General features: G+C 41.6%; 3 protein-coding genes and 1 long non-coding RNA gene across 4 annotated transcripts; 1 reads left to right on the top strand and 3 right to left on the bottom strand.

Annotated features, from left to right (window-relative positions):
* The first annotated feature begins 909 nt into the window (after positions 1-909).
* On the top strand, positions 910-37,207 carry GLDC (glycine decarboxylase). Its single transcript, XM_079959236.1, has 25 exons — positions 910-1,428; positions 1,887-1,965; positions 9,796-9,931; positions 14,511-14,675; positions 15,348-15,425; positions 15,871-16,018; positions 16,539-16,735; positions 17,705-17,801; positions 18,788-18,893; positions 19,483-19,622; positions 21,298-21,378; positions 22,610-22,707; positions 24,505-24,589; positions 24,734-24,775; positions 25,646-25,788; positions 27,282-27,357; positions 29,526-29,651; positions 30,207-30,356; positions 30,820-30,932; positions 31,296-31,437; positions 31,760-31,871; positions 33,783-33,878; positions 34,386-34,558; positions 35,392-35,472; positions 36,333-37,207. Exons 1-25 carry the CDS (start codon positions 1,108-1,110, stop codon positions 36,474-36,476), a joined length of 3,129 nt encoding a protein of 1,042 aa, XP_079815362.1. The 5' UTR covers positions 910-1,107; the 3' UTR covers positions 36,477-37,207.
* Positions 37,208-37,606: 399 nt separating this feature from the next.
* UHRF2 (ubiquitin like with PHD and ring finger domains 2) lies at positions 37,607-89,633 on the bottom strand. The gene is made up of 16 exons (XM_079959325.1): positions 89,024-89,633; positions 79,263-79,505; positions 74,157-74,419; positions 60,212-60,430; positions 57,637-57,746; positions 56,037-56,223; positions 55,486-55,609; positions 54,511-54,618; positions 53,824-53,928; positions 46,123-46,229; positions 44,264-44,426; positions 43,200-43,337; positions 42,489-42,612; positions 40,981-41,159; positions 40,601-40,699; positions 37,607-38,663 (listed from the first exon to the last, which is right to left on the bottom strand). Exons 1-16 carry the CDS (start codon positions 89,174-89,176, stop codon positions 38,517-38,519), a joined length of 2,469 nt encoding a protein of 822 aa, XP_079815451.1. The 5' UTR covers positions 89,177-89,633; the 3' UTR covers positions 37,607-38,516.
* Positions 89,634-98,091: 8,458 nt separating this feature from the next.
* On the bottom strand, positions 98,092-101,921 carry LOC307206597. Its single transcript, XR_013834400.1, has 3 exons — positions 101,042-101,921; positions 100,797-100,914; positions 98,092-98,630 (listed from the first exon to the last, which is right to left on the bottom strand). It is a non-coding gene; the product is annotated as an uncharacterized lncRNA (long non-coding RNA).
* Positions 101,922-104,241: 2,320 nt separating this feature from the next.
* Positions 104,242-115,896, bottom strand: LOC307206492 (uncharacterized protein). Its single transcript, XM_079959817.1, has 9 exons — positions 115,519-115,896; positions 115,377-115,427; positions 115,225-115,263; positions 114,138-114,255; positions 112,734-112,778; positions 111,439-111,539; positions 109,774-109,836; positions 107,790-107,963; positions 104,242-104,816 (listed from the first exon to the last, which is right to left on the bottom strand). The coding sequence occupies exons 1-9, from the start codon at positions 115,573-115,575 to the stop codon at positions 104,793-104,795; spliced, it is 672 nt and encodes a 223-aa protein (XP_079815943.1). The 5' UTR covers positions 115,576-115,896; the 3' UTR covers positions 104,242-104,792.
* Between the last annotated feature and the right edge of the window lie 25,974 nt (positions 115,897-141,870).

Genomic DNA, 141,870 nt, shown 5'->3' on the forward strand with positions numbered 1-141,870 from the left:
AAGCCCCACCCCAGAGCCATAGCTACTGGGGGGATGGCTAGCTTGATTTTTTGCTCTGGGGCCCGGTGAAGCCTTCAGAAGAGCTCCACTGAGGCTCCCAGACCAGTAATGCTCATGGAGGAGTGCCAAACTGGGTCTTTGACCCAAGTGCAATAAAGCCTAGTTTTACCCCTGCCCACCCTTGCTCTAAGTAAGAGGGGAAAGTAGGCAAGTGCTTCTTTAAACACAAAACGCTGCCACTCTTCTCAGCTGCTGCTTTTCCCATTTTTTATCAGACCTAAGGGACCACTATGGAAGCGCTTGGTGTTTGCAGGAAGAGATAAAGCCGCAGAACAGATTAATCCGGCAGCAGTCAGGTGGAGAAAGCTGCTGAAATTGAAGTTAAACTTCACCTTAGGGGAAGGAGGTGAAAAGGGGATTGCAGCTAAGAATTCGGAAAGTAAAGAAGATCGGGCCATTAACCGCAGGCCATCCAATTTTATTATAGCAGGGGGAGGGCAGGGGAACCCTAGGGGCCACGGCTGTCAACTTTTCCCTTTTCTTGCGAGGAATCCTATTCGGAATAAGGGAATTTTCCTTTAAAAAAGGGAAACGTTGACAGCTATGCTAGGGGCAGGCACTGAAAACACTGCCTGATGATAAAAACCCGAGAGCAGCAAAGGCTGGTGAGAGAAAGAGGGGGACACCCCCCCCCGGGGGGTGGTGTGTAGCCAGTGAAACCCGTGAGCGCAGCAGCGGCACTTTGTACTCCTGCAGCAGCGGAAAATACGGATGATGCGCTGCCGAGCGAGATCGTGGCTGCAAGCCAGTACCTCGGGTCATTTGTCCTCTGCGCGCTGCTCGGTTCAGGCCATCCTGGGGTGGGTGGGTGAGCGGGAGGGAGGGAGCGCTGGCTGGCTCTCGCGCGGGGGGGGGGCAACCAGCCCTCTCAGCAGGTGGCTTCTGCGGGGCGGGGCGAGCGAGCCCCTCCTCCTCCTCGCCTCGCCATTGGCTATAAGGAGGGCCGGGGGGCGCCTGGCCGCCAGAAAGTGAGTCGCAGGTGGTGCCGTCGGGGGGAAGGAGCAGCAGGCGCGCAGTGCGAGGGCGCGGCAGGCGAGCGAGGTCACCATGCAGTCTTGCGTCCAGTGGTGGGGGCGGCTGGTGGGCCGGGGGGCCAGCCTGCACGGACCCCACGGCGGAGCCTTGGGGGGCAAGAAGGCGCCCGGCCGATGGGGAGGACGGCGGGAGCAGCAGAGGCTGGCTGGGGTGAGGAGGAGCAGCAGCAGCAGCGCCGTCGGGGAAAGCGCCGTCGCTGCCGCCGCCGCAGCCTCTCCAAACACCTCGAGGCGCATCGAGAGACTCCTGCCCAGGCACGATGACTTCTCCGAGAGGCACATCGGCCCGGGGGACAAAGAGAAACGAGAGATGCTGCAGACGGTGGGGCTGTCGGTGAGCCAAATCCGGGGGGGCTCCCTCCTCTCCCTCTCCCCGCTGATGCGCTTTGCGCCCCCATCCCGTACCCCATCCTGACCCTCGCCTCCCCTCTTTCTGTGCGCTCCGGGCAGCGCTCGCTTTGTCTGGCCGCTCTCCTTTCTCCTTCGCATCGCCCCACATCAATATCTTTCCCACCATGTCACGCCATCTGGCCTCATTTCACTTCAGAGTAAAGAGCTTTTCGAAAGTGGGGGAGGAGAGATCTAAATCGCGTTTCATAAAACCTCGGCTGCATGAGCCCGAGCTCTTCAGCAAAGATTCCTCGTGAGTTTTTCCTCCCTTCATCCGTTCCTCTTGTTCGGACCCTTTGTCTGAATAATGCCCCCTTTTTGGTGCGCGGCTTAGGTGTTGCAGAACTTCAAAGTTGCAGTCGGTTCATGTGATGCTTTTCACCCTATCCCTTGCCTTTTTAGAGTATTGACGAGTTGATCGATAAAACAATTCCTGGCAATATCCGCTTGCAACGGCCTCTGAAGATGGATGACCACATTTGTAAGTGTCCCTTTCAGCCTAGGGGCAAATAAAAAGCCTCATATGAAATCTTCCCCTCTCTGTTTTTCATTGCTTCTGATTTAATTAGTATAGCTGGGTAGGAGGATTTCATTCTCCCTATCAGCAATAGATTTAGTTGTGGGATAGCGAGTTGTCTGAAAAGGCTTGGTGCAAAAACTAGATGACTATTGTGAAGAGCAGAATACAGTCTGCATAAACATACAGGGGACACCCATGTTAGTCTTTTACCCATAATTTCTCAGAATCATCTTTAAAATATACCATGCGAATAAATAAGCTAGTCTAATATACATGTTGTTTTTAAAAAGTTGTTTGCTGCGTTATTTGTATTTATTTTGCTAATTTTATTTAGTTAATTTTTATTTACTTACTTTTAGGATAGATCTTTTTTAAAAAATAGAAATAAAATGTCCAATATGATCTATATGGTCATATGCATATATGTTGTTCAAAATGTCTCTGAAGCACCTATCAAGAATGCTTATCATGCTGCTTTACAATCTAAAATATTTAACATTTTCCTGCCATTATGAAGCATATGCGGTTTTAGATAACATTACATTACATTGCCAAGCCTCTAGTGGGTTTCATTATTCAAGAAATAGTTTAGGAGATCAGATTCTAACACCTTCATCCACACTGTTTCTTCTAGGTATGTCAGTTTGCAATGCCAATCAAATGTTACGTGTGATGATGTCACATTGTGTAGATGCTGATTCACAAGTACAAAAAAGGATTTTAAAATAAGTTTCCTTTTGTACTTTGTCACCAAATTGCCCCTCTGTGCAAAATTTCAATACTCATAATTTTCCTTGTTTAGAGGTTCTTGGAGAAACTTCCAGGGTTTGGGAGGCAGAAGGTACATCTTTAAAACAAAATAAAACAAATTATATCTAGCATTATCAAGATTTCCTTAAGTGCTTAACATAAAAGTGCTCTCTAAACAAAGTACCAGGAAAATGTGCTAATGACATATAGATGGTTTAATCAAACTTTGTTAAACAGTTGCACTATTATAATATTTTAGCTTCCTTCCCCTAGGGATAATCTCTTCTTTTTCATCTGTGAGAGCATTTAAAGATCTAGAACACACTGAATTGTCTTGCTCTCATTTTGGTGTTGTTCATCAGCCAGCTGCAGTTTGAGTGTAAACTTTAGGCCCAGCAGCCCTTTGTAAGGTTCTGGCCAGTTCAATCTGGTTACTTTGTGATGACATCACAGAACAGAAGCAGCAGGCGGAATGAAAAACCCCGAGGAACAATAGTCTGCGAAGATAGATTCTATATAGAGGTAATAGAAAATGATGGAAAACTTATTAGTCTGTTTTTTCAGCTTTTATATTTTTATAGCTTAGCTTCTTTAATTAACTGTCTTCTCCCAGTTTGTGGTTGAATATGAATATATATACAATTCTGGATTATATTAATCCCTATATTTGTGAATTGTAATTTTTGGAATATTGCCAATATTAATCATACTTAGAGGAGACCCATTGAAATTAATGGACATAATTAACTTAGAGTCATTCATTTCAATAGCTGTGCTCTTGGTCAAATTTAGTTGGATACAACCCTTCCCTAATAAGATAACTCAAGAGTTACTATTGAAGGGGTGGTGGTTTCTTACAGCCAATTTATAATGGTTTGGTTTTTTTGGGGGGGGGGGTTTAACCTACCGTATATATAATGTTTCAGTATAAAAGAAAGCATTGTGTGTCAGATGTGAAATGGTATACAGTACATGCATATCTTGCTTGATCTTTTAAAATGTACATTTTGCATTTGATGGGCAACATTATATCAGTGTCATAACCAAACAAGCCACGTGACGTGTCTCTTAGTTGTTGGAAGTAAACCGCCCTGAGACCTCCAGGTATACGGTGGTATATATAATTCAATAAGTGCTCCATCCTCACAATTAACATTTTTAGGGGAAATTGCATTTTCTGACGACTCAGAATATAGACTGAAATTGGCAATGTTCATGTGCCACTTGAAACGATAATTAACCATAACACAGTGGGGTTAGTGCACAGAACAAAATTAGCTGCTTTTCTCCTCCTTCATTCTGAATAGGAGCTGAGCAATAGTTTGGCTAAGCACGGCCTCCCAATCTGGGTTTATGATCTGTGTTCCAGAGGCAAACAGTGGGCAGTAAGCCAAGAACAAACCTTGATTACAGCTCATGGTTTGTCTAAAGAGAGACAAATCACAAGCTGAGGTTTGGGCATAATACTAAGCCAAACCATTGTTTAGCTTTTAGCAGTACAACTGGAAAACAGGGGAGGGGGAAAGTGGCCATAATTTTCATGCTATATGTTCCCCTTTAAACTGTAGATGAGATGTGGTTTCCCTACTGCCCTCAGCTAATGCTTTCATTTTAGTACTTATCACAGTGTAGCATGCAGTTGTCTAGGTATCATAGGAACCTGTTAAATTATACTTATGACATCTAGATTCCTTAGATGCTGTATTGTTTTTAATACTCAACTGGGAGCCGCCCAGAGTGGCTGGGAAAACTCAGCCAGCTGGGTGGGGTATAAATAATAAATTAATAATAATAAGTCAAAATATTCACAGACATCTTGCTACTTTAAAACTGAATACACTACAGGAACATAGTACATTGGCAATCATCTGTCCATTTCTTTCCCTTTAAGTAAAAACTATGAACTATGCTCTCATTCTGCAGCTTTTCTTTACGTTTTATGTTCAGAACGTGTACGTTCACCTCAACTGAGCGGAAATGCAGTCTGATTTTTAATACAGTGGTACCTCGGGTTAAGTATTTAATTCGTTCCAGAGGTCTGTTCTTAACCTGAAACTGTTCTTAACCTGAAGTACCACTTTAGCTAATGGGGCCTCCTGCTGCCGCAGCGCCATCGGAGCCCGATTTCTGTTCTTATCCTGAAGCAAAGTTCTTAACCTGAAGCACTATTTCTGGGTTAGCGGAGTGTGTAACCTGAAGCGTATGTAACCCGAGGTACCACTGTAATGATGATGGTGAGCTCTTCCTTCCCATTCTTCAGCAAAGATCTCTTCTCCCTGCAGCAAGATTTCATACCCAGTCCATTATTTATGGACCTATATATAGCAGGATAATTAAGCAAGGGCCAAAATGCAGTTGGGACCTGACCAAACTTTATTTAAGGTTTTGCAGGATGGCGACAATAAAACTCCTGCAGCAAAAGCGAAGGAGTTGAGTTAGTAATACTAAACTCTTCATAATATAGTATTTTGTGTAGTGAACATGACACTAATTTCAGCTTATACTTAATGCAATATTGCTCTTTTTGTGCTTGAGTGCTTCCTTGCTGACTTTTAAATAAATGAGCATTATTTGGGTCCACTGGTCCCTTAGTATGTCTTAGTAACATTCTGTAACAGGCTGCCATCTACTTGGTGATTCTCTGATAACATATAGTAGTAGTTGGCTCATTTCTGTTCATGAGTACAGCAAGCTCCTTTGACAGTGAGTCTACTGAAGCCTGTTACAGAACGCTGCAGCTCAAAGTTAAACATACCCTAGGGGTTGGTGACAACTTGGTGCCTGAAAACTTTGGCATGTAAACTGGATTATTCCAGTATTCCAAAAGGCTGAGGGAGAAATACAACATTGCGCAATCTGGTTGGTAACTTGTGCCATATTCTAATTTGGTGGCAAGTGCATATGATAAATTCATGTCAACAAGTTTATAACACAAAAAGTCCCTTACTGGATCTTGTTTTTGAACACTTTGTACTTGTGTCCCCTGATGAGTCTATAACTGATGAGAGGTAAGAGCAACATAGGAGAGCTTGAGGCAAACAAGTATATACTCTGGCCATTTATGGCCAAAGGACTGTGATACACAAATGAAAGTGAATGTACAAAGGTTTTCCCGTTCTTATTCATTTCCCACCCTTACTGCCCACAGTTTAATACAACTATACAAGCACCGTTTGCACATTTTAAGTATTCACTGATATTTATTTATGCAATATACTTTTATACCATCATCATTTTTAAAAAATCCATGTTGGTCTACAACAGAGAACAATAAAACAGCCCATTAAAATCCAACAAATCTAGAAATACCGTAATAGCAACCACAGTAGCTGGACAATGACCAGCAAAGGCCTGGGTGAACAAATGTTTTCAGTAGGCATCAAAACCTCAAGAGTAGGCAACTACCCTGTTGGAAACAATGGAGATAGTCTGGGCTCATGTGTGCAATAGCCAGGGCTGGGCAGATTACTAATAATAATAGTAACAACAATATTAATAACAATAATTTTATTTCTTGAACTAGGAATAACGCCACTCAGCTGTTGGGCACCTTGTTTCTGAATTATAAAAGCTAAGATGGAGCCGTATGTGCTTTGTTCCCCTTCCCCCATTCTGAGATAACAGTGCCAAAAGATCAATGAACTCAATGCTTGGTACATTAAGATCATTGCCTCCGATAATGTTATGCAATGCTCCCAGTGGGAGAAATAAACAAGGTCAGCAGCAGGTGTTTATTCAGCAAAAAGAATTGCCAACTAAAGTTCTTGAAGGATTACTCAACTATTTTCAGTGTAGTGGGTCTGGTGTAATGCATTTCATCTTTGCTACTGCCCTAGAAAACTGGAAGCAGTAGGCTGACCAGAATGGCTGATTTCCAAGTGTTTCTTAATGGGTGTTTACCGTCCTCTCGTATTTCCAGCTCCCTCTTCATTGAGTCCTTTGCTTTATAGCTTTTTCATTGCACAATGAGGAGGGGACAGCCTCAAATTAGCCAAGTAGATTCATAATCAGAGGCCAATGTCTGTATTCTATAAAGATAAATACTCCATATAAAAGTGTTGGACCTGTTTTGTACCTTTGGACTAGGCTAACTGTCAGGTAGAGGAAAATAATGCAGTGGAGTAAAAAATGTTGAGCTGTCATTGTTTTTTCAAAGGCATCTCCTAAATGTTTCCTGAAGTTAAAGCACATCATTAAAAAAACTTATATCCGTTTTTGCTGTATCAGTATTATGTTTCTGGACTTTAAGCTTTTTATGGTTCATTTTCTGTTGAGTATGAAAAGGACAGGAAGGAAACTGAAAATGAGACAGGAGTAACTTTATTAGTGTCCTGATCATTAGGCACACAAGTGAGTAGAACTGAGCAGATGAAGTATCACAGCAATATGGCAAACATGATTCTCATAGTGCAGGACAACAGGAAAGATTTCCATGCAGATAGGCAAGACAAATGTTTAGAACGTTTAGAATCATATGTACAAATCACTTAAAGATAATGCTTGTGATGCAGATTAAGTGAACTCTGCTTAACGAGGTCCATACTGAGATCACTTGTTCCGGGACAGTGTTCCCATAATGGATTGTATCTTCCATCTATATGTACCTATTAGGCAGGGCGATATATTAAGATATAGCCCAGGACGGGTATGAGGAGATGACCACGATATCAGCATCACTCAGCGATATATCACTGGTGAAACTGCCACCGCTCCTGAGTCCCTCTGCTAGCGACTTCCTGCAGCAAGTGTTGCTAGCAGAGGGACTCAGGAGTGCTGGCGGTTTCACCATCAATATATTGCTGAGTAAAATCGGCATCCCACTCTGCCCTCGTACTGCGCAGAGGGTGAAGAAAGCTGCATTGGCGAGGCACCGATACAGCTTGTTCCTCCCTCCGCATCTTTTAACTGCTCACCTGAGGATTGTGCAGTTGCCGCTCCCCTCAGCCACAGGGGCGTAGGAAGCAGGGGCGGTCCACCCTGGGTGTCATCCATGAGGGGGGTGACAAAGGCACACCGCGGTGGCCTCGCTCTGCTGCCGCCGCACACGGCAGATCACACACCCTGCACAGCTCTCCCCCCCCCCGGGTGCACGGCATGGTCACTGTTCCAGGCACCCATGCAGCTAACTCCGTCACTGCTCAGCTGAGCAGTTAAAGGATCCCCCAGCTGGTGGTGGCTCCCACTCAAGTGGATGGCTCTGCTGGGGATGGGGAGCCCTTAGTGATATACCGCTGAATGAAGCCGACATCGCAGTCTGCTCCTCATACTGGTCCTGGGCGATATATGATACACAGTGCTACCTCGGGTTAAGTACTTAATTCGTTCCGGAGGTCCGTACTTAACCTGAAACTGTTCTTAACCTGAAGCACCACTTTAGCTAATGGGGGCTCCTGTTGCTGCCACGCCGTCGGAGCACAATTTCTGTTCTTATCCTGAAGCAAAGTTCTTAACCTGAAGCACTATTTCTGGGTTAGCAGAGTTTGTTACCTGAAGTGTATGTAACCCAAAGCATATGTAACCCGAGGTACCACTGTATCGCCCAGGTCTAGTTTGCATTATTATTTTCTTTTCAGGACATAGTACAGTGGTACCTCGGGTTACATACACTTCAGGTTACATACACTTCAGGTTACACACTCCGCTAACCCAGAAATAGCACTTCAGGTTAAGAACTTTGTACTATACTATAAAGGTAGGTAAAGTGCTTAAATGACTAGAGGTCAGGTTTCAAATAGTCTTGATTGCCTGTGGGATGAATTAGCCATTTTTTATTTGATTTATTTCTTGTTCTCAGGTGCCAGTTTTCACTATTAAGTGCTATTTTCAAGCGTAGGTTCCTTGACACTGTATATCCTATATAAAGGCTGTTCAACTGACACCAGCAGGTTGTCAATCAGAAACCTTTGGTGAACTTACGTAACTCTTGCTGTGTAATTTAGGAAAAGTTGTCCTGCGCCGCAGGATATAAACATTTTCTCCACTGTCCCATAGCCACCAAAGGTGGTCTGAGGCTTGCTAAACTCATTATGATATCATAGGTAAAGGTAAAGGTACCCCTGCCCGTACGGGCCAGTCTTGACAGACTCTGGGGTTGTGCGCCCATCTCACTTAAGAGGCCAGGGGCCAGCGCTGTCCGGAGACACTTCCGGGTCACGTGGCCAGCGTGACATCGCTGCTCTGGCCAGAGCCAGAGCCAGAGCCGCACACGGAAACGCCGTTTACCTTCCCGCTGGTAAGCGGTCCCTATTTATCTACTTGCACCCGGAGGTGCTTTCGAACTGCTAGGTTGGCAGGCGCTGGGACCGAGCAGCGGGAGCGCACCCCGCCGCAGGGATTCGAACTGCCGACCTTTCGATCGGCAAGTCCTAGGCGCTGAGGCTTTAACCCACAGAGCATAGGCCATATTAGAGCAGCTGAATCATGAGCCTTCAGGCATTGGCTAGTTTACATGAGTTTAAAAGTCCTGGTATGATGCTGCAGAGTTGTACGGGTCTCTGGCGAAATTAACAATCTGGACTACCTTCCGGTCGTTTTAGGGAAGGGTGGTTACTGATGGGTGGCAACTCCAATCAGTCCCTGCAACTTGGTGAATGTTCAGGGCTCCTAGGGACTGCAGCTTAGCATCATCTGGAGGGACATCCCTGGCTTAAGGAAACTCATTTGGCATTCAAAAGAATGCAAAGAAGGAAATACAATTCCTTTTGCAAATGATTTGTACCTTAAATAGGTTTCAAGCTTTTAAAAACCCGCTGAGTAGGCATGCTACAATACGCTGCTAATCAGAAAGAACTAAATATCATCACTCAAAAGTGGGCAGTTGGAATGTAGTGATTGTAAGTGATGGTAGCAAATCTTTATTTGCCTCACTTCTGTGATTTTCAGCACTAAAGATGCGCAGGCCAATGAAATTAGGGAGTAGAAGGGAGATGAATTTGAGGTGCTAGCAGACCTGCACTAGATTATAAGGAGCAGCAGGTTCCAAATGTAGCACATTAATCAATCCTTTTACAAGACTTCTACCATAACTTTTTTTTTTATTAGGTGAGAATGAAATTCTTGAAACTTTACACAGTATTGCCAGCAAGAACAAGATCTGGAGATCGTATATTGGCATGGGTTATTACAACTGTTCAGTCCCTCAGGCCATTGTGAGGAATATGCTGGAGAACGCAGGATGGTAATGTACCATATTTTATCATTAAACACACACCTGTACTGTATATTTCATATTGTTCATATCGTTAATGTGCTGGGATGCATAGAAGCTCCTACATTATTGTACTGCCTGCAGGGATTCAAGACTCTGATGAAAGGAAAAATGGTCAGAATTATCTGAGGAACAGAACGAACAGTCATTAGAGCAAATTTATCAATAAAGCAGAAATGTTTATTCTAATATGTAAATGTGGTTGCAGGTGCAGATTGCTTCCATCATTTGTAATTTCTTTTTAAGATCAATGCCCATTCCCCACAAGGAGCCAGACAACTGACAAACCTGAGCTACATAAAGGATAAAAACATGCACAAATAATAGTTCTGTTATCAGTTAATGATGCCTTGGGCTGTAATCCTAACCTCACCTACTTGAGAGTAAGCCCCATTGACTTTAATAGGAATTACTTCTAATCAAAATGGTTAGGATTGCACTGCTGCTAGTCAATTAATTGCATGAGATTTAGTTGACTTCATTCATTTCAGCACAATCCTATCCAAGTCTACTGAGACGTAAGACCCATTAGGTTCAATAAGGCCATTTCTTCCTGGTCAGTGGGTGTAGAATTGCAGCCCTACTGCATTTGTATACGTTTACCTATGAGTAAAGGCTAGTTTTAATGCAAAAAGCATACTTTCCCAAAAACAGATAAGTTAGAAGAGGTCATCCTACATCTAAAAATATGCTGACAGATTAATTGGTGGCACTTCCTACTCAATGAAAAAGTTTCTAACAAATTAATTTGATTGTTGTGAAGCTTCTGAATTTTTTCTGGTGAAACATCAAACTTCTGAATTTTCAAGATGTTTTTTTCCCCAACTTCTACTGTCAGTTTACTCAAAAGTCCTATGAGGCTATGCATACAGTAAAATATTCAAAAAGGATCAAGCGCATGCTACTAACTGCTATTAAGTTTTAAAAGAGATACTTCAACTATTGAAATATATCAAAGCCTTAGAAGAGGGTAGAATGTGAATCCCTCAATGTACATTCCTGTAACTTAAATAAGGAAAACTTGTACGGGTGTGTAAAATTAGTCCTTGAAGAAGATGAGAACTGAAAGATGGGAGATACGAATAGAAAGGCCCGGAGGTTGTTTTTGTGTGTTATTGTTTTGAATATTATAAAAGACTAACAGGAAAGCACAGCGTGAGGCAAACGCCATTCACTGACAGATTTGGCAAGCAAACGTTTGAATTCTTCTAGCAAGAATGCAACTCAGTAGGAGTCTTTTTGTAAACAATTCCTGCTACTCTGCACAGATAGTTGCATACAATTGCTCAGTTTATTTGCAGGTAATACTGTGCATAAAAAATACAGTGGGCTTTTTCTCTCTTAAGGCCAAGTCTAGCTATTTAGCCCAGGTAAATACTGGCTGCAATCCATCTGCCCAATTATAGTATGCAGGAATCCTTTGCTTGACCAGACATTTCCCCACATTTCTGCACAGAAATTATGCTTTGTAAAATTATTCCTAAGCAAAGAGGGTCATAGGCAATTGCTTCAAATCCCCCAGTTCTGGCAACAGCCCTTAGCTATCGTTATCACGGGTAAGCAGTGCTCAAACATTATTTCTCTAGGCTCAGTACAGACTTCCAACATGTTCTGCAGCTTGTAGATCTTATCTGCACCTCTGGCTTTCACCACTACCCCTGGAATCTCACTATCCCTCCTTATTATGGTGCTGATTCCTGCCACACCCTGTTCCTCCTGCCTGTGCACAGGAAATATTGTCCAGGGAGTAAGGAACTCTGGGACTTGTACTTTAGAGAAACAAATTCACATCTCTGTTTGACTCATCCTCAAGCATTTGGCTTCATTTCCCACCCCCACTCCCTTCCTGGTAATATGCTTGCAGTGTAGATCAGACCTCCCTAGACAATTGGGACATGGTAAAGTGTACCAGGATTCCTTAGATTGCGTGGCATTTCTAGTTTTCTTAATCAAAGTACTGAGAATAGAATGCGTTTAAATGAATAAGTAGTGTGGCTCACTAACCCACAATCGGCTGTTAGCAGTGTAATGTTGTGGGACAGTGTTAAGCTGCACACATTTTTGTGCTGATTCTTCCGGACTGTCTTCATGCTATCTGTCGGCTGTGGTGTTGCCCTGGAAACAGAACTAATTAATTCCAGTAACGTGACATGAACATAAATGAATGGACGAAGAATAGAAAGTATGTTTGGCTTCTTGGATGAGTTGACAATAAGTCTAGACTTAACCCTAGAAATCCACTTTATTTTCGTAATGACTGCCTGCCTAATTTGTACTTTATTTATTTTCATACTGATGACAGTATTCTGAGATACTTAGAAAATGTGTGCAATTTCATGTACTTTGGTTCAATGTCTGGCAAGATGTGAATGATGCCAGAACTGGAGACTAGCAATAACGGCCAGCTATCATGGTAATGAATAGATAATCCTGAAGAGTGATTTGTGTGTGTTCAATAAGTGTAAGCAATTAAAACAATGCAAATTCTGGGGATGGGAGAGGGACCAATTTGCATGGTCAGTAATTACTAATGTGCCGGATTGCTACTGTATTATGTGCAGCATCATGTGCAGAAATGCTACTTGCATGTTAGGGGGTTGAATTTCTCTGGACTGAATGGGACTGAATGGGAACAGCTTCAGAGCCCATAAATTTCTCACAGATCTTTGACTTCTCTTATTTGAAGTCAAAACTTTACTGTGTACTTATCAGAGGCTGAGCAGAGTAAAAACAAGAACAAAACTGCCCCCCCCAAAGTTGTTATATAACTTATCAAAGCTAAAAACAAACACTCCTCCTTGCTGGAAAAATAAGAATCTGTAGCAGGGCTAGCCAAGGTCATTCCCTCTAGATGTTGTTGGACTTGTACTATAAGCATCCTTGACCATTGGCTATGCTGGCAGGGACTGAAAGGAGTGCCATCAATATTCTTTTCTTCCTGTTGCTTCTTAGCAAACTGGAGGGCAGCATGTTGGCCACTCCTTATCTTTGAACTACATTTAGCCTTTCATAGCTAAAGTCACTACTTCATAAGTCATTCCTTTTGGGTTATAACCTGGCCTTTGACTTAACAACAGTGTTCCCTACAATTCAAGTAAGGTTCCCTGCCTTGCTTTAGACACAACCATTTTTTTTCTATATGGACTCAGCTACATTAGGCAAAAAAACAATGTTTTGAATGCATTATAAACATGCAACAGCAGATGGTGGCAGAGAGCAAAAGAAATTTTCTATGCAATTTTTACATAGTCTTCTTCCTTTTATTATAACAATTTAATTTCTGACTTATTTATAGCGTGTTTTTTCCTGTGTGTAGATCCACCCTTTATCACTTGCAATAAATATTTTACTTCATACGTTTTAGCACAGGAGTGGGGAACCTTTTTGGCTCCACGGGCCAGACATTTATCAGGATCAAACTTGACTGGTGGACAGGGCCACTTCCCTGTCAATTAAATGATATCATTATGACATCGCTAGATCAGTAGGTGGCTTATCCCACCCATCAGTCAAAATTCCTAGCGCTGGATTCCCAGGTCCCAACAGCCAGTGGGCTGGCTGGTTTTGGGGGACTGTTAAGTTGTGGGTGAACATATCAGACAACACAGCGATTATTCAAACAGGTCTTCTTTATTCAGATGCCAGAACAGAACTGAACTGAAGGGCTCAGTCAGCCTGCTTATATAGAGCTCCAGTACCTTGTTACTGTAACAACTTTCTAAAACTATCCAATCACTGAACGTCACTTTCGATCCTTCATTTGCATAACTATCTACAGTATCCCCCTGCTGGCCCAGGGTGAGAACTTCAGTACATAACAGGGACCATAGCACAAGCAAAGTTGTTGGCCTTGGAAGTGGTGGGGGGAGAGTGAAACTGGCCTATAAAAGGCTTTCTTTGATTGTGTGTGCCTGTTCTCTACATCCCAAGCAGGGCTTAATTTCTAAATTAAGTTCTCAGCAGGAAACAGGCATACACAGTCAAAAGCAGGTTTCTTTGTCTCTGTCTCTGTCTCTGTTCTCCCCCTCCCCCCTACACCCTGCAAGAACCGTATCTAAAGTTTAGCATGTAATTAAACACGCAAAATGAAGATTTTACTCAGTGTTACAGTAGCACATAGCAACACCAGCTGTGATCATTCATTCTGTGTCATGGTTTCTGAAACCAGAATCTTTTACAACACTCAGTATTTTAGCATTAGCTGATCAGTTAGTGAAGAGTAACTGAAGTTACAGCATAATCAAGTTAACAGATTAAGTGCAGCTTGACTCTGAATTTTGATACCTCTAGACTATCATATTTGGGGTGGTAGATAACTGTTTGATAATTGACGAGAATGCTTTCTATTCAGCAGCAAATAGTCACATTCTAAAAGTTAAGCCCAATTTATTTGTTTTTCTTATGGTGCATGCTCTGTTTGCAACATAAATAGCCAGATTCAAATGGTATTAAAACAGACAGTTAAAATATATTGGAGATAATGACCTTTTTGGAAACATGGTTCAGAAGGGTCAGAAGCTTGATATCTGAAATATTTTGTTTTTAATAGGGTTACCCAGTACACCCCTTACCAGCCAGAGGTATCTCAAGGCAGGCTGGAGAGTTTATTAAATTATCAAACAATGGTGTGTGACCTCACAGGAATGGACGTGTCGAATGCTTCTTTGCTAGATGAAGGAACTGCTGCAGCCGAAGCTATGCAGTTGTGCCACAGGTAACAGACGGAAACAAAAATAATTGCAATAGCATTTTTGATTTATAAAGGGCCCCGCAGTTAGGTTCAATACAGTAGTTATATTAAACAGAATGAACGCTGCCCCCTGGCCTGTAAACGGAAATGTTACGCCATGAAGAAAGGAAAAGGGATACTAAAAGAGAAAATACATACCAAACTTGAATAAATCACAATTGGGTGATTTGGAGGGTACTTAACAATGGGCCAAGGGGCCATAAAGTCAGTGATCCTGTTTTCACAGTGACCAACCAAGGGGGTTTAGGAAAACCCACAAAAAGGGTGATAACCTTCCATTGCTGTTCCTCTCAAGCAACTGACAAAAAACGGGAAGCAATATTTAGTTATCAGGGCTCATGGCTCTCTGTGAATGTACCTAATAATCTTCTAACAATAACCAAGTGTTTTGCCTCACAATTTTCTTATGTGGATCTTGGTAACTAAGTGGCGGGCTTGAGTTTTTATTTGTTTCGTAATTGATGGATATTTCCTGCCTGCCCTTCCTGAACTATTGGCCAGATACCCAAGCCAATCAGGCGTAATGATGTAGGCTGTAGAAACTTGTTGGCCTGTAATAAAAATGGTATGAAACATATTTGAAATGCTTACATTGTGTGTGTGTTTGTTTGTGTGTCTCCCCCCCCCCCCAAACAGGCATAATAAGCGGAGGAAGTTTTATGTCGACATCCGATGCCATCCTCAGACGATAGCAGTGGTGCAAACCAGAGCAAAGTAATGTTTACTTCTGTTGCATTATTTCCTTCAAATCAATATGTAGGCATCTCATTGGATCCAGACTTTGCTCCCAGCAGGAACATCCCTTGAATCAAGTTACATTCTTCCTGTGCAGGAGAGGGGGAGGAGATTTGCCAATTTCCGCTCCCGCCTTAGCTCCCAGCACCTCCTCTCATACTGTTCCAGGGGACTGGGAGCCATCGACCATCGTGGGAGGTATTGCTGGGTTCTGCAGGGGGAGCAAGGACTCAGCAAAAGTCAGCTCTCCCCCCCCCCCCTTCACCAGCAGGATCCCTCCACTGGATTAAAACCTTTCTGTGAATAGGAGCCTTCCCATTTGTGGAAGGGTAAAGTCTGGATCCAATCCGTAAATGATGTTGAAAACCCATTTACAAGCAGGAAATGGCTTACTCGTTTCCTGTATATTTCTCTTGCTTTCCAGTTACACCGGCATTATTGTTGAGTTGAAGTTGCCTCATGAGATGGACTTCAGTGGCAAAGATGTCAGCGGCGTTTTGTTCCAGTACCCAGATACCGAGGGGAAGGTGGAAGACTTCACTGCATTTGTTGATCAAGCCCATCAGAACGGGGTAAAACGAAGCAGTCATAACCTTTTCCTGACATATTTTGTATGTTTAACCATTTAGATTTATTATAACTGTAGTTGCAGAACACTCTTCGGAAATGAACCTCTCTGTGCAGATGTAGGTCTCCCTTGCCTTATTTGAGTTCAATAGAGGCCAAAAATCTGCATGCAGAATTTGTAAGAGTAAATCTGCTTCTCTCAACAAATAAATGGTTGAGCTGTTTCAGAATGAACCAATGATCTGATTTGATACAAGGTTTCTTCCTAATGCTGCATATAGCCGTTAAATTTACATCACAATACTCTTAATTGTAGATGAGGTACCGGAAACAGGTAATTTATATACCCCAGCACAGTTGCATTAAACATGAAATTAAGGCATTACTGGTTCTTTCATTGTTGTTTTCTTTGAGACGTACTAGAATCACTTTGATTAAACCTTATTTAATTGTCATTGGTATTACATAACATAGGCCATGGGTCATTTGTTCTGACAACGATGCTGATCTCTTTCCTTGTTTCAGACTCTAGTCTGCTGTGCTACTGACCTTCTAGCTCTGTGCATCTTGAGACCTCCAGGAGAGTTTGGTGCTGATGTCGCTTTGGGCAACTCCCAGAGGTTTGGGGTGCCTCTTTGTTATGGTGGGCCACACGCAGCCTTTTTTGCTGTCAAGGAGAACCTGGTGCGAATGATGCCTGGAAGAATGGTAGGAGTTACAAGGTAGGCTAACTTGAAGCCGAAAGCTTCAATCCTAGTCATGGGATTTGTGCTGAAGACATCTCGGGCGATTGTGCAAAACTCCATCCTTCTGATAACACATTTCCCTTGCTATGAAGTGATTTGAACTTTTTGTCAAATATGAGACACACATCTTCTTGGCTAGAATATGATTCATTTATTTATTTTACTTATGTATGCACTAATATATAAACATAATTTCCTCCCCTCACATCACTTTCCACACTTACTGCATCTAGAGCTCCACTGTCCACATGGAGCTTCCATGCTTTCAAAGGATTCCTTATTAAATTTTCTGTATACATCCCTTTACATATGCAAAGATGCCATCTCTGTTCAGCTGGAACTTTACTTCCACAATTGTGTGTCCCCACTTGAACACCTTCCAAAGCCTAAATTGGAGGAGTGTGTCCAAGAAACTGGTTATAGATAGGTAGCCGTGTTGGTCTGCCATAGTCAAAACAAAATAAAAAAATTCCTTCCAGTAGCACCTTAAAGACCAACTAAGTTAGTTCTAGGTATGAGCTTTCGTGTGCATGCACACTTCTTCAGATACACTGGTATATAAGGTTCAGAAACTGGTATATAAGGTTTAGGTCAAGGGCACACAACATAGATTGCATAGCGTGTATCAGTCAAGCTTGTGGTTCCCCTTGCTCACAGTTTGTCAGGCTTTGTGAAACTGGTCCTTACATCTTGTTTTGCGGAATTGTCATTTGCACTATTGGGCTTTGCACTCAATTGTTCCATGTGATTTCAAGTGAATAAGAGGGTGCCTTGACCGACAGATTGGTTCAGGAACAGTTTGGCATTTTTAAATGCCTTTTTAATTATTTTGCTCAAGCATCCTAGCCTTGCATTACCTTCTTGAGTATACTGGTCACCTTTTATTAAGAAAAGCAGAGCCGCTCCATGTTGAGAGAGTAACCATTTTTCTTTTTATGGCTCAAGGGATGCTAATGGGAAAGAAGTGTATCGACTTGCATTGCAAACCAGAGAACAGCATATAAGAAGGGATAAAGCTACAAGCAACATATGCACTGCACAGGTGAGCTTTTCTTCAGTCGTTCGGTCATTTAAAAAAGTAGTAGATTTTGTGTTCACGCTATTTGAATATGGGGATAGTAAAATATGTGGGCATTTTGGGGCAGTATCCAGCTGCTTCTGCTGGCAAAGGTGTGAATGAACAGGAGGGGAAGGAAATCATTTTTTTTGTAAACACATTTCCTCTGAAACCCCTTGTGCCATATCCCACAATTTTCCAAAGGATACCAGAATCCTTTGGAGCACATTTGGAAATGCACAAGGAGAAGCGACAGATACCACCCCTCCGCTCCCTTTTGCAGAAACCTCATTGGGATCAAATAACTTTTCCAGTGAAGAGGAACACAGTTAGATACATCTTTCTCTTCAATGTGGCCTTTCTTGCAAATTTACATTCAAGAGATCTGAATGATTATTTTATTGTTTTAAAATGTCAGGAATGTAATTGTAACTTTTCATTGTGTGGGTTGATTTGAACTCAATTACAAATAGAATGTTTTAAATATTAAAAGTAAAGGGACCCCTGACCATTAGGTCCAGTCGTGATTGACTCTGGGGTTGCAGCGCTCATTTTGCTTTATTGGCCAAGGGAGCTGGCGTACAGCTTCTGGGTCATGTGGCTAGCATGACTAAGCCGTTTCTGGCAAACCAGAGCAGCGCACGGAAACACCGTTTACCCTTCCGCCGGAGCGGTACCTATTTATGTACTTGCACTTTGACGTGCTTTCAAACTGCTAGGTTGGCAGGAGCAGGGACCAAGCAATGGGAGCTCACCCCATCACGGGGATTCGACCCACCAACCTTCTGATCAGCAAGTCCTAGGCTCTGTGGTTTAACCCACAGCGCCACCCGCGTCCCTACGTTTTAAATATTAGTGGGTTCTTTTTTCCTAAATATACTCCAAGACACCCCCCCCCCAAAAAAAAAAAACCACCTTACACTAACCTGCTAGTGAATTGACTTATTCCCCCCCAATTTTGTGCCTTTTAGGCACTTCTGGCTAATATGGCTGCTATGTTCGGAGTCTACCATGGCGCTAACGGACTAAAGCACATTGCTAGGAGGGTGCATAATGCCACACTCATCTTAGCTGAAGGTGAGTTAAAATTAATCTAATGGCTGCATGATGGAGACTCTTCAGAGATTTCAATATTCTGTGCAACAACTGAAATCTGTTTTATGTACTTATTTGTATACTGGTCTTCATTCCAGGGTAGTAAACAACAAGTGCAAATAAAATATTTTATGTAATAAAACTTGTATAATAAAACTTTATTATTAACCAGATAAAATGTAGACATCATAAGGGAGACCATTTCACTTTGAAACAGCTCTGTGGTAAATATCTGATAAGATAGGCACTCGAGGAAGAGCTTTAGCAGAAGAAATTGAAACTCTGAACTAGGATTAAGATAAATTGGAAGACTGCATATCTGAGGAACCAGACGAGGTGGGGAAATAGGCAACAGTGCAGTTTATAGTGATTCATAAGACAGATTTGGCTACCCCTACCTGCCAACTCTGAACAAATTTAGGCAAGTCTGTTATAACACCAGTAGAAATCCATAATCCCAGCATATTGTTGTTGAAAACCGTATCAACCAAAATACTGCAAATTATATGCAGAACATTATAGAAATGTGAGCAGCCAGTGGAGCGAAGAGTTCACATGTTATTTCTGCTAGGTCTGAAGAGAGCTGGTCATAAACTGCAACATGACCTATTTTTTGATACCTTGAAAATCCAGTGTGGATGTGGCGTCCAAGAAGTCTTGCTCCGAGCAGCCCAGAGGCAGATAAACCTCCGGATTTACAATGATGGTACAGTAAGTGATGGCTAAATTTATTCTTGGATGTGTTCCATTCAATGTCACATTGGGGCTGGTTGTCAAAAAACTTTCTTATGATATCATTAAGCACTAGTGTGATGGAGAAAAATCGAGGCTGCACTTTGGTGGTATCTAACTTCACATAGACTGAGTAAAACATACAGTCAGATATGCATTATTGGAGATGTAAAAGATCAAAGGCAGATTTGATGCAAATCTTCTGGGATTTGCGTAGAAATTAAAACAAATTTGAGCATGATACATGAAAGGACTGGCTGTGCTTTAGCCAGGAAGCCCCAAACAATCCTGTCTATGTTGTGTGTCACTCTGAAGTTGGTCTTGATCTCACTGCCAAAGTGAAACTTTGCATAGCTCATCTCTGGAAAACAAGAACCCTCTGATAGTCACAGAAGAACTGGGGAAAATTGGGAGCCTGCCTAGGTTAGAAAGTCAACATACGATAGTAACACTATACAGTGGAAACTTGGGTTGCAGACATAATCCGTGACGGAGGCACGTCTGCAACCCGCAGCGTTTGCATCCTGAAGCACCGCGTCTGTGCAGGCGCCAGCACAATTTGGCGCTTCTGTGCACGCGTGAGTGGCAAAACCCGGAAGTAACCCATTCCGGTACTCCGGGTTTCCCACGATCCGCAACCCGAAAATACGTAACCTGAAGCTTCCGTAACATGATGTATTAGAATTATCCAGACAGCTTTATTGAGAGAGAAATCAATAGTAGAGAGAGGGAGTGTTGCACACCCTTTTCTTTTGGGGTCTGAATTTTTAAATTCTGCTTCACATTTTCTGAGTTCACTTTCATTAGAGGGGAAAAATGTAAGGGGCAGATTCCATTTACTGGTCCCACTAGCAGAAGCCTATGCAAGGACTTCCACTCACACAGGGGGATTTTCTTCCTTCCCTTCCCCATCCTCCAGATTGGCTTGGAGAGGTCAAGGTAACCCCATAGTACATGGGTTGAGGAGAAGGTCAGTCATTCCATTAGGCAATCAGAAATGCTAATACTGATAACACCTTCTCCTTAGCACTACACTGCATTCCTTCCCTAAATTTTAAATAGCTGATACATAGTGGAAGTTTGCTGAAATTACCATATTTTTTGCTCTATAAGTCTCACTTTTTCCCTCCTAAAAAGTAAGGGGAAATGTGTGTGCGTCTTATGGAGCGAATGCAGGCTGCGCAGCTATCCCAGAAGCCAGAACAGCAAGAGGGATCACTTCTTTCGCTGCGCAGCGATCCCTCTTGTTGTTCTGGCTTCTGAGATTCAAAGTATTTTTTTCCTTGTTTTCCTCCTCCAAAAACTAGGTGTGTCTTATGGTCTGGTGCGTCTTATCGAGCGAAAAATACGGTAGTAAGCACAGTTTTGTAAAACATGATGCTCTTCTATAGTTAGAAGAATTGCAGTATACAGTATTAAACCTATGGAGCTACTGAAAATGCAAAAAGATTATTGTAAGCTTCGACTGGTATCATTTGAACCTGATGAGAAAAATGGTTACTTTCCCCTTCTGTTGTAGTAATAGGGACCTTCACATCACGTTGGTGAAATGTCAACAGTTGTTACACTACTTTAATGTTTTGTTTTGTGCTCTTTGAAAGTACACTGTTTTTTCAGTACTAAACTTTGCTTCCTCCCTTCCAACTGTCAATAGCTTGGAGTATCTCTTGATGAAACTGTAACTGAGAAAGACCTGGATGACTTGTTATGGATCTTTGGTTGTGAATCTTCCGCTGTAAGTAGATCGCAGATCAGAGTGCTTAACGTTTAATTGGTAGACTCTGTCATGTATTCTACTCAATGTTGATCCAGAGCAGAACTCCAGCGTATAGTTAGCAGAGTAAAAACTTAAGCATCTTGCAGGATTCCTAATAATAGACCAGAGGCAACTGTATTTCATCCAACAGAGCTTTACTGCTACTGAAGGCAAATGAGCATAATGGTCACAAATCCAATACATTCTGGATTGGCACTGTCCATAAAAAAATCCAATTGCAGCAGACTTAACTTAAACTTACAATAATTTATGATAAGATTGAACCTTAACACTAAGCATACTATGTACAGAGCACCACACCAGAGGGAAGAGAAAGTGAAACTCAGGCTCCTCTTGGCCTTACTATTATAGTCAGCATGACCTTGACAGAAAGAGATCACAGAACCAGCTTAAGCCAGCTGTACTCAGCTTCTCTGAAGGAATAACCCAAACATCGTGAACCTTCTGCTTATTTCTTTCACACAGAGAAGCTTCCAGAACCCTCTTGAATCAATGAGAATAGGAAAGATCTCTTCACATCAGATCAATACTTTCTGTACTAAGAAATGCAAAAGGCCAATATTAAATTTTGAGTCCTTAAATGGACAGCTGCCTTGGTGATTTAATTCTCCACTTCCACCTCTTGCTAATGTGGTTTGAGTATTGTTTTGTGAGATAATGAGGGATCTGAGTTCAATTTAATCAACTTGCACTGCACCAAAATTCTGCATTACACAAGATATGGTAGGAAATATTAGCTTTCAGCAATGAGAAGAGTGGGCCAGTAAAGAAAATTATTCTACCTCCCCCAATTATTATTTAAAAAAAAACTCCTCTAGTGACTTTGATTTATGGGAACTAAATGTTATTTCCACCTTCTGAAAGACTAGAAGTGTATACCCAGATATTTCTAATTCTTATGTTCTGTACATACTTCAGATTAAGAGAAAACTTTTAAAGAAAATATCCTTGCAGACAAAATGCTCATGGCAGTCTTCTTTTAAGAGCAATTTGCCTTGCTTTTGAATTAGGCATAACAGGGTTTCCCTGTATCCAGGGAGCTGGAGAAAGATTTGCCTTTACATAAATACCATGAAAGCAGAAGTGCTGAAACAAGGACAGTTTTTTCCCTACTGCCTGACAGAATAAATTCTTTTTGAGGGATAATGAGTAACGTCTTAAGAGCCCCCCGTCTGTCTTGTTTTGAAAGGAACTGGTTGCTGAGAGCATGGACGGAGAAACGAGAGGTATTTTTGGCACTGCGTTTAAGAGAACATCGAAATTCCTAACACATCAGGTATTCAACAGGTTTGTGAAATTAATTAATTTCCCCTTGATATCATCTGAGAAAAGAAGTTTATGGGATTATAATTGTGAGAGAGAAATTTGGTTTAGTATTTCAAAACATTGCTGTGATGTAAGCCATGGGGCAGTGGCGGCAGCTTGTTCCCGCAACTGTGGATGCCTAGGACTGCCACCGTCACCAGGGGGTGCTGTACGTCATCATGCCCCCCCCCCCAGCATTCTGTGATCTCTGGCACACATAGTGGGGTTTGGTGACTTAGCGTGTTCACGCTGGGAGGGGGGGCGTGTTGACGTAGAGACTTGTGGGATCCAGGACCCTGAGGATTTATAATAATAATAATAATAATAATAATAATAATAATAATAATAATAATAAATTTATTATTTATACCCCGCCCATCTGGCTGAGTTTCCCCAGCCACTCTGGGCGGCTCCCAATCAAGTATTAAAAACAGTACAGCGTTACATATTAAAAACTTCCCTGAACAGGGCTGCCTTAAGATGTCTTCTGAATGTCAGGTAGTTGTTTATCTCTTTGACATCTGATGGGAGGGCGTTCCACAGGGCGGGCGCCACTACCGAGAAGGCCCTCTGCCTGGTTCCCTGTAGCCTCACTTCTCGCAATGAGGGAACCTCCAGAAGGCCCTCTGCGCTGGATCTCAGTGTCTGGGCTGAATGATGAGGGTGGAGACGCTCCTTCAGGTATACAGATTTGACGCTTATGACACGGGGCAAGTTAAGGATTGAGTTACCTAGCTTACGTTTTTATCATTCATATTTACAATGCAGCCTAAATAACTGTGGGCAGAAATGCCTCAATCTAGCAATCCTATATCTATCTGTTATGGCTATCGGGTGGCTACTCAAGAGCAATCAGGCAAGGTGCCTCACTGATCTGTTCTAAAGCTTTATTGATGCTAAAAACCTTTACAATGCAGAGCGCCTCTATTCCACATCTTGCTCATTCACTAGCAGAATCTGAGAGTGGGCGGTCCTTAAATCTTCCCCAGCAGAGTAGTCTCTTGACCCCCAGCCTACGCCTCCCCTCTCTGCGTGAAAGCCTTCTGCACAAGGAAAGCGTGGGTAAAGGGGGACCTCCCTCCTCCCCACTTTGCTCAGGCAAGGTGTCCTGGCACCGCCTTGCATCCTCCGAGCCCTGCAGCTCCTCCCCACTAGAGGCATGGCTTCCTTCATCCGCTGAGGAGGTGCTGCTTCCCACGATCTTTGGGGGCTCTCTGTAATCCATCCGCCTTCCCCCCCCCCTCGCCCCTGAGCCGATGGCAGTTCCCTGACACTATCACTTGATAGCATGGGCATACTGTTCATGGGACGGTCATGGTTCTACTAAGTAGCACACTATGACCTGATCCAAGTCCAAGTTTGGTTTACTGTTACCGTGTGAACAGGCTGGCTCCCATTTTGCACCCACTTGGGTTTCTCCAGGCTAAACCAAGGTTTGGTTTAATATATCCAAATCCAGGATCAATGTGGAAGTCTCTCCTGCTTAACCAAAATATACAGCCATAGGGCAAACCTTACAATAGACCATGATTATGGAGGAGAGACCTTAACCACAATTCTGGGTTTGGACAACACACTAAACCAAACTTTTTAACCAATTAGTGCTTATTATATTTGTACTGTTTGCATTATGTAGAGAAAGTAAATTTAACTTCAGTTTTCAAGATAAATAGGAAAGTTGAAGACGGGCTGGGAAAGGTCCAGTGGTTTTCATTGTTTTATGTATTTCATGGCTTGTGTGGTTAACTGGTTTGCTAACGTAGGTTTTTGTGTCTCCAGCTATCACTCTGAAACAAATATTGTCCGGTATATGAAGAGATTAGAAAACAAAGATATTTCCCTAGTTCACAGCATGATTCCTTTGGTAGGTATTAATTTAAAAAGAAAAAAAAAAGGCAGTTGCTGGTGTCCTTGGTTGAAATATACTGACTACGTTTTCTTTTCTTCTGCATGATTCTTGTTTTCATTTTTATGTTTTTACTTACTGAATACATTTTCTGCTCCTCAGGGATCTTGTACAATGAAGTTGAATAGTTCATCAGAACTTACAGTAAGCTTTTTCATTTTTATTTTCTGAGAGATGTGTAGCTAATCAAGCAATAATAGCCCTTACCCCAGAATTCCATGTGAACATTAAGTAAAATTAAAGATTGGGGGGTAGATTTAAATAAGCTTTCTTCTCCTAAGAGTATTTTGTGTCTTTGGTGAAATCCTTGTGGAAGTGCTCTTGTGAATGGTCCCAGCAACCTTGGGTATATGGTAGTTTTTGAAATAAAAATTGAAATCACAGGACCCACTTGCTATGATGCGCCCACTATGCATCATTGTAGATAAACAAGAAAGTTGTGGAATCCACTTTAAGATAACTTGGACACAGAATCCTATTTAAATTCAAAAGGGTGGAGACGTATTTGATAATATTTGCCTTAAGTATTTGCTCTATTGGTGCATGACACAAGTTTCCTCTACCTCGGCCCTCCAGAAGTTTTTTTGGCCTACAACTCCCATGATCCCTAGCTAGCAGGACCAGTGGTCAGGGATGATGGGAATTGTAGTCTCAAAACATCTGGAGGGTCAAGGTTGAGGAAGCCTGCTCTATTTCATAAAGCTTTCTAGATTATTTATATTCAAAACTGTTCAGCAAAATGAATCAGTTCTGTAATGCAGAGAAGAAATAGTATACTGATGACTTTTAATAATGACTTTTTTAATGCCATTTGATTTGTATTTTTTAAAAATGTGGCTTTTTTCAAGTTTATAATCATGTTTTCTAGCTGGTAATAATGAGCAACCTATTTTTACGGTGTGGAAACCTAAAAGTCATATATATCATAAGTATCCTATATAATTGGTGTTCAAAAATTCTTCAACCCAAAAGTATTCACTTTCCCTTCCGTGTTTGTGTTTTTCTTTTCTGCAGCCGATTACATGGAAAGAATTTGCCAATATCCACCCCTTTGTACCTCTAGATCAGGCTCAAGGATACCAGCAGCTTTTCAGGGAGCTTGAGAAGGATCTGTGTGAGATAACAGGCTATGACAGAATTTCTTTTCAACCGAACAGGTAGGAACAATCTTGCTTGAACCAGTGTTTTACAGGCACACTTGCCGTACTTCCTGCTTTTCCTAAGGGCTGTTTCACACATCCATTTCCCTACCCAGATATTCCTCCTAGCACATCTACTGCATGTTGCTCCATCACATGTGACAAATGGCATGTGTGCATGTGGTACAATAGACAGCTCAGGAATGAAAGGTTTGAGCTGATGTAGTGAAAATGATTATATTTTGGGTGTCTACATGGATAGGCAGAGCTTTTGGTTCCAGTAGCAACTATCTGATTTCTGAAGGTGCATGTGATTTGGAGAACTTCTGTAAAATGACAGCAGTTTGGTCACTTGCCCTCAATGACAGAGTTTTCCCCACTGCAGAAGCCCTGTGACAGAAGAAGCACTACTAGCAAATTTGCTCACTGTTGTTAAATATGTTAAAGGCCAGGTCAGGAATGGCTAACTGTAATAAACAGCATTGCTACAATATGCTGGTTAACTGAATATCCTTTCTTTTCTTTTTCTTTTTTGCATCTGTGTTTGTTGTTTTTTTAAAAACTTTTTAAATTCAAAGTTAAAACAAAACATATTATCCAGAAACATATCATCCTTATTTTTCCCCCCATTTTTCCTCCCTCCCCCCACCCTCCCACACAAAACCCACCCACCCCCACCCCCAGGCTTCCCTCAGTTCCAGTCTTTGATTTCTCTAAGAATGCTGTTTTCTGCATGTTACACAGTTGTATAGATCCTCAAACTATTTAGCTGATTATTATCAATTAAAAGTTTGTGAATGTTTATTCAAAACCAGCCAAGGAATCCAGTTCGCTTTGTTGCGTCTTCAAATACTTTGTAAAGGGTTCCCATTCATCTTTAAAGTCACAGTTATCCTTGTCCCATGGCTTATATGTCAGTTTTGCCAGTTCTGCATAGTCCATCAATTTTTCTTGCCATGATTCTTTAGTTGAGGCTTCTTCAGTCTTCCATCCTTATGCTATTAGAACTCTTGCAGCCGTTGTCACATACATGAAGATGTTTTCCAGCTTTTTTGGCAGATCTTTCCCTACAATCCCTAACAAAAATGCTTCAGGTTTTTTAACAAATGTTAAATATGTTAAAGGCCAGGTCAGGAATGGCCAACTGTAATGAACAGCATTGCTACAATATGCTGGTTAACTGAATATCCTGACGTCTTTCCCTTTCCTTGACTTCTTCAGGGAAGCAAAAAGGCTATACTGTAGCATGAACCGCTTAGAGATGAGAATCTGTTCATCTCGAATGATTTAACTTGTGTCATGCACCAATAAGAGATTATATTTCACATCTTTTTTCTGTGTGTATATATTTCAGCTAGACAGGATATGTGTGCGCAGCCCAAATTGTAGACATGAACAATACTTGTTCCTGGTGAATGATTAAACTGACTTGATTAACTAAATTTTCAAAAACTGGGTGCTGAGCCAAGCTGCTCAGACGCGTTATTATAATAAGCTTTGTGGTCTTGCAGTGGAGCTCAAGGCGAATATGCTGGACTTGCTGCAATCAAGTCTTATTTAAATTCAAAAGGAGAATGGCACAGAAGTGTAAGTGAAAAAGATGAACTTTGTTTAACTCCTGAACTGACAATCCTGCATGCTACTACTCATGCTTAGGGGGTGGCACTTGTTTATCAATGAATGGCTGTACTGAATGTATGATTTGGGGCCTGTTTGCATGGGCAAGACCTCCTCTGTTTACCTTTGCATCCACTCTCCTTTTTATTGAGAGACTAACAACATTGCAAACGTCTTTCCCTTTCGTGCACAAGTAGCCATTCTGTCAAGATTCCATAAATACCACCGGTAAGTGCCACAGATCACTGTTGAACCAGATGACTTTGAATCAGTAGTTGTATTATGCAGAACTGCATAATAATCGGTAAACTTACCGTTTTCACTTTACAAGGGAACAGATAGAGGGAAGGGACCGGAATAAACCATATTTTGTGTTCAACGTTGAAGCAGTTCCGTAAACCCGTGGGATACCTAAATCCCTTATTGTTAGAGTAGAGACATTACTTACCAGGCGTCCATAAATATTCTGGTCAGTTGTGAGTGGGTATCTTTTATTTTAGGAAGAACGTTTGTGGTGCCTGCCTCTGCTGAGCTCATTTTGGTTTTTGCAGTTTATTTATTATTTATTTAATAAAATTAATTCACTGCTTGATTGTAAAAAAAGCAAAACCCTCAAAGCAGCTTATAAAAAGGTAAAACAAGAAAAAACACAACCCTACTTTAAAGCCTACAAATGTTAAAATACTAAAACAGAATAAAATTACATCGACTTCCTAAGCATCTGGGTTTAGGGACCTCTCTGCATTTGATTTCTCTCCCCCAGCTCACTATGACTATGGGAACTATTTTCTCCTCGCTGGGACAGGAACAGGGGTTCAGTACAGCAATACTTCTGGGCTTCAGAATCCTCTCTGTTTCTGAAGTTCGGCCCTGCGCCAAAGTCAGCCAAAATTCATGTACCCCAACCAACAACTCGCAGTATAGCAGCAAAGAGTGAAACATAATCCATACCAAAGCATTTCACAGGTTTATTGAAAGTGGTTGTTGGTCTGTTTTTGTTCCTCAGTTATCTGTCCATCAATGAAAGTTGTTGCTGAAGTATAGTATATTCTGTTGTACTGGAGTGCAGCTAGGCACACATTTTGCAGTTTTGCTGCAGAAATCCAGGAGCTAGCTCATTAGTGGCATGAAAGCAGAGTTGAGATTAGAAGAAAGGGCATGCCAGGGGCTGGCTCTGGGTACTGAGATTTTTCAAAACCTCACTGGGGCAGCCAGAAGGCTTTTGTGCTGGGATTAGAGCAGTGTTGTTAATTGAAATTCATAGCTAGGATACTTTGAACATGCAGAGGTATTAGCATCAATATCCTTGCTTTTCAACAAACAATCTATTATTAGGGCTTCATTTAAAAATTCCACCTCTTGCTTCCCCACCCAGCCCAATGCACCCAATATAAAAAACTAAATAGCAGATAAACATTTGCTGTTTACTCTGTATAGTTGACTCAGAACCATGAAGCAAGGAATAAGTTTTAAAATTAAATAATTGTCCAGTAGCACCTTAGAGTCCAACTTAGTTCTGCGTATAAGCTTTCGTGTTCATGCACACCTCTTCAGCATGCACAAGAAAGCTTATACCCAGAACTAACTTAGTTGGTCTCTTAGGTGCTCCTGGTCAATTTTTTAATTATTATTTTTTTGTCTGCATCAGACCAACACGGCTACCTACCTGAATCTATGAAGGAAGGAGATGTCTGTTTTCTTCTTCCCACAGTCAATGAATTAGCGACATACTATTTGATTCAGCTTTTGCTGCAGAATAGGCATCTTTTTAGATCTGATGACTCCCCCATTCAGAAATATTTATCATCCATAATTTATTGCAGTTTCTTTTCCTCTCACTTTCTGTGGGGTTGCGAAGCACCGCTGTCTAAAGTGCCACCATTTTTCATTTACTAACTTGCACGTAGTAATAAAGCAGCGCCTGCCAGACTAACTCAGATGGCATTTCCTGGGGGGGGGGGGTGCCCCTGGCATGCACAGCTTCCTGGAGGGGCAGAATTCTCCCACATTCAGAATTCTCCCTCTTTTCCCTTCATGTGATCAAACTGAACACCTGAAGAGAGTTCAGAGGGCTGCAAAATGTACCTTTAGTTGGCTTTTGCAAGGTTGACACTCTCTTAACTTTTCCCCCTGTTAAGGTTTGTCTCATTCCTAAATCTGCCCATGGCACTAACCCAGCCAGTGCTCAGATGGCAGGAATGAAGATTCAGCCAGTAGAAGTGGATAAAAACGGAAGCATCGATATCATTCATCTTAAGGCTATGGTGAGTTGCTCACCCTTCTTTTGAATGCATTATGGTATTATAAGCTTCGGCTAAAAACTCTTTAATTTTCAATGGGCATATAAAATTGCATAGAAAAGGAAGCTGTGCCTATCTTCTTCTTCTTTTGGCAAAATATTATGCAAATCTTAAATGTGTAGCTTCAGTTGTTAACATGTGCGATAGCCTATCTTATTTTGAGAGTCAGGTTATTTTCCCTCTTATTTGCTACAATTTGAGTGGAAACCAGATAACATGAAAGAGCAGATGATAAGCAACTGCAGCAATGAAGTGTTTGCTGCAATAGAGCATTGTCTGAAGGGAAGACTGTAAATCGAGGTCACCAACCTGTTGCTTCTGGAGGTAGCCCAGGTTCTGAGTTTTCATTTTTCAATGAAAGTGAGTCTCTAGCCTGCTTGCCTGCATAGAAATAAAGTTATGGAACAAAATGTCCAAGTACCTTCTAAGCAATTTCTGTGGCTACCCCTGCTATAAATGCTCTGATTTCCTTGATCTCTCCCTGACAATTTTTTGGTCTATTTTTCCTCCTTTCTGAAGGTGGATAAACACAAGGAAAACCTGGCAGCTATCATGATCACATACCCATCGACCAATGGTGTCTTTGAAGAGGATATCAGTGATGTCTGTGACTTGATTCACAAACATGGAGCCCAGGTTTACCTGGATGGAGCAAACATGAATGCTCAGGTGGGAAATCCAGTTTATAGACTCCTTCTGTTAATGCAGACCCCTGACTGAATTTGTGAATTGTGCTTAAAAATAAATTTTAAAAGTGATATTTTGTACCACTTTAATAATGAATAATAATTGACTGGACATAATTAACCACACTATGAATCTTGTTATTTAAAAAAGTCAAGAATCTTGTCTCTAACCTTTCCATAAAATCTAAAACTACATTTTACAAGTTTTGTTTTAGGTAAAATAAATACTGAAATTTAGTTACAGCTTCACATATATAAGGTAGAGCTATATGCTAATCTTTGTTTTGTTGATTTTTTTTTAGCAACAGCAAACTTCTGTTTTTAAAAGAATCTTAATTCTTTTCATCAGCAGACTTGATTCTGAAAAACTAAATAATCTCATTTGTTTAGCCCTCTAATCCCTTCTCTTTGGTTTTTGAAACTTTGTGTTCTCCTTCCTTTGATAGGTTGGTCTGTGCCGTCCTGGAGACTATGGCTCAGATGTCTCTCATTTAAATCTCCACAAAACCTTCTGCATTCCTCATGGGGGGGGAGGACCTGGAATGGGACCAATTGGAGTGTACGTATCTAGCTCTCGTAGCAAGAGAATTCCCCCCACTAATTGATATTTTAAGTAGTCCAGTGCTATAGATATGGAATATGGCAGTACATAGCCTCACTAATGATGACTGTCTATGGATAGAAAGATGGAAAGCTTGATTCCTTATGAGCCTTTGATGTTTTATTTAAGGATTATTTTGTTGATTTAAAGAACCTTTATTTTATGGAGGGATTACATTAAGTGGAACATTGCCACTGTATATAGGACTAACGTTAAGATGACTTCATAAAAGTCGTAAGCTAGTTTTAACACGATGGCAATGGTGCAGTGGGAGAGAGTTTTATTTCTAAATCCTTTTCTCTTTTTTTGGTTCCATTTTAGGAAGAAGCATTTGGCTCCTTTCCTGCCTAGCCACCCTGTCATTGCATTGCAGCATGATAAGGATTCCAGCCCACTGGGAACCATCAGTGCTGCTCCTTGGGGGTCCAGTGCTATATTGCCTATTTCCTGGGCTTATATCAAGGTATAACTGGGACGCAGGTGGCACTGTGGTCTAAACCACTGAGCCTCTCGGGTTTGCCGATCAGAAGGTCAGCAGTTTGAATCCCCATGACGGGGTGAGCTCCTGTTGCTCTGCCCCAGTTCCTGCCAACCTAGCAGTTTGAAAGCACATCAGTGCAAGTAGATAAATAGGTACCGCTGCTTTGAATGGCATTTCCATGCACTCTGGCAGAGGTTCCCTTTATTTTTCTAGAATCCGATACATCTGAAGAAGTGTGCATAGCAGGCTCTGTGAATAATTGCTTAACCTACATGTTCTTATTGTTGGCTCTTTGTCCCTTCAGATGATGGGAGGAAAAGGTCTCAAGCATGCATCAGAGATTGCAATATTAAATGCTAACTACATGGCAAAGAGACTAGAGAAGCACTACAAAGTCCTTTTTAAAGGAGCCAGAGGCAAGTATTTCAGCCTAACATGAAGTTGTCCATAGTCCCAGGAGACAGTGGTACACACCAAAAATGAGGAGTGGAGGGTTATTGGTTTGCTTTGTTTTTGTTTTCATTATGTAATTTGTGTTTTTATTTGTATTTTTATGCCCTGAGATCTTTGGATGAAGGGCAGCATACAAAATAAATAAATTTAAATCGCAGTTCGACCAGGAGGCAAAATAAATAGTGTTGCAGAAGTAACTTTTCTCTTTTGGAAAATCCATCCAAGCAAATAAGGTGAATAATTCCAGTATGCAGACTAATTAATCCATAACACAGAAAGTGCAATAAAAATAGGAAACCCCGAAAATATGGAATGGTCTATCAAATATAAATCTCAAAATAAACAAGGCGTACAAAGCTATTAGACTTAAAAAAGAGAGTTGATAATTGATTGTATTTCTCTGAAGAAGGATCAGTTGGGTCCAAAATGTGTTGGAATAGCAAGCATCCTTTTTAATCCTACCCTGATGGGTCTTTGCTCCTGCTTTCTGACTGATCCATGGCAACAGTGGAGACCATCCCCTCCCTCCAGTTGAAAGAATTGCATAATTCTGTCCCTTCATTTCAGGAAAGATCTGTCCAGCAGGGTAGCTGATCATACTGGCGCTTACACAACCTTGTGCTGTACTAAGCTTTTGTGTTACTGCCTCTCCGTCCTTTCCTTTGTCACTAGCCTTGTTTGAAGGTCACGATAAACTGTTTTATAATTATGAAGAGAGCCTGGACAAGTCTCAGGCTCATGTAATCCTTCCCTACTCCCTTCCTGCAGAGTGACCGCAAGGAATTTGGAAGTAAAATCATCTGATCTCCTTCAGCACACATGGGGGCGGGGGCGGGCAGGAAGCTCAATACGCTAAAAGCTTGTGAATATAACTACAAACAAATGTTTATTTGCAGAGAGGTTGCTGGATTAGTCTGTTGCCAAGTCTTATGGTACCTTAAAGGCTGACAATTCTGGGACAGTCTTTTGTGAATGAGAGTCCGCTACATCAAATGTGTGGAGCATGAACCTTGGTTGTTAGGTGTAATAAAGCCTGGAGTTCAGCAGCAGTGAAATGCAAAACTATTGTTTTGAGTTGTTGCAACTAATCTTATGCAAAATAGCCATCATTGCATCTAAACCAGGCTGGGGAGTCATCCTGTTGCACCCACTATCCCAGCCTCCTGACAAAGAGTATTGGCCCACTAGCAATCTAAATAATATGGGCTAAAAGGCGTTTGTGGATGAATTCATCCTCCTAAGAGGATATTCTCCAAAGCTGTAGGAGCAGCTGTGGACTTGTCTGCTTCTCCTCAATAATATATGTGCGTGCCCCCTCCCTACAAATTGTTAGAGCTGTGTCGTGTACTCTCTCACTGCACTGTGCTTTAATCAGGGGTGCTTTTTCCCTGTCAAGGATCAAATTCAGTCATGGTAATCTGTTGGAGAGGGCACAATCCAGCAGTGGGTGTAGCTAAAAATGAAGTGTTCTGGATTAACTAATTCAGAATTTTTAAAACCCCCATTCTGCTTCAGTTTTCAGTTCAGAATTCCCAGTCCTATGCTCAAAGGTAACCCCCACTGGGTACTCTCAATCAGACGGCATTTATTTTCTGGGGTGTCAGAGAGCACTATTTGGTACCCAGCACTCCTAAGCGTCCGTAGGAAGCTGTTGGGGGTGGTCATTATGGGATATGGAGCAAACTGTCATCAGTATGCTGGTGACACACAGCGGTTCCTGCAAACTATACTTATTTTAAACCCTGGCAAGACAAAGAGCTTGGAAGTTGATGTACAGGAATAACGCACCTGAGTTATGGATACTGAAAGCTACTTTGTGGTCACATTTTATTTTTCTACAAATATAAATTTTAGAATAAAATTTTCATACGCAGGTTATGTAGCTCATGAATTTATTTTGGACACCCGACCTTTCAAGAAGACAGCAAATATTGACGCTGTGGATGTCGCTAAACGGCTTCAGGATTATGGTGAGTTGTCAAATGGGCAACGTTCCCTCCTGTCTTTTATCACAATTAAAATGTAGGATTGAATCCTGTGGTGGTAAGAATTATGAAAGCTGTTTAACCAGCTCATCCAGCACCATGTGGGCTCCTGCCATCAGGCAAAATTGAGAGCCACTTGTTTTTTACCATTTACCCTCCCACTGGACATGTCTGAATTCTCTCCTGGTTTGGTGGGGAGTCAGGCGATCGGGAGAACATGATTATGGATGTCCACAAATTTGACATTTGGGTTTATGCAACTGCTGCAAGCTGAGAATACATAAGGAGAGAGACGACTGTGCTTAAAATAACTGCCCCCCCCCCCAGTTGGTCAGTAACTGGGCATTGTAAATGGCCTTGCTGTATGTAGCGAGGAAGAATATGTAATACCGAAGAGTGTTCCTTGAACTCTGAAAACATGTTGTTTAGACTTTGCTTAGGGTCCTGGTCTGTTGGAAAGGTAGTACAATAAAAGAATGTTGTGTTTGCTAGGATTCCACGCTCCAACGATGTCCTGGCCAGTGGCAGGTACTCTGATGATTGAACCAACAGAGTCTGAAGACAAGGCAGAGTTAGACAGATTTTGTGATGCAATGATCAACATTCGACAAGAAATTGCCGATATAGAGGAAGGAAGAATGGATTCTCGAGTTAACCCATTAAAGGTGAGAGCAGGGTTTATTTAATTATTTGTAGCAGTTGCTCTTCATCAAGATTGTTTTGAAGTAAATTGCCTACGATTGATGCTGAAGTCCCCAGGACTCTGCAGTTTAGCGCAGAAAAAGGCAAAAGCCAGCATTTATTCTATTTCTAGCCTCAGTCCAGTATATCTGAAGGAGTGTCTCCACCCCCATCGTTCTACCCGGACACTGAGGTCCAGCACCGAGGGCCTTCTGGCAGTTCCCTCACTGCAAGAACCCAAGTTACAGGGAACCAGGCAGAGGGCCTTCTCGGTAGTGGCACCCACCCTGTGGAACGCCCTCCCACCAGATGTCAAAGAGAACAACTACCAGACTTCTAAAAGACATCTGAAGGCAGCCCTGTTTAGGGAAGCTTTTAATGTTTGATGTATCACAGTATTTTAATATTCTTTTGAAAGCCGCCCAGAGTGGCTGGGGAAGCCCAGCCAGATGGGCGGGGTATAAATAATAAGTTATTATATTATTATTATTATTATTATATTATTATTATTATTCTAGCTGTTGTGTCTCATGGTATAGGCCCTGTACTCCTCCTACTGCAATATATTATAGGCATGTGGCTCCACTTGATTTTTAACAGCATCTGCTAGAAAACCTGATTCACTGTTCCCCATTCAGAGAGCTAGTCTTAGTCACATCTTACTGAAACCAATAGGACTCATTTGTTGGTTTTTGTTGGTTATTGATTTCAGTGGAACTTAGCAGATCTTTCTCTTAGCTGAGTCTATTACTACTGTTTGAGTATTTATATTATTACTGAATTGAATTATATTATTATTTTGTATACTTTAACTTAGATGTCACCACATACCTTGACCTGCATTGCTGCTCCTAACTGGGACCGTCCTTACTCCAGAGAAGTAGCTGTTTTTCCATTGGTAAGTAATGAGTTAACATGGGAAGCTTTCCTCATTTTCATTTGAGCAGCCAGTTTTATTAGACAGCATTACTACTGGAAAACATTAGGAACCTTGTCAGCCAACCTTAAAAAGAAAGGTACATCAGATTTGCCAAAAAGAGATGGCATAAAGGCTAGGATTAAGCTGCCTCTTCCTTCCTGCTATAGCCTTTGTAATTATCTGCCTTCTCAGCTGATGCTGATTTGAAAGAGGTCCTGTAAGTTAAATACAAAGGTAGCTTGGAGCCAGAAAACGTTATCCTCTAACTGGAATTTGGTGAGGATAACATAAGTAGGTTAAAACAGAAATGTAAAGACCTTGAACTATTGGTTATTTATGGCTAATGTTATGATGGAACCCTGAACTTATGTGGCAGTTAGTGGATAACTACCTCACATTTTATAATGCTTAAATTATTCTGAGGGATCTTTCCATTGGTCTCAGAAAGAAATCATTCCTTACAGCAGGCAGCAGAACCCTGATACCAAACACATTAGTTATGTTGAATTCACAAAGTGTATCCTTTGTCACTTCTGTCATTTTGAAACTTGGGGGCATCAAAGCAGTTTGAGATACTCCATGGGGCTAAAATTAGCAACTGGCTCAAACTCCTTTCATGAGTTGAAACATGGAACTAATTTCACCCAACTTCTAAAACTTCAGGCTTTGAAGGATAAACCAGCCAGTGCACAACAGCTCTTATAGTACCTAATGAAGCTGGCTATTGCCTCTTGTACATGCTGCAGTATGCCCATTACTCTTTAATGTACCATAGAATATTGTCTGCTAATTGTCGGCAATTTAAAAATTACCTACTGGATATTTTTCTCCCACTTTAGCCATTTGTAAGACCTGAAAATAAATTCTGGCCCACAATTGCTCGAATCGACGACATCTATGGAGATCAACATCTGGTTTGTACCTGCCCGCCCATGGAAGTCTACGAGTCTCCTTTTGCTGAACAGAAGAGAGCATCATCTTAGGGTCAGTCTCCCCATGCCTTACCCTGTTCCTTTTGAGGTGACCAGGCTCGACCTCCCTTGCTATGCTTCAGGAAGGATGGGCTCTTCTGCCCAGTGAACCATTTTTTTTATACGGTGTATATTTTTGTAATCTCCATACTGTTGATTAAATTTCTGTGCAGCTATGTAAATATACTTTAGGTGGAAACAAACTGACTTGATGCAGTGCCTCAGTTTCCACAGCAGTTCATGCTGAAGTGGCCTTGATTTAACACTCTTTGATCAATTCAGGACCAAGGCTGCTTTCCTGTGTTGAGGAGCGCTAAACATAGAACAGTATGTGTAAAAATAGAACCCTTTTTGTTATTGTTAAACTGGGCCCTGATAATACTTCTGTGATAGAGAGCAATCCCAGTTTATTTTGAATAACGCCTATACTGTGGGATTCTTTTTTGGGCTCAGGCTGTTTGGTGGCTAAAATTATAGTCATTCACTTTGTATGAACTGAAAGACAGAGCCCACAATATGCTGAAACAAAGGAAAGTAAGCTCCTCTGTACCTCACTTTGTATTAGATTGTGGCTATATACTTTTGTAGTTTGTATTAATTAAATTTATATATTGCTTCTACTGTTGATAATGTCGTTTTTTCTTTTTTAAACTCCCTGTGGTAGCATTCCAATAAAATCTAGAGGTTGTAATAGCTTTTGAAACCTGATTTCAAAGTCTCATTTAAAACAAGATTTTCTGAAAGTGTGTGGTATTTTGTTATGTGCTTTTGTGAACTATTTATAGTGTATTCTATGCTTGCATTAACGGGAAGGGGTGCTTCTACAATGCATTGTGTTCTACCCAAGATACCAGGTGAGGCTTGGGGTAGTATATTTGTGAATCCCCCCCCCCCTTTGAGATAGCATTCTGCAAAAACCCAGTGAGTTTGGCTTTCTGCCAACAAACAAAAAAAATGCAGAAGGCCAATTTCTCCACAACTAAGGTCTTTAAAAAATGTTTTGTATAATATAGCTTTCTAATGCAAATTGCCCAAAGATATTAAACCCGAGACCAAACACCTTGTTATCAAAAGTTTTCAAATATACATTCAGCCATCTTCCAGGAAACACTGTCTTATGGCTGCAAAATACAAACTAACACTTTATGAATCATAAAATATTTAATAAGGTATATTGGGGAAGAGGAATATACTGTATATAAAATTTCAGATCACAATATGAAGCGATTTGAGCCCTCTCCAAGCTAGCACTGCTCTCAATGCTGTGTAAGATGTATTGCCACTGATACAAGACCTACTAAAAGCATACAGTTTTACCTAATACAAAAGTGGCTTGTTTCATATGAAATAGTTTTTACACAACTAGAGTGTTTTGAATACCCTCTTTAAGTGCAAAAAACACAAATCACTTTACATTAACAGCAACAATGCATTCATATTGTTCTCAGTCATTAGTAGTCAACTTGCATAAGATACAAGAGCACAATGACGCTCACAAAAATAGACTAAAAGCCTGTTCTTGCAAAAGAAAAACAGCATAATGGCAGGAAATGCACACGCACAAAAAGATTATGCACACCACGGAATTTGATGTTCTGTAATTAAAAACTGGCTTAAGTGCTGTTTTCTTGTTTTAAAATCAAACTGCATGGACCAGGCAAACTAATATTCAGGAGGCAGTGTGTAGCTGAACTTCATCTGACGCGCTCTTAAAATTCCCCACAATTTGTTTTCCTCCATCTGAGGTAGTTACAAAAAACAATCTGAAGCATCCACTGTTGTGGCCAGTCAGAGCCAAGGCTTGTATTCCCCCTCCCTTGTTGTCATCTGTCCAAAACTACCTTCAGTGTTGAAAGTCAGCTGAGAATGTGAAGTTCTCACTACACAAAAAAGATTGCAAAATGGGAAAGAAGGTTGAGTTAGCCGCTCCACAATGTGACAGTCATATGAACTGCGCTCAAGCCAGCTGGTCCACTTTTGAATTTTCCTGGTTTCTTCTCTTTGTACAGTCTGTAAGTCATTAAGAGAAGTATACTGAGAACTGAACTCGTATCATCGTCCTTTGCTGTAACCAGGGAAGAACTGGTCAAGTAGTGTCTGCAGTATTTTGTTGGGAACCATGGTGTAGCCCTTTCCAAGGTCGTGTCGGCAAGCAGGGCAGGTGAAGACTTCAGCTCTAAAGGAGCGCTGTAAACAGCTCTATGTTACAGAATGATAAGGAATATGTTTAGGACGCAACTTAAAATATGGTTCACAAAAAAATGAAATATCAGCTAAGTGCCAAAAATAGACTTTTGGGCTTTCTGTGTTTACAGAAAGCCTTTTCCTGAGATCACATCAACTGACAAAAACATAACAGGGCTACCGGAATATGCTAAATAAATATACCAGTTATGTTATGAGGGATTGGTACTGTGCTATTTTTCTGCATAAAGGTAGTCCATTATTTTTCTAGCAGTAGTCTGTCATATGTTATAAATGAATTCTGTTTAAACATTTGCAAAATCAGTAGCACTAATGTATGTTGAGCCCTAATTTGTTGTGCAGCCTGCTTCAGACAGAATAGTCGATCACAGTTTTATACAACCAAGGAGAGTATCGGAAGTATTCACCTGGAAGTTTTTAAACTAACCACAGTTCCCTGTGCCATCATACACAAAAGTGTCTTGTGCAAAGAACGATCTAGATCACAACTTTCAGTAAAACTAAACTAACTTGTACACAAATGCTGGTGAATGGCTCTACATTTGTTACAGGCAAAGCTATGTTCTCTCATGATTTTTTAAAAAGCTTACAAGTACTTTCTAAACAGCCAGGAGCTATGGCACATGGAATAACATTCCCAGGTGCCCTATCCTTGGCAGACAAAAATCTTGGCTACTACAAGCACTCAAATACCAGGTGCTCAGTAGTGGTCTTTTTGCAAATGTTTAACAATGAAATCTAGGTTAGTGAGTGGGGTCAGGATGTGGAATTGTGTGGTTTCCCCGCCTTCCCATAATGTGTGAAAATTCTCTTTTACCTGCTTTGGGGCTTAGTGTTTGCTGCATTCATCCTTTACCAGCCCTGCTTAAAATGAATCCCGGTACTCTCCTAAACTCACTTTGGCAGCCCTAATTAACAATGGAGTTTTAACATTAGTTTAGGCCAGGCATAGGCAAACTCAGCCCTCCAGATGTTTTGGGACTACAACTCCTATCATCCCTGACCACTGGTCCTATTAGCTAGGGTTCATTTACATATACAATTGTTTTATATTTGTTTTGTGAAATCACTTTGAGAAGCGAAATTGGAAGCAATTCATAAATGATGTTGGTGGTTTTGTCATTTTCCCATAGAGCTCAAAGATGAGAGAAATGTACCCTCTGTTGGATCAAAAAGGCATTTCTCTTTGTTCCTTCTAGCATTCTATAGTTTAAATGGATTTTGTGAATGTGACCCCTACCAACATTTAAAGAGTTGTTTATACGCTCTCCAAAAAACCAAGTCAAAATTATGAACATTAGGACAAATAATTTTTACAAGGCACAATTCTGCCAAAGTTATCTTGATTTCAATGGAAGAGATAAGAATGTGCTTAAATCTCTGCCCATGGGGACTCTGAAATAGATCCAGCCTATGTACGGGAAAAGTAACTGATATCCTTTACCTACTTCGTTCAGTCAAAATGAAAAATAACTCATCTCGTTTTTAGTTGCAATGTAAAACTGTGCCAGTTCAGGGGTGAGCAGACCTACTTTGTCCTACTTTCTCTAAGCTACCACTTTTCAGGGCTGCAGCTGGTGAACTTGGAAATTCCAGGTGGACATACACTGAAAAGTGTCTCGTTCTTTAATTATAAGTATCTTAGTCCAGGAATTTGTTTTCTGTATCCCAACCCCCAACATTACTTCAGTAGCCAATATGCAGAAAAAAGTTGCTGCTACTGTTAAACAGCCGGGAGTCAGAAGTCATTGATGATCTAATGCTAATTACTCAAGGATCTACCAGTATACCCCGATCTACTTTCTGCCAACCCCTGGTCTTGTACCTCTTTCAAGGAAGGAACAGAGTGAGTTTAAAATGCTGGTGACTTGCTTTCCAATAGAACCAATGGTTCCAAGATCAAGAGGAAACATCACTACGGTGCTACTTACTTTACAGACATTGTGGAGGCACTCTGTGGTCACTGGTTGGTATACCAGCTCCTGGCAGCAGACACACATAAAAGATTGTTCCAGTTTCTTCAAAAAGTTCTATGGCAAGATAAGAGAAAAATAAGTTACACAATGAAATTCTAGGCTGCATGCATCAAGCAAATCCTTCATCTTGGTTGTTTAAAATAAATCACCTCTTCATAAAAAGGTCTTATTCCTGTAAAGTAACTCCTACATTCTACAAAGAGCAGAATGTTATGTGGTTAAACTAAGCACAAACATACCTTCTACTTCAATAAATGTGCTATACATATTGATCCCTTCTTGTCACTGCAAGAAAGGTTAAAATGCAGAATGTGAGTTACTCTAAGAAAACATACTGGTCCTTCCTTAAGAGAAGCGAGAACTTCATCCCACAGCTTCTGGTTCGGTGAATCTTCCTGAATCAACCACTGCTGTTGCTGAGTGAGCTGGAAAGCTTCTCCTTTGCCGCCGTCTCCTTTCCCTCCATCTTCCATCTTCATGACTTTGGCCACGTTTGTAGGTTCCTCAATTCCTTCTGAAAAATAATGAAAAAGCATTATAATCCTGGGGTGACTTAGTGAGGAAATGATAAAAATTCTTCCCATTCAGCTGTATTCTGGAAAATGCAATGATTATATATATATATATATATATATATATACACACACACACACACACACACACACACACACACACACACACACACAGACACTAAAAACATTGTAGACTGTACAATGTTCACTTTATTTTTTTCTTCAGCTTCATATTTGGCACCTACATTCTGGCAAAATATCTACCCTATTTCCCCCCCTACAATGTACTTTTTCTGGGGCCAAACTCAAGCAGGTCCCATTAAGACAAAATTTGGCTGCCATGAACCATTGTGTTAGGCAGTGAACACCAGCTGTCCCAATTTGAAGTCAATGTGTCTGAAAGACGGGGCTGCAGCAAGCAGCTTTTCTTTCAGAGGCTGCGTGGTTTCATGTGGGACTGCTTTCAGGTGCACCACATAAAAACCAAAGCGAGACTACAGCACTCCCTGTCACACAAACATAGATCATAGACCCATAGGAACCCAGGTGTGCATCCTTATGATGCCAAAATGGTACCATCCACACAAAATACGGAGGCATCTGCAGGTTTGGGTGAGCCCCAGGTTCTATAGGGGGGAAATCTTCAGAAAAAACTCTGAACTCCTACATAGTCCAACAAGGAATGGGCATTCTCAGAGGGAACAGAATGCTGACTGATTCTTTGAAGGCGGTGGCGAGAGAGACACAGAAAACCAGCTGGAGTATTATGGAGAGGGAGTGGCTGTCTGGGAAACTAACAGTAGAACACTACAACATTTTTTTCCAGCTTCTAGCTTTTATTATTATTAGTTAGATTTATACACCACCCTTCATATCTCAGGGTGGTTCATAGACTAAAATACAGTGGTGCCCCGCAAGACGAATGCCTCGCAAGACGAAAGAGTTTTCCGTTTTGGAGGTGCTTCGCAAAACGAATTTCCTATGGGCTTGCTTCTCTGGGGAGAGCATTCCACAAATGGGGAGCCACCACAGAGAAGGCCCGTTCTCATGTTATAACTCTCTGGATCCTTTTCTGGCAAATTTATATTTCGAAAGTTGACCTGGTGTTCCATCTAGTGTTAACTTGCAGTGTGAGATGTTCAGACTGCTGACATGACCACTCCTAAATGCCTTCTTTCTCTGAACAGAGCTCAACCACCACCTTGGCTCACCAATAAACTGATGCCAATGAAGTAGATGGGGGAACAAGCAATGATGCTTGGCCACTAGCCCTTACTTCTTTGAAAACAGAGAGCCTAGTAAGTTAATTCCCCTTCCTCCTGCTACCATACCATCATCAATCAGTCTTTTCTGATTTCCGTTGCTCTGTTCTGTTGGCTCCTGTTTCGTAGGTTGCTTTTTTACTTTATCCTTCTTTTCTTTACTCGCCATAGCTTCCAAATAGCCTTCCGGGTACTGCAAAAGAAGAACATCAGGTCTGAAAAGTATCTTAACAATGTCCAGAATGACATCATTTTTAAAACCAAACTAACTTAAAATTAGGGCACAGAATGTAAGGAGCAGGCACCTGCGCAACTGACTCACAAAAAAGATCTGTCACAAGGGCATAAGCTGGACCTTGCTTTAAGATTCCTACCCTGGGACAAAAAACAGACAGACAGACCTCTGGGCTGTAGCTAACTCTTTTGCTTTTGACTTTCATTAGGGGAATGGCAGCTGTTTACCATTTCTTAAATTTTATCAACCTGTCTAGGAATCCAAATGTGACCAAATGATATGAACATGACTACACACTTGATCACATGCAATATGAAATAAGGTATGGGCCTATTTCAGGCTTCTAAAACCTGTTCAATAAAGATTAGAGAGGAAAGAATAAATCATCTTGTTTTAACTAGCTGCCTTAACATCTTCAAAGTTGATCTTAATGAAGCTGGCTACCAGAGATTTTCAAGAGAGTGCAGAGTTTCTCTAACATAGATGTTGTAACAGTTATGTTTCAAAAAAAACTTTTTAGAACTACAGTAACTTGACGTTCTAACCTGTACACTCAAGCCCAATTTCTTTGACCTTTCCATTCCTTCTGAGGTCCATGGGGCAGGTTCAGCATCATCTCTTCTCAGAAGATAGCGCCAAACTAAGAATCCACATTTTCCAATTTCAGGCCAGTATTTCACCACCTAAATGATAAAAGTTCCTATCACTGTTATGTTTTATCTTCCACAGTCTGAAGGCCTGTCCAATTAAATCCCTCCACTCCCCCCATTTATTATAATAAGTTTAATAAATGTCACCTCTATGTATTCATCAGTTTTAAGATAAAATGGTGCTTTCTGAAAATGCAAGTTGATGCCTAGATCTGACTCTATTTCTATCATTTCTCATAATCTGCACTATCCTGTATGAGACTTCCTGAGACAGCAATGCACACCTAATGTGCATAAACAGCTTAACTGCTGTATGTGCCCTGTGGGCCAATAAGAGGACAAATTTTTCAGGAAGATTCCCTGACTCTCTGGAGAGGCTTTCCAGGGAATACAAGGAAGTGCAGAAGTTGAGGCAGGGGGACAGGAAAGCCAGTTGTGCAACCCAAGATAATTGTCAGGGAACTGCCATTGGAGCCAGAGGGAGAGGGAGGGCTCCAGAGGGATTCCGGAGAGCGTCCCGGGAGGGAGAGAAGCAGCCCATCTGCTGGGGAAGGAAATCAGCGTAGCACCAGTGGAGAAGGGGGGCAGATGGGGGAATCGGCGAGGGGGCTCCATGACTCCTCGCCAGAGACCAGCGGGGAGAGCACGGGTCCTCCGCTGCCCACACCCTCCCTGCGCAGAAGGCTTCCACGCAGGGAGAGTAGGCGGAGACTAGGCATCAAAGAGCTTCTTTGCTGGAAGAAGTTCAAGAAACGCCCACTGACGGATTCTGCCAGCGATTGAGACAGCCACGGATGGGTGGCTGTCCGGACAGAAAGGGTTTACCCAGGTACCCCAGCCAAGCGTGGCGCTGACTTACGCACGAGCAACCCCTAGAACCATTACAATAATTTTCCCTAAAACTCAAAATGCTTTGCTCTTTTTTAAGGCAAGAAACGTTAAAGTAGGAAAATACGCACTTTATAAATGCCATCGTATCTGTTGCCTTCTTCAGGGGCATATTTGCTGATCCTTCGGCCCTTTGAGCTGCGAACCACTCGGACTGGCTTACCAGCTCTCCACTTTTTAGACTCGGCTCCATTTTTGTCATCCAGGGGGGCATCACAATTTAGCGCCAGTGCCCTGAAAATGAAAACAACAAAAAACATAAGACATAATGCTTCCTCAAGTATTAAGAGAACAAGCAAATATCTTACTCAGCTATTTCAAGTTAATTTTCCATGGGATGCAGAAGATAAAGCATTTTATTCAAGCTGAAGTTAAGAATTATTGACATAATGCCGGCACAACAGGATTTCCCCCTGCATGCACCTGGAGGGTTTGGGGTGTTTGCAAAACAGATATAAGGGACACCCCAGGGCGAGGAGAACATTCCATTGCACAAGAAAAAAATTATTGTGCTGATGGAACTGCTTAATGCTACACTGAATATAATCCAAAAGCAGATACAAGTAACATATAAAAACTAAGTTAAATTACCAGGCCACCATCTAAGGCAGGGGTTGTCAATCTGGTCCCTACCGCCCACTAGTGGGTGTTTCAGGATTCTAGGTGGGCGGTAGGGGGTTCTACAGCACAAGCTGAATCCTCCTTCCATCGAGCACTGGTGGGTGGTAAGGAAATTTTACCATCAAGAAAGATGCATTAGTGGCGGTAGGTATAAAAAGGTTGACTACCCCTGCTCTAAGGCGTAAGAAAACATTCCCATGCAAACCAAATACTTTCCCATGTAAATTTCATTATTATTAGTCAATGAAAATTAATTCTAGAATCTGCCTGCTCCCATCACTGCTTGCTCCCAAGTAAATACAGTGGTGCCTCGCAAGACGAAAAGAATCCATTCCGCGAGTCTCTACATCTTGTGGTTTTTTCGTCTTGCAAAGCAAGCCCATTAGCGGCTTAGCGGATAAGCGCTATTAGCGGCTTAGCGGATCAGCTGATAAGCGGTTTAGCGGATAAGCGGCTTAGCGGATCAGCTGATAAGTGGCTTAGCGGATCAGCTGATAAGCGGCTTAGCGGCTTAGAAAAAGGGGGGGGGAACCCGCAGGAACTCGCAAGACATTTTCGTCTTGTGAAGCAAGCCCATAGGAAATTCGTTTTGTGAAGCACCTCCAAAACGGAAAACCCTTTCGTCTAGCGGGTTTTCCGTCTTGCGAGGCATTCGTCTTGCAGGGCACGTCTTGCAGGGTATGCTTAGGATTTGATTCTGATTTGTTTTAGTATTTATATGCCACTTTGTCAACAATAAAGCTGAGCTCATAGTGGCTCACAAATGTAACTAAGAAGTAAAAAGTAACATTTAAACCAACAAAACCATATTAATATAGCATACAGGCGGTGAGCATTTTGTGCATGCTCAATTGACGCATGACCATCGACGCATGGGTCCTTTTTGGACCCAGAGGAGGGCAAAATGGGGGCGGAACAGAATGGGGCATAACAGGGTGGCCTTATGAGTGCTCCATCGATGCACACGAGGGCCAGAAACGCAACCCCTGCACCAAATTGGGGGTTGCCTGTATTAGTAAAGAAAAATAAAGACGCAATTAATGCAATCCAATTTTAAAAAGATGGAGGCATCTGTCTGTCTCAAAAAACAATGGAGTGCATTTCTGGGGGTGGAGTCAAACCACTGGAAAATCACAGAGTATCTAGATTAATAATAATCAAATTTCAGCAAATAAACAGGTTCACTGGAGTGTTTTCTCTATTCTAGAGGAAAAAAATTGTATGAATAGTTCATGATAACATTCAGCGCATAGTTGCGGGAGAGTCAACTTATTTTCTCCTTTTAATGTAAGAATGTGGCACAGCTTACCTGTTCATGTGTGTCAAAGTTTGATCAAATGAATGTTCTCCAATCCTTTTATTGCCGGACAGATCTCTTCCACCGCTCCCAGTGTAAGTAAATTCATCACCTCGATCCTATATGAGGAGATTAATTATTCTTTAAAATGCCAGGACTGCAAAAACTCAAATATACTAGTAAAAAATTAATTGTTTTAACAAAGTTAACAATTGCCTCATATATAAAAACAGGTCAGTGCTTGATTTGCTGATGCCACAGATTTTTAGGTCATATCTTTATCAGTACAGTGGTGCCTCGCAAGACGAAATTAATCCGTTCCGTGAGGCTCTTTGTATAGCGGTTTCTTCGTCTTGCGAAGCAAGCCCATTGACAGCTTAGCGGATTAGCGCTATTAGCAGTTTAGTGGCTTTTAGCGGATCCGCTGATAAGCGGCTTATCAGTGGATCAGCTGATAAGCGGCTTAGCGGCTTAGGAAAAGGGGGGGGGAAGGGGGTAAAACCCGCAGGAACTCGCAAGACATTTCGTCTTGCAAAGCAAGCCCATAGGGAAATTCGTTTTGCGAAGCGCCTCCAAAACGGAAAACCCTTTTGTCTAGCGGGTTTTCCGTCTTGCGAGGCGTTCGTCTTGCGGGGCACCACTGTATATGAGTATGGGAAGTATACATATATATTACACATAAGAATATTGGCTGCTATAAACAACTTTTTAGTAGCATAGATTTGAGTTTGTTTGTCTGGAAAAGAGGTTGATGAGGTACACAGATGAGGAGATTGTTCTCCATAGTGTTTTCCCCAACCCAAAGTTAAGAGTCTGTCAATGATTTTATTGTTCTAAAATGGATTCTTCAATTACGATACATTGTAAGCCAGTTTAGCACATTCATCTGTCTTTGCCAACCTGGCTCTTGCTGGGCTCGATGGGAATTATAGTGCAATAAATCTGGAGGGCACTAAGTTGGCAAATGCTGCCTTCTATCATCTCCTCTCCAAAACACAAATCAACAGATCACAAGGGTCTGTTGGACTCACCCAGAATGATGTTTGGCAAGTTATTCTGACATACCCTGTTCAACTACAGTCATACCTACAGTCATACCTTGGCACTCATACATTTTGGCTCCCGAATGCCGCAAACCCGGAAGCGAGTATTCTGGTTTACGAAAGTTCTTTGGAACCCAATTGTCTGGTGCAGCTTCCACAGCTCCTGATTGTCCGCAGGAGCTTCCTGCAGCCAATCGGAAGCTGCGTCATTGTTTCCAAACATTTAGGAAGTGGAACAGACTCGTACTCACTTAATGGTTTGCTACCGTTCCTCAGACATTTTAAGGAATCTGTAACCACATAAGGTAATAATATCCCATTGGTGTTTCTCCACTGGGGAGGAAGACAATTTTCAGACATTCTTCCCCTGCCCCCATAGCTCTCCAATCTGCTCTCAAGGGTCCCTCAACCTTCCAGATCAGATTTTGGAGAAGAGGAAATTACTGAAAATAGTCTCCTTCCCCATTCCACTGAAGGATGCCTCCTATCAGTGGAAGACCCCCTAATGGATACCACACATAAACTTGGAGGGAGGGAATCTAAGCACAAGACAAATTCATTCAGCAACTGGGATGAATACAGCAGTTTGCTAAGTATTAATGGGCTAAACAAAGTTGCTATCAATTGTTCAGGGGAAAAAATGTAATTTTTCATTTATAAAGAACATTCCCACATTCTCCTGGTAAAAGCATACACTAACAAAATACTAAGGTTTTCTCTCACCACAATACAATAACTGCAAATGAACTGGAACAAACCTACTGCAACAGAATTTCAAGTATACTCTATTAACATCACAAAAATTTTGGGAACTGAAAAGCAAAGCAAGGGAGGAAGATCTATCTTTTCCTTTCCTCTTGAGTTGTCAAGAATGTGAGCATGCAAAACAGACTATAAAAATTATTAAAGAAAGGTTGAAATGTGTCGGATAATCCAATTTTAAAACGCAGTCAGCAGCAAGAAAATAAGTCAGGCTGTGAGTGGACCTCCTGATACTTTTGTGGCCCCCAAATTGGGCTGATTTGCCCTGTGCCACCCTGGAAGCAACACATCCACCCCAAAGCAATTCCTATGTCAATATAAAGTTAGAACAGGGTTTTTAAAAGGTCAGGGGATGAGTGCACCAGCACTGTACAGGATCGCATCTTTAAGGGGACAGAACTGGAAGGAGAGGCCTGCCGGTGACAGGAAAAGTGAAACCTGGCAAGGGCACCCCTGCCATAGACCTTCTCTAGCAAAGATGCAGCCACCTGGCAGTTCTCTCATTTTCACAGTGCTGTGGCCTCCTTCTTGCTGATGCCTGTCTCTCCTTCCTTCCTGCCTGACCCTTTACCCCTCAACCTGACCTATAGAGATCAGGAGCTGATCCATTGCAGCAACCTACATTTTTAGTTCACATCTTATGAACTAAAAAACGATTAATGAATTATGAAGCATACATGAATAATTTATAATGTTTTATAAGCAATCGATAACAGCATTAAGGGCTATTAATTATTATTATGCTACTAGATACATCAATTTAATCCACCTCATAATGAAGATGAAGTGGAACGATAACAGATCACTAGACAAAGGTGAGAAACTTAGCTGAGGAAGGGATTTTTCAAGTGCAATCTTAGGCTTGTCTACTCAGAAGAAAGTCATCTTGAGTTCAAGGGGACTCAGTTTCATCTTTAATATTTGTTGCATATTCATTTGTCTGTGCCACATTCATTCATTCATTCACATATGGTGTGTGTTTGTGGGTGTGTTACAGTATTCACAGGAGACCCAGCAAATTCAAGGTACTTAAGTTACCCCAACTGACATCATAATTTTTAACAGACCTATTCTAAGTATGACATAGCTGATCATCATCCATATAGATTTGGTCTTCTAAGGCGGCTTTACTTATCTAAGAGTAAGTCCTACTGAACTCAACAGGACGTTTTCTGAGTAGAAACACGAAGAACACTACAAAACCCATTTATCATATTATCATAAGATAACAAAGTCTGTAACTTTAACAGATTTCCAAGTACTTACAAATTCCTATAATAGGCCATAGTAAAGTAAGGGGCAAAGAGAGAGGATGGAAATAATATTTAAGACCAATATAGATGCAATGCTAGCATGGCCATGTACTTGTGCTTAAGGGTGGAGATGAAACCACAGAATTGACCAAGCAGCCCCTTCTCTCACATGCAAATTCCCTTTGATCTCTCTTTCCTTGGTTTAGGATTATGGGTGTTGCCTGGCTAATGTTAAGCTATCTGTGCTTGGAATCTAACTTCAGAACCTACTGCAGGTAAGAAGAACTTGTGAAGTAGGAGAAGAGGATTCCGAGAAAGGGGATTTCAACCCCTTAAACTTAGTTAATAGTGCTGGTTCTACTATAAGTCCAAGTGAAGAAGATTATTCCACAATTATTCATCTTTAGGTTTCTATCATCTTTTCCTGAGGCACTGCCAAGATCTACTGTTCACTCAACCAAATCAGGTCACTTGTCAGATACAGAAACGATACAGGACTGCAATTCTGGCACAGAGGTTTCTGGATCACAAATATGTATTTGGCAAACCTGACCTATAGGCAGTATAGTGAAAAGGGAGGCTTAAACACTTCTATAATAAAATCTAACTGTAAGATAAATATATCAGTGCACAAAAGTGTACATAATTTGAGTGGTACTTTAGCCCATTGAGCTTCTGAAACACACCACTTGCTAACCCATCATCATCATCACCAAGAAAAAAGAAAAGAAAAGTCAACAGACTCAGAAGTCATGGTATGCTACCAAGTTATGCTTATGCATCTAGCGTTGATAGGATATTAGGACCACATGCCTTGACCTTCGCAGTTCTTTCCAGTGATGATAATTTATCAGCACCAAGTATGTTCTCATGGGATTTCTTCAACCAAACACCCTTGATATCTTATATATCGCAGCAGTAAAAAGAACTGAATAAGTGTTTCACAAAGAATACATAATGATGCTACTGAGAAGGTTCATTTCATTTTCTTTACTAATGGCTCTTAAAAACAACTCTTAACACATTGCTTACTGCTTTATCGTTCACCTGAAGCATGCTTCAGAATTCCTCCTGATGATACAGAGCTGAAGAAGAGGTGTAAACATTACTCTGATTGTAGAAAACAGCTTATGCCTAAACAAACCATAGCTAGATTCATGAAATCAAAAAGAGACAAATATTGTTTCATCACACAGAACAGCTTGTAGCTTAATTTGTTAATATCTGCTTCCATTGGCTAGGCACTGGCCTGGTTGCAGGGAACAGTAAACCATAGTTAAAAACAAACTATGTTTAATGTGAATGGGTCCCCATGGTGTTCCACCCCTTTGCTATGGTGTGGCAGACAGAATAAGCCGGTCTGGCTTGTTGTGTCGTCTGAAGGCAGGCTTGTGATTTGTCGGTGGCAGAAGTGGAGGAACACTGCTAATTCACATAAAATAGTTTGTTTTAAGAGATACTATGCCACAAATATCTTACTATTTACAGGTAAATATTGCTATTTATGCTTTTTAATCTGCAGCCTCCTAAACCTAATTCTCACTGAGGCGTCAATCTGTCTTGTCTGAAACATTGTATGTTTCTCTGTACAAAAAACTATCCACATGTAGATGGGTACCATATCAGGTAAAAGTGATTTCTCAGATGTGCTAGTTTTCTACATGTTTTCTACAGGTTTTTGTTTTTGTACAGAGCAACTTTAAATCATGTGAAACCCATCTTGGAGTGTGAAGTGGTATGAACCAGGCATAGGTTATCATCTCTGTCAGATTAGGCCTAAAAGGAATACTCTTCTGGGTCCCAGAATATGGGCAGCATGCAGTCAGCTTGCTGAAGCCAAGCAAGTTTGGTTCTGGACAATACCTGAATGGCAGACTGCCTCAGAACCCCATGTACAAGCACCACCTTGATTTCCATCTTGGAAGTAAGGCACAATATAGATGTAATAAATAAAACAATGCTGGGAAAAACCAAGACTGCCACCAAAGGAAAAATGTAATATAATAAAAACATGATATAAATGTCAGTAAGCTTCATCTGAAACAGAATACACTCCACATGCAACCTTTTCCCAAAGTGCATGTGTCATTGTGTTACCAGATGCAACTGAGGCAAAATCACAATTTTCTCTGACTGAATTTTTGTAAAAAATAAATCCCAACATTATGAATAGCTAAACACTATATAGTAGCAAACATTAAATCAAAGTGTATGTTGTTGTGGGAGAGGAGGGTCAACAATTAAATTTCAATGGAGTTTGAGTCTAACTATCTGTGCTTGGAATCTGCTAGTGAAATACTAAAATAATTCTAAAGTCAAAGAGACCCTCATTCTGAAGATTCTAAACAACAGCATCTGTATTTTTGGCCTGAGCATTATGGAAAGAAAGCTGAGCTGAGCTAGTATTTGCAGCTTTGATCTTCAAATGTGTAGGCTCAGGAAGACATCAATGGACATTGCTTCCTAGTAGATTCTGAAGTTTTACTATTAGGAGGAGACCCTCTGGGAAACTAAATAAACCTGCTGGACCTCGACCTGAGTGTGGATAGTACAGTTGAAATGGGACCTAGCTGTGGGCAGCCTAAGGAAGGTACCATTCACCTTTGGTTGGTCGGCCCATAAAAAGCAAACCTAGAGTGAGAGAATAGGATCCACTGTTTCCAGGATCTTTTCTCATTGTTAGAAGTTTGTGAGTGAGCTGTGTTTCTTTGCACCCTGGGTGAGAACCCAGAGGCTGGGAGGGAAACTGTATCCAAAGGAAAATAAACTGATATTGAGATAAATTAGTAACTATGCATTAATATAATAAATTGTATATGTATGTAACTGTATATTTTGGTAATATTTTGTTTTAAGTTGTCTGTTGTTGCTTCAGGTTTTTTTGTACTCTGCTTAGAGAATTTTTTAAATAGATTAAGCAATATAGTAATTAAAAAATCAGATCAAAACAAAAAATACAGTGGTGCCTCGCAAGACAAAAAGAATCCGTTCCGCGAGTCTCTTCGTCTTGCGGTTTTTTCGTCTTGCGAAGCAAGCCCATTAGCGGATTAGCGCTATTAGCGGGTTAGCGGATCAGCTGATAAGCGGCTTAGCGGATCAGCTGATAAGCGGCTTAGCGGCTTAGAAAAAGGGGGGGAGGGGAAAAAATCCGCAGGAACTCGCAAGACATTTTCATCTTGCGAAGCAAGCCCATAGGAAATTCGTTTTGCGAAGCACCTCCAAAACGGAAAACCCTTTCGTCTAGCGGGTTTTCCGTCTTGCGAGGCATTCGTCTTGCAGGGCACCACTGTACACAAATAATTAAAACACACAATTAATGGCAGAGTTTGGATATGAATTCTGTGAGTTGTTTATGGCTGCAGCTCATATGCTAGTTGGTAAACTGTGGAAGAAATAGAATGTGAGCTTGTACCATCCAGATAAACACTGCAAAGAACTGAATAATGGAAGATAGTAATGAACTCTCCCAGCACACCAGGTCTGGAACAACAATGTACATGAAGGACTACACCAGTGAAATGGATTACCTAATGAAGGTGCTGTTTGTATGGTGGAAAAATGGCCAGCTGGAAGAATGGTTTAACGGCAAGTGAAGGACGTCGACTGGGCTTTAAAAAAGAAATGATGTGCCTATGTGAGGATGATGATCTTATGTTCAGAACCGGAGTGGGAAACTTTATTTTAAGAAACTGTATTAAATTAATTTGGTTTGATTTGTAATAATTTGGAAAATTAATAAAAAAATAATTGGGGGGGATTTTCATTTTTGATGAGGCCCCTAAAATAGGTAGCTATTAGAGGTAAAACCCTATATTTTGAAAACATGTTTATTTATTTTTTTTCAATTTACATCCCACTCCTTGTTGCAAGACGCAATGGAAGAGTATCAAACATATGGTGTTCAACTATCAGTGAATTTACACTATACAGATCATTATGACTACTTTACTGAAGAAAACTGAACAAAAAGGCTGTTTTTCAGCTGCTACAAGAAGCTATACACTGTTGGCATCAGTCTAAGTAACCCATGTATTTATTTTCCATTTGGAACCACCAGCATGGCCTCTCCAGCAGATCATCTTAGGCAGTGGCATTTCCGTACATAAACAAGTCCCAAACTGTTAAGGGCTTTTATAGGTAAAAAATGATACACTTAATCTGACTTGCTGGCAAATAGCCTTGAAATCAAGGCTGCCTATTTGATGCAAGTATAGACCTGCTCCTGCACAGAATCCTGTAGGGGAGAAGGTGGGGTGAATTTTAGATGGAGAGAAAAGGAAACAAAGGAATGAAGCAAGTCATTTGAGCACATAATTCCTAAATAACTGTTGCCAATGACTGCTTTGAGCCCTTCTTCTGTCCCCCAAGACTAGGTTAGGGGTGGGGGAGAGAGAAGGATTTGAGTGTTTCTCCTTTCATCCCCCCACCCAACCAATTAGGCTTCCAGGATGCTCACAAACTGGGTCTCTACTAACACATATATAAATGATAGACGTGTCGGTTCATACACAACCAGAAATACACCTATTTTAAAATGTTTGTTGCAATATTACAAGTGCCGTTAAATATTGTCAAGTTTTCTCTAGATATGGTATTTAATAAAGAAATTAAATCAACTCTCAGTGCACATAAGCAAATGTGGAAATAAAACTTACTACTTCATCTTCAAATCCTCCAGCCAGCACAAGGGAATAAGCTCCATCATTACTCCGTCCATGAATTCCACCAACATGAGGTCTATGAACACCTGCTTCACTCACCTTGGTGATAAAACAAGTGAAAGTAGTTTGAAACAAGTTCTTACAGTGATGGAACAATGTAGTTTGCATTCACCTTTTTCTCTGAACTGCGGCTTTCCATAACAGATAAGCCACTTTTCTAAATAGTTTCAAAATTTGGAAACTGCCTCCAATACAGTGTGAACCACCACTGGCTTATAGCAGACGCTTTAGATAATGGCTGATGGCATCACAAACAGTTTTAAGTATTGAAAATGCAATTGGGATGAGGTTGTATAATTTGTTTACTAGTGCAGATGACACAAGGAAAGAAGAAAGCTTAAGGTTACCAAAGTAAGAGCATGGAACCTACATCAGGAAAAGACAAAAGGTAGACTGAGACTTACTGGTAGGTTTTTGGATGCTTTCTAGAAAGAGTCTTGACTCCCAGTTATTTAACAATGGTAATGACAAGTCTTTTCCCACCTCTTACAGTGTTATTCTTAACATCTTTTTTCAGAAGTAGCCTGTTCCATGGCTCCAGTTGGCGGTCCTCAGGTATTTATAAAAAGAACAAAATAGACTGCACAAGCCTGATCTGCCCATCCCTGATTTATTTAATACCTGAACTCTGAACTTCCAGGTTGCTCCAACAGGAACTCCAGGTATGGGTCCATAGTGGTTAGAAGGAACAATAGTGCATTCCTTAGTACGACCAACACAAGCCATACCCTACAAACACAAGAGACAAGAAGGTGATGTGTTCCAGTCTGTATATGTATTGCAGTTGAAATTGCTTTTACATACAGAACGGTTTTTAAGTGTTTTTTATATTTTACAGGAAGCAATTTAAAAAATGCAACCAGCCAGCCAACCAACCACCCAAATAAATAAGTAAGTAAGTAAGTAAGTAAGTAAATAAGTAAATAAGTGATTTAGCAAAGTGATTGTGGAGCTTTCTGATGAGATGCCCATTTTAGCTGTGTTCAACCCTAGCCTATCACTTGAATCAAAAAGGACAATGGTGTGCATACATTATTCTGGTGTGAACAAAACCTACTTCAGTGCATTATCACTATGAAATGGGGGAAGGAGCATATTTGAAAGATCTCATGGTTATGATCTTAAAGAATAGTCAGATTCACAAGGGAATAGACAATCCTTCAGGTATCACATTTCCAAGTCATATAGGGTGATTTACAGGTCAACTGAATTATGTCCCAATACAGACTTAAAGAAAGAGGTGGCTTGAAAAACTGACATTTTCTGTTGTTTTCCCTGTCCCGTGGAATGCCTTACACTCTGCCATATGTGAAGCAGCATTCATTGGTTCCTTCAGATGTCTTTTGAAGACTTACATTTTCCCAGAACCATAAGACTGGATCCTGTTTTGCATGTTGAAGTTCTCTGAATTTTTCTTTTATTGGCTTTTATGTGTTTTTCTACTACTGATCTCTTGGTTTTAGGTTCTATTATTGTTGTTTCTTAATGATATACTGCTTTTTAAACTGCATACTGTTTTAGAGATTTCTGAAATATTACGTGATTTATAAATTATTTTAAATAAATAAATGCAACTTCTTTCTAAATACGCTTTACCTTGCCCCAATCTCGCTGGCTGTCTGTGTAGGCAGATGGCATCTTTGCCTTCTTTTTACTCTGCTTGAGCTTTTCCCCAGCTTTTACAACTTCATTAGAATCAATTTTACAGGAAGGACAGTACCTAAAAACAATGGAATGGTTTAAAATTAACACCACTGCCTGAAAAATAAACCAAAGGTATTTGTTTTTTGTATTATAACCAGTATATTAAAATGATGAGTGGACTAAAAAAATCCCACATCTTCATCATTGCCCCTTGTTTCGTTGCTACTCCTTTGTTCTAAAGCTGCTGCCTTTTTGAGTATTTGAAGTATGGATATAGGCTGCAATTATTCAAAAATCAGTACAGAAATAACCACAATTGTATATTCCCCAACATTTTGTCATTCCAAGGCCAAGTCACTCTCACAAGAGGTTCCTGAGCTCACCGCTCTAAAGCACAGCACAAAGTTAGTGACAAACCTACACTCTTATAAAACTGAAATTCTATTCTTCATACAATCCCACATACTGAACATTTTAAAATGAAATAGTGTTGCATTATTTACCAGTCTTCATCTTCTGGTATCTTGCTTAAAGGTGGGTTCAGACAGTATATATGGTAGGCCATATTGCACTCATCACAAAGAAGTTGCATGTGGGCATCCTGTTTCCCTCCACACAAATAACAAGAGCAAAATCGGCATTCTTTATCAGGGTCCGCTCTGCAATGCTTGCATTCTGGACCACTCTTTCCTGCAATGAAAAATGGCATAAAACGAGCTTTCCTTTCAGTGAGGGGCCTTAAAGTATATTCCACAGAAAACTGATTAAAACAACAAGCTATACTTATGATCAAGTGAGTGGTGACTATAGATAGCAGTTGGGGACTGAGTTATGAACAAGTTAAACAAGAGCAACACTGCAGGAAGCGTTGAACTTCTTATGGTAGATGCACCCTCAGACAGGTAAAAGTGGGGAAGCCATTAGCCTAAGAAGCCACTAGGTCTGGACAGCTGGGTGGTCAGGTTTGATTGCCCTGCAGAAAACCAACCTGATAAGGGTTTAAGCTCTGCCACAAGACATATAAGCATGATTGTCTACAAAGTGGAGAGTACAGAGGAACTTGAGGCACCACATTAGTAAGAAGTAAGTTTTCACCACGGTAACAGTGTCCCAAAGTGTTGTGGAGGCAAAAAATAAATGCAACTTGGGTTGGCTAATTGTGATTGTCTACTCACCATATCCCCCGTATGACATCTATGTACGGGAAGACAGAAATCCTCCACTGACAAAACTGTGCAATAATGACAGCCTTGCATTCTATGAATTCTCTGGAGACTGTGGCTAACTCAAATGGGGCAACTCTGAAGCAGAATAGGAAATAGTGATGCTTGGGCTTGGTAGTTAGGTGAAAGTAGTTACTCCTGTGCAATCATTTCAATGGCTCTGTTCCAAATAGAATGCAAGCCTTGGTCTTTAATTGTTTTAAGGGACTCTAGAATGAATATATATATATATATATATTATATATAATATATATATACATATATAGAATATATATGCCTGGCATGCTCTGGTCCATGGGGTCATGAAGAGTCGGACACGACTAAACGACTAAACGACAACAGAATATATATTTGATTACTTTTGCTTTTACTGGGTCATACTATAAATAAAGAACCTTGTACTTAATCAGATGAATCAAAGTTTCAGCTCAAGAACTACTTGCAAAATGGCAATTTTTATTTGCTCCTTGTATCCCTTTTAACTATGGATGTAGATTCGGCAGAGAGAGGCTCCAGTAAAAGGGAATTGGCTAACAGTTGAGTTGTTAGTAAGGGAAGTTGGCTGATTAATCAGGGTTGAATTACACTCCTGAATTGAATAAAAGCTATTTCCTCTCAATTTGATTTCAAGGTTAGCTAGGTGTGGGCATTCATCCAATAACTGAGATAGGTGTTTCTGTCTACTAAACAACAACAACAACAACAACAATGTATTTCCATGAACTGACACAGTCTGCATATCTACCCACATAACAATTCTGGAAACCAAGTGTTATTACTTCCACAATTTGAAAAAGCTCTTTGACAACTTTTATAAGTGACAATTTTGAAAATACTGTATAAAGAACAGAAAACTGTATAACTAGTAGAATATGCCTACTTTTGAACTCTCCATCTGCAAATGTCAGTGGATACGCTCCTGGTTTTTCAATCTTGTATATTTCCTCTATAAAAAGGAGTTTGCAATCATTTATGACATCTTCTGGACCGCTGAAAATTAAAGCATAAAAGTTTTGAGCTCAGTTTCTCCAAATCCAATTATAGCATTGGCCAATTGAAAACAGATAACTGCTACTTCAAACCACCCATGTCAGTTGAAATTTTATAAATACACTCTGAGTTTTACTATCATTTATCATGATCTTTTATTTAGCACTATTTTCATTTGAATCACCATTTATTAAATGCTATTTATTAGAGCTTTGGCTTTATGGAGACAACAAACACCAGGGGGAAAAAAGAAAATCTCTCACTGAAGACTGTTGGAAGAACTTGAGAAGACTAAGCACTTCTTTATTATACTGAGGGTTATGTTCCAGGGATAGCGCCGAAAGCTGAAATTGCATGTAGTCAAAACACATTGGGTTCAATGGCAGGTGAAACTGCCAAAGTCTTTTCCCCTGGATGCCCACCCCCTTTTTTATTTTTAATTGCCAAGCTGAACGCACACAAGTTAAATGTGCCTACGTTGTGGGCTTGTTATGTTCAAAAAGATGCTCAGCTTGTCTATTAATGCACAAATGGAAAGAGTGTGCTTAAAGACTACTGCTTTTCAGTGTCGTCAGTTTTTGTGCTTGTTCTCACTCCTCCTTCTGGTAATAGGGCAGACTCCTTGATTTTCAGTTTACTGGCATTTGTTTAAGTTTCCCCTGCCACCATTGTGAGGATGGAAAATCTGCCAAAATGTTTCATACCACAGGCTTATTGAGCATTGCTGCAATAAGCAGAATGGGAGGGGAAGAAAAACCAAAGAAGCGATGATTTGCCTTGGCTCTGGAAACAGTCTTGTTACAGGGGAAAAGAACTGTTCAATCATCAAGGAGAAAAGGAGGGGCATCTACGCTGGCAGCCATCCACACTGAACAGAACACTGCCGTGTTTCAAAATCCAGCAAATTCTTGTGCGATGGGGCAGTTTCTCTTTCTTGGCTGTAATTTTGTCTTGCTCATTTCAGAAGCCAAGCCTGCTTTACGCTTCGAGAAGGCACACATACTAAACAAAAAGAAAATGGCTTACATTTGAGAGGGAAACGGACAAGAGTGAAAAAGTCCTTCTGCGCACCTTCTTTGTATCCTTGTAGAGCAAGGCTGGCAATTTGAAAGCACAACCCAGCAGACATTTTATTTGTGGTTAACTATGCTTGAAGCACAGAAAACAGACTTGAGACCATCTAATAAAACCACCCTTTATTTCTTACATCTTTGTATTTCCTCCTCATTTCATCATTTTTGAAAAAATAAAAATCTGAAATAAACTTTATTCTACACACAGATGTGCTCAAAATTAAACTACCAAATCAAGGAACAGGTGGTAAGTACCATTAAACCTATCAAATAAAGATGACAACAAGTATTCTAAACAGAAGTCAGAAATAATAAAAATACTGAATCTAAGACAGTCAAGAGAATTATGAGTTTTTAATCCTCTGGCAGGAGATCCATATTTAGACCAATTCTCACTACAAGAAACTAATTAATTTGGCAGTTGCCATAGTTACTGTGAAAGAGCCTTCTCAAGGTCAGCAAGAAAACATCAGAGGCCAGAAGATTGAAGATTTAAGGGCAGAAAGTTGAAATACAGGGAATGTAAGATCAGTCCCTCTTGAAAGAATATTTCTGTCAGTATTATGACAGATATGAAATTAATTTCAGTTATATTTGACTTTACAGTAAAAGGAAACACATTGTTAAGTAAAATAGACTATCTTCACACCAAAATTATGTAGGTGGGTGCTGGTATTTGGCAAAATATGATTGAATAATAGGAACAGTCTAACATTCTAGTTATTTTATCCCTATTGTTCCTGATTGTTTCCTTATTTACTAAATATTCATTATCACAGTTCTTTGATTTAACACAGAGTTAACTAGAAATGGACCAAAAGCACTTAAGTGCTAATTCTAACTTCTGGGGGTACTCAAGCGTACGCAGTACTGGCACCTTTTCTTTCTAGAAAAAAAAGCAGTGGTTAAAAGTGTGACACTTACTGCAACAACTTCATGGTCAGTACAACACCTTTTTTCTAGAAAAAAAAGCACTTTTCAGAACTAAAGTGTATTCTGTTGAGTTCTCTGAAATTATTTGTTCATTGAGAGGCAAGTTACACAAAGTCCCAACTAACCCATTTTTATACACAGGGTAGAAGATGCAAGCAAGAAGATATACACCAAGCAACATTATTAAGTAAATCTGAAAAAATAAAATGCTGGGACTGGAATGGCACCTTCCAGATCACTTTATTAGAAGTATGTTATTTTGAAATACAGTTATGCAAATATAACTGCAACCTGCAAATAAAATATTGTATTTAATCATAATAATTGCAAGTATGTGCAAATTTTAATTTTCAAAAGATCACTGCTGAAATATGAGAAGCATACAAATTTGCAGTATGTCTAAGATGAATCTCCATTATAAAAGTTCCTCGAAGACAAAATTAACCAATAAAATCTTACCCCAGCAAAATTTTGGCATAAACTTCTTTGTTAGTCCTTGAAATCTCTCTCAGAGAGGTTATTTCTGCATCAAACCAGAATCCCCTCTCTTCCGGACTCTCTACATTGTAGTTAACCATCACCAAATCACCCACACATAATTCATTCCACTTCAAAATAGTTCTTGCTCGTGGTCGTAGATTACGGACGGACATTTCTACGATGCCACTCTCTGGATACCTTAAAGAAATAAACAAACCAAAAATTAGGAGAGAAGCAGCCACGTCACAGATTAAAGGAAATACACCAGCTACAGTTTAAGTTGGATCTAATTGTGCCATTTCATTTGCTGAAAGGTTTTGGACCCAGCCAATGGAAGAGGAGGAGATTCCCACTTCAAGCTTCTATGTCATCTTCAGTACTGTTCTGGAGGTACCCCCAACCCACCAGAGGAAATGGAGGGGTGGGTGCAGGCCTGGAATGGGTCCCAATTTGGCCTACCAGGCATTTACCCCAAACCATACCCATTCACCCCATACCTAACACCTCAGGAGAGGTGTGGATGAAGACATGGCTGCTAATACACAATCAGAAGCCTTCAAGTGCATTCCCAGTTATGCACTGACAAGGCAAGAATGCTCTTGCCACCAGTCGGCTGGGACTGGCTGCACTACCAAGGGGACTCCCCTTGGGAAATGCCTCGAGTTGCCTTTGGGAAATCCATGGCCAGCCAACCAACGCAGAAAGCAGAGCTTGAAGTAAGTGTTTATCAGCTGATAGGAACTCACTTCAAGCGCCCTAGAATTGGCTGCACTACTGAATTCCCCATGGGGAACTCTGAAGCCAGTCAATCCTCGAAGGGACTTGCCAAGAGTCCTGCTTAGCGCTTTGAAGCACTAACAATCAACTGATTGGTGGCACTTTGAAGCATTGTGCAGGGCTCTTTGGAAGCCCAGTACACCGACCATTTCAGGACTTCAAAGCACCCCATTATCTGATGCCATTGTGATGCCCACTTGACAAATGTGGTGTGTGACAGTTATAGAAGGTAAAGATCTGGCCCACCAAGCAGACTCAGTTCCACACCCCTAGTATAAAAGATGTGTCTCCAAAAAAACTATGTATCTATCACATTTCAAGTGGTTAAAGTAGAAGCTGTTTAAAACATAAACTAGCCTCATTTCCTTAGACAGGAAGACAAGATCCAGCAATTGGAAGTGCAAAATTATATGGGGAGCACCAAGCTCTTATGACAATTTAAGAAACTGTAGCAGTAGTAATGTAAGACCAAAAGGTAGGATCAAACCCAAAAAATCACCTTCACCCACCAACCCAGCAGTGAGATTCAGCAAGGGCTTCTTGCAAAGCCTCAGTGCGGGGAGGGGAGACCTCACCCCTTACTCTCACTTGAGGGGAAGCCCTTGCAGAGCCTCACGACTCCTATCCTATTGCGGGGGTGGCAGTGCATTTTGCCTCAGGCGCCAAAACATCTAGGGCTGCCCTATGACACTGACAATGAAGTTCACCATAAAAATCACAAACGTAAAATAGAAAAAAGAGTTCATTAGTTCTGCAAAGAATAATTTCACTTTTTCCTGTTCTACTAGCATGGTGAAAGGTATGCAACACATCATTTACACAGTCATATCTTAAAAGTACAGTAAGCCCACAACTTACGTGCATTCAACTTATGCACATGGCCAAAAAATAATAAAATAATTAAAAGGGGGCATACATTTGGGGGGGGGTGAAGACATGCAGTCCCGATTGCCATTGAACACAATGCGTTTCAACATGATTTTGGCTTTAGGCATTTTAAAAGGTAAAGGTAAAGGTACCCCTGCCCGTACGGGCCAGTCTTGACAGACTCTGGGGTTGTGCGCCCATCTCACTTAAGAGGCCAGGGGCCAGCGCTGTCCGGAGACACTTCCGGGTCACGTGGCCAGCGTGACATCGCTGCACTGGCGAGCCAGAGCCGCACACGGAAACGCCGTTTACCTTCCCGCTGGTAAGCGGTCCCTATTTATCTACTTGCACCCGGAGGTGCTTTCGAACTGCTAGGTTGGCAGGCGCTGGGACCGAGCAGCGGGAGCGCACCCCGCCGCAGGGATTCGAACCGCCGACCTTTCGATCGGCAAGTCCTAGGCGCTGAGGCTTTAACCCACAGCGCCACCTGCGTCCCTCTAGGCATTTTACCAAGTATGTAACTCCTCATGTTGCAGGTTTACTATACAAATTATTATTTGTAAAGAATCCACAAAAATGCTTGTTTTAAAAACTCAAAGAAGTGCTGATCAGCATCTACAGCCACACAATAAATGAAACTAATTTACAAAGGGGGGAAATTGTGTAAACTTGGTTTGACATATACCGCAAATCTCAGGGTGGGGTAGTGGGAGGATAGTACAAATGTAAACATTTTCAATAGTCTGAAGCCTTATTTGAAGTTAAAGAACAAGCAATATGTTTGTGTGCACCTTCCTAACCACTCCACCTCCACACACTTAGGTTAATGAATAATAGCTTGGGTTTTGGTAAACCATTATTTTTGCCATTATAGTCAATTCCACAAACTATGTTTGAACCATAGAATAATGGAATTGTAGAGTTGGAAGGAACCCTGAGGATCATCGAGTCTAAACACCTGCAGTACAGGAATCATTTCTCCCTCCAAACCAGGACTGGAAAACAAACATAAAAACACAAGTCTGCAATCTTGTCTTGTAGGGCACACACCATAGTTTTTGGTATGCCTGTAAGATACCCAAGCCAGGAATTTATTCATGAAGCCAAAAGTGCAAGGAAAAGGAGGTACACAAGCACAGGACTCATTTTCAATCCATGGTTTGAAGAATGAAAAATGGTACATTTTAACTAAGCCAGTAAGTTATGAAACTTCCAGGAATTGAGACTGCAGTAATTGGAGAGAATAGCATATTCATTGGAGTCTTCAGAATGAGAAATGAAGATTCAAAAATGGGAAAGCTGGAGTGATTGTACTAGAGAAGACATGGCTGGTGTGAGAGCTAGGGATTCATGAGGGTGTGTACTAAGGCACAAGTAGCTAGGTTATGTTGGCACTAGAGTTGATGAGTGTGGTATGAAGTTGGAAGGTTAATGGAAGTTGGGTGAAAGATGTGATGGCTGGTAAATATGAGAACTGAAGTCATCTGAAGAGGAAAGGACCACCAGGGAGAGAGGCAAGAATAGGAACCAGTTATCAGGTCTGTGAAGTGCCACCACTACTGTTTTATGCCTGTTTTGTAGACATGATCCTCTTGCTTTACATCTGACTATGGACATCTGACTATGAGAGTGAATCTAAGCTTTCTCTGACCATCAGAAAAACGAGAAAACGGCCTCGGCCCAGTATACCTGAAGGAGCGTCTCCACCCCCATTGTTCTGCCCGAACGCTGAGGTCCAGCGCCGAGGGCCTTCTGGTGGTTCCTTCATTGCGAGAACCAAAGCTACAGGGAACCAGGCAGAGGGCCTTCTTGGTAGTGGCACCCGCCCTGTGGAACGCCCTCCCATCAGATGTCAAAGCGATAAACAACTACCTGACATTCAGAAGACATCTTAAGGCAGCCCTGTTCAGGGAAGTTTTTAATGTGTGACATTTTAGTGTATTTTTGTTCTCTGTGGAAGCCACCCAGAGTGGCTGGGGAAACCCAGCCAGATGGACGGGGTACAAATAATAAATTATTATTATTATTAAAATAAATTATGCAAAATTATGCATTTACCATTCAACTTAATTCAATAACAAATATGGGTTTTTGTACAATTTGAAAATTTTAGTAAGGGGAAAGAGATACACAGAGATTTGCACAGCAAAAGATATGAGATCTAAGGAAACAGCGACTGTGGCCAGGAGCAAAAAAAACATGGTACCCCCCCCCAGATGTTGTTGGACTCCCAGCCCCACTTAGCTGCAGTCAGAATGGCCAATGGTCAGGAACAACAGAAGCTGTGGTCCAGTAACATCTGGCAGGGGTCACATTTGTGACCCCTCCTATAGCTATGGGGAAGGACACGGAGTTGTGCAGATTACAGACCTCTAGACACCCTAGCTTCAGTCCTATTATCTCTGGTTTCTAAGAGGAATAATCTACTATATCACTCCTCTATTGTTCCAATTCTCTACAGCTCTGAAGATAGGAAATTCATTTCTTTGTCTGTTAGGAAGAGATTCAGAAAATAAAAAGCCACCTGCACACCTTCAATGCAAACAGTATTACACATTCAGTTCCAAATATTTCCAGAACATCTGCCTATAAACAATGGGTGATATCCAACTAAGTCACCCTCACAGTGGACCCACTGAAGTCAAATCCCTTTATTTCAATAGGTTTACTAATCCACCACTAAATGGAGCATTTTAACTATAGCAGAGCAGTGCAGCATTCACAGCTATATGATTTAAACTGTAGCAGTATAATACAGCATTGCAGTACATGAAATAGAGCAAAATCAGACAAAGAAACAAAAGGAGATTCTCATTTCATTTTCACCAAAGATGAAGCAATTTTGTTAAAAATAGAGTAAAAAATGAAGCAAGCTCATTATTTTCTAATCAGTATATTGCCCTTATATAGTTTAATCGTTACAATCTTAGCATAATCTTAAACTAACAATGCGCTTTTCAGTTACATATATATTGTAGACCTATACATATACTAGCTTTGCAATGTTAACTTAAGTAATAGCTGCAATTCACATTCTCTTGAAAATAATAGGGTCTTTCTCATTTATTTTGATACAACTGTGAGTGCACCTGATGCATTTGAAATAATAACTCGTGTCTTTAATAACTTTAGTTTCTACAAGAATCAAGATTTTACTATATAAGTATCTCTAATAAAATATTAATATGGGGGGGGGGATCCAACAAATGTAAGAGCAAGTCTTTAAAAAATAAAAAGCTCAATAGATGATTGACTCTGTGAAAGCTTAACCCTACCAAACCTGCTTCTAATTTTAAATATTAATGCTAGCATAGCAGAACTCTCACGTGATCTTCCATCTCTATGGAAACCTTTCTTAGCAATTGGTTGCCCATGAAGAAAGAATCCCAGTTTTCCTTGACCACAGGCTGTATTTATACATTACTAGAATGTGGCTCAGATAAAAGTATTAACCCTATGTGAACATACAACAAATCTATCCTAAATTTAAGGTCTATTATAAAATCATTTCATCTTTTCCTGACCCCCTTCTAATTTACACCTAAAACAAGTACATTTAATTGATTCATGGAATCCACAACTGACTCATATCTGTTCACAGTTCACTTTATTTCCCTTTCCTCAAGCCAGACTGATCATTTTGGACCAAAATATTAAACAAGGACAGTCTTATCAAGCAAGCACAATCTGACAAGAGAAGCTTGTGTTTTGAAACAGGCTTGCATGTTCAAGCTTCCCATCTGGAAGTGCTCATACATAGGCAATAGTGTTATTCAAAAGGGGAGGGGGGGAGAGAAATACCACCTCTAACACACAGGTTGTTGTAAGTCCCATTGAAAAGATGGTGGGTGTTGTCAGTTTTAACAATGAAGCTCATGTGTCAGAGAAGAGGAAGTCCTAATTCACAGCACACACAAATACGGTTGATTAGCAATGTCAAAGCTGAAAGTGCAAACCCTTTGCCTTGTGCACCATTTCATTCAGGAAGCCCACTGCTGTGCATGAGGATCTTTCCCCAGATGGCAATGCCTCCAAATGCAAACTCTTACCAAAACACAGCCATTTAAAGATGAATAATATTTCTGCATATCTTAAAATTTGAATAACATCTAACAGATAAAACTTTATATCTATATTCACACACACACACACACACACAATATAGGTTACTATCACAACCACTGCTTATTAAAAGCAAATAACTAGAAAAAAACCATTCCATGAAAGAAAATATGGCCTACCATATATATACTGCCTGAACCCACATTTACGCAAGATACCAGAAGAAGCTCCTTTGATTTCTCTTACCACCTGACCTTCTAGGGGTGAGAGCTATGTCTTTCAAGCAGGTATAGTGGCTGAAGGAGGTTTTTGTGTTGTGTTGTGTTGTGTTGTGTTGTGTTGTGTTGTGTTGTGTTGTTCTGTATGCCATGAGCTATGTGCTATAAGAAAAGCAAAAGGACAGAGCTAGCAGAACATGACTGGCAGAGGAAGCCTTCCTTCCCCCCCCCCCCACAATGACAGACTCATTTCTGAGGGTGAGGGGCTATATCTCCCTTTGGGATGACATTGCTTGCAGGAAGGCACAAGGGCACTTCCTTAACATCTGCTGAACAGGAGGCTGCTGGGTTTGCTTCATATGGGCTAGTGACTTAATGGGGATTGGCTGGGTTTCTGTTTTGTCTATGCCTATAAGAATGCTGTATCACATTCCTGGGAAGAAAAAGAGGTCGTTAGGGAGAGTAGGGAGGACTCCAAGAATGCAGAATGTGACAGCTAGACTACTTACTAAGGACTTAATGGCCTAAATCAGGTACCCCCAACCTGCGGCCCTCCAGATGTTTTGGCCTACAACTCCCATGATTACTACCTAACAGGACCAGTGGTCAGGGATGATGGGAATCGTAGTCCAAAACATCTGGAGGGCCAAAGGTTGGGGGTTCCTGGTCTAAACAGCAAACTTCAGCTCCAGCCCACTTGCATAGACTGCCAGTCCCACCCCCCAGCAGAATTCTAAGTGCTGGTTTTGATCCATAAACCACTGCATGGTTTAGGATTCTGAAACCTTATGGACTACCTTCCTTCATGTGAACCTACCCAGATGTTGAACAACATACAAGGCCCTTCTCTGTGTCCCCTCCAGATGTTGAAAGGGGAGAACCTGCCTTTACGGTGGTAGTCCTGACTGTGAAAAGCCTCACTGATACTCATCTTTCTTTCTTTAAAAAATAATATTTATTAAAAATTTTAAGGGTTACAAAAAGCAAAAGTAAAAGTAATAACACCATATTAAACAAAGACAAAACACATCACAATAAGAAAAAAAAGAGAAAGAAAAAAAACACAAAAACAAAAACCACAACTAATCTTCCCAACTTATCTTTCATTTGCTTGTTTCCTTGACCTCCTCACACCTCCCTTTTTTGTATTCTAATTCGATTAACTATTTCAGCAAATCCTTTCCATCTTTTCCAATTTTTGTTCTGTATTTTATCTCAATATAATGTAACTTTACTTTCCCTCCTTTCACCAATTTTTTTAACCTTATTTTAGCATTAAAACTAAAATACTTATATATGCTTAACTCCTTATAACATTTCTGCTAAATCCATAAAATATCAATCCACCATTTTTCTAGCACTCATTAATTTTGCGATATTTCTATATATAAACTTTAAATTTTCCAATCTTCTTCCATCGACTCCTCTCCCTGGTTTCGGATTCTGCCAGTCCTTTCCGTCAATTCCATATAGTCCATCAACCTGGAGATCTTATGTCCGAGGCTCTTAACTCTTTTCCAGGTCCCTTCTGCAGATCTTCTTTATAGTCTTTAATGCTGAAGAGCAAATCTCGAGAGAACTCCATCCTAACATTACTTTTATTCCTTCTAGACAGTTCAGCCAAATTTCCATAGTTGAAGCTAGTCTATACAGTGTTTCAGGATGTATTTCAAGATTCCTCCAAATCCAAAGGCCCCCAAAACTTCAATCTCCTTCAAATCCAAGTCCATGTCCCAAAAGTCAATTAATCCCAGGATAGAGAGATCTTTCCAACTTTCCTTCTTCAGTCCAAGCCAGGATCCAATCCTCAAAATCTGGCTTTTTCTAGATTCAATCATAAAAGGCCTCAATTTATAGTCCTCAATTTGCTTCTGTAGAACTAAGGATCCCGCTTGTGTTATTTTAGGTTCAAAAACAACGGCTTTCTCCTTTTCCTCCACCATTTGTTCTACCAAGGTAGATTCCTGTGCCAGGTCCTGAATTATTTCTGTGTTGGTGCTCGCTTTTTGTCTCATATTAGTCACTTTCTGTTCCAAATTATCAGTTTTAAAAGTCATGTCATCCATCTTTTTATGAATCTCATCCAGCAAATAGTTTGTCTTACATAATGCAGTCAAAATAACTTCTCCTATCAACATTTTGAATAGTCCAAGGTCAATCTCTGGTTCTCAGAATCCTTATCTTGCAGCTGGAGACCTCCCAGTTACACTCCTATAACAATTTCAAAGGCTCCCTCTAGAGGGAAACAGTCTCCACTTGTATCAGTTCTTTCAAGCACAACTCAGGTATTAAACATAGTTTTGATTTTCAGTTACTTTTTCCTCCATTTTAAATGCAGAAGAGGACAATGGAAACAGTATCTTGCTCTTATTTTAGCTAGCTGTCTAATCCGTTCTGTCAATAAACTTTCCCCAAGCGTCATCTGGCAGCCCTTGCCCAGGTTCAGAGCTGTGGTAATTTGATCTTTCCCTCACTCCTGCAGGCTTACTAAGTTCAAAATTTCCCCCCTCTTCACCTGCTTACAAGGGGGGTTTTGTATTTTTAACCGATGGAGATTTAATCCTTTATCAAAAGCTTTCAAAGACTTTAGCTTGTAACGTCTTTGCTTCAGTCTATTTACAAAAGTGGAAGGTGGACTTCCTGTTTATGACCTTCCCGCTTTCGGCGCCAAATTAAGGTACTTAAAGATCCAATTTTCCGTTCTACTCACGGGTAGTTGTTTAAAATCCAATTGTCCACAGGAAAAAAGTCAGCGTTCTCCAGCAACGGCAATGCGGCTTCACTCCGTGAAAGAAGCAGTCGATTCAAAGCACCGCGCCGCTCACCCCACGTCGCTCCGGATCCCCCAAACAGGGTTTCCCCGCGAGTAGGGGAGGCGCAAAAGGTGCCAGCCGAATCCGATACTCATCTTTCTAACATCAGGAAAATACAGTTTTATTCTCTTGGGCACTGAATGATCGGGCCTTTGGTGGCTGTAATGTTCATCGTGTGTTCAGGGAGTGAGTGTTTTCTGTGGTTTCAGTGATTTTTTAATTTTTCTTTCAGATGAACACTTTTCACATTGTTTTATTGACTTTATTTTGTATATTATATTATCATTATTTAAAATTACATAAGTGATTTATTATATCTGCCTTAAACCACTGAATCTGAAATTTCACTGTAGATTCTTTGAGTAATCACCACGTATATTTACACAAATGCCTCTAAATAAAACGGCAGCCTTCATGAATGTAAAAAAAGTGATTTGATATGAATGATACCTTTCTCCCTATGTTAACAAAGTGACTATGGAATGTAGTTCTTCATTGTTGCAGTTTCCTACTGGAAGCCAGTTGCTTGCAGAAATCAAGACCATAATCCATCTACAATCACAGTAAGCTACAATGAGGGTGATAAATTAGGATATACCCTTGATTTGGTGGGAAAGCTGAAAGCTAAAACTCAGTATTGAAAAGGAACAGGTCGGTTTGCAAACTGGAGGTGTGTTGCTGTTCAACGGAAATACAGAAATTTAGATCTATACATGAAATCCAAACTATCTGTGAGACAGGGAAGAATATATGCAAAGATGGATCATCTGGAATTTCTTGGAACTTTCTTATAAAGAAATTGACACCACAAAATTCAAGGTTCTGTCAGTCTTCTGTACTTCTCTGGCATGTTGAAGTATAGAAAAGTAGAGCTTAGATGACTCTGAGATACTTGAACCTTAATTGCTCCACTTTCCTCTGTATCAGCTTCTTCCTAAAGAGGGAGGATACAGGGAGAGTACAGACAATCTCTCTTGGGGGTTTACTGAAGGCTGAACAAGATGGTGAGGTGAAGAGAAACAGCAGCCAAATGGTTCGTTTATATAGTCATCCAATTGTCCTTGTACTAGCTGAAAACTCTGGTTGATGGCACCAATAATTCTGATGCAGTGCATCAGTGTAGAATTTCCTGGATGCATATTCTCCAGTAGAAGATATAGAAGACGATAGTTTCCAGAGAGCAATGCCATGAATGGTATTAGATGAATAGGTAGACTGGGGTGAGATTTCAAGAAACCAAGCTGTAATTTTGGCCCCCTTGAGTCCTTCTAAGCTACCATCCTTCTAGATACTAAAACAAACTTCACTAAGGGACAGGTGCTCTGTGCTGGCCATACTCTATGGAAGCAGTGAAGTAGAGTAAGACTTGGCTTATTGGCAAACAGCAATAGTACTCACCGCATCCTTTGAATCCCAATCATCATTGTAACATGTAGTGTTTGTTCCTTAGTAAAGTGAAGTGCATCAGCCTGAAACACTTGAGCCAGATTTTTCTTGTCATCTGGAGTGTGATCAAGATAAAGTATGGGGTTGTCCCATTGAAAGCATTGGTACCTAGCCTTCACAAAGATAAGAAAATTGTAGACTATAATTTTTTATCCAGAAAACCTAGCTTCCCTCCATGTTGGTATGCCTCAGCAAGTGAGTTGATAGCCAAGTGGTTAAAACAAAAGAAGCTGCCCCTTCACTAAAACTTCTTTCCAAGTACTATGAAATGAACAAGAGCTTGTTTCAAGAATTTTTAGCTATTAAAAGTATAGCTAGTAACATTCACCTGAGGAAGTGCGTATTTCATTCCCAGATATTGGGCCATTCCCTGCACTTATTTCATATGAAAGTGATCTTCATACAAAGAGGTAGGATTGGGATCCCCTACAACATGCTCCACTGAAGGCTCCAAGGTTCAGTCTGATAATGTTGACTATGAGCTATCAAGATGCTAGTATGACCAAGAGTTGTGGCTCATGAAAGTGAGCATGTCTGTGCCCAGAAAGATCATGGAAATATGGCCAGAAAGAGATTGCCAAGGATCCTTCAACAGAGATAAGGATAGCTGTAACTATCAGCATTGCATCACAGGAACCAAAACAGCTTCTTAGTCCAGTCTCTCTATCATTCTTATGAGAAATATGGCTCTGCTTAGCAATTACAGTCGCTGCTGAAGAAATACAACCTGTGCTGTTAATGATGATTGTGCAACCCGTACAGTACATAGGCGACAATTATTCACACAATTAATATTCTTGTCCAAAAACAATTTTTCACCATTTATCGGATTTGTGAGAATAAGACAACTACTTACAAAGTGCCATGAAAACTTAGAAGCTATCTAAAATAAAGTGAACTTGCAATGTCAGATTTTACTAAGTTCTTACAACTTCTTGAATCAATTTTTGTTTTTCCTTGTTTTTTAGGTAAGTTCAAGAAGACGGTAGGTAAGCAATTACAGTTGAGCTGTGTTTATTCTGGCTTTTGACACCGCTAATGGAAAGCTGCATATTGTCCAACCCAATCCACCCTGTCTACTAGATTCTGCTTGTAACAGCACACATGCAATCACATACAAAACTTAAACCAACACTGAAGCCAGTTAAGAAGCACTTAGCACAGGAATGCTAGAAACCAAGGCTCGATCCCTAATTGTTAGGTGAAGACAATGAATCAGCATGGCGCTACTTCTTTTTCTTGGAGGCACGGGGGATCAGAGGCTGGGAAACCTAAGAGTGTTTTCAGTACCTGTTTCCGAACAACTTGGAAGCCACTTATGAGGAACACTTCAAAACTGAACCCTTCAAAACAGTGCAAAACACAGTGCAATGGAGGAGTCTGATCTGTGTCCACGGTTCCTAGCATGGAAATAGGGACCAATCTTGGTCCACAGATCCATAGGGTTATCAGCAAAAGTAGGTGCCAGCACTACCCCCCATACCCAAAGCCCTAATGAAGTACAAGCAAGACAAGCATTCCCTCAGCGCTCCTCAAAGAGGCAAATCAAGCAATATGCCAAACCAGTACAAGGACTTTCACTCTACAAGTATGGCATTTTAAATAAGACTTATGTTATGTTATGTTGTGTTATGTTATGTTATGGGCTCAGTGAAAACTGAAGCAAAAGAGCCCCAAGCAACAAAAATAAGATACTTACCTACACTATGCTTGCATCTGCATATCAAGCCAAATCACAGTTTACAGCACTATACATGAGCAGGAATGAGCTGAAGTCTGAGATTGATTAGCTCCCCTCTTTCCACACAGCCAAGATTTCACTTCCACTTTTGATTAGGAACAACTTACTACATCATCCAGATGCATAACCAAGATTAATCTTAACAATGATGGGTTAAAACAAGCCATCAGGGAGACAGGAACTTGTTCCTGCATGAGCAGATCTTACTAAACTAAGGTTTGACATGATGTGCAAAAGCAGCCCATTCAGTCTATGCAAAATGTACCATCTGAAGATGAACTTCACGGGCAAGACCTGAAAAAATAGTTTCTTAACCAGCTTAAGTGGCACCTGAATAGACCCTTTGTCCACACAAAGGGTTTATTCCGATGCTACTTCCTTAATCGATTAAGAAATATGAATTAGACTCAAGTTACACACATGCATCTTGGCCTACTCCCTTACAAAACTGAAAGTACTGTACTAAAGCCAATGTTCATTATCAAATGAAGAGCCCAGTATTTCATTTTCAATTATGAACGTACAAATAGCTGATATTGTTAGGTACCCTATAACATCTGTATTAGGTTAACTGCAGAAAGATAACACTGGCCATATAAGATTAAAAACAACAGAATTGAGATCTCAACACAGGCAGGAGGTCCCCTACCAACTGCTAATACTAGAATACAGTGGTACCTCAGGTTAAGTACTTAATTCGTTCCGGAGGTCCGTACTTAACCTGAAACTGTTCTTAACCTGAAGCACCACTTTAGCTAATGGGGCCTCCTGCTGCCGCTGCGCCGCCGGAGCCCAATTTCTGTTCTTATCCTGAAGCAAAGTTCTTAACCTGAAGCACTATTTCTTGGTTAGCAGAGTGTGTAACCTGAAGCGTATGTAACCTGAAGCGTATGTAACCCGAGGTACCACTGTGTATGCTTGTATTTTTACAATATTAGCAACCGTAACACATTGTAATTTTATGTTGTGAACCACCCTGAGATCTACGGATAAAGGGCAGTATACAAACTTTAATAATAACAACAACAATAATATATTAAATATTTCTTTCTCCCTCTTGACAACACAAAACATGCCCTTCATGCAAAATATGTAAAACAAACAAATTAATCATCTCACAACAATATCCTTTTATCTACAGGAGTCAGATCCTGCTCAGGCTGAAGATGTGCATTGGATTTTGACAGAAACATGACCAAGGCCGCACAGTTACTGACTCATTTTGAATCAGGACAACCAGGGATCAAGGAGTGGAAGCAAAATATCCCCACCCCTCTCTCCCTGTCACTTTCTCTCTCTCTCTCTCTCTCTCTCTCACACACACACAAGGAGAGAGAGAGAGAGAGAGAGAGAGAGAGAGAGAGAGAGAGAGAACCCATTAAAACACATACTTCCAGTTGGCCAAAGGTTTCTGTGTGTATATTTAGTGACAGTTGTGGCTAAGGGATTTGGTGTTTGTCCTACTCTGGAAGATGGGTTGAGACCCCATTACTATGCTCTTCACATCAATAAGCAGTTAACAGTGAGCTCATCTGTCTCTCTAAAATACTTCCTACAGGAAAAGCTAACAGGGTTTAAGTAAATAATGTACTGACAAAACTGTATTCCTATATATTTCTTCACTTATTAATAGTAAACCCATTCAGTTTTGTTTAGTAATTCCAGATAATTTTTTTAAGAGTTATGCTCTGATTGTATATACAAAGTACTATAAAACACTGTTGCAAGGCTAATTTATGGATTCACATCCTGCGAAAGTCTGGGTTTCTCAAAGGAACTACAGCTAGTATTTCAGCCAAGCTCCCAAAATAAATCATGCTACTCCCAGGAAATGCATTATATCAAACAGAAATGTTTTATGGTTTGTAAAATCCTGTTTCTTTTGAACTTGGAATGTGAACTTGCTTTCTTAAGTATTTCAATTTCTTGTGAAAATTCTTAGCTTATACAAACCATATAAACGCACATGGTGTCCTCATAATAATATCAGCAGCACTTACTCATCATACTTGATATGATAAACAGTATCTTCATCAGTGTCCATATAATCTGAGTAAGATGTAGAAGGTGCATTGTCCAAATTATTTGCATTTTCTCTAGAGTGATCTTGGTTTAAGTTTCCATTAGTCCTTTTGTAATTACTGCCACTCTTTCCTTGTGCTTTTCCATTTTTATGTCCTTTTGTTGCTTGAGTTACGTTTTGTATATGAGCTTCAAACCAGGATCCAATAGTAACATCTCGGGCATCCACAAGTTCATTTATCTAAAAATAAATTTGACATTTAGTGAATGTTATGCCGAAAAAGTACAGAATTAATAATGCTGTGGATCCCCAACTACAATGCAACTGCATTAGTTAAATTCACTCTACCTTCACATTCTTAAAACTAAACAGAATATTCTACATTTTGTCAGAAAATCATTTCAACACAAATAAACTACAGATGTGAACAGAGCAGCTCTTGTTTTAATTACTATTCTCTCCATCACATAACTATTCACAATCACTAAGGTTACGGAAGCTTTCTAACCTTTGGTTATTCCTGCTTTTGGCCTGATTTTCCTGTATTTTCCTGCTTTCTTCATTTTCTTTAGACATTTCCTTCTCCACAATAATAATGAAATCCTTTAACTCTGAGAACTGTTCTGTGCTCATCCATTTACAAACCATCCTCCAATAAAATAATTCAGCTTTGCCAATGAAAAGGTGATTTTGTGCTTATTATTTTTGCATATACTCTCTCTAACAGTACACAACTTAACCTTTCCAAATTATCTCTTATGACACAACAAATGCAGTTACTCATTTGTTGTGCAGAATTCAAATGTATTGTTCCTAGGAAGCACTTCTGAGGAGGGAAAATCACATCACAGAACTCAATGTGTTGGCTCTTGGAAATGTGTTTTTTCTCCAAACCAGCAATTTTACTACAACACTTTGGGCATTGGGTTAGCAATGGTTGCAAGAAAAAGGCCACAGAAATTATCAACCAGTAACTCTGTGGTCACTGCTGATGCATAAAACAACTCCCTCCATGCCTATGCTATTTTGTGATTTATTTGTTTTTTAAATGCTTAATGTAATGCACCTACAATTCTTTAAGGCTGCGTTTCCCACTAACATGCTTTTTAAAGCTACCACCATCCCTCCTGCCCTTAACAACAAAACCCAGCACTTTATGGACTATTTCACTTATTCCTTTTTTCACTAAAAACAAAAGCCCGACATACTTTCCTTGCTGGCCAAGAACTTCTCCTCTCTCCAAGAAAAAGAACACGTCACCTACATTCTTTAAGATACATTTGATTTCATCTGCTAAAACACCTATACTTTTCCTAATGATGTCAATGCTCACAACCCACTGCACATTTGCATGTATTTATATCCAACTGCTTATTTACATATTTATATCCAATTATATTTATATAAAATTCAGCAAACAGAACTGAATATAGAATAGTGCCCAGCGTCACCTTAGTGCAACCAATAGGAAGTCAAAAAGCACTCTCCCAGTGCTACTCTCTGGACTTTGTCCCGTAGGTAGAGCTGTAACCGCTGTAGAACTGTAAGCACAGGAATACAGTGCCCCCAATTCCCAATTGGTTCAGGAGGACACCATGGAGGAGTGCAGATGGCAGCTTGCCTCTGCCTTGCATAAGGGAACCTGCCAAAATCAGGAGTAGCCAACACGGCTTCCTTTCAGATGTTTTGGAATACAACTACCTAGCCAGTATGCTCAATGGTCAGGGATGATGGGAGCTCAAGCAGTGCTTACCCCTTGACTAAAGTATATTTAGCTTTGGCAAATAAAATCTGCTGCAACTACAGACTGGCCAATTACAATACACCTAGTAGCACACAGTAGCATTATTTTTTTCATATTAACTGGAATGTTACATTTAGCTGTGCACATCAAACAGACTATAACTACAGTTTAAACGGCCAACCCATATCTATTTATATGATCCTTCACTACACTGAAAGCCACCAACTCTGATGACAGTTTTGCTTCACTATTCTAAAGAGGGAAATAGGAAACAGTCATTTTGAAAATTGAGTAGTCTAAACCTTGAGTTCCCATCTTGATGCTCACAGGTACCATGGCACCCTCAGACAACCATCTTGGTGCCCAGTAAAACTCCCTTCTTTTGGAAGCGAGGGACAACAGCAACACTTTTTATTGTTTGGTCGGGGCATACCTGCTTTTCCGGGGCAGAGGGTTGCTTGATTGCTTTTTTGTCTGATTTGTTTTGGGTGTCTGCACATCACTAGTTTTTCTTCTGTGAAATGGGTTCTTTTGGTGCCCACAAAGCTTTATTAGTTTTCCAAATGAGCCTATGGGCCCATAAAGTACCCATGATTTAAGCTTAGTCTCACTTCAACAAAAGCCCTACAGAAAAAACCAGTAAGGAACAAAGTTGATGAAAGGAGAGGATTGGAGGAAAACTTGAGGGAGGCAGTACTGATAGAAAGGAGGAAGCTGACAGACAGACTGAACTATTGATCCAAGAAGACAGAGAAGGCTTCAAGACCATGAAAGGTCTTAATGACTCAAACCCAGCAGAATAATACTTAACTACACATAGCTAAACTATGTTTTCATTAGCAGTCTTGTGGCTTCCTGTTAAAGCCACACTACCACCAAGAACAGAATCTCCATGTCTGTATGCTCCTGTACCATGTTCCTTCTGAGTATGGTTACAGCTGTGCCAGTGTCCAGTTTCCTTAACCCCACTGTGGCAGGGACAGAAAAACAGGTAGGTGAGTGAGTTGGAATCTTAAGGGGTGGATCTAGCCCACAAGCCATAAACTAGATCACAGAACCTCAAATTAAAGGAGAAAACGGGGCAATTTTGGCATAGCTCTCGGTATATTTATGGCCTTAGGTGAGCCATTACGTTCAACGTGTGAGCCCTGGTAAGAGGCGCCCAGGATCTGAACGATTAACAAAGCCTGAATTCCAGCTGCAGCAGTATGTAGTTCAGTATCAGCAAATTTCTATGGTAACTGAATATTAAATGAGGCATGTGACAAGGCTTGTACATTTTCAGCCCAATCAAACCAGTACATAGACTCACTTGCAGTACAGTCTGTAAAATTGTGTAAGAAAACTCAATTTGCATGCTTCTGAAACAGAAGAGAAATGATATAACATTATCAAAAATAAGGTGCAGTCATAATATAAAAAGAATGTTACACTATAAAGCACCTTTGTTGTGTTCCACATTGCTTCCAGGAGAAACAAGAAAACAAAATAAATGCTAAATATGCTAATCCCAGGTCTTTTGGACACTTAAAAACATGCAATGTATACAACTAATGCTGTTCAGCATTAAAAAAGAAAAAAGAAAAATATTTAAAATGGACAGAATCTGAACCCAGACCAGGAACATAGTCACAAATGACTGGCAAAGCTTTTCTCCCAAAAATATGACTCTATGATTCTGTCAGTAAAGTTCACTAAATTATCACAAAAAAATCAATCAAAAATGTTAAAGAGGGGTATTAGCCTGTCAGAATAACACAGAAGTCCATGATATATATGAAGAAACAGAAACTAATATTGGTAACTCAGAAAATAAGACTGATTAAATTTCATGCAGTGTTCATTGAGTCTTGGTTTACTCACCCCTTTTTCACAGCTTGCTTATGAAAATACCATATTTTTTCCATCTATAATATGCCCCCATGTATAAGATGCCCCCTATTTTGGGGGACTCAGATTTAAGAAAATGAGGGAAGATGGCCCAGAGTATAAGACGCCCCCTAATTTTTGACATTATTTTTTAGGAAAAAACCCTAATCTTATATATGGAAAAATACAGTAAGTACTTTATATCTACTTGACACTTTGGGAGCACTTAAGGAGGCATAGGGTACCATTCAAGAGTCATCCTGCACAGAGTAGCCCCACTGATATTAATACATATGAATAACTTAGATTCATTAATGTCAATGAGTCTGCCCTGAGTGCTGAACACAACTCAGGATAATTTTCAGAATACACAGTAATTTTCTTACTATAATGTTGGTGGTTTCTCCTGTTTTTATTGCCTGCTCCTCATATACTGGAAAAATGAAAGAGATGCTAAATTCCTTACAGTTCAGTAGCTTACAGCTTCATTTGCAATAAAACATTTAAAAAGTAGATATTCAATTTGGAATTGACTGAATAAACACTATTTTAAGGTATCAAACATGATAATTTAACGACAAACCAAGATATACATAATACGTTTTATGTTTCTAAAAATGAAAGGAGGACTAAAAAAGGTACTGCATGTTTTTCCGTTTTCCCAAAAATTCATTTTGGGTAAAAAAAACCCTAGAAAAACAAACATTTTCCATGGCTTCAAAATTCCTAGATACCAGCTTTTTCATGACATTAACGGAAGAGGGCTCTTTCAAGTTTTATCCCATCAAATAACTTGAAAATACATTCTAGATTCAATGAATCCATTGAGTTTTAGGCTTTATTACACCTGAAATTTCGTAAAACCATTACAGTGCATTTGTGCCTACGGCAGAGGAGTTTCATGTAGACCAGTGGCAGGAAAGCTATGGAGCACATCAGGCTCATGAAGCCTTTTGAACTGTCAAACCAGCCTCTGGAAATTGGAGATAAAGGGTTCAACTCCAAAAGTGGGGAGGAAATCTTATTCCTCCAGCAAGGATACTGTTGCTCCTGGAGTCCCAGGGGCAGTGTTATCCCACCGCCAGCTATTTTCAGGGCTACAGTCTCTTTTTCACTCTCACCATTAACTTGTATGGAGTAGAGTAGTGATGGACAAACTTGGCCCTCCAGCTGTTCTGGGACTACAATCCCCATCATCCCTCACCACTGGTCCTGTTAGCTGGGGATGATGGGAGTTGTAGTCCCAAAACAGCTGGAGGGCCAAGTTTGGCCATCACTCGAGGAGGATCCCTTCAAATGGCTTGGGGTGGGTGGGAATTTATCCCCCTGGAAAGAGGGGCAACTAAATTTAGAGAGAAATCCAATATACAAACCTCAAGCTTTACTTAACATTTTTTACTTCACAATAGTCATGAGAGTAAAATTTATATGTAAAATTATACAGTCCAAAATTTACAAAAATACAAATACCTTGTATCGTCCAATGCCAGGATCAATAAGAAACGAACGTGCTGATGTAGATGGCTGATTAGATGATCCACTGTTTGCTCCTTGCTTGGCTTTGTTCTTACAGTTCACAACTCCACAGGAACTGGGATTTCCATCTTCATTCGTTGATGGAGAAGCAGGAGCATCAGATTCTGAGCGTATCAAAAGCTGAACTATATCATTCAGTCCAACATTATAATCAAATAAGGTGTGTCCATCTTCAAGCTATCCAAAACAAAATTCAGGGAGGAAAGCAATCAGCAGATGTTAGTTCAAAAGTTTGTATCTTAAAATATAAAGAATTACATCAATATATAACCTGGAGATATAGATTGATATAATATAAATATAAATAAATAAATACTCCACACTAGCTAAATCAAACTATACTGATAATTGGATCAGGACCAGTTGATACTGAGAAGTTACAGATTGAAACAATACTATTCATTTGGTCTTTAGAACAGTATTATTACTAACTTATGAAAAGCTTAACTACTTTGAACAAAAAGCTATACATATAAATATGTCAAGATCTGCTACCTTCAATATCTGTTTCATGACAAATGAATGTTGTGTAATAAAAAGGATACGTTAAGAACAGAAACTCATTATACACCCCTACATCTATGACCAGAGGAATATATTAAAAGTGCTTTCATTGTTTAGTTTTATCATTCACATTTCCTAATATCATTGTAGTTTTTAAATCTAAAAAAGCAATGTTTTTCAAATTTAAACTTGATGGTTTGTATTCAACTCTATGTTTTCTTCCTACAGTCCTTCGCTTTAGAGTACAATCCTGCAGATATAGATATATTTAAGTGCAGTTAAGTCTTGTTCATGGTGTAAATACCAGGTCCACTAATTCTGGCCATCACAATTGTTGGTTTGGAGGAATACACAGATAATTCCTAGAGAACATGTAACAAATTTATATGAAAAATAAAACTAGAAGTGTGACAATGTATCACTACTAGAGGGTTTCCCTACACAAAGACATAGGCCAGGATTCAAAGCACTTTCTGTACAAGTATAGTTCCCTTTGCCCATCTTCTTTTGCTCACCCAAACTCAGTCTCAAGTTTTTCAACTCCTTTTACAACTGTATCTCAGAGTCTGTGGACCACCAACACATTTATTTATAAAGGTACGTATATACTGCTTTCTCAAAAAAATAACAGGGTGATTTACAGCAATATAAAAGCATTAGAAACATTAAAAGTAGTACTAAACAATCATTAAAATAATGGGTTACTCAAGAAAATTGTAAACAATAGAATAGGTGTGTTGCCATAAAAAAGTATTCAAGAGATGCCTATTATATGCACTTCCTCTTCTCTACCAAAATACCAGTTGGACGAGACTCTTTTAAATGTAACAAGAAGTTTTGTTTTGTTTTTTATTTTACTGGAGGAAAGAAGTGACTAAACAAAGCAAAAATATTTTCCATAGGGATCAATTAACATTAAAACAAATCAGGTTAAGAGATCTCTGAAGTTTACGAATTTCTGCTAATCTGGCTTTTCTAGAAATTTACTAAATTAGGACACTAAGAATAGAGGCTCTGCTACAATTAGGAATCATTTTATTTTAGTTTCTCTTTTAAAGTTCTTTACTGCAATGGAGCACCATGACAGTAAAGAAACAACAATAATTCGCATCTCTCAAAAAATTATGAAGCAACTTGTTTCCTGGGCAATAAAAGAATGTTTTCAATTAGAAAAACCGGGGGGGGGGGGGTGTTTAAAAATGAAGAGACAATCAGAGGATGAAATGTTACTGCAAAACATTCTAAAATACAGTGGTACCTCGGGTTACATACGCTTCAGGTTACAGACTCCGCTAACCCAGAAATAGTACCTTGGGTTAAGAACTTTGCTTCAGGATGAGAACAGAAATTGTGCTCTGGAGGCGCAGCAACAGCAGGAAGCCCCATTAGCTAAAATGGTGCTTCAGGTTAAGAACAGTTTCAGGTTAAGAACGGACCTCCGCAACGAATTAAGTACTTAACCTGAGGTATCACTGTAGTAAAAATCTAACTGACTATAAAAGTTAGTGATCTAAAATTCAGACCCATGAGCTTCTTTCAGGTGGTCAATTGTGAGGGGGGGGGAGAGAGGGAGAGGGAAGACGATAAGTGGTTTTCAATATGGTGATATATCACCAGCTAAGCATCACAATATATCACAGTATCTGCTTGCCTGCTGATGAGTGTGCGATGATTGCCAATATTGTCGTTTATCCATTTTAGACCCCCAAGTAGTAGCAGTTACCAGAACATTGTCCTGTTTGCCTCCGTATAGTTCCATCCTTATTTCCAACATTGTGGTATATTGCAATGTTTAGCTGGTAGTAACATTGTTTAGGTGGTGATATTGTGAGGTTTAGCTGCTGATAACACTGCAGTGTTTAGCTGGTGAACTGATGTTAAAAAAGCAGATATTGCCTAGCCCTTGCACACATTGTAATTTGTGATATATTGCTGTGTGTATGTGTGCGTGTGCGTGCGTGCATGAATCTATCTCCTATGCATGTTCTGAATACTATGCATGGGAATCTGAATCCTGGGAATAAGAAACACTGAATACATTAGAACTTACTTCCAAGTAGACATAGGAATGTAATGAACAAATTACTAGCTTGCCCAAGACTACCCAGGTACCTGTGGGTTCTTAGTCTCTTGTACTACAAACTATCCAAAGTTTCATATTCACAATGATGGGTGACACTGTACAAGAGACTAAGAACCCACAGGTACATGTGCAGAGGACTATGTTTTTTGAACATATAATATAATCTGGTATAATACAATATCTAGTAATATTGGTGAAACAAAATAAAAACTTATGATCAGTATTAATTATAGGCATTTGTTTCAGGAGTGAGGAGGCATAACATATGTGAAGTGGGGGCGGGGGAGAAGTGGAAATAGTACAATGATTATTAGGTACAATCCTAGGGAAATTACTTGCCAAGGATTTCGCAAACATAATATTTAGTTATTGTCAGCAGTCAGAAAAATCCTAGTTAGTGGGAAGCCAGCAAAAGACCAAGATGCTTTAAGGGATTCATCTAGATTTCTGTAAATGCACCCTCCTCATCTGCCTATTTGGGCTTCTTTGATGCAGCAAGGACAAGATCCATGCTGCATCAAAGAAGCCCAAATAGGCAGATGAGGAGGCAGGGGTGAGGGGTAGGCATCCTGTCCCCAGCAAAGTCTGAACTATATCTTCACTACCACCAGGGAGACAAATAAAAAAGAGGTAGAGTGTAAGTCTGGTGAACTGAGACATAAGTTGCCTCCTATCTGCTGGGCTTGTGCTTCTAGAATGCCACATGTTCTAAGGTAGACAGCACCTGAACCTGAGAATTATCCAGTGAGAGAAAATAGTGTCTATACTGACTAGATAAACCCCTGCTGAGTCTGACATACTAGGGCACAGATGGGTAAATTGTGGCCCTCCATATGCTGTTGGTGTCCAATGGCCAGGGATGATCTGAGTTGGGAGTCCAACAACACCTGAAGGGCCACAGGTTCCTTACCCCTGGATGAGGAAATGGAAAGGGTTAGGGAGGTCCAGTCCTTCCTTTAACCCCACCTCCACTTCCACAATTTAAGCTGCTGCTATGGGCACACCAAGGGAAATGCCAAACTTATGTTGCCAAACCTTTATTCAACTTAGCTGAGCAAAAAAAGTGTGTAACAAAAGCAGCCCTACCATCTTGGATCAGGCACTATAACTGGTGTTTAAAATTCGCCAGACACACCAGGCACATTTTGCACTTAGTTATCGGCCACTTGCAACCAGTATGGTGCCTGACATCTCCACCATCAGGAGGTGCATGTCTGAGGATCTTTGGGTCTTGATTGTTTTCACACACTAATACCAGATCCTGTGGAATTCTATCAGTTATATTTTATCTGCATAGTTGGAATGAATTCTGTAACCAAAATTCTTTTCCTGCGCAACCTGAGCAGGAGCAGTCACCATTACGAAAAAGAGGCTAGACTATGCCCATATATAAGTGGACTGTCCGTAGATCAAATGACTTTTCTTCTTTAAGTTCTCAAAGTTCATAGCCTAGCTCAAGGTTGTCATCTGAACTAGCCAGATGTTTAACTGAGAATCAGGCAGTCCATCATCTGAAAAATAAGACTTTAGAGCCATCTTACCCCAAAATGGCAACAAGACTTTCCATTTTGGTGACTGTAATCTCAGTTTAAGGAGCCATTTGGCACCCAAGTTATATATCTGAGTTTCTAACACTGAGGCATATTGTTTTGTTCTTTTTGTTTTAATTGTTTACTTTTATTTTGTATTTTATTCTGTGAACCTCCCTGAGATTTTGTGAAGAAGGGCAGTATATAAATGTAATAAATAAATAAATAAAGCCTTGAGCCTGCACAGCAGCAGCCTCTACAAGGCTACTGAAGTCCTGAGGTCCTCCCAAAATACCCCAGGCCAACTTGGCCAGCTTGATCAGGGTTGCTGCTGGGTCACAGGGTGGTCAACAGACCACCAGCATCTCCAATCTATCTCTCTGACCCAACTTCGATTGCAGACTCTTTAAAGCCCGTCCAAAACCAAGATGCTTTCTGATAAAGGAGGACAATAGCAGTTTTACTGGTGTAGTTAATGGCACCCTGACCCACATACAGCAGGTTCAAATACATTATGTACCAGGTTCTATACATTATGCACCAGATTTTATACTCTCGTGCAGTATATATATCAATGGCAATTCCTGGTTCTAGGTTCCTATATGACTCACATCCTTGTTTCATTCATACTTCACATTTTTTATGTGTATATCTAAACATTGTTTCAATTTTGACAACAACCACACCATTTGAGTAACACTTGAGTAACTCATGAGTCACATCCTGGTATTCCATGTAAAAAAGTAATGGTTCTCTTCCACACTAGTCCTCATTTTTAACTGCAGTGGGAACCAAGTACACAAAACAGCATATGCTCATATTCAGTCCTTGTATGTTCTCGCTCCAGAAGTCTAAGTTGTAATCACACAGCATTTTATACTCTAAAACACCATGCAACCCCTTCCTTTTTTTTTAGCGCAGTGCTGGAATTTGTTATGGTTTTGTATCAAGCACTGTGCTACAAAAAAATACCTGAAGCTCAATCATGGCTTCATATCAAAATTTCAAGAAACCATCTTTTCATCCCCTAAATAACATGTTGGCCCTTTAAACAGAACCCTCTCAACACCTGTCAGCATGCTAGATGTGGAAAGATACCCCTGCAGATTCAGTCTGGAAGAAGCAAATGATCTCTCACCCAATGTGTGTGCAGAGGAAAGACTACGTAAGAATGGTCCTCTGAAATAGTACACGTTCAAGATTACCAGGAACCGTGAGAGCAAAGGGCACTTCCAGTTCAATTAGAAGAACGAGAGGACAGAAAGGAAGATAATTCATAACAAACAGCAGCATGCCTCCCCTTCATTGACAAGTCAAATCTTTCTGAATAGTGCAGAAAAGAAACAAGTATATTAAACAAGAGAGAAATGTGCAGCCGCACAGCTATAGGAGCACAAAGATCTCCTGATCACTACAGATCAGGGGCAGCTTACAAATATGACGGACCAATTATTATGGAGAATACAGCAGATACCCACTGGGCCCGAAGTACTTTATAGAAAATTTTGTAGCAAAAAATTGGGGAAGCAAGCTTCCTTTCCTCAACATTCCTGAAAGGACAGAAATCCATTCACTTTCCATCAGCTGAACCTTAGACAAGGGTGGGAAGAACCATCTCCCAACAGTACCTTGTTTATTTAAGAAAGGCTTGCATTTCAATTAACCAGCAATGGAGTCACCACACATATGTGGAACCCTATGCAAACTAGTAAAGTGCAGTTTTTTCACTACTCAAGTGATCTCCTAGAGCAGAGATGGGAAGCCATCAGCACAAAAACCACATTTGGCCTTCCAACCTCAATTATGCCTACCTGCTCACTGATGCAGTCTCACCCCCTCCTACTATTGCCTGCCACTGCTTGTTTGCCAGTGCTCAACACAACATATGCACCACCTTTGTGCATTCCAGAGAAAACTCATGTTCCTCTTCAGTCATCTGTGGAGTCTGGATGCACTGGGGAGTGTACTGCAGCGCTCAAAAAATTCCAGTGAGAAGCAGAGGGATAATAAGATGAACTATGTGAAGCAGGGAGGTTGCAGGTGTTACAGAGTCAAAATGCTTGCAGTAAGGGGTGGCCTAGAGCAGGGGAAGGCAACCTAAGGCCCGGGGGCTGGATGCAGCCCAATTGCCTTCCCAATACAGCCCGCAGACCGTCTGGGAATCAGCGTGTTTTTACATGAGTAGAATGTGTCCTTTTATTTAAAATGCATCTCTGGGTTATTTGTGGGGCATAGGAATTCGTTCATATTTTTTTTCAAAATATAGTCCTGCCCACCACATGGTCTGAGGGATGGTGGACCGGCCCATGGCTGAAAAAGGTTTCTGAGACAGCGATAGCATGGTGAGTGGGAGGAATCCTAATTTTTTACAGTAGCATGCTCCCAGATGCAAGTGACTTTTAAGTCAGTGTGTCTCATCCTTGTGCACACTGCAAGCTTTAGCTACAAAGTGCTTTATAAATCTGTTGTTGTTATTAACATGTGTTTGACCCACCACCAGCATGCAATCCGAAAGATGTACCAATAAGAAAATGTAGCTCTCAGGTTAAGAGTTTGCCCATGTCTTATGAAAATATATTGAACTAAGAAAGAAAAACACTTTCCATCACCTAGAAATTCCTCCTTCCCTACATGATTTTAAGCTTTAGGATCAGTAGCACTGTCATTTGGCATATTGGCTGAGCAAGAATGCTAAAAAGCTCCAAGTTTCAAATGTGATCTTTCACACATTTCTCAAAAATCATGTTATGGTAAACCTGCAAATACCAATTTTAAGGCTCTCCAATGCTACTTGAAAGACAATTTACTTGTTTTCACTTCAGCAGTGCTATATCACTACATGCTTTATGCATCTAAGTTATTTCCAGACTAGTATCAGCAGCATTCTATAGTATCCTGCATTAGTTTTGTTATGAGGCATCCAATGTACTCCTACATTTCTTATTCATTGTTATCTGTTTGTTTTGAATCCTCTGCTGCATCTTGCACAACACTCTTTGAATCTCTGATCTCATTGGTCCTTTGAGGTCTGTTAGATCGGCCATAACATGTTCTAAAACAGAGAGGCAATTACACTCTTGTTTTACAGAATTTATGACAAACCAAATCCCAGCACAATATATTCACAGAAATACAGAGCTACCTAGCCATAACCAGAAAACATTAAAGGTACAATGGCTAGAAAGCACAGTAACTGTAGTCTGAAAGGGCTAAGGGAAAAGAAAAACATGCAGTTATAAGAATGAATTACAACAATAAATGACACCGTAAACACTAACCTGTTTATCACAGCAAAAGCTTTTCTGGATCACTGGCCATGAAAGTTTATGCCATAACAAAAAGGTGCCAAAAGAATAAGTAACAACTTCTCTAGAAGTTTTAAACATCTTTATGCGCCCTTTTGCCCAGATTATCCGGAGCTTTGGGCTGGGCTGTCACCAATATGCTGATGACACTCAGCTCTATCTGCTGATGGATGGCCACACCTACTCGACCCCGAACACACTGACCAGATGCTTGGAAGCTGTGGCTGGATAGTTTCGTGGGAGCCGATTGAAACTAAATCCTTCGAAGACAGAGGTCCTATGGCTAGGTCGGGATGGCATGGGGATGAGGGACCAACTCCCTTCTCTTGCGGGGGCCCAATTAGTGCCATTGCCTTCCGTTAAGAGTTTGGGTGTAATCCTTGACGCCTCCCTTTCCATGGAGGCGCAGGTTACAGCAACAGCCAAGGCGACATTTTTCCACCTTCGCCGCATCAAGCAGTTGGTCCCTTACCTTTCCCGCCCTGACTTGGCCACAGTGATTCATGCGACGGTCATCTCCAGGCTTGACTACTGTAAATCTCTCTATGCGGGGCTGCCCTTGAAGCTGTCCCAGAAACTCCAGCGGGTGCAGAATGCTGCAGCGAGGCTCCTCACGGGGTCTCTGCCATGGGAGCATATTCACCCAGTGCTTTTCAAGCTGCACTGGCTCCCAGTGGAGTACAGGGTCAGATTTAAGGTGCTGCTTTTGACCTTTAAAGCCCTTCACGGCCTAGGACCCTCGTACCTACGGGACCGCCTCTCCTGGTATGCCCCACGGAGAGCCTCAAGGTCCATAAATAACAACACCCTAGTGGTCCCGGGCCCTAAGGAAGTTAGATTGGCTTCGACCAGAGCCAGGGCCTTTTCAACTCTGGCTCCGGCCTGGTGGAACGCTCTGCCTCATGAGACCAGGGCCCTGCAGGATCTGATTTCTTTCCGCAGGGCCTGTAAGACAGAGTTGTTCCGCCTGGCCTTTGGCTTGGAGCCAATTTGATTCCCTCCCTCCCTCTCTCTTTTTTTTTCTTTTTTTTTTTCCTTCTCCTCCTGCTATGAGGCTACATTTTAATATTTTAATGTTCCATTATTTTAATGTTGTATTTTATTTTTGTTTTAAAGTTTGTAATCATTCATCTTGTTTTTATTATTGCTTGTAAGCCGCTCTGAGCCCGGCCTTGGCTGGGGAGGGCGGGGTATAAATAAAAAATTATTATTATTATTATTATTATAGAAGACTGAGTGAAGTTGTATGACCTGATTGCATACTCAATCTCTGTTATGCAGATGAGCTATGCTTTACAGCATTTATCCACACTGGATCCGACAAGGTAAAACGATGTACATATACAGTATTCCAGAATGTGTTTCAACCACTTTTGCATTTCCCATGATGGTAGCCCAGGCTTGTCTACCTTTGTTAATTCACTGTATATTTAAAGAGAGCCAGCTTCCAATGAAAGCCTTAAGTGCCTAGAGAGTAAGAGGAACTCAAGCACTTCCTCAGAACTCTCTGCCCCTACACTGACAAAAACAAACTCCCAAAACAAAGGAAATGTATCACTCGAAGGATGCAGCCTGTGCCTACTTAACCGAAACAAGTCCCACTGAATTCGATGGGGCTTCCTTCCGATTAGATGATGCCTATGGAACTGAATCTCATTAACAGTTGGCACATCGGTTCCATACTTGTGGCCTTAGACTAAAGGGGGTGTGAAGCTAGTGCCCCTATACAAAAAAAGGATAGGAAGGAGGCGGTGGGGAGAAGAGGAAGTGGAAAGGGAGGGAGTGGGAGAAGAGATGGCACCGAGCATAACTTTCCTCGACCAGGTGCCACTTCCCTGGGCATAGCAGCGGAGCGGGAGCCAACGAGCGATTCTGGAGGCTGTTGAAGCGCCGGAAGTCGTGCAGCAGAGGCAACCGGCCTCATCCTTCCCCTTCCCCCGTGGTATCCCGGGCCCCCTGCGCGCACCCCTTGAGAGCAGAGACTCCGCTAGCGAAGCAGAAAGAGAGAGAGGCGGAGCCTGGCGAGCAGCGCCGTTGGAAACCGAGAGCGAGGAGGAGGAGGAGGGGATGGTGGATGAAACTGCCGCCGCCGCCCTTCGCACAAAGGCATCCTCAGGCTGCTTCCTGCATTTACCCCCTCAGGTGTGAGGAAGATGGTAAACAATAAGCCCAGAGGAGAGGATGCAACAGCTGCTGGGGTTCAAAATAATCATAATGCGAAGCACCACCCATCGCGCCCAGGGAAGGGGGGAGTGTCCCGCCCGGCCGCCTCACCTGCTTGCCCCGGTAGAAGAGGCGCTGCCTGTCCGGGCTCACGCGGAAGCTCTCCTCGATCTTCTCGCGCAGGCTCTCGATCTTGGTGAGGCGGCTGAGGTCGTCGATGGTCTGGGTCTGCGCGCCGTCGATGGTGCGCACCTGGATCCACATGGCGCGCACCCAGAGGAGGACGAAAGGGGGGCGGGGGCGCTTTTCCCGCCGGCTCGGAGCACCGGAGAGAGAAGCGGGGGGCGGCAGAGGGGGTGGGAAGCTCCTTCCCTCAGACCCCCGCCAGCCTCCTCAGCTGCCGGCCGCCGGCCTTCCTCGCTGCCTCCTTCCTCGCCCCGCCAGCCGCCCTCGCGGCCCCTTCCTTTCTCCCTCTCCGCAGCCGCACTCGGAATGGCGGCAAAGCCCCTGTCAAGAGAGCTGCCCTGAGGGACCAGCAAAGGAAGGCTTCCCCCACCGTGTGGAACTAACGGGCGCCGGCGGCGGGAGCCATGTCCTAACCCCGAGGACTGTTTACCAGGCGCCGCTGCTCTCACATGGAGGTCACGGCGCGCCAACGCGGATCTCGCGAGACGAGCGCGCGCGGACCACCAGCAACCGCCGCTTTCCAACCGCCCGCCCGCCCTCACACACACACATACACACACAAAACAACCCCCCCTCCTCCTCCCGGCCTTAAAGAGACAACAACGGCAGCAGCGGAGAGGCGGGGCTTGAGACGGGCTCCGTCCGTCTTCGCGCCACTCCGAGGGCTCGCGAGGCGAGGCCACGCCCCCTTTTCGCCTTCACCTCAGGGCGCTGAGGGGCGCGGCGGTTTGGGGTCGCCTTCGCAAGCGGCGCTCGAGATTTTCCTCCTTTTGCCGTCTTTTTTTTCGGATTTGGGAGGGGGAAACGGCAGTCGCTTTCCGTGTTTTTGTTTGGAAGCGGGTCCCGCCGAACTGATGGGTTCGGTCAGGGCTGGTTCCCGAAGCTGAGGGAGCCGCCTCTTCTTGCCGCCCTAGGTAGACGGGACCCGGCATCCTCCTCGTCTCTGTGAGGAGAAACACTCGAAAACGGATCGTAGTGAATCTGCATGTTGTTGTTTTGCAGAAAATCAGTCTCACGCAGTGCCGGATTTACGTATAAGCTAAACAAGCTACAGCTTAGGGCCCCACTTTCTTGAGCCCCCCCAAAAAAATTTAAAGGGGAAAAAAAACCAGGATGTACATTTCCAAAATATAAGATAAAAAGCAAATAAAATAAAACCTACATACAGCAACAGTGGCAAATAGCTTTAGATACCTATTAGGTCCATAAATTACCATATAGCATATATTCACAAAAAAAACAGCGACAATTTGTTGTTGACAAAGGACAGCTGGACATATAAAGGGCCCCCTTGCCTTCAGTAGCTTAGGGCCTCATCAAACCTAAATCGGGCCCTCGTCTCATGTGCCCAAGGCTGCACAGTTTAAAAAAAATAATAATTCACTCCTCTGGTACTTAACGTTTCTGCTGTCATGGTGCACAGAAAATGGATCTTGACACTGCATGGCGCACCAAAACCACCACCAAATCAGTGCCTGCAAGTCTGCATCACAATAATCACGAACCCAGCGCTTCGTGCCCGTAGAGCAAAAACATACCTCCGACATTTTCGATAGAAGCCACTGGCACATCATGTTCATGGTTTGAACTATAAAAACTATTTTATTTTTTTACTCAGTTGGCGTCACCCATGTTGCCTCGAAACCAAGCAATCCACAGCTTGAATGCATCTGCACAGCCTCATCTGTATAAAATATATGGTTGGGGGGGGGGATTGATCTTCTGAATTTTTACATAGATCCGCAGAATCCATGTCGCACGACCTCTCTGCACAGTTTGCACTACAAATATCACTTTCTAATGTGCAGCGATAGGCTCCAAGGAACACATCTCCAGGGATCCTTTGCATTTTTAAATAGGGTTACTCCCAAGCCTTGGATGTCAATGCAATGAATAGGTAATACATTTATAAGATTTTTAATAATTCATCCCACCTACATATTAATTACATGAACCCAAGGGCATAGCCAAATCAAGTAAATCAATAAAATACTTAACTAGCTGAGGTTTTGCCCGCTCCCACCAACATAAATCCTGGCTATGCCCATGCATGCACCTTGTGCTTGCCAATTCATAGATCTGTCAGTTTTTCACATTGCATCATTAATATGCCTACTAGTGTAACGCAAAATGAATGCAATTTAACCAAAGCAGTTGCTATAAGTCCATTCTAGCAGCCCAGGGTTGCCAAACTGGTGCATGGATCACCAATAGTCTGCAAGTTTCATTCAGGTGGCCTGTGGGTTTGCTGAAGATGGGAAATGGTTCCTCCAACACATTAAATACTCTCATTTTTTATTTTTATTGCTTCATTTATTTCTAATACTGTATTTTTTATATTTCAATTAAAATAGTAATAAATATGTATATAAATACAATACAATATATACACAATAAAATACAAGGTATACTAAAATAAACTACAATATATAAATAAAATGCAATATACAAAATACCATATGCAATATATAGTCAGTTGTGAGATGCAACATATTTTAGATACAGTACTCTTGTTCAGCCTCTTGCCCCAGGATAGAAACTGAGCTATTCTCACCGCTGCCATAATAGTGTTGCTCAGCCCACTAGTAAGCATATGCATGTATATTTTTCCTCTCTTTAGGAAGTTTAGGAGGATCAGGGATGGGAAATAACTTATGTAAAGCTAAAATGTGTTGTGAATCAAATCCTTCATTAGTTTTACTGGAACATTTCCACCAAATCCTAAATTAAGTCGAAGGTGATAGTAATCTTCCATTAGTCTCAGCTGAGAATTAGTATTACATCTGTATCAAGATTTGTTGGGAAAGCTCATTTAAAATCAGTGGAGCATTTTCAAAGCATCCGACTTGAATAGGGATTTGATATATTTTTGAAAAACTTATTTAGAAGCAGCAGAGCATTTCCTTTCAATCCTGAGTTCCAGCAAATCTACAGGTCATCTTCTTTCCCTTCCATGGTTGGTTTTTTTTACTCTAGAGTCTTGCAGCTAGTTTCATTATTTATCAAGTCTATAACTTTTTCTTTTACATTTTAAGATTGAATAACACAACTTATTGTTTATTACAGACTATACTCTTATCCAGTGTGAAGCAAGGTTCAGCTTCACTAGAGCTAATAAGCTTGAAGAAAGTCAATATTCAGGAGGAAGATTGTTTTATAATTTCCCAGTTTATGGCAACCTGCCCAGCACAAGCAAGGTCTGCCTAAGTAATGTTTCACATCTAGAAAAAGTTTTCTTGAACTGGTCTTTGACCGTAATAATAAATTATTATTATTATTATTATTATTATTATTATTATTAATTCCATGAGTATTTGTTAGGAACCTACCTAACAGGGTTGTTGCAAGGATAAAATGTAGGGCAGAAAAAGCCCATCACCTCCTTGAGCTCCTTGGAAGGCAAGGCAGGATAGAATTGTAATAAAAAATATTTTGTGGATCTTTATGCTATGCATGTACAGTGGTACCTAGGGTTAAGTCCTTAATTCGTTCCGGAGGTCTGTTCTTAACATGAAACTGTTCTTAACCTGAAGCACCACTTTAGCTAATGGGGCCTCCTGCTGCCGCCGTGCCGCCGGCACAATTTCTGTTCTCATCCTAAAGCAAAGTTCTTAACCCGAGGTACTATTTCTGGGTTAGTGGAGTCTGTAACCTGAAGCGTATGTAACCTGAAGTGTATGTAACCTGAAGCGTATGTAACCCGAGGTACCACTGTACTGCTTTCCATATTCACACAGATACACAAAACCAGTTACTCAAAAAGGAGACACATTCCCCAGACCATCAAGCCTACACAGTATATAGTATATAGGATAATATGAATGTTTTGGTCTAGAAAACCTTACTACTGCTTAGGCATTTCCATATTTTTTGTTTCCTGCTAGAGCAACTCCATGCATGGCAGACATTCTGCAAGCAAAGTCCAAACATTACAAGAAAACAGATGTTGCTACCTTGTAATATGATATTTCTTTCCCCCAATTACCCATCCATTCACAAAAGGTGGCAAAATGTAAAAAGGTAAAGGTAAAGGTACCCCTGCCCGTACGGGCCAGTCTTGACAGACTCTGGGGTTGTGCGCCCATCTCACTTAAGAGGCCAGGGGCCAGCGCTGTCCGGAGACACTTCCGGGTCACGTGGCCAGCGTGACATCGCTGCTCTGGCGAGCCAGAGCCGCACACGGAAACGCCGTTTACCTTCCCGCTGGTAAGCGGTCCCTATTTATCTACTTGCACCCGGAGGTGCTTTCGAACTGCTAGGTTGGCAGGCGCTGGGACCGAGCAGCGGGAGCGCACCCCGCCGCAGGGATTCGAACCGCCGACCTTTCGATCGGCAAGTCCTAGGCGCTGAGGCTTTAACCCACAGCACCACCTGCGTCCATCCATCCACAAAAGGTGGCAAAATGAGCTTCTAGTAAAAGTTAGTAGCAAGGCACTTCAATCTGAAACCATGGGAAGAGGTCATCTGGATGGAGAGCTGGTCTGAGGTTCCCCACTACGTAAATGATGCCAAGCAGATGCATTACACTAAATCAGTGTAATGTTCTAAATCAGTGAGGTGCAGAAACAGGCTACATGAGGGTGAATAAACTCAGTCCAGATGTCATGCTGTGGTGGGTGCTCTCAGTACCTAGAGTAACGCCTCCAGCTTGCCTTGATGGGGAGATGCGTGTGTGTGCATGTGTGTGTCCATACATATGTAGATACCTTTGACTTTTGTGTCACACTACTTGGCGTAATATCTGGCCCTGTGTACCCTGGCATGCCGCCCTCGGAAGGTACCCCATGAGAGACTGAAAAAGGTTCCCCACCTCTGAACAAAGGAGGGAGCTCTTGCCCAGCGGTTGTGCTTCCATTATGAAACAGGCTAGAGATGTTCACATACTGTAACACCACCCCTATATTTATTTATTTTTGGCACAAGGTGAAGACCAAATGTTTTGAACAACTTTTTCTTTTTGCATATCTGACAGAAGAAAAATGTTTCAATGCTGCTTGTATTGTTTAGCATTGTGTTTTTGATACTGTATTTTATTCTTACAGTTTTTGTGAGTTGCCCAGAAAACAGGTGACTGGGTGGCCATGCAGATGTATTAATTCATTAATAAAGAAAGAAATCAGTTTTAAGGATCATTGTAGTTCTGCAGCTACTGTAACCAAAACTAATAATGCTTCTCCCTCTAGAAAACCAACCTGATTCCATGAATTAGTTCATTTGCTCATGTGACCCAGTAAAGTAGAAGTGCATGGAGGTGGGTGGGATTAAACCACAGTAGCAGTTCCTTCTATTTATGAATGCTTCAGCTTTTATGCCTGAACATATTTGATGTGTCTAAATCCAGATTCAGTGGCATGCTACTTCTTACCTAGGAGGTGTAGTATATAGCTGTAATAACTAGTGGTCATTTAATTTGCCAAATGATTTAAAACTATCTAAGTTTGTTCCAAGGTTCCATAGTTTAACTAAGAGTTGCTTGAAGTACTTCCGTTTGTCCTGAATCTCAGCTTCATTCGCTGCCCCAGGTTCTAATATTCTGAGGGAAGGAGGCAAACTTCTCTCTAACTTCTTCACACTATTTTTATTGTTATACACCTCTATCATGTCCCCCTCTTACTTGGCTTCATTCTAAATGTAAAGGTAAAGGTAAAGGTACCCCTGCCCGTACGGGCCAGTCTTGACAGACTCTGGGGTTCTGCGCCCATCTCACTTAAGAGGCCAGGGGCCAGCGCTGTCCGGAGACACTTCCGGGTCACGTGGCCGGCGTGACATCGCTGCTCTGGCCAGAGCCAGAGCCAGAGCCGCACACGGAAACGCTGTTTACCTTCCCGCTGGTAAGCGGTCCCTATTTATCTACTTGCACCCGGAGGTGCTTTCGAACTGCTAGGTTGGCAGGCGCTGGGACCGAGCAGCGGGAGCGCACCCCGCCGCAGGGATTCGAACCGCCGACCTTTCGATCGGCAAGCCCTAGGCGCTGAGGCTTTAACCCACAGCGCCACCTGCGTCCCTCATTCTAAATGAAATATCGCCAACTGTTCTAACCTTTTTTTCCATCGACAGGGGTATTTCTCCAGCCCTCTGATAATTTTGATTGTCTTTTTTGTATCTTTTCCATTTCTATTATTATTATTATTATTATTATTATTATTATTATTATTCTGCAATATACCTTTTGAGGTGCAGCAAACAAAACTTAATACAGTATTCCAAATGCGGTCTACCATAGAGCTGTGTTTACGCATTTCTGTACTGGGAGTTTTGGTTTTGATCCCTTTCCTAATGATCCCAAACATGAAAATTGCCCTTTTTTGCAGAAAGAGAAGTTGGCAGTGAAGATATAAATTGGTGGGTTTTGAACCTGTGCTGTTCCACAGGTCTGTGCTCAGAGGTCTGTGCTCCATTTTTTTTATTATTATTTTTTGCTGCCTGCTCCATGACGGCCTTTGCAGTAGAGGGTGCTGTGTTATCCCTGTAGCTGGCAGGCTGTGTGTTGTGAATGTTCTGTGACAGGGTGAATCTCCATTGCTGTAGGTGCAGTAGCTCAGACCATGTGTGGCTAACACAGGACCGTTGTCAGAATGTTGCTAGATGATGGATACGCATGCCAGTGGTATTGCCACTGATGCTGGGGAAGTGGCTGGCAGTGTTGCTGCATTCTCTGTTCTTTGTCCTATTGTGATTTTCTCCTCAACTGGCTCTATCCATGCCGAGCTGATGTGGGGGAATTGGTGTGCTGTTCTTTGATTGGCGGGAGTTGGCAGTGTTGCCATGGATGCTGGTGGAATGGCTAGTAGGATTGATGTATTCCCTGGTGTTTGTACTACAGTCCCCCCCCCCCCCCCCGCTTTTCTGCTAGGAGGGAATAGAACTTCGACTAAGCTATGCTGATATTACACAAGCATAAGCCGATTGCTGGCATGGCAGGGCTATAGGATTATGCAGCAAGTGAACCTTTGGCATAATGTAACTTCACTTAATGAAAATTCTAAAGACATGCTTGTGTGCACACCATATGATTAAAGCAACCCCTGGGAACTGTAGTTTTCCCTTTACAGAGCTACAATTCCCAGCACCCTTAACAGTTTGCAGGATTCTTTGTGGGGAGGGTGCTTTAAATGTATGGTGTGCATGCAGCCATATACACAGACGGTGGATTTTCATTGATGTACCTTTTTAATCTTTTGAAATGAATGTAGAAACAACACATGCATGTAGTTCACAAATGCAGGATAATAATAGCAATTCTTTAAATTCCTGTGGAAGAAAAGCAGTTCAGGGTTTAGAAGGCATTGAGATTCTACACTGCTCACAACACCCTGGCAACTAACAGTTGTCAACTCACCAAAATATTTTGTGATATACAGGTGATGGTGGCACATCCGCCCATTATCATCCAGTTTATAAAAAGCTTCCCTACCATCCCTACCTGCTTGTCTGGCGGCAGTTCTTTCCGTTGTAGGTGTTTAGGCTAGAGACTATTGACAAGTCGGTGGAAAATTTATTCTGGCACATTTTTCATAGAGAAAACTCACACAGGGAAGGATTGTTTTCTGTTCATTCATTTGTGGTGCTATTCTTGCCCAAACCAAGTCACTTTGTATGTTACATGGAACAGAAGAACAACAGATTGTCTTTCATTAGCCGTTAATATGTGTGAAGAAGTCCCATATGTCAGCTATTTGACATAAATCTGTTATTTTGTGATAGCAAAGTTGTCTGTGTGGAAAGTTGTCTGTGTGGAATATCTATAACTAAACTGTATTAATTTTTATCTTGATGTCAAAAAGTAAAACAATTGAAGCTAATTTCATTTCCAGTTTTGAAATACAACATTTCTAACAAGTTTTACAGTATCAGCTTCATTACGTTTCTTCAGACAGTTCCTTTAAAACATGTTTAAATGTTTTAGGGGTATTTGTGTCCTACCTGGAAATGCGAAGTTAAATTCTTTCCTTTGACGTTTTCTCTCGTGTGTGTATCAAATATGACACAATTCCTACATAGCAAATGTGAGATATTCAGGAGGAGTTTTCCAGCCCATGAGCAGGCAACAAAATATGTGTGTCTGATCACATGTGATAACCTACATATGGGTTGCTTACTATTCCCTATATTTAAGTTCACTCTGTTAGAAATACTGTGGGCTGGGCTGTATATAAGAACTGCATATACTACTTAAATATATATATACTATGTTTATATTTGAGGAGCTCAGCATACATGGCTCCCCACCCTCTCTCTTTTTAATCCTTAACAACCCTGTGAGGTAGGTTAGCCTAAGAGGTAGTCACTGCCCCAAGGTCACCCACTGAGCTTCATGGTCAAGTGGGATTTTGAACCAAACTCTCCCAGGCCTTTGTTCAACCCTCTGACCACTACAGCAAACAGTTAGATCAGGTCAGTCTTATGAAGGTGTCAAGTGGCCCATCTGGTCCTAAACTGGTGGATACATTTCAGTAATTAGGCCTGAGGATGACAAGGGACTTGGACAAGTGCAGCCCACCACCTGCATTCTCAACCACTTAGTCTCCTGTCTTATTTTATTGAGAAGGGAAGGACTGATCAGTTCAGGAACTGATAAATTCAGGACTTCCTGGGGTGTGGTGATGGACTGGATGAGAAGGACTAAGGCAGTTGTGTATTGTCCAGGGATGTGTCCTATCTAGGAACATTGTGAAGGCTGCTACATGATGTCTTCCTGCTGATCTCTATGAGAACAAATGATACTACCAGCTCTGAAGTGATACTAAAGAAATACGATCATAGAACCATAAAAACACAGAATCACAGAGTTGGAAGGGACTCCAAGTGTCATCTAGTCCAACCCCCTGCAATGCCACCCAACTTCTGCTTTAAAACCTCCAAGGAAGGAGAGTCCATCACCTCCCAAGAGAGATCATTCCACTGTTGAACAGCTCTTACTGCAAGAAAGCTCTTCCTGATGTTTAGTCGGAATCTCCTTTCTTGTAACTTGAAGCCATTGAGTTGAGTCTTCCATGTGACAGCCCTTGAGATATTTGAAGATGGCTATCATATCTCCTCTCAGTCTTCTCTTATCCAGGCTAAACATACCCAGCTCCTTCAACTATTCCTCATAAGGCTTGGTTTCCAGACTTTTGATCATCTTGATGATTGGGAAATATTCTGATATCATAGTTCATGCTTCTATGATAAAGGACTTCTGGCGGTAGATGGGTTGTGCCTCACAGAGACTAAAAATAATGTGTTTGACATGAGTCTCACAAACCTGATCTGGCAGACTTTAAAATAAATTTTGCAGTACAGATGACGAAACTCTCGATAGCATGATGTCTTTTGAAAATTCTTGGAGAACAGGTGAACACTGTGAGCCTAGAGATGGGCAAATGTCCCTGCTTCAACAGGGAGAAAGAGAGAACCCCAGATACTTCTCAACCAATCAACCTATCATTGATAGCTGAAAATTTATAGAACAAGTCATTAAGTATCCAGTCTACTTTTGACAAGGCTTTTGACTCTTTTAACCAAAGAGCGGTAATCAGTGATTCATTATACACTGGGTAACAATTTTTTACTTTTTGAATGTTGTCTAGATTTCTACAACTGATTTGGGATATTTTTGCACTGCTGAATCAGGAAATGGCATCCGTTTCTCTCCATCAGGTCAGGTTTACTGTAAACTGAATGGTGGGCTTTGATAAAGGTAAGTACACGTAAATTGCATGTTGCTTCACCATTTTTCAAACTTCAGGGCTTGAACTTCCATTTCTTGGAACTCCTGGAATGCTCAGCGGCAGGGAGGTCTCTTCAGAGTCCAACAGTAGTCAGCCATCATGACTGCATCCCAGCGACCCTGATACCTGGTCTCCATCTCTTTCATGTCCTGATGGAATCTCTCCCCCTGCTCGTCACTCATTGAACCCAGGTTCTCAGGAAACCAGCCCATATGTGAAAATAAGTAGTGCATCTTGACGCTCGTGTTGCAGCCCAGGTTTCTGAAAGCAGTCAGCATGTTGTTGACAAGTTCTGCGTAGTTTCTGGCCTTATTGTTGCCAAGAAAGTTCTTCACTACCAGAACAAATGCCTTCCACGCTTCCAGTTCCACTTAGTTCATTGAGTTTCCGAACTCTGGATCTCTGATGAGCTGGCGGATCTGAGGACCGTCAAAGATGCCAGCTTTCAACTTCTCCATGGTCAATCCTGGAAAAGCCTGGCACAAGTAAGTGAAGCAGTCACCATCCTTGTCCAGAGCCTTGGTGAACTGCTTGATTAAGCCGAACTTGGAGGTGGCCACTAGGGGCGCATCGTAAGATGGCTGACAATACCATCTCTCTGACCCACACGAGGTAATTAAGAGGCTGTGGTGGGAGTAAACAGCCTCCCGCCCCCCCCCAAGCGTGTGGGGGGACTGCCCTTGCCTGCTGTGCCCTATTCCACCCCCGAATTTGTGGGGGTGGGGGCACTAGGCAGAAAGCCCTTGTGCGGATCTCGGCGCTCCTGGACACTGTCTCTGATTTGCGCCTCTAGCTGCAGCAACTTCAAAAGAAACAATTAGGAGGAAGCTAATGCACATATTTCAAGGAAGAAGGGGGAGTAAAGACTGGTAACTGAAGAGATCTCTGATAAACAAGACTTTCTTTGCAAGGCACCAATTCCTCCCGCACAGGCCAGTCCTTCTTCGTGTAATGCTGAGCATAGTCCCTACTATCCCACATGCACAGAAAACATGGGTACTTGGTGAAGCCAGACTGTTGTCCCAACAAAAAGTTCACCATCTTCAGGTCAACACAAATAAACCACTTATGCTGATCATAACCAATTTTCTCCAGCACATACTTCACCGCTTCATAGTTCTCCTTCAGTGTACTCGAGTGAGCCAGGGGTATAGAGGCAAACTGGTTGCCATTGTGTAGCAGAACACATTTCAGTGATAGCTTGCTGCTGTCAATGAACAGTCTCCAATTTTGGGGTTCGTACTGTGGCACTCCAAGCTTGAGCAGAAGCTGCGCAATATCTGCACAGTACACCAAGTCCTTCTCTTCCGGAAAAAAACGGAGGTAATCTTGATGCCTGTTGTGGAAGAAGCTGATGCGAGCACTGTCAGAGAGGAGGTTTTTTTCCTTCAGTCTGGATGCCAACAGTTCAGCAGACAAGCTGAGGTCGCGAACTAGATCATTCAACTCCTTTTGGGAAAATGGATGTGGAGCATCATCTTCAAGAACCAGTTCTTCTATTTCATGTCCTTCAACACTGGAGGCATCTTCATCACTAATATCAGGAAGTTCTCCGAAGATAGGCACTGGAGTTTCATCACAATGAGCTACAGGACGACGTGCTGATTGAAGATCAGGATACTTGAGGCTGCTCCGGTTCTTTCTGTTGATCCCAGCCGCACCAATTTATGGAAGATTTCGAGGTTTTATGACTTCAAACTGATCCCTTTTCGACATAATCACCCAGAACTATCGGACCTGAATACTTCTTGTCATTAAAATAATCATTTCCAATCAAAACAATTATTCGACATGGCATTTTACCCCCACCAACTTCTTCTAAAATGCTCCACACAAGCGTACATGTGAACAAAAACGTAAAAAATGACATGTGGCCATAGCTCAAAAACTTGACCTGATTGAGCAAAACCAATGTGATTTTTGAATTCAGCGCATCAGATTCGTCCTAAATCAACTGAAAAAACGCAGGCAACAAATTTGTTGTTGACCAGTGAGAGATTAGATAATATTGTGTCAAACTTACAACCCATAAACTACTATTGAAGACCATTCTGGGTGAAAAACAGTCTAGACTAGGATTTAATCCTGGGGCTAACTGGTTAGCAACTCACTAAACTGAATCTGAATCAAACATGAGTCTGACCAAACTGCGGGAGGCAGTGGAAGACAGAAGTGCCTGGCATGCTCTGGTCCATGGGGTCACGAAGAGTCGGACATGACTAAACGACTAAACAACAACAAACTGAATCTGTGACTTCTCCATCAACATAACTACAAAAACCTACCATACCTATAGAAGGGATTCTTTGTTCACAGCGGCTATGACTAAAAGTGAATTTTATTTTTTTGAAAAGAGCAATTTATACGAGGCACATTTTAAGACATTACATTTATTTCTGTTCTTGTGTCTCTTCTTCACATCTTCTCACTAATATACCCCATTTGGTTGTTAATTTTTATTTTACAGTATGCCCCTTTTCCATGACCTCATGTTCCCAATTTCTATTTAAATAGATTGTTTTTTGTTCTCTCCTCTCATTCTTTTACTTATTCATTTTGTGTGTGTGTCACTTTCTTACTGTTTTAGGTATTTGCAAAGCAAACTATGTCCATTCTCAGAGCTTGCAGAATCAGTAACCAGCATTCTAATATGTTTTCCTCTGCCGTTATTCACTGTGATTTTACTGAAAGTGCTTTAAGAACAGAATTTGTTTCAAGACACACAAATTAACTGAATCTGATTAGGACACTGAAATGCTTAGATCTTTCACTTTGTAGTTATGGCTGTTGCTTGTGGGCTGAAGTATAGAATAATAATAAAGCAATTTAATAGGATACGACTCTAGAATAGGTTATGAATCTGACTTTTAAAGGCCATGATCCAGCCAAGTTACGTATTTTTATATCCAGCTACTTTCAGTGAAAAAGGAAATGATGTGTTTTTATTTCTGCCACTGAAGTCAGTGCGACTAAAAAGTGCTTAACTTTGGCTAGCTTGTGTTCTTAAAATCATTATTGTAAAAGGTGCCATTCTGAATGGTGAAGAAATGATATTGTGTTCTCCATTGACTTGGAAGTGTCATGGGTTCAGAAGAAGATTCACTATTTTCTAAAATCATATTTAAGAAGGTTTAGGTTTTTCACTTTTTCTATAGCATGTACGTGGCTTGGTCTGCTGGTTTGAGAAATAGAAATATGTTTTGTCCTCCAGTCCCTTCTTCAGGAATCCCTGCTTGAAATAATTGTGTAAAGTAAGTCTTGGACCTGCATGATCTTGCCTTGTTCATAGACTATGTAAATTAAGGTTGACACTCTAATTCCAGTCAATGAACTTCAGAACAAATACCACAGTACAAATCAATGTCAATGAGTTTGTAAATTGTGTCTGGGGAAGTCAGTAAAGAAGCATCTTAATGTTTTGCATGATAGATCAGTTCTTAAAAAAATTATTAAATATTTTCTTGGTTTACAAAACTACATGCCTTGTCTTTTTTCAGGTTGTACAGTCTTTCTTAAAAATCAGTTACATTTGTTGTGAGACATTATTGTTGAGTACAGACACAGGTGGCACTGTGGTCTAAACCACAGAGCCTAGGGCTTTCCCATCAGAAGGTTGGTGGTTTGAATCCCCATGATGGGGTGAGCTCCCGTTGCTCGGTCCCTGCTCCTGCCAACCTAGCAGTTCGAAAGCATGTCAAAGTGCAAGCAGATAAATAGGTACCACTCCAGCAGAAAGGTAAACTGTGTTTCTGTGCGCTGCTCTGGTTTCACCAGAAGTGGCTTAGTCATGCTGTCCACATGACCCAGAAAAACTGTTTGCGGACAAACATAGGCTCGCTTGGCCACTAAAGTGAGATGAGTGCCACAACCTCAGAGTCATTCGCGACTGGACTTAACTGTCAGGGGTCCTTTACCTTTACCTTTTTACAGTGTAAGGTGGGGATAGAGGAGGGGTGGGGTGGTGAGGCTTATATTCTTTCGTATCGTGTATGTGGGGGGGTTTTGTGCCTCGGTTTCTGAACTTAATCCGTTCCGGAAGTTCATTCTTAAACAAAAACCATTCTTACACTGAGGCGTGCTTTCCCTAATGAGGCCTCCCACGAGGTAAAGTTCTCAAACCGGAACACTATTTCGGTTTTGTGGAGTTTGTAAACCAAATCGTTCTTAAACTGAGGTACCACTGTACATTGATTATTGCCTTCATTTTATGGATCAATGGTCTCTATAGATAGTAAAATTCATGTTAAATTGTTGTTTTAGGGTTTGTTTCTCACCGACTGGAACGGATCCGTTTTCCTTTACTTTCTATGGTTTAAGAACAGACTTCCGGAACGGATTAAGTTCATAAACTGAGGTACCACTGTATTTGTTCTTTTCAAACAAAAAACACCTATCCTGAAACCTCACATCCGTTCAGACACCAGTAGTCTACCTTGATCCTTCTGATGTTTGCAGCACAACCCCCATGCAAGTTTCCCACTCTTTTTAATGAGACATACTGTCAGATCAATGTCTATAAAACTGCAGCTTTAGCATTTTTTAAGTTTTTTAGCTGGAGCCTCCTAATTCTAAAGGGAAAAGTAATGCACTTGATAGCATTTCCCTGCATTGCTCCTTTATTTGTCCACTAGATGGCAAAAAAGAACATAATTAGCACACCAACAATTGAAAATTCTGCTGTAGAATTTGTTTCATTTGCAAATCAAACAGTGCTGGGGGGGGGGGAGGTTTCAGCTACAGCTCACTTGAGCTCAACGTTCGCACCTCTCAGGTCAGGTGGGTGCCATTGCCATTCTAAGAGAACAAGGGAGAATGTCATGGTGAGCTCCAGCACCTCTTTTTCTAGAAAAATAGCACTGAAACAGAGTACTTTAATAGCCAACCCTGAAATGAATGTGTAAGGGTGGACTTCCAGCCCAGTGTTTTGATTTGACCTGGACTTCACAAAAAGTTATTAAATTGGAGCACCGATGGTTGTGTGCCTCTCCTCCCCCCTTGTAATATTGATTGGCAGTACTGGGTGAACCCTGGAGCCTCTAGTTATAGCTCTCCCATATTAAAAGATTTGGGTGGATGACAACTGGTTTAACATATTAAAAAGAAGCAGCAAAATATCACATTTAAATTCAACTAAACTTAGTGTTTATTTCACCCAGTCTTCTGCTACTTTAACACTGGCTCCCAAGAACCACTACAAAAAGTGAAGACTTAGAAGTCTGCTGAAAGGGGTTCAATCTCAGACTTGTTCAGCACTGGGTGATGTCCAACTGAGCAGTACCCGGAATAGACCCATTGAAATCAACACATTGGTTCGCTTAACCACATTGATTAAACGGACCTACTCTGAATACAAGTAACACTATATATTACACACTGAGTGTTCTTTTCCATAGTTATGGACTCAGAGTGTTGAGAAATAACTGACAATAAACATTGCTTTAAGATACTTTTATTGAAAATATGTACATTCAACCTTTCAATTAAGAGATCTACAACTACAATACAGATTGTATAAAAATATAAAAGTAAAAGTTAAATTTAAGAAGGAAAAAAAAAATCAGTAGCCAGCAAAAATTAAGACAAATCTTTCATCAAATGTTATGCAGCTTTCAAATAGCATCCAGAGAAAATTAGTGTTGCAGTCATTTCAGAGGGCCATAATGGAAGAGCTATTTCTGATCTCCTTAGGGAGGTGATTACAAAGCCTTGGGGCCATAACAAAGGCTCCTAGCTGTTATCAGATTCTATCTTGCACAGCAAAGGGAAACAATGAGGATCTTAATCAGCATAAAGAGATAAGATATACTAGTCCCAATTCTTTAAATGTATTAGAAAGTAATTAAGTGCACAGTACAACAAATTGTCATTCTACATCAAATTGAATAAATACTATACTTGGTTATTTCAAACACAGAGTTATAAAAACAGGCAGTGTAATGTGGGATCTTTCATTCTCTTACTTGAACATATGCAGTTGCAAACTTTCATGGCTGGACAGCTTTTCTGAGCTGTTAAAATACAGAAAGAGTCATAAATACAGGTTCTGTGCATGAAGACTACTACGATACTAAATTTGAAATTCTAAACATAAATAGGGAAAACACTGGAACTTACTTCTGAGTAACCATAGCTGGAACTGGATAGCAAATTGAATAGCAACAAGGCACTCATCATATGTTTATAAAATGCAACTATGAATTATGCATCTAGCATGCAGTGACACCCCCACAAATAAAACCAACTTCCGGTGCCCTAATTTAATCCCACCCTCCTCCAATACACTATCTCCACATCTATTATGTTCTGCAATGGCAGTAAGCCATTCACTTGAAGCCAAGGACTTCATTCTCCTCACCCTTAGAGAACCTATCTAGCAGCCTGCTGTTGCCTTCCTATTTCACCTGTGAGTTTACTGCATACAGAGACTTGACGGAAGGGGTTGGTGCTAGAGTCTCTTAAGGCAGCCTTCAACTAGGTCCCCATCCACTCCAGCCAGCATGGCTAATTGTCAGGGATGTTGGGAGTTATCATTTAAAATATCACAGTGCACAAGTGACAGCAGTAGGAGTGTATGAATGGAGACAGCATAGTTGGAGTGGGGAGAATTAAACTAGAGCATTTTACGTACAGGATTTGAGCCATCGGCTTCCATCTTCTAAGGCAGGGAACTAGTTCTGTTATGCTATGTTACTTTTTATTCATATGCTGTGTTTCAGTCAAAAGAATGAAGGTAAGGATCTGATAGGTGAAACAGACCATTATCTTCCCTACTCCTTGTTGGGAAAATTTGACCAGTAGAAAGGGCCACTCACCTGTCAAATCCCTGACAACAGATGATGGGATGCTTTGAAGTCCCCATGAGTGCTTGAGACTTCAAAGCACCACACAGGGGCTGGAGGACTTGGTCTGGGGAAAACTGCATTATGGCAAAAGTGGAACCCATGCCAGGCCAAATTAGGTCCATGGAGGTTGCCTATCCCAGACATAAAGTGACAGACTATGTCCCCTCTATGACATCAGATAGCCAGGTTGTTTCTAGAAAAAGTAAATACTGAGGAATTAACCTTTAAAATGTTTACACAAAGGAGAGAAGTTGGAAGTCACCAGCTGAAGGGAAAACGAAGAAACAAGGATACTCCCAGATGCAGTGGGGGGGGGGGTGCACACACACACACACACACACACACAATTTCACCTGCAGCGCTCCTGGCCTTCCTCAAAAAGCACAAATGTGCATTCTTCTCCAAAGGATGCACACAAGCAAGATTCTCTTCTAAACTGCTTTCCTTGGATTAATGTTGTTTGTATTAATATTATGTATTCCTCAAACAGATAAAATAACAGGGAGCTAGGGGTGCAAAATTCACCCAGTCCTGGCTTTGTTGCAATCCGCACTATTTCTGATCTGCTACAGTTCAGATTCCACCAAAACCTACATTCCTACGCTATCCTCCCTGCTATCTGCTATAGCTAAAATTTGCACAACTGATTTCAATGGAAGGTAAACATGCTTGCAGACAAAAAGAACAGAATACTGGTCATATTTGCTTGTGTGACTTCCGTTCCTGACCGCTAACAAACATGCAGATTGTGGGGATTTCCACTCCCTTTTCTGTTTCCGATGGAATTCTCCAGCACCCCTACAGGAAGCCCACTTGATGCTTTAGCTGGGATTCCTGCATTGCAGGGAGTTGGACTAGATGACGCTTGGGTCCCTTCCAACTCTATGATTCTATGATTCTATGGCACTTGGCTAAGAGGTTGCACAGACATTCCAGAATCAGCACCCAATGAACTATGGCAACTTTGCTGCATGGGTGTAACTGGGCAAGAGCAGTTGGCCCATCCCAATGTTTGCACACAGTATCAGTGGGCACAGTTTATGCTGTGGGTGTGGTAAGGCAGACTGTTAGCAGTGCAGGATATCAATACAGGATATTTGCATAAGTTTGCTCACATACTCCCTCAGTTTTGCCCCATTGCTCTGCCCCGATGTCACTGCTGACATCCTTACAGTGTTGTTGCGCTTTTATTTTTATGGTCCTATTTTATTTTTATGGTCCCCATGGTCCTAGCCAGGCTTCATGCGGTAGTGGTGGTGGGGAAGAACCTAAGTTCTTTAAGTATTTATATTGTTTGGAGGGAAGCTGCCCCTCCCCCAGCTATGCCCATGGTTGCCCTAATGCTATTTTTCCCTCAATCCTCAGCTTTCAAAGACAGGGAGATCTGATGCCACCCCACATCATAAGCTGCCAATTATGGGGAAAGATTTGGAAATAAACTAAGATAAAGGTAAAGTTGAGGAACCCTGGACAGTTCAGTCCAGTCAAATTTGACTATGGGGTGCGGCACTCATCTCTACTTTCGAGCCAGTGTTTGTCCACGGGCAGCTTTTCCGGGTCATGTGGCCAGCATGACTAAACCACTTCTGGTGCAATGGGTGGTACCTATTTATCTACTCACACTGGTATGCTTTTGAACTGCTAGATTAGCAGGAGCTGGGACAGAGCAACGGGAGCTCACCCCGTCGTGTGAATTCAAACTATTGACCTTATAGCTGCAAACCCAAGAGGCTTAGTGGTATAGATCATAGCGCCACCCATGTCCCTGTCAGTCAGCACAGGTTAGTTGCTCTAGATATTATGGATGGGAGGGGGAGATCTAACTTGTACATCTGGTCTGTCGTTGCTAAGCCCTAAAAGAAGGGTGGCAGTAAATTGCCAACCATTACAACATATGACGCTACCTTGCAGCAAGGCAGACACTTGGTACATCTACAATGGCTAGTAGCAGCTCTTCAAGGTGTGAGTCTTTTCCAGCCCTACCTGGCAATGCTGGATTGAACCTGGAAGCTTCTGCGTGCAAAGCAGATGTTCTACCACTAAGCCACAACCCCTCCCCATGGCTTCTGCCTTTCTGCTACACTTGCATGTCAAAACAGTGCAAGATCTTGGGAGTGCCTTTATTTATCAGTTTCTCACCCTGAAGCGGAATATTGATCCATCCGTCACATCTGTGTCTCTGTACTTTAGAAACAGTGTCCGACTGGCATGAATATAGTGTGTTGTATCTTCAGGGCACTTAAGCTGTACCACTTCTCCATTTTTTTCTTTATCCATGAAGAAAAGATGACATTTTAGATCATCTGCACTTAGCTATGGAAATACCAAAATATAGATTATTAAGATTATTAAAGAAAAGAAAAGGACAAATATTAGCAGGGTACCGTTATATGTTCAACTAAAATGAGTTTTTTAAAAACACCATGTCCTGGGGAATTTTCTCAAGTACCACTTTCAATGGCACTGCAATTCCTTCCTTATACCAGAGTAAGAAGGTTCACTGTCTCCCTTGCACTTTAGATATGCATTTTGTTGCATGTGCACTCTGGAAAAACATACGCCACTGGCCAATCTGTTGCCTCTGGAATTTTTTTATAGAAGCACATACATTTCTCAGCACCACTCCAACTTCCCATACAAATCGGTGATTACTGACCACTCTTTAACCAGTTTCCTAGCTTTTTGTTCAGCTAGGGCTTCACTCGAGGTTCTGTACACTTCTAGAGCCTGAGAGTACACAGTTCTGCCATTTTGTCCTTACGACAGCCCTGTGAGGTAGGTTCGGTTGAAAGACTGACTGGTGCAAGATCACCTACCAAGCTTCATGGCCAAATAGGGATTTGGACCCAAGTCTCCTCAGTCAACTGTTTTATATCTAAGACTTCCACACACACTAAATAACACGTTAGCCGAATAGTTAATCCTTTCTCATGTTGACAACACATGAGTCTTCACTCACAAGCCTCCTGTGCTTCTTCCAAGCAAGACTAAAGCTGCAATCCCAAGCCCGCTTATATTTAAGTAAGCCCCATTGAAGTCAATAGGGCTTACTTCTGAGTAGTCATGGGTGCTTTCTACCCTGTGCATTTAAAGCACTCTCATGCCACCTTCTGGCGGTTCCCTCATTGCAAGAAATGAAGTTACAGGAAACCAGGCAGAGGCACCCGCCCTGTGGAACACCTTCCTATCAAATGTCAAGGAAATAAACAGTTATCTGACTACAAAACATCTGAAGACAGCCCGGTATAGGGAAGCTTTTAATGTTAGAGGTTTTATTGTGTTTTTATATATTTTCCTGGAAGCCGCCCAGAGTGGCTGGGGGAACCCAGTCTGATGGGTGGCATAATAATAATAATGATGATGATGATGATGATGATGATGAAAAGGGACTATGAGGAGAATGAAACAGTATAGCATATAGCAAGCCTGTACCACTTATGATTATAAAACTGAATGCAGCTTTTGAGCCATGTAAAGTACCGTATTTTTCGTCCCCATAGGGTGCACCGGCCCATAGGGCGCACCTAGTTTGGGGGGGGGAATAAAGAAAAAAAATTATTTCCCCCCCAGGCACGGAGCTGGGGCAGGGGAAGCCTGAGCTTCCCCCGACCCCGGCCCCCAGAACAGGCTGCTATCCACAAGCCTAGGGAGCCCGGCGGGACATCACGCCGGTCTCCCCAGGCTTGCGGAGAGCTGCCCGAAGCCCGGGGTGCGCTCCGCTGCGCGCCCCAGGCTTCGGGATGCTGGCAGCTCTCTGCAAGCCGTGGAGTGGAGCGCACCCTGGGCTTCGGGCAGCTCTCGGGGAACTCCCGCGGGCTCCCAAGGCTTGCGGATAGCTTCCTGAAGCCTGGAGAGCGAGAGGGGTCGGTGCGCACCGACCCCTCTCGCTCTCCAGGCTTCAGCGAAAGCCTGCATTTGCCCCATAGGACGCACACACATTTCCCCTTCATTTTTGGAGGGGAAAAAGTGCGTCCTCTAGGGCAAAAAATACGGTATGTACCTAGTAGGTAGATATTGATAGTGAATTGTGCTCAGTTTGGTGGGTCACAAATTGTACAGACCTGGCATAAAGCATTTCTAAGTGTTCATGTTCTTCAGAAAAAAATATTGGTTGATCTCGTACCTTAGTGATATCAAACCTTTTGCCCTTAGTATGTGGCTTATTCGGCATATCGCATGAAAACACCTGCAAAGAAAAGACCTCTTAGTTTCAGAATGCTTTGGGAAAATATGGGATACCAAAATAATGACTAGATTGGACATAGTGTAGAAGAGCAAGTAACAAACCAACCAACAGATTTTTAAAATGATGGTCGTTATCAACTACATATTTTGAAAATGTTGTTTGCTTTGGATTTGGAGACCTCCAAAGAAATCATAATCAAATTTTGTATGATCAGGAGATCAAGGAGCAGGTTTCCATCTATGTTTGGATACAATTCAACACCATTTAGTATCAAGATGCCAGATTTCACCTTTCAAAACTGCACTGGGTTTTTGGCTTCTTAGAATTCCTGAGCAACGACAGGTACTAGGCTGCTAGTTTCACTACATATGGGAATGATAAATTCCTGGACAATACAGCTCTTTATAATCTTTTTGTACTATAATATGGCTGTTTCATGCACTGCATCATATAGATACATAGACGACAGATAGATTTGTGCTTTGGCTATTTTTATGAATGGTGCCATATTTAGTTTGGTCCTAAATCAACATCAGGGACATGGATGGCGCTGTGGGTTAAACCACAGAGCCTAGGACTTGCCGATCAGAACGTTGGCAGTTTGAATCCCCACGACGGGGTGAGCTCCAGTTGCTCGGTCCCTGCTCCTGCCCACCTAGCAGTTCGAAAGCACGTCAAAGCGCAAGTAGATAAATAGGTACCACTCCGGCGGGAAGGTAAACGGCGTTTCCGTGCGCTGCTCTGGTTCGCCAGAAGCGGCTTAGTCATGCTGGCCACATGACTTGGAAGCTGTACGCCGGCTCCCTCGGCCAATAAAGCGAGATGAGCGTCGCAACCCCAGAGTTGGTCACGACTGGACCTAATGGTCAGGGGTCCCTTTACCCTTTACCTTTAAATCAACATTATCTGGATTTGTTAGGTTTGGCCAGTGTCAGTGACCAGAAAAAGGGTGCAGCTGAAATGGCAAAAGTGTGATTGTCAGGGAACTGCCATCAGCTCAGAGGCGAGAGGCGAAGGGCAGCTGGGTTACAGGGAGCCTCCAAAGATCGTGAGAAGCAGCACTTCCTCCGCGGAGGAGGGAAGCCCCGCCTCTAGTGGGGAAGGGATGAAGGGCTCAGAGGATGTAAGAGAGAGCCAAGACACCTTGCATGAGCAAAGCGGGGGGGGGGGGGAGGCAGGTCCCCCTTATCCATGCCCTCTCTGCGCAGTAGGTTTACATGCAGAGAGGGGAGGCATCGGATGGGGGTCAAGAGACTACTCTGCTGGGGAAAGTTTAAGAACCGCCCACTCTCAGATTCTGCTAGTGACTGAGCAAGACATGGAATTGAGACGTTCTGCACTGTATGTTTTTGCACCAATAATAAAGCCTTTGAAAAGACCAGTGGGGATCTTGCCTGTTCGCTCTTGAGCAACCACGCTGGTAGGCATAACAGTGATAAATAAAGAATCACACAGCTACCATTTAAGGCCTGTGTTTGGCAAACATATTTCAAGTTAAATGCATATTTTAATCAGAACATGCAGATTACTTTCTACCTTCTGCCTGCATTTCTGTGATGCTCAGTCCCCATCCCATCTCAGACATAAACAGACTTGAGTTACCTTCAGTTGCTTGTGGTCAATGTCTTTGGTCAGCACCAGCAATTTGTTTTGTTCATCAGACACTTGGCTAAAAGTAACTAGAAACTTGCCACGACCTGGGCCTAAAAAAAGAGGGGCATAAGAAGGAATTGCCGTGCAACGTAATAGATATAACAGGATTTATGTATAAATTTATAATAGAATTTAAAATACTGGAGCTAAGGTAATTATCCATTGGAATATATATATATTCTGTGGTGACACAAGTGAAACAACGTAAGTTCAATGTTCCAAAAATGGTTGGGAGCACAAAGACTGAGTGCAAAACATGCTAAAGCAATGGCAGCAAAGTCCACAGATAATGTGGTGCAGTGGTTAGAGTGTTGGACCAGGGGCTAGGATGCTCACTCGGTGACCTGGGGTCAGTGAATGCTTCTCAGCCTAGCTTACCTCACGGGGCTATTGTGGGGATTAAATGAGGAGGGGGAGAACCATATATGCCACTGGGAGCTCCTTGAAGAAAAATGTAGGATAGAAGTACAATAAATAAATAAAAATAATATTCAAAAAAAGGCAGCTTGGGACTAGGGTCTGGTGTATCACTATGTTTGGGACAAATAAAGGACTTTCCTCCAGGTCAAACTGGCAATGACACCAAGAGGGTTTTTGGTTTTTATTTTGTCCCACCTTATACAGTGTATGGTTAGCTCATTGATTTTAATTGTCCCAAGCCAATTGTTTTGTTTTCCCAAACTTTCCTTTTTCTTGTTGTATATCTGGTGTCTGTTTGTGGCCTAGATTGCATGGCTTGATCTGCTGCGTTCAATGGATGTCACACAGGGCAAGGGACTTCTCATTTGATAGGCCACAGTACAAGCCTGCCAGACTAATCTTTACAGATTATTTATCCGGAAATGTCTCAGTCTTCAGAGCTGTGAGGCAACCTGCAATATACTTTTATGGCGCAATTACTGCTTTGGACATTTAATGTACTGACTAGGAGCATGGATTGGATAATGGATGTTACTCTTAAAGTTAAGATGATACCTCACTTCTCAAGTGTTGCGGCTGCTTGCATCTTGCTCCCTTATTTCACTGCTTAGAAAATGGACATTTTGCTCTTAAGCCTCTATCACACATTCCTGGTATAAGAGGGGTAAATTGGCTTCACTGTAGGGGATAATTAAGGACTCATGTGGGAGGCAGCCCCGCTTTCAAAGAGTCATGGTGCACATTTTTTAATTGACCTTTAAATCAAAAACAGAATTAAACAAACAAAAACAAACAAACCTGGATCACTGTCACCCAATTCTTACCTTGAACACGGAAGTAATGGACCCAGGTAGTCATCCATCTGATATCTAAATATAATACACATCAAAGTGTTAACCGTCTAACTTGTCATCTATCATTCCACTATAATATAGCAATGAGTGGTAATATTCTCATGCCCCATCCCTCCATTGATTAGGCTACTTAGCAATGAAGTAGCCTACCATTTCAGAAAGGGGCTCTACCATTTCAGAAAGCATGTAAAAGTTCCTATGACTAAAAGCCCCTCCTGCTGTATGGTGGCCAGGGAAGTCATGCTTAGCCATAACAAGGAAATGGTGTGGTCCTTATAGATTAACTCAAAGGACAGATCATTCCTTTTGTATTCTTTCTCTCATAATAACTGCATTTGCTTCCTGTAATAAAATGTTCAGGATGTAGTGTCATCATAATTTGCTTGTTTGTTAAAAGGGTTTCTTTGCTAAACTTGTATCCAGCCTTTACATCAAATGGTCTAACGGTGGCTAACAAGAAGAATACGACATCATAGCAATAATATATTTAAAAACATAAAAACGAGGCAACTATTTAGAGAATTGCATTTGCTATTGATATTAACCATAACTAGTTTGACCCTTAGCATTTAATGTTAAGGGTTTGTTTTCAATAGTGTTCTAGGCTTAACCAGAAGAAAGTAGGGAGAGAACTCTCTGGTTTCAGGGGTGGAGAAGGCAAACCCATCCCTTTCGCTCCTGAAAGTTCTTTTGTTTGATATGGGGGGGGGGGGCAGCCGCAATAACACCCCACCGGGATCGTGGTGCCAGGGGCAGTGCGCTCTCCCTGCCCGCCTCTTCCTCCGCCAGTGCCTCCATTAAGAATAGAGGATGCCTGCCTGTTGTCTATCATTACTTTCCAAGTGCAAGAGTGAATCTGCCTCTTATTTATGAAATAAAGAAGTGTATAAGCAAACGTTGCAAAACAGAAAAAAAGATACCAATTTGTCTCATTCTGCATCAAATTTGCGTTACTGAAATGCTTGATATTTTCAGAGGTTCATGTGCTTTTAAATTATATTCTTCTATTAGGGGAACTAACATTGAAGCAACAAAAGTGGACTTTGCAAGTGCTTGCACTTTGAGCCTTGTACACAGTGACTAGAGGACCTCACAGTCGTGGCTAAATTTGTGCATATTTACCATAATACAAACGTCAATTTTGTGTGGATATCAGTCCGAACATTTGGAGGGCTTATATTAACTTAGATGTTAATATTAACTTAGATGTTTAACTTCAGGTGTCTGTACTGATTGTTATTGCATTCAGATTGTGAACTGATGTTGTTATTCGTATTATGCATGTACAATTTTTTATTTTATTGTCTTTCATCCCCTCCCCCTTTTCTGTTCATCTTGCAAATAATAAAAAAAGACTGCATAGAAACAACATACCATTTTTGTGCTGGAGCCTAGAGAGAGAGATTCCATTCACATCAAACTTCACTACTTCATTGCCCTCTGTTAAGAATAAACATTCTTCTTGGCAGAGAAACTTATACTTTGTTGCTGCCTGAGAAAAACAGAAAAACCTGCCATGAAATACATGTTTTCTGTCATATTGCCCAGATAGTAATAGCTGTGTCTTTACAAAGCAGTGTAACCGTAAAAGCTAGAGGGACACATTCCACAAACAGAGGCAATGTGAGGGGCTCCTTGAGTCATTTTTATGTGTAGAGACATGTTCAGCATACCACAAATCTGCTGAAGTGTGGGAGATATTTTTTTTAATGCATAATGCAAGTTGAATATATGATCTAGGAGCTGAATTTATAGGAACATTTCTGCATTATCTAATAAAGCTAACTCCTACAATGTTTTGCCTTAGAACCTTATTCTTACAAGTCTTTTTTCAAAACAAAGTGATGTTGTGCTTTATTATCCCCATGTAATGGATGAAGACCCAATCTTCCTATTGGAGGATTGCATTTCCTTCTTAAAAAAAAACCAAACAGGCTAGTTATGTATGCCAGTGCTGGAAAGGAAGGAATATAGTTTGTAAATAACCAGATCTCTATCTATCTATATGCATAGATGCATATACACAGAGGCATTTGCCTATATCACAAACGGATTTTGCTGCAGGGAGAAAGAAGAGCCCTGTGAGATCTGCTTAAAAAGGATTGCATATACACTCCTGTATTTGATGCTTTGATAATGATAAATAAGGATTGACAGCACTGATGTGTGAATGTCAGTGTTAAACAAATTTTGAATATTCACTGTAACATATGCATATCTTGCTTTATAGTGTAGTGCTACTGTTTTTTTCTGTCGAGATATGCATTTCCTAAGAAGGTATGGCTGCATAATGGTCACTTTAAAAACACTACCAACTGCATGACAGGCAGCTACAAATCTTGCCAAAACATAAATGTTTTCATTATTACTAAGCTATTTGCGGGATGCTACATGATAACCTAGTAAATATTTAGTGCCATATTTGTGCTGTGCAGAAGTGACAATTCATTCTCATTCTTACCTTCTTTCTATATCTGCAGCTTTCTTCCACTTGCTGTTCCTAAAATAAAGGAAAACAAGTAGTTCAGCAAAATACAAAACAAAAAAACAGAATCAGAAAATTATCAGAAAACTTTGAGGTACATAGAAGTGAGAATTTATTCTTGTATTTACGTTACTTGTCGTTCTTCGGCATCGTTTCCTCAGTTCCATCCTTGTGCTGGGCTAAAAGAAACCAAGTAACATTTATTTGCATACATTCACCGCTTTACAATTCCCGTGCTGTACTAAAGTGAGAATTCATTCCCCTACTTACGCTATCTGTAGGTCTCTGCCTTTGCTTTCTGCTTCTCATCTTGGTGCTGGCTGACATCGTTGTGCGGCTTACTGGAGCAGCACAATGGATTTATTCACTTGAAATGTGACTCAGAAACAACGTGGCTCAGGGCCAGTGGAATTGTGCAAGCAAGGCATGCTGATGTCTGTTGTCTACATAAAATGTCCAGGAAAAAGAATAGCCACAGAGAAACTTCCGGAATTCACTTTCCAATAGCCTTTTCTCCCTCTCTGCACTGGCCACATGGTGTTGGTGGCCTGCCAGGAGGATGTAGGAACTCTCTGGGAATTGACAAAGGGGCTACCATGATGCTGAATGATCCTGGAAAGAAACTTCCCTTGGGAGAATGCTTACCTGCAGCAGCCAAGAGCAAATCAGCAACTGAGAGTGTTATGTACTGAAGTTCTCACCCTGGGCCAGCAGGGGGATACTATAGATAGTTCAGGTCCACATATGCAAATAAGGGATTGAAAGTGACGTTCAGTGATTGGATAGTTACAGAAAATGGTTACTGTTGCATTCCAGTGGAGCTCTATATAAGCAGGCTGGCTGAACCCTTCAGTTCAGTTCCGCTCTGGCCTGTGAATAAACAGGAGCTGTTTGAAGAATCGCTGTGTTGTCTGATATGTTCACCCACAACCTAACAGAGAGCAAGAGCATCACACCTTCGAATAGCAAACTTGAGAGGTGGAAGTGAGTGCTGACAGAATTATAGCCAAAGGAGGCACAGTAGAATCATAGCTGTCAACCTTCCCTTTTTTGGCGGGAAATTACCTTATTCCAGCGCTGCTTCCCGCTGCTTCCCCGGATTGTTAGATATCCAGTAGACTGTCCCCAGGACAGGTGAGGCTGCTGATCCCTTATTTTCGAGGCTGCTGATCCCTTATTTTCAAATCTGAAAGTTGACAGCTGTGAGTAGAATAGAATACAGTGGTACCTCGGTTACACTTCAGGTTACAGACGCTTCAGGCTACAGACTCCGCTAACCCAGAAATATTACCTCGAGTTAAGAACTTTGCTTCAGGATGAGAACAGAAATCATGCTCCTGCGGCACAGTGGCAGCGGGAGGCCCCATTAGCTAAAGTGGTGCTTCAGGTTAAGAACAGTTTCAGGTTAAGAATGGACCTCCAGAACGAATTAAGTATGTAACCAGAAGTACCACTGTAGAATAGAATTTATTATTTATACCCCACCCATTTGGCTGGGTTTCCCCAGCCACTCTGGGCAGCTTCCAACAGAGTATTAAAATACAGTGGTCGGTTAAACATTAAAAGCTTCCCTAAAGAGGGCTGCCTTCAGATGTCTTCTAAAAGTCTGGTAGTTGCTCTTCTCTTTGACATCTGGTGGGAGGGCGTTCCACAGGGCGGGTGCCACTACTGAAAAGTGAGAAACAAGAGGGAGGAGGCTGTTAGAGAAGCCCTTAGATTTGCAGAATCTGTTAGAGAAGCCCTTAGATTTGCAGAATTAGCAATTCTTAAAGAAGCCCTTAGATTTGCAGAATTCCAAACAATCTTTTTATTTCTAAAGAACCTAAGGGGGCATACTCCCCATCCCCCCAAAAAAGAAATGCACACAGTTTAATGAAGACTGAGCATGCTCAGCAACCAAGGAAGGTTGACTGGCAGTTGCAAATTAAAATAAAATGCCTCCACCTACTGAATTCAGAGAAGTAGGCTCCTGCAATATTATTGAAGAGGGAAGACTTGTAGCAAGTAGCCTCATCCACTACCCCACCAGCTTCCAAACAATGCCCATTCAATATGTCTAGAGAGTCAACACCATAGCTGTCAACTTTCAGATTTGAAAATAAGGGAACAGCAGCCTCATCAGTCCCGGGGACAGTCTACGGGATATCTAACAATCCGGGAAGCAGCGGGAAACAGCACTGGAATAAGGGAATTTCCCGCAAAAAAGGGGAAGGTTGCCAGCTATGGTCAACACCCACTCTTAGTACTATAATAATAAATTATTATAATTTCTACCTCACCGATCTGGCTGGGTTTCCCCAGCCACTCTGGGCAGCTCCCAACAGAATATGAAAAACACCATAAAACATCAAACATTAAAGACTTTCCTAAATGGGGTTGCCTTCAGATGTCTTCTAAAAGTCAGGTGGTTGTTTATTTCCTTGACATCTGATGGGAGGGTGTTCCACAGGGTGGGCGCCACTGCCGAAAAGGCCCTCTGCCTGGTTCCCTGTAACTTCACTTCTCGCAGCGAGGGAACCACCAGAAGACCCTCGGAGCTGGACCTCAGTGTCTGAACTGAACAATGGGGGTGTAGATGCTCCTTCAGGTATACTGGGCCGAGGCCATTTAGGTAAGGTTACCAGATTTTTTCCAGTGAATCCGGGGACACTTTTCAACTTCCTACTAAAGAGATGGATTTTGTCAGGGGACTGATTTGTAAATCTGGGGACTGTCCCCGGGAAACGGGGACGTCTGGTAACCTTACGTTTAAGGCTTTAAAGGTCAGCACCAACACTTTGAATTGTGCTTGGAAACTAGCTTGCTAAGAGGCCCAAAGTAGGGATCTGGGGTGAAATACTGTAGGCTATTCAAAATCGGACTGAATTTGTTTTAACCGAACAAATAGATTCACAAAATGTGCAGCGTACAGTATGGCAGTCAAACAAGCATTTAACCTACCCCAAACTGCTGAAATGGGCAGATAGCTTCTCTATATGCTGCAGGTGACAGTGATGTGCATTGGTTGAAGCATGTACCCGAGCAATGATCTTGCATTCTTGCACTACAGTGGTACCTCAGGTTACATACGCTTCAGATTACATACGCTTCAGGTTACAGACTCTGCTAACCCAGAAATAGTGCTTCAGGTTAAGAACTTTGCTTCAGGATGAGAAAAGAAATCGTGCTCTGGCGGCGCGGCGGCAGCAGGAGGCCCCATTAGCTAAAGTGGTGCTTCAGGTTAAGAACAGTTTCAGGTTAAGAATGGACCTCTGGAACGAATTAAGTACTTAACCTGAGGTTTGTTGTTGTTGTTGTTTAGTCGTTTAGTCGTGTCCGACTCTTCATGACCCCATGGACCAGAGAATGCCAGGCACTCCTGTCCTCCACTGCACCCCGCAGCTTGGTCAGACTCATGCTGGTAACCTCGAAAACACTATCCAACCATCTCATCCTCTATCGCCCCCTTCGCCTTGTGCCCTCCATCTTTCCCAACATCAGGGTCTTCTCCAGGGAGTCTTCTCTTCTCATGAGGTGGCCAAAGTACTGGAGCCTCAGCTTCACAATCTGTCCTTCCAGTGAGCACTCAGGGCTGATTTCCTTCAGAATGGAGAGGTTTGATCTTCTTGCAGTCCATGGGACAACCTGAGGTACCAATGTATTAATAAGGGAGGCAGATCAAGGACCTTGAATGCTTCCAAGTGACTTTGTGGCCTTTCTTTTCCCCAAAACATTAAATTCGCTACCTCCCCCACAGAGAAATGACTCGGGAAACACCCACTGAGAGGGGAGAGGTGAAGGAAGAGTATATTTTGTTTTTAACACAGCTTTCAATCACCACGACTTGACTTCCCAAGGTCACTTAACTCACAATGATTTATGGGAGAAACATTGATGTAAATAAACAGTAGGCTATTGTTCTTCATTTGGGTCATCATTCTCTGAATTTTGGCTGGGAAGTTAGGCAGAAGTGGCAAAACTAGAATGTTGCGGTTGCTGCCTCCTTTCCCATTATTTTTCCTAAGGAACAAATCATAGCTCTTTCCCTCCCCCCCCCCTTAATTGGCAATGGAGTAGTTCTTGGAAGAGGGGGTGTTCCAAGAAAAAACTAACTTTAGCATTAAAAAGAAGAAGAATGTAAAACCACCTAGCAAAATAGGGCTTGGATCTATTCACCTGATCCTTGGCAGGCTTTTAACCCAGGGGCACCTCTCTCGTTTCTCCAGTTTTGAAACTGATTGCCTATAAAACTCTAGGGACAAGTTTTCTGTTTTCCCACCCTAAAACAGCAAAGCCTACTCTTGTGGGAGAAACGCAGCACTTACCTTTCTGAAATTTGCCAGGCTTCGTCCCCTCAAAAGGGGTAACCAAGCCTTCAGTTTGCTTTCACTTCTGGCAGACAATAAACCCTATTTTTATTGAAAGAACAGAAACCACCTGGATGTATCTGCCTGAAATTTGATGTGTTTAACTCACTATCTAGGGGCTCTTTTATGTGCAAACCTTATGCATTTGTGTGAAACAGAAAATCATTTTTGTTAAATTGTGGGTAGACATAGCAGATGACACAGCGATTTCTCCAAAGCAGCTCTTTATTTGTACGCTGGAACAGAACTGAACAGCAAACAGCTCAGCCGGCCTGCTTTTATAGGCAGCTGGCTGTCAACATTGTAGCAACAACCACCCAGGGTTTCCTGCCTAAAGTAACTGATGTGGACCTGACTGAAAACTATATACACGATACTCCTGGTGGCCAGGGTGAGAGCTTCAATACATAACACCCCTCCCCACCGAGATAAGGCATTAGTTACAATCATAGTGGTTCCATTACATACAGCAATACCCTTATTGGTTTCAGTAAGGCACATAAGCATATTAATTGACCCTATTCACCATACAGCTTTACATGTGCAGTTTGTCCACTGAACATAGTCTCTTAAATACGCTGGGCGCTTGGAAACCCTGCTGGACCGCTGAGGGCCAGTACCAGAGTCTGGGTGGCCTTGCGGATTTCCTGGGCGGAGAGTTCAGCAGCTTCTGAGGCCACGGCCTCCTCAATGGCTTTCTGCAGCGTGAGGTCTGGCTTGGCGAGGAGACGCCATTTTTATAGGCAGCTGGCTGTCAATATTGTAGCAACAACCACCCAGGGTTTCCCGCCTAAAGTAACTGACGTGGACCTGAGTGAAAACTATATACACGATACTCCTGGTGGCCAGGGTGAGAACTTCAATACATAACAATTTTGTAGTCATTTTCAGATTTCCCACGATAGTCAATGGGGTGACACAACATTTGGATATGAATAATGATTTGATCTGGAATGAAATGGGGTGCTTCCAAACACTACAGATACCAGGTGAACCTTGTGGTTTCTTTGCAGCCCTAGCAAATGATTCATTTTTGGCAGCAATTGTGTCTGGAATCCAGAGTCTCTTTCACCACACAGGCAGCTGAACAGCATAGACAGGACTTGGCTGAACATTTACACGTCCTTGCCTGCAAATCTAAGGAAGCGGCCTGATCTGCTTCAGGATATTGGGCAAGCAAACGGGAAATATTTATTTGTGAATTGACACATGCTATGCTCATCACGTTACACTGGTCATGGGTCATATGCCTGGTGAATGTAGGCAAATTTTAACTAAATATTACTTTATTTAATTTAGCCTCTCCCAGATGCAACAATGGAGCTCAGAATACAAAGCTGAAGAGCTATGAATAACATAAATACAAGATGAATTGTCAAGTAGAATCATAGAATCATAGAATCACAGAGTTGGAAGAGACCACAAGGGCCATTGAGTCCAACCCCCTGCCAAGCAGGAAACACCATCAGAGCACTCCTGACATATGGTTGTCAAGCCTCTGCTTAAAGACCTCCAAAGAAGGAGACTCCACCACACTCCTTGGCAGCAAATTCCACTGTCAAACAGCTCTTACTGTCAGGAAGTTCTTCCTAATGTTTAGGTGGAATCTTCTTTCTTGTAGTTTGGAGCCATTGCTCCGTGTCCACTTCTCTGGAGCAGCAGAAAACAACCTTTCTCCCTCCTCTATGTGACATCCTTTTATATATTTGAACATGGCTATCATATCACCCCTTAACCTCCTCTTCTCCAGGCATTTTACTCTGCTCTCATGAGACCACCACTGAAAGTCTACCCCACTTTAACCATCATATTGTAACAGCTTCTATACTTATATTAAAATGCACAGCTTCCTTGAATATAGAGTGACCTGCACAGGATCAACGCAGTGTGTGTTTAGGGAGCTTCCTCAGCAGATTACCACGTTTACTGATAATTTTACGGGGTGGTTTCCCCCTCAGAACTATTTACCATACTTTTCCGTGTATAATACGAGGCATTTTTTTTTACGGTAAAAGAATGTTTAAAAACGGGGCTCGACTTATACACGGATAGTGCATTGGGGGGGACGGGTGATTGGTTGCAGCCCCGAGCAGGAGCTTGTCAGTGGCGATTTGGTGGTTGATTGGTGGCTGCTGCAAGGGCTGCTTTGGATTGGCTGCTGCTGCATTAATTGGGTGGGTGATTGGTTGCTGTGGAAAGGGCTGCCATGGATTGGCTGCCGCTGTGGCAAATGGGCTTGCGATTGCAGGCTGCTGTTGGATTTCAAGCAACGCTAGCAATTTCAAGCGTTTTCAGTCTGGTTAGTGATTTTCAGCATTCCCCTTCCCCTTAAAAAAGCTCAACATCCCAGGGTAATTCCCTCCCAAAAAAGCTCAACAATTCTGGGCCATCTCCCCCCATTTTCTTAAATTTGAGTCCCCCAAAATAGGGGTCATCCTATACAGGGGGAGCGTGTTATACACGGAAAAATATGGTACTTGTTTTACTTCATTTTAGGAACAGCAAGTGGAAGAAAGCAGATATGCAAATAAAGTAAGAATGGGAATAAATTTTCAAATTCTGCACAGCACAAATGTGGAACTAAAAATTTACAAGGTTATCATGTAGCATTCTACACATAATTTAGTAAGAATGAAAACATTTCTGTTTGGGCAAAAAGAATTGTAGCTGTTTGTCATGCATTTGGTAGTGTTTTTAAAGTGACCATTACGCAATACTGAATTTAAAAATGTGGGAACAACACAGCCATACATTATCCGAGAATATTTGTATCTAAACAGAAACAACAGCAACACTACTGATATGTACTGAAGTTCTCACCCTGGGCCAGCAGGGGGATACACTGTAGATAGTTCAGGTCCACATATGCAAATAAGGGATCGAAAGTGACGTTCAGTAATTGGATAGTTATAGAAATTGGTTACTGTTGCGTTCTACTGGAGCTCTATATAAGCAGGCTGGCTGAACCCTTCAGTTCAGTTCTGTTCTGGCCTGTGAATAAACAAGAGCTGTTTGAAGAATCACTGTGTCGTCTGATATGTTCACCCACAACTTAACAACTACCCTATAAAGCAAGATATGTGTATGTTACAGTGAATGTTCAAAATCTGTTTAACAATGACATTCATACATCATTGGTGGCAATCCTTAGTTTTCAAAGCAATCAAATACAGAAGTGCTTATGCAGTCTTTTCTAAACATACCTCATGGGGCTCTCCTTTCTCCCTGCAGCATTTTGTGATATACATGTATACATCTGTGTACATCTGCATGTGTGTGTATACATGTGTATGTACCATACTGGCCTGAATTTAAGCCACACTTTTTTTCCAAATTCTGACCGTGAAAAGTTAAAGTGCGGCTTAAATTCGCAACCTTACAAAAATTGGCTTTTACGATATTGCTGTTGAAACAGACATATGGGGAAACGGAATGAGTGTGAGTGCCTGCGGAATTTTAAGGGAGCAGCTTATATTCGGCTATTGCCTCTTATTCTTTCCCCCCTTGAATTTTAAAGGTGTGGCTTATATTCGGGCCAATATGGTATTTGCCTTCCTCTCCAGCACCTGTGCATACTAGCAAAGAAGCAAATGCAGACCTCCAAAACAAATGTAGCCTTGCACCTCAGTGTCTCCATCCATTATATCAACAAAAACAAAACGAGCAGCATTATAAGAAAATTAACTGTTAAGAAAAAGTTGGAAGAGGTGGGAAATCAGTATAGAGTACTAATCTGTGTCTGCGGTTTTCAGGAGGAGGTGAAAAATGAAGTTCTTACAGACTTTATAGTAAAATGGTTCCTTGGCACGCTCTCTATGCTGCAGCTCACAACGGATGATCTTGAACGAGGCATTGTGCTGTGGGAAGCAAACAGCAGGAAGGAGTTCCCCCACAGGATTTGGCAAAGGTCCGTATAGTAAAAGCTATGGTTTTCCCAGTAGTGATGTATGGAAGTGAAAGCTGGACCATAAAGAAGGCTGATCGCCGAAGAATGGATGCTTTTGAATTATGGTGCTGGAGGAGACTCTTGAGGGTCCCATGGACTGCAAGAAGATCAAACCTCTCCATTCTTAAGGAAATCAGCCCTGAGTGCTCACTGGAAGGACAGATCGTGAAGCTGAGGCTCCAATACTTTGGCCACCTCATGAGAAGAGAAGACTCCCTGGAAAAGACCCTGATGCTGGGAAAGATGGAGGGCACAAGGAGAAGGGGATGACAGAGGGCGAGATGGTTGGACAGTGTTCTCAAAGCTACTAACATGAGTTTGACCAAGCTGAGGGAGGCAGTGGAAGACAGGAGTGCCTGGCGTGCTTTGGTCCATGGGGTCACGAAGAGTCGGACACAACTAAACGACTAAAGAACAACAAAAAGTTGTGCAAAATATATTGCATGAAAAACAGCTACTTGTGGTGCTGTAAGACCTGTTTATTGGAACACAAACAAAAATAAGATACTCCAAGCCCTATACTTTGGGAGGCAAGAATTATATATTGCCATGGATTTACTTTGGGGCCAATTGTAATGCAAGGCATGACACAACTGATAGAGGTGGTCACCAGAGATGTGGTAGATCTTTTGATGGCATTAAATTACTCAAACTTCCACCAGAAGCAGCTCAGCCTGGGATGGCTGAAGACGGTGAGGAAGGGGCTAGAGACTTATCAGATAATGGCTGGGACTATATCTTCCCCAATCTACTTTCTTGGAAAAGACGCATGAACAGCCATGGAAGCCAACCACTTACACTTGGATGTTTTCTCTGACCCAAATCATCCAAGTTTCATTCCAGAGACATTCCAGACTGTTGGAAGTCTCACGGAAGACAATAGTAGGGAGCACACGAAAGAAAAAATAATTGCTTTGGCAATAACATCATCTTCCCTGAGATTATTCTTCCAAGAAACATGAGTGTGTTTGTTTTCCAAGTTCTGTTAAATTATTTACATGTGCCTCTAATTAAAGGGTCACAGTTCAAGTCAATGTGCTTAGTTAACTTCCTCAGAATGTGAATTCCTAAGAATTTTACTGCCCGGGGCATATTTTGATATTAGATATTTGTGCTGTGGTGTTCTGCATGTCAGGGACAATGTTAGAAAACTTAGACTCTGATCTGTGATAATGAATTGTAAAACCCTAGTATTGTAAAACCCTAGCTTTGTTAAACCCTAGTTATTGACATGACTTCAAGTAGGTGTGAGATAGCGTAAGGGCTACATTATCAGAAATGAGGGTCAGTACAAAACAGACACACACAAATCTTCATAAGAATATCCTCTGAGGTCTTCTGTTTCTCTCAGCATTTGCAGTAATGGTTCCAATGAGAGAACAAAGGCAGCTGACAGTGGACTTGTCAGCCTGCCTTGACTGCTGTAATGCTGTGGTTCTGGGACTGTTGGAAAACATGCCCCCTCGGGAGAGGCTGGCAACTCTCCCAGGCTCCCGGGCTTGTTTACCAGTGATCTGCCCTGGCTGCAATGCCCGCAGTCCAGGAGATCTAGATAGGCGACATTTCCCAGTGTGGAAAATGCACACCCCCTTCCCTCCTTGCATCCCAGCAAGGGAAAGAAGATAGTCAGAAAGTCTTTTACATCTTGTTTATTTCTGACTGTGCAACTCTACAAAAAACATGTCCGAACAGCATAAGATTATTTTCTTTACACCATTGAATTAACCCCTGTACTTCTTTCCTATAAGCAGCCTCATCATTCTCACTAATGAGCCCCACCACTGTTGTATCATCCGCAAATTTGATGATTGTGTTGGACTTATACAGTGGGGTGCAGTCAAATGTGTACAGGGAATAGAGGAAGGGGCTTAACACACACCCCTGAGGGGCTCCTGTGCTTAATACTAGAGTAGAAGAATGGTAAGGTCCCATTCTCACTGTCTGCGGCCTATCGGTCAGGAAATTCCTTACCCACAAGCAGATCTTCTGATGTATACCCAAATTGGTCATTTTAAGGAATAACCTGTCTGGTAGAATTGTATTAAAGGCAGAACTGTAGTCCACAAACAACAGCCTTGCGTAGGTTCCCTGTCATTCTAGATGACTCAGTACAGTATGGACAGCGATGGAAATAGCATCATCAGTAGATCTATTCCTTCTGTATGCAAACTGGAATGGGTCTAGAGTGGATGGAAGACCAGCCTTAATATAATCTAGCACCAATCTCTCAAAGCATTTCATAACGACAGATGTTAGGGCTATTGGTCTGTAGTCATTGAGAGATACCACCACAGATTGTTTAGGGACTGGCACTATAATCGATGTCTTCAGGCAGGTAGGGACAGAACCCTGCAACAGGGATAGATTAAAAATGTCCGTAAATACACCAGCTAATTCTGCAGCACAGTCCCTAATAACTCGTCCCATAATTCCATCCGGTCCAGCTGCCTTCCTAATATTAATGCTCCGAAAAGCACGTTGTACGTCGGAGGTCTGTAATAAAAGTGGTTGTTTATCAGTAATAGTTCCTGATGGTGTGCTGGTAGCCAATGCTGTAGTGACGGTGGTTCCAGTTCCCACCTCAAAACGACTGAAGAATTGATTCAGCTGATCAGCCAGGTGCGCACTGCTGTTAGCCAGTTCGTTCTTAATATTTTGCCCTGTAATTTGTCGCAGGCCTTGCCATACACAACGAGGGTCGGAGCTCTCAAAATGCTTTTCGATCCTCTGGCAGTACATGGCTTTGGCATCCCTAATGCCCTTTTTCAGTTTGGCTCTAGCTTCTCTATACTGTTGCGCATCGCCAGAGTGAAAAGCAGCATTCCTTGCCTTTAGCAGAAGATACACATCCCTGTTTAGCCAGGGCTTGTTGTTAGGAAACACCCGTATTTGTTTGGTGGTAGTAACGACATCAATGCAGCTTTTGACATAGAACAGTACTATTGAAGCGTATGTGTCCACATTATTCTCCACAAAAAGTGACCATTCAGTGTTCCGAAAGCAATCTTGAAGTTGCTCGGGTGCACCTGCTGGCCACACTCGTATCTCTCTAGTTGATGGTCTAATTCTGCGTACGAGAGGTCTATATGATGGTATCATAAGGATATGTGGTCTGACTGTCCCAAATTGGGCAAGGGCTTGGTCTTGTATCCATGCATGATGTTGCTATATACTCGGTCTAGGGTATTTCCCCCCCTAGTGGGACAATCAACATACTGATGGAACTTAGGAAGCACAGTCCTTAAATCGGCTCGATTGAAATCACCAGCAACCACAAATGCTCCATCCGGGTGGGCCCGCTGCTGTTTGCTAATAGCAGTTAGCAGGTGACCCATAGCTGTAGTAGTATTTGCATCGGGAGGTATATACACCGCTGTTATTATGACAACATTAAACTCACGTGGCAAATAAAAAGGGCGGCACTTCACCACTAGGTACTCCAAGTCAGGAGAACAATGCGTGTCCATTTGTTTAATGTCCGAGCTCCAGTTGTTATTTATATAAACGCAGATTCCTCCTCCTCTACTCTTCCCGGATTCGGCAGTTCTATCCGCTCTAATTACTGAGCGTCCTTCTAGCTGCAAAAGTCCCTGTGGAAAGGAGGAATCCAGCCATGTCTCTAAAAGGACCATAACACAACAGTCCCGGATACTTTTCTGCCGAGAGGTAATAAGTTCCAACTCCTCTACCTTGTTGGGTAAAGATCTAACATTTGATACAAGGAGACTTGGCAGTGCAGGCTTGTGAGGATTTTTACTTAGCCTCACTCGTAGTCCGGCCCTACAGCCCCTCTTCTGCTTACGCCCTCTCCGTTTTCTTTTCTTTCTGGCCAGGAGAGCAAGGGGAGTATCCCAAGGATATGCAAGATATGGAGGCTCTCTGATAAGCTCAGCTGGAATGTTGTAGGTTAAGACCTCCTGGCTGCAGCCTTCTCTGCCGATACTTAAGAGCTCTTGACGACTATAAATTACTTGTCCCTGAGTGTTCACAGTCCATAGCAGCAGTAAGTTCACAGATAAAAATAAAACACAACTCACTGAAAACCGGTCTTCGGAGTGCCGAGCCGCTGCAAGTGCTTGCGCCGCCATCTTTGCCTCCAAGCAAAGTTGATAATTGCCTCCAAGCAAAGTTGATAATTATCTGGTAACTGATTATAGCAGAGACATAATTCTTGGCTACTGAATTCACTCCAGAGATAAGAATGAACAGGGAATTAACCTCTGAAAAAGCCGTTTTCCACATCAGGAGACTGAGAAGCTGTCAGCTCCTAGGGACTCTGGGGATAAAAACTTATGAGTGGAGAAATCAACATGTTGCCCCAAAGATACATACAAGCCCTGAAGGGCACAGGGTCTGCTAAAGCCTTCCTTTCTTAATTATCTCTGAGATGGTTATAAATCACAACTGAGAGACATAGCTGTCAACGTTTCCCTTTTTTAAAGGGAAATTCCCTTATTCTGAATAGGATTCCTCGCAAGAAAAGGGAAAAGTTGACAGCTATGCTGAGAGAGGTTTCTCCAGTCTGCCAGTGGAAATTTACATTTGCTGTGTGAGTTGCTTTCTGGATTTAAGAAGGGAAGGGAAGTTGATCTGCTGAGGGTGGAACAAAAACCATGCTTTAATTGAGTCAAGAAAGTTTTAAATGGACAAGGGAGTTCTGCGTGCAAATATTTTTTATTTTCTTTATATTTATTTTTTCATTTTCTCAGCCAGTTTGCCTAGAAATCGAATTAACTTTGCCACTTCATAATTCTTTTGTGGGAAGGGAATGTCTTTACTTGATAAGAAATAATGCTGTGAAGAGCTTAAGGTAGAGATGGAAGATGTAATGAGACTGAATTGTTACTAAGATCTAAAGCAGGCTTCCTCAACCTCGGCCCTCCAGATGTTTTTGGCCTACAACTCCCATGATCCCTAGCTAGCTAGCAGGACCAGTGGTCAGGGATAATGGGAATTGTAGTCTGGAGGGCTGAGGTTGAGGAAGTCTGATCTAAAGCATTCAATATGGCAAGTATATCATTGGGCAGTCCACTGACTGTTGACATCCTTCAGCAAGGTTGACGAGATAGGGAATGAAAGTGAACCAGAGATGAGTGAAATGGAAAGTGGAATCAGAGGACACAGAGTCATTGGAGAAGAATATAGATAAAGGATTGGCAGAACAGGAGGCTGAAAATTGGGACACGACAGGGCCAAGAACAGGTTCTTGAGAATCTCCATGAAAGTCTTCCCTCCAGGTTGATGCAGAGCTTTTAACAAGCACACACTGAGTGTAGCTGTTCAAACAGCTGTGGATACACTTAAAGGAACATACTGTTATTGATTTGGGGGGACCCTCCCTAACCCTAGAAATTAATAAATGGCAGGATTTTGATTAATTGGGTTATGGATGAAAATACAAGCTGCAGAACTGTGCCAGACATGGAATCCCTGGGCTGGCTTATGCAAACCAGTCTGGCTGGTCTAGTGAAAAGCAAATCTGTAAACATGACAAAAGGGGCCGATGGACCGTCTGAGGAATCCTTTGGCCTGGGGAAGACAGATGTTGCCAAGATGAGGGTGTGTGTGTTTGAGGTGACAGGAAGAGAGTTTTTCGCAAGGTGTTCTGGGAAGAAGATGGAAGAAAGACAGACTGGGATCCATCTTGGTCAGGTTGGCTGAAGGCTGGCTGGATGAGATGCCTTGGACTCCTTGGCTGCATTGCTGTGGGGGACCAGTCCCTCTTGAAATGACCATGTTGTAAGATCTGGACTCCCTGCATGTAGACTGAAGGTGTAAACAGGTGAATAAACCATATTTCTTAAAGCTACTACAGTCTCCAACGTGTCTCAGTTCTCCAAAGGAACACAGACCCTGGAACCCCATGGACTCTTGTTACCAATTGGCACAGAGTGGGAGGAAGCACTCAATTTTTGTAACAATACTTTACTTTCTGGTGAATAAGGAAAGAATGGGAGACTTTATCAAATGCTTTGCTGAAATCAACATGCACAATGTCCATAGCATACTCACGCTCTACCAAACTAGCATTTTTTTAACAGGAGGGAAGGTGCGAGATTTGACATCAAGATGGAGCTATTCCTCCAGGCCAGCCTTTCTCAACCTGTGGGTACCCAGATGTTGTTGAACTACAACTCCCATCACCCCTAGCTAGCAAGGCCAGAGTTCAGGGATGATGGGAGTTGCAGTCCAACAACATCTGGGTACCCACAGGTTGAGAACCACTGCTCCAGGCCTTTGGCCAGGGTTCAGTCTGACTCATTTTCTCTTTGTTTAAGAACAAGCACGAAGGAGGTTTCCCAGCCCACTCACAGGTCCTTATAATATCAGTGGAAACAGTTGGTCCTGGCGAGAATTAGCCGCTTTCAGTTTAACCTGAGGACTGCCATTTGTTTAGTTTAATTTTAATTTATTTGAATTATTTTTGGGATGCATTTTAATCAATTGCTTGTTTTTATGTATATTGTGTTATTAATATGATGTTAGCCACTCTGAGCCCAGCTCCGGCAGGGGAGGGGAGGATACAAATAAAAAATTATTATTATTATTATTATTATTATTATTATTATTATTATTCCTTTTTTTTTATAAAAGATTTTTATCCTGGAGGAGCACACGGCGGCAGTTCTGTGCTATATCAATCACTGCACAGACACTGTCACAGTAAATAAATCCATCCGGTTTTACCCCAATCAGAAACCCTGGATGAATAGAGAGGTCCAATGCCTGTTGCGGGAAAGAAACAGGGCTTTCAGGTCGGGCGAGGTGCAGCTTTACAGTGTGGCAAGAGCAAACTTGAAGAGGGGTATTCGACGGGCGAAACTGGATTATAGACAGAGGATTGAGGATAATTTAAGGAGCAACAACACAAGACAGATGTGGCAGGGGATTCAGCATATTACCAACTATAAACCTAACCTTGGTGCTGTCGACGGTGACCCTTTGCTGGCGGAGGAGCTTAACCTCTTCTTTGCTCGCTTCGAGAGGGAGCCACCTGAGACGTCGGTATTACAGCCACCAGCCCATAGGGGCCCCTCATTCACTGTAGAGGAGCACGAGGTGAGACAGGTATTGAGGATGGTGAATCCGAGGAAGGCTGCTGGACCTGATGGCATCACTGGAAAGGTGTTGAAGGGCTGTGCGGATCAGCTGGCGAGGGTCTTTACTAAGATCTTCAACAAGTCCTTACACCAGTCTATTGTCCCACCCTGCCTGAAGTCGTCAACTATTGTTCCTCTGCCTAAAAAACCCACAATCAGTAATTTGAATGACTACAGACCAGTTGCACTGACTCCAATCATCATGAAGTGCTTTGAGAAACTGGTGCGCCGTCACATTATTTCCTGTCTTCCACCAATTTTTGACAACTACCAGTTTGCATACAGGGCAAATAGATCCACAGAAGACGCTATCACCACCACTCTCCATGCTGCTCTGTCCCATCTGGAGCAGCCGGGGAGTTATGTGAGGCTGCTGTTTGTGGATTTTAGCTCTGCTTTTAACACTATCCTCCCCCATAGACTGGTGTCCAAGCTAGAGGCGATTGGACTCTCCAACTCCACCTGTCTCTGGGTTTTGGATTTTTTGTCAGAACGTTCTCAGAGGGTTAGAGTAGGGTCACATATGTCCAAAGCCCTTAGCCTTAACACCGGCTCACCACAGGGTTGTGTGTTGAGTCCCCTGCTCTTTACTCTCTATACGTATGACTGTACAGCCATCTATTCCAGCAACAAAATCATCAAGTTTGCTGATGACACTACGGTGGTGGGGCTCATTTCAGGAGGGGATGAGTCCGCCTATCGGGACGAGGTGGAGCGGCTCTGTGTTTGGTGTGGAGAGAACAATCTGGCTCTTAATACAGCTAAGACCAAGGAATTGGTGATGGATTACAGGACAAAAAAGGCGGTCATTCAGCCCTTGTATATCAACGGGGAACGGGTGGAGAGGGTGGCGGAATTCAGGTTTTTGGGAGTGACTATCGATCAGGGCATGACTTGGAGCGCAAATACCACTGCTCTGGTGAAGAAGGCTCAGCAGAGAATTTATTTCCTCAGACTTTTAAAGAAGAACAATCTGAGTGAGAAACTGCTGGTGTCCTTCTACCGAGGCTCCATAGAGAGCATTCTCACATACTGTATTTGTGCTTGGTTCTCCAGTTGTACAGCTAGGGAGAAGAAGGTGCTCCAGAAGGTCATAACCACAGCCCAAAGGATTATTGGTCATCCTCTCCCATCTTTGGAAGAACTGTACGGTTCCCGTTGTCTTAGGAAAGCAAACAACATCCTGCAGGATGCATCTCACCCGGGATACAGTCTGTTTGCACTACTGCCTTCTGGCAGGAGATATAGAAACATCAAGTCAAGGACAAATAGACTGAAAAATAGTTTCTATCCAAGAGCTGTGGCCTTTTTGAATGCTGTAACTCGATAGTGTGACCTGGGAGTTTGATGGGTGTGGGTGTGGGTGTGGCTGGAATGTGGTTTGTTTGGTTGTTGTTGCTGTTTTGCTTTTGTTGTTTTTTTAAGGGATGACATCCAATTTCGTTGCACTGTGCAATGTTGCACTTGTGTAATGACAATAAAGAATCTATCTATCTATCTATCTATCTATCTATCTATTAATTTCCAATTTTTTAACAGAAACAAAAAACAACAAAAGAAACAGACAAACAAAAAAACTCATGTTTTCATAACCTTATTTTCATAACCCTCTTTTCCCGGACTTCCCCATACCTTTCCCTTTTTGCATCCTTAATTTAGTACCATTATTCAGCAACCTATCTTGCCCAATTAAATATAAATTTATCCTCTTTCTCTATTCCACCCTTAATTTTAAACCCAATTATCGCTGCAATTCTACGTCTTCTTTTCCCTCAGCATTTTAACACTCCTCAGTTTTATAATAATTCTTAAGATACATCTTAAATTTCTTCCAATCTTCTTCCACAGTCTCTTTCTCTTGGTCGCGGATTCTGCCGGTCATTTCTGCCAGTCCCATAAAGTCAATCACTTTCGCCTGCCATTCCTCCAGCGTGGGTAGCTCTTGTGTCTTCCAATACTTTGCTAGAAGGATCCTTGCTGCCGTAGTAGCGTACAAAAAGAAATTCTTATCCTTCTTCGGCACCAACTGGCCGACCATACCCAAGAGAAATGCCTCTGGTTTCTTGTTAAAGGTGCACTTAAGCACTTTCTTAATTTCATTATAAATCATTTCCCAGAAGGCCTTAATCTTTGGGCAGGTCCACCAGAGGTGGAAAAAGGTACCCTCAGTCTCTTTACATTTCCAGCATTTATTATTGGGCAAATGATAAATCTTCGCAAGCTTGACTGGGGTCATGTACCACCTATAGATCATTTTCATAATGTTTTCTCGTAAGGCATTGCATGCCGTGAATTTAATACCTGTGGTCCATAACTGCTCCCAGTCAGCAAACATAATGTCATGACCTATGTCCTGTGCCCATTTAACCATAGCAGACTTCACTGTCTCATCTATTGTATTCCACTTCAACAGCAAGTTGTACATTCTTGATAAATTCTTAGTATTGGGTTCTAACAATTCTGTTTCCAATTTCGATTTCTCCACCTGGAAATCAATTTTCCTGTCTTGTTTGAAAGCCTCCATTATTTGAAAATAATGGAGCCAATCTCGTACCTTGGACTTTATTTTCTCATAACTTTGTAATTTAAATTCACCACCTTCTTGTTCTAAGATCTCAGAGTATTTCGGCCAATTGGTTGTCATATTAAGTTTCTTTACTTCCTTAGCCTCCATAGGTGAAAGCCACCTGGGAGTTCTGTTTTCCAGTAAATCTTTATACCGTATCCATACATTATATAGTGCTTTCCTGACAATATGATTTTTGAAACCCTTATACACTTTAACCTTGTCATACCAGATATATGCATGCCAACCAAAATTATTGTCAAATCCTTCCAAATCTAGAATGTCTGCATTTTCAAGAAGTAGCCAATCTTTTAACCAGCAGAAAGCTGCCGATTCATAGTAAAGTCTTAAGTCCGGCAGGGCAAACCCCCCTCTTTCTTTAGAGTCGGTAAGTATCTTAAACTTAATTCTGGGCTTTTTGCCCTGCCAGACAAATTTAGATATGTCTTTCTGCCACTTCTTGAAACAGTCCAGTTTATCAACAATTTGTAATGTCTGAAACAAAAATAACATTCTAGGCAATACATTCATTTTAATCACAGCAATTCGACCTAACAAGGAAAGCTTCAGGTTTGACCATATTTCTAAATCTTTCTTTATCTCAGTCCAGCACTTGTCATAATTGTCCTTGAATAAGTTCACATTCTTAGATGTCATGTTAATCCCCAGGTATTTTACACTCTTTGCCACCACTAACCCAGTTTCCTCTTGGAATCTTTCCCTTTCAACATTTGTTAAGTTCTTTTCCAATACCTTAGTTTTTTGTTTATTCAACTTAAATCCTGCGACCTGGCCAAATACTTGAATTAATTCCAAGGCTCTTTTGGTACTAGTGTCTGGCTCTTGCAAGGTCAGTACTAAGTCATCTGCAAAAGCCTTTAATTTGTAATGTCTGGCTCCGACCTGAATCCCTTTTACCAGCTGATCTCCCCTAATCATATTTAACAGGACCTCCAGGACCGATATAAAAAGTAATGGGGATATTGGGCACCCCTGACGTGTCCCTTTTTCTATAGGTAGTTCATCCATAACCACATTATTTACAATTAACTTCGCCTTTTGCTCAGAATAAATTGCACTTATACCATTTTCAAACCTTTGACCTACCCCCATCCCATGGAGATTCTTTTTCATAAATTTCCAAGATATATTGTCAAAGGCTTTCTCCGCGTCCACAAAAATTAGAACTGCCTTCGTATTAATGTTCACTGTCAGCATTTCTATAATGTCAATTATATTCCTTACATTAGTAGATATATGCCTACCCGGGAGAAAGCCTGCCTGGTCTCTATGAATCTCCTCCACCAGCACCTTCTTTAGTCTTTTTGCCAAAATGTCTGCAAAAATTTTGTAATCCACATTAAGTAGTGATATAGGGCGGTAGTTCTTGATCTGTTTTTTATCGACCTCAGTCTTTGGTATAAGTGTGATGAAGGCTTCTTTCCACGTCTCAGGTGCCCTTTTCCCCTCTAATATCTCGTTGCAAACCTCCTTAAGTGGCTGAATTATCCAGTCTTTCAAGGCTTTGTAATATCTGGAGGTTAGTCCATCTGGCCCTGGAGATTTCCCCAGTTGCATGTTTTGAATGGCACCCTCGATTTCTTGTTCAGTTATTTTCTCATTTAGAAACGCTATACTTTGTTGCGAAATTTTTTGTAATCCATATTTCTTAAGAAATTCTTCAATGTCTCTTTCATTTTCCGGCCCTTGTGCATACAGTCTTCTGAAATAGCTCTGAAAGCAGTTGCTGATCTCATTTGGTTTCGAAATATTCTTTCCATCTACCTCCAAACTTGTAACTGTGTTCAATTTCAGTCTCTTCTTCAGTTGCCATGACAGGAGTTTCCCACATTTATCTGCCGATTCAAATGTCTTTTGTCTCATTCGTTTAATTTTCCATTCAATCTCCTGGTTCATCAATTCCATATATTGCTTCTGATACAATTTGATTTGTCTCAAGATCTCATGTGACTTTGGGTTGGATCTCAGTTTCTTTTCACTGTCTTTTATCTTTTCCAGAATTTTATCTTTCTTCTCCTGTTGTTTCCTCCTTTTCAAGGAATTCTGCTGTATCAGGAAACCCCTCATCACGGCCTTGCTTGCATCCCAGATCACTCGTTTCTCCACTTCTGTCCTTAGATTTATCTCAAAATAGTCCTTCAAAGTCTTTTGGGCCTTTTGGTACACCTCTGGATCTTTAAATAGGGTGTCATTCATTCTCCATCTGAAAGAGCCAGCTGTTGTTATTTTCATTTCCATCTTTACTGCATTGTGGTCGGAGCATGTCTTTGGGCAGATTTCCACTTTCTTTATCTTAGGAGCCATCCCACTAGTAATCCATATTTGATCTATTCTTGTCCAGGTCATCTGTGATTCTGAAAAGAATGTTCCCTCCCTCTCGAGGGGGTTTCTTATTCTCCAAATGTCGATCAGGTCCAAGTTGTCAGTCATTTCAAAAAAAGTCTTAGGTAGTCTCCCGTCCTTGGAGATCACCTGTCTTTGTGCTTTGTCCATATTTGTAGAGACAACCCCGTTCATATCGCCTAATAAAATCACCTTATAATCCAGATAATTTGTTAGTGTCTCATGTAATTTCTTGTAAAATTCTGCCTTCCCTTCATTTGGTGCATAAATTCCAAATATCAAATTTTTTTCTCCTTGAATCTGTATCTCAATTGCCAAGATTCTGCCCTGTTCATCTTTAAAAATCTGTCTTGGAGCCAATTTTTCTTTTGCGTATATCACCACTCCTCTTTTCTTAACTTTATCTGATGAAATAAATTCTTGTCCCAATCTTTTATTTATAAGTAATCTTCTGTGTGCTCTTGTCACGTGGGTTTCTTGTAAACAAATCAGATCCAATTGTTCTTTCTTCAAAATGTGAAAAACCTCACGCCTTTTTCTGGGAAGGTTCAGTCCATTACAGTTCCAAGTTAAAATTCTCAGAGACATTGTTAGTTAGTTACCTCCAACTGCACCCTGCAGCTGTTCTTCGTCCGTTGGTGATTTGAGTCCAAGTCTGTGTCTGCAGTTGAGCTGAGGACCCCTTTCACCAGGTCTTCTCCGTGTTTATGTAGGAACTGTTCTTTATCTTGTACAGTTTTTATCTTGACTTTCTTTCCTCTGAAGTTGAAGGACAAACCCTGTGGAAACTCCCACCTGAAAGGTATGTTGTTCTTCTTCAGCAGGTCCACCAAAGTCTTAAACTGAGTTCTCACCTCCAAAATATATTTTGGGATATCCCTGTAGATTTGCACAGAGACGTTTTGAATCTGAAGCGTTTTCTGGTAATGCAAACTAAGTATCTTGTCTCTCTCCTCTTTCAACCTCAATGTAATCAGGCAGTCCCTTGGAATCTTCCTGCCTTGCCTTCTACCCAATCTGAAGGCGGTTGTAATCTCAAATTCTGTTCCCTCTAGGTTTTCCTGCCAGAAGTCTGAAATTTCTTTTGTGAGAAAGTCCACTAGGTTGTCCCCCTCACTCTCAGGAACCAACCTAAGTCTTAAGTTCTTCTCCTTACGCTGCATGTCCCATAAAGAAAGGGTCGCCTCATGCTGGTCAAGCCTCCTACAAACAGGAACTAAATTTTCCTGTGTAGATTCCGCAGTAGATTTAGCCTCTTCTGCAATTTTCCTTATTGTGGCGTTCTCCTCTACCAACTGTTGTATAATCTGTGTATTAGACGTTACGCTCTTCGTGTTTAAATCCAATTTTGCCGTTAGATCTGCCAGTTGCTTAGTATTTTCTGTACTCTGTTTGTTCAGTCTTTCTAAAGATTCATTTATCTTCAATAATGCCTGCGTCACTGACTCCATGAATGCACTTATTCCCTTTTCCTGTCCACCTGGGCCTGTTGGCAATAGTCCTGATAAGGAGCCCCTTTTCTTATGTGCTGCCTTGGACTTGGATCTTGTTGCTATTTCATCTCCAGGGCCGCTCATGTCCCAAGGTCGTTCTCACAGGAACAGGTTTGAATGGAAAAAACCAGTGACTAACAATCGTGTTGCAACTGTTACTTCCAGCCCTCTAGAGGGAGCTGAAATCTTCAGTATAGCAAGGAAACAATGAATCCAAAAGCCCTCAGAGGGAAAAGTTACTAAAAACTTCTCTCAGTCTTTTTAGTTGCAACCGTATAATTTTTACAAAGTCTCAATAAATTGTATCAAATAAAGTCTCCTCTTTGCAATGTCTTTGACAGCTCCCTGTCAAAGTGTATCACTCAGGCAGTCCGCTCCCAGAGACAGAGTCTGCGGTAGATTGTCCCTTAAAAAATTTCCCTGCAGGTTTCCTTTCTTCTTCACCCCCCCCCCCCGTTCCTGCTCCCTAGGGGGGAGGACTTAAGTCAATGCTGGGGTTAATCCTTTTTTTAAAAATTTCCCTTAAAAGATGTCAATTGCAGCTTACCAAGTCCGTTGCTTTAGCAGTCATGCAATCTGGGGAAGGCAGACTTCCTTTGTTAACCAACCCCACTTTCGGCCAAATTTTGAAGAAGTTAAATTTAAAGTCCCGAAAGGGTTGCCAATCCTACTCACGGGAATCTCTTTCAGTCCAAATAACAGGAAGAAGTCGGCGCTCTCCGCTAATGGCGATGCGGCTTCACTCCACGAGCTGGGTAGCGACTCTCAGCTCTGCGCTCCCCCGATGCTCCTCCGGAGCCTTTAAAAAGGCTCTTTCGCAGTAAAAGGGGGCGCAAACGATGCCCACCGAGTCTCCTTGCTCACAGGCTTCCGCGCCTGTGATTTTAGGGGTCCCCGCTTCGCCGTAGCGGTCAGACCCGAACTCGCGGAGCAGCTCTCTCTCCGGAGAACGGAGAGCGAGCCGCCATTAGCGCCGGCGCCAACCGGAAGTCCCTATTATTATTATTATTCCTGATAAACCCCAAGGAGGTTAACCTGGCACCTTCATTACACACCTTTAGGCACCAGGCATAAACGTTCCTCTTTAACCAGGCCTTTGACTGATTGACATCCAGTGCCCTTTTAAAATGTGTGTATGGGTCTGTGGGGTGGTTATTGGGTTGTTTTTATTTTTTTATTATGTATTTTGTGTTTTTATATTGTAACCACCTGGAAACCAGCAGGTATAGGGTGGTATTCAAATTTTAAAAATAAAATGAATAAACTCATGCTGGCTCACACTACTCAATGCATTATTTTCTAAATGCTCACAAGCATTTAGAAGGTATGTTTAATAACCTTTTCTATGATTTTGCCCAATACTGATGTCAGGCAGGCTGATTTATGGTTCGTCTGAATGTTTGGGTTTTGGCTATATGCAAGACAGCAGTCCGTTCATTTAGTTTTTGTTTATTCAATTTGTAAACCATCTTTCATCGCATGGATTATCACAGTTACGTTTATCCAAACTAGCAAAAACCACCCAAATAACTTGGTGGCAACAAAAACGCATATAAATAAAGGCAAATGCTGGTAAGTGACCCAAGCAACGTACAAAAACAAAAAAGCACTAAAACCAAGTATAATAAACAACCAATAAAGAAACTAAAAGAGAATAGACAGGTCTTACAGATCCTGTAAGATCCACTAGAGAAGGCCACAAATACCTGAAACCCTTCAAATCAAGGGAGATGACAATTGTAGTCTTTGGGGGTTGCTATGGTGAGGCAGTTCTTGAGGTTCTAAGCTGCTTAAGGCTTCACAGGTCAAAACCAGAACTTTGAATTGATCCCAGAAACTAACTGGTAGTTCGTGGAGCCCAGCTGGCCTCTCACTGCTGGCCAGCTGTGGAAAAAGGCCAACTTCTTTGGAAGCAAAGAGTGCAGGCGGCTATGGAACAGGCTGGGTAGACAGCTCCCTTTCTTCAGTGATAGCCTCCACTTGCTTCAGCCTCAGAGAGATTTTAACCATGAACATGCACAATTAAAAGCTAAAGAATTCTGAAACAATTACGGTAAATGTTGTTTAGCTAGGCCAAGAATTCTGAAGCCCTTTTAAAAAAATACCTACCCGTTCACCGAACGCACAAGAGAAGGGGAGGGATTGTGCCAGCTTGCCAGACCTATTGAAATTAATGACTAAATTTGTTGTGCTCATTAATGTCAATGAGTCTGCTCCGAGAAAACGTTAGTTGGATACCACCCAAGATATGAATGGAGCTACTGAGTAACGTTATAGGGATGGAGAAAAAAACAACACATGGACAGATAGTGTTATTTCTAAGTTCAGACATCCCCAAATCCTGAAAACAGCTCTGCTATGCCCCCAAATAGTTGTCCTGGCATATACTGTTAAACTGGGGTGGGGGAGGAGAACCCAGTTGACCCAACCCTGGCAGCAATCCCAGATTCTAAATACTTGGACAAGCCCACTAGAATGTCTATTGTTTATAATGAACTGGAAAAAAAGTTGAAATATACATTTATAAAGAAACCAGAGGCCTTTCTTCTTGGAATAACAGGTTTGGAATTGCCCAAGAAAGATGTTAAATTATTTTTGTATGCCACAGCTGTTGCTCGTATTTTGTTAGCCAAAAAGTGGAAAACCCAAGAATTACCAACGATAGAAGAATGGCAGATGAAGATGATGGATTTTTCGGAGCTAGCCAACCTAACCGGAAGAGTCCGCGACCAGAAGGAGGAGGAGTATCAGGAAGAGTGGATTAAATTTAATGATTACTTAGTTAAATATGTTAAGTTAAATTAACTGAAAACAGCTTGCAGATACTTAATTGGCTTAGGATTTTATTTATGTTAAGGGATGAATTAATATGTTTAATTTCATAATGTGAAGATCTAAGGATGTTAATGTTTAAGTTAAATTTTATAAGAACTGTGATTTGGAAAACCGTTAAAAGGATATGCAATGAAATTTAACCAAGGGGAAGCAAGGAAGTCACTTAACAATGTTAATAAGTGTAATTTTCAATAAGGCTATGATTTATGTTTGTTTGTCTTATGTGTTTGTTTGTTTGTTTGTTTATAATGTTGTGAAAACCAATTAAAAAAAATTGGAAATGGAAAAAATAAAAAAGAAGAAGAACAAGAAGAATGTCCATTGTTTCCTGTCAAATAGCCAAGTCATGCAAAGTCTAGAACAGGCTTCCTCAAACTCGGCCCTCCAGGTGTTTTTGGCCTACAACTCCCATGATCCCTAGCTAGCAGGACCAGTGGTCAGGGATGATGGGAATTGTAGTCTCAAAACATCTGGAGGGCCAAGTTTGAGGAAGCCTGGTCTAGAAAGAGGGCCATTTCTCAGTTTGTGCAACAGAATAGCAAGGATCTCACAAATATAATAAAAAAAACCTGAAAAAATGTAACCAAAATTCTCTAAAACTCTGATATTGTAATCCACTTCTTATTATGCAGCATCCTACAAAAATATCAATCTACAGGAAAGACCTGATCTTTCCTTGCCATTCAGAAGAGTATCCTCTGGCTGAAGTTTCTACACATGAGCTTCTAGTAATATAGTTACTGACTCACACTTGTGAGAAAGGGTCAACCTGAGCTGAAGTTGCCTTGGGCTCTCAGCAGCCTCTGCCCCCACCCTTTTTTGTGCTTTCTAGAACAAGCAAAAAGTCATGGGGCCATGGCTTCCTGCAAGTGAGCTGAATCTCTTGAAAAGGAATCTCTTTGCTAATCCAAAGATTGCAAGATCCTTCTTCTAAGGAAACCAAGTTCTTTTTCTTTTTAAGTCACTAGGAACCTTTCTTCTTTGATTTACTACCGATGGATGGAGACTTGTTTGCTGTAACTTCTGGAAACTTTGTAAGGAAAATATTCACCTATTTGCCAAGCTAAATGTGATTTATTCTAGCCTAAGTATTTTTTTTTGTATGAGGGACGCAGGTGGCACTGTGGGTTAAAGCCTCAGCGCCTAGGACTTGCCGATCGAATGGTCGGCGGTTCGAATCCCTGCGGCGGGGTGCGCTCCCGCTGCTCGGTCCCAGCGCCTGCCAACCTAGCAGTTCGAAAGCACCTCTGGGTGCAAGTAGATAAATAGGGACTGCTTACCAGCGGGAAGGTAAACGGCGTTTCCGTGTGCGGCTCTGGCTCGCCAGAGCAGCGATGTCACGCTGGCCACGTGACCCGGAAGTGTCTCCGGACAGCGCTGGCCCCTGGCCTCTTAAGTGAGATGGGCGCACAACCCCAGAGTCTGTCAAGACTGGCCCGTACGGGCAGGGGTACCTTTACCTTTACCTTTTTAAGTATTTTTGTGGGGATTTTTTTTAAAAAAAAGTGGGATGAGGGCAGGTGTGCTTGGAGTAAGTGCCATTGTGTTTAACTTTGCTACAAGAAAGTAAGACTCTCTCTTCCGAACCTCTCTCTAATGGACCTTGCAACATAACCAGCATCCTGTGAGTCAAGGGAAAGCATGGCTATGTGTTTTGGAATGAGGAAATTGAGTGGGTTGGGGGACATTAGATCACACATTTGTATTTTTGCAATGTCAAACATAAGTGCAACTTCAAGTCAACCTTTTGGATTTGATTATATAGGAGCTGTATTGTTAGGGGTATTCAAATTCCACACATTTAGATCAGGAATCTCCAGCCTGCAGGTAAAATTAGGCCCACCTTGTGTCCTAACTTGGCCTATGAGGTTGTTTTCCCAAAAACACCCACCTATTTCAAAGTGCATGTTAATTGCTGTTATGCTTGCCCTTCTTCAGCCTTGATCTTCTGTCCTCGTTTATTTTGCTTCTC

Source organism: Podarcis cretensis (genome assembly GCF_951804945.1).
Source record: "Podarcis cretensis genome assembly, chromosome: 17".
In the NCBI taxonomy this organism is placed as follows: domain Eukaryota; kingdom Metazoa; phylum Chordata; class Lepidosauria; order Squamata; family Lacertidae; genus Podarcis; species Podarcis cretensis.

Excerpts from the sequence above, each read along its gene's own strand:
- GLDC (XM_079959236.1), top strand. The coding sequence starts at position 1,108 with ATGCAGTCTTGCGTCCAGTGGTGGGGGCGGCTGGTGGGCCGGGGGGCC. Across the intron at positions 1,966-9,795 it reads GAAGATGGATGACCACATTT|GTGAGAATGAAATTCTTGAA; the intron begins GTAAGTGTCCCT and ends TTTTTTTATTAG. Across the intron at positions 18,894-19,482 it reads CACACTCATCTTAGCTGAAG|GTCTGAAGAGAGCTGGTCAT; the intron begins GTGAGTTAAAAT and ends TATTTCTGCTAG.
- UHRF2 (XM_079959325.1), bottom strand. The coding sequence starts at position 89,176 with ATGTGGATCCAGGTGCGCACCATCGACGGCGCGCAGACCCAGACCATC. Across the intron at positions 44,427-46,122 it reads ACTTTGACACACATGAACAG|GGCACTGGCGCTAAATTGTG; the intron begins GTAAGCTGTGCC and ends TTTCATTTTCAG. Across the intron at positions 40,700-40,980 it reads CTTCTCTTAAGGAAGGACCA|AACTTTTTGAAGAAACTGGA; the intron begins GTATGTTTTCTT and ends ATCTTGCCATAG.
- LOC307206492 (XM_079959817.1), bottom strand. The coding sequence starts at position 115,575 with ATGTCAGCCAGCACCAAGATGAGAAGCAGAAAGCAAAGGCAGAGACCT. Across the intron at positions 115,264-115,376 it reads GCCGAAGAACGACAAGTAAC|GAACAGCAAGTGGAAGAAAG; the intron begins GTAAATACAAGA and ends CCTTTATTTTAG. Across the intron at positions 111,540-112,733 it reads CCATTACTTCCGTGTTCAAG|GCCCAGGTCGTGGCAAGTTT; the intron begins GTAAGAATTGGG and ends CTCTTTTTTTAG.